Here is a 143,658-nt window from a genome sequence, read left to right on the forward strand (position 1 = left end):
TCCCATGGAAAACCATAATAGTATTGTGCCATAGTGAGGGCCTGCTGAAAAAGGCCAGGAGGGGATGGGGACCTCACACCCAGGCACACCTGAATGGAGGAGTGCTTTGAGAGACTTGCCCCCTTACACCCTTTCTAGCCAGAGTGGACAAAGAATGGAGGAGTTACTGAACCTGGACATGGTCTCCGGCCTCCCCTCCCAGTCAATGAGCTCCATCACACCAGCGATTTATCGCACTCTCGCCATGCCTGGTATGTGTTTTTCCAACGTGGTACTCACATGACGTCGTTCCTGTCCTGCACTCACCTCGCGTCTTCCCCTCCCTTTTCAGTCTTATTTTGGAGCGGGTAAAGTCCGGTTGTTTTCCCTCTATGTGTAATAAAGCCATTCCTCCATCCTGTGTATTGCTGACCTTGTACTGTCAGACGCCTCCACGGGCCACATCCTGGGCAAACGTCATGCCACCACAGAGAAGGGGAAGGAAGCAGATTCTCTTATATGGAACTATCAGAGAAGGTTCCAGTTTCTCAAATGGAAGTTCCTTCCTCCTAATCTGACCCAGGTTGATGATTAGTCTCTGACACATGCTGAAACCTCAATGGCCTGGTGATGAGAATTCCCCTCTTTCCAGGTTAGCTTTATAAAAAGAGAGTGAGAGGCACAGCTCAACACAACAGCAAGGACAAAGCACAACAATACCATTCTCTATTCTTATGGAGCCGCTATTTTTGCAAGAGGTTTTCAATGCTTCTCTCCTCCAGGTACAGTAGGTGACATCAGTGGGGTTGTGGGAAAAGATGTGCTCATTTGTGTATGCTGGGGGAATGAGGGCAATTGATTTTTATGTCTGCATTTTATTTTATTTTTGGCACACAATGGCATTGGGAAGGGGAAAGGCTATATAAAGAAAGAGCAGATAGAAGGGACGGGCTATTCTTGAGAAATAGATTTCACTCTGCCAACATGATTTGATAAAGGACCACAGCACATCATGTGTAGTAACCTATTTTCTTGGTATAGCAAAGAACATAAGAGTCTGGCTGAATCAGACCAGAGGGCCACCTAGTCCAGCATCTTCCCCCCACCCCCTGTGGCTGACAAGATGCCCCAATGGGACACTCACAAGCAGGTCATGAGCACACTGCTCATGGTCCTCTCCCAGTTCTTCAATGTGGTATTCAAAGGCATGTTGACTCATTCGCCATTCTGGACCAGGTTCTAGTATGAGAAAGGAAGGAAAAACGTCCCTCTATCCACTTTCTCCCTACCATGCATAATTGTATAAGGCCCTAACATTTCTCCTCACACACACACCTTTTTTTTTTCTAAACTAAGAAGCCCCAAACATAGTAATCTTTCCTCATCATTAAGTTCCTCCAACCTCATGAGCTTTTTTGGTTTCCTTTTTCTGCACCTTTTACAACTACATTTTTAAAAAAAGAAGATGGTGAAGATGAGTAGATTTGAATAAAATTCTACACTGCGTAAGGGGGAGATAATAAAGGGAGAATATAAGGTTAAAGTACAAAGTCTGTGTGTCCTCACAGAGAGAAGACTGAGTAAGGGTTGGGCCTGAGCCTTAAAGGTCCTGGTGGCAGCGAAACCAAGTGTGTGGGGGAGAAGGTGGTTCCTGCTGGGGGCAAAAAAGGGCCTTATAGGAGGGGAATTCTCACTAAGATGAGGGCAGGAATGCCACAGTATCCAGATGTGTTGGGACTGCAACTGCTGTTGTCCCCAAGGAACATGGCCATGCTAGCTGGGAATGCTGGGAGTTTGCAGTCCAACCAGCTGAGAGGCCACCGTGATGGGGAAGACTGACATAGTGAACCTTGCCTCATAGCCAGGGTTGGACTAGAAGTGTTTTGATGTGTACAAAACTGGCCTGGTTCAGCCCAACATAGCATGGATCTAGGGCCAGTTTCATGCTGCGCTGTTTATTCTGCAACTGTCCGGTTCAGGGATGGCATATTGGCTGGGAGGAAGAGTGGATGACCATGGCAGAAACTGAGAATTAAAGCCTCATGAGTAACTGAGACCAGCTTCATTGACTAACAGTGTGGGCTCATCTACACCCACAGCCCTTTGGGGAGTGGGGAGGGACGATCAGAGTTTTCCACTTCCGGGATCGTCCCTCAGGGCCACACACCAGCAAGTTGTCCTGGAAGTAAAGAGGAATGTTCCAGGGCACCATATAGATAGATAGATAGATAGATAGATAGATAGATAGATAGATAGATGGAGAAATTTGCGCACTTGCACGGGTGCGATCCTGTGCAAAGGTAATTTTTTCTAAAAACACAACAAACTCTGCGCTGGAAAATTCTCTCCCCCTCACTCATGGATGCCCCCTGCACAGCTCCGTTCCCATACTCGTGGGGAAGAGGGATGACGCTGGGAGGGAGAGCCACAACACCCGAGGAGCTCAGGATGGTACCAAGATGGCAGAAAAAACTGAGGAAAAAGCAGTCCCAGCTATCCTGGGAGAACTGAGTGCTCATCCCCAGTTTGGACAAGCAGGGACGACCTCATGACCACCCTGGGATGAATGGCAGGTGTAGATTAGGCCTGTGGGGGTGTTAGTGTTGGTGTGTGTGTTGACTCCATGCAGTGATTGAGGTGCTGTAAAAATTGAATTGCGGTGCTTCGATGGGTGATTCACACATGCATATCAGCATTAGTTGCTGCATATGTCAACTGCTGAAAACATGTGTGACCCAGATCCTAGACAAAGTAAATATTGACCTCAGAGGAAACTGGATGTCTGTCAGTATGCTGCTTCAGAATGACAACCCCAAAAGGAATAGGTCATGGACAAATGCCCGTGGTTAAAAATCTTGACCATGTGCTACAACCCCACTACATAAAGCAACTCCTCTTAACCTTTTCATGGCCACTCCAATGTGCAGAGATTGTAAAGGATCCCTCTCAAATCATTCTACATTCTACAAATCATGTACATTGATGGTGCTATATAAATAAATAATAATAAATAATAATTCTAATGACTTTAAACTGCTTGCATTTTTTGCAGGGTTATACACTAGTTCCACGTTTCTACAGAATGTGCCTTTTTGTGGAATCCAGAGGTGGAGTCTCTTACCCATGTAAGTGTGTCTGCATTTTTGTGCTATGCAAGTCCTATGCAGTAACTACTGATGAGGTGCCAACAAAGATACATTTTTTCTGATATAATTTCTTATTCTACATGTATGAGATGGAACAGCAATGAAAAGTGTACATACCTGCTTTCACATAGTTTTATTGAAAATATATCACATATTTTAAACATTATCAATGATGAAGGGCTCAGACATTTCTCCCACATTTTGGATCAGCAAAGGCAGGGCTCTTGCTCACTCCAGGTGGCTGAGATGTGATCAGGATCTACCTCATTCACAGCCAGGTCTGTTATGAACTCACACAGGCAGCAGGGATTCGCACTGCTGTGCCTCACGTATGCAGCAAGCAATGTGTGCAAAGAAAGATCCATCTCCTGCCATATCTTTGTCCTGCAATATTATGTAGGAAATAATATTGCCTCTGCTTCCTTCTAATTGCTTGGGAACCCTTCTAGTCATGTTCCACACCTGACCACCAACAAGCCATGTTAAGCATGAGCATCAATGTGGCCTGTTGGCTGCAACTTACCACTGAAGAGCATCAGATACTCATCTAATAATTTATATACCTTCCAACTCTATAATTTTGTTATTTTACAGCAGGAAATGAGGTTAGTGTATATCTCCCTACACAGATGCAGTCTAATCATACTAACATGACCTCCTACTGTAAGAGATTATGACAACAACAGTAAAACCAGACAGAACAACAAGAATCCTAGCATCTTTTTGACTGATATCCTGTTACCCAATGTGCTGTATGGGCATTTTGAAGCAGGGCCAGTTGGCAGAGTATATTTTCATGAACACTGAATATGAGCTAGCTTAATGTAAGCTCACACTTGTTTTCATAAGTGGGTAGGGGAACGGGAGGTCTCTTGCAACCAAAGTGAAGGTAAGTGGCAGTTCTTCCGAGAGCATAACAGTGGTAACTAGCTTACTGTGAGAATTTCAGCAAACTCTAACATCACCACTTCTCCCATTCCTGCATTTATTTATGCTGGAGAAACAACATGAAGAAACAGATAGCAGCACCATCCTTTTGAGATCCAGTGGGGACCACTGGATTGATAGTAGAGAGTGGTAGGGCACTTCCTATGCTACAATTGCTACAATTATTATCAATAAGCTGAAGGCCCATCAATGAAACCCTTTCTTGGTCTAACGTATAATCTGTTTTCTTTCAGGTATGAAGCAAAACATTGGGACCTTATTTCAGATGTTCTGCTTCCATGGGTAGACACCACTCCCCAGCTGTAAGGCTAAGACTGATAACAAGAAAGGAACAGAAAATACATGTCCTGGCTCTCCTCGTTTTGCTGACCCTCCCTGGCTGTTTCTTAGAGAGATGGAAAGCATCTTCTTCCCCACTTCCTCCCAAGAGAAATCCAGTGAAAAAGAATGCACTGCCACAACACTTGGCCTATGACAAGGAGTCATAGCATATTTCTTCCCCAGAAGTACTAAGTACTGAGTGTGGTCTGCCTCAGGGTTTCATTCCACTAAATTTAGGAACAAATTTGCTTGAGGAAAAGGGATTCCACTGCACAAGTATCACTTCAGCTAATGAACATACATTTGTTGGAAATTCAGCTCTGTATTGCAATAACCAGAAACCATGCAATAGAATCAGAATAGTAGAGTTGAAAGGGGCCTAAAGGCCATCGAGTCCAACCCCCTGCTCAATGCAGGAATCCACCCTACAGCATCCCTGACAGATGGTTGTCCAAGCTGCCTCTTGAATGCCTCTAGTGTGGGAGAGCCCACAACCTCCCTAGGTAACTGGTTCCATTGTCGTACTGCTCTAACAGTCAGGAAGTTAATACAGAGTGCAAGATGCTTTAGAAAGAATAGTGAAAGCGCAGTGATCTGTGCAACTCCAGTCATGGTAGTAAGCCAGGCAGTAAAAGAAAACATTCAGGGCAGGTCACAAATAGCAACAGGACGAATAGCAAAAGTCTAAAAAAAAATAAAAATAATCAATTCAGCTGGTGTGGGGCACTGCAGCCGCAGAAGAGATATTTTGCACATCAAGCAGTGTGTCATGGTTGGGAGGTGCTGTAAAACCTCCCGTAAAAACCACCATCCTTTGTACTCCTGATAGGATTGGAAGTTTGGCATTTCTATGGTGTTTGTAACTTTCAATTCAGAAATAAAGACTTGAGAAATCTAGTGTGTGAGAAGGTTCAGTCTTGTGGCTTGAATGTACCAACATGAACTGGGAACAGAAACTGCCTCGTCAGTAGCAGGGAGTTGGTTCCTATATATGACTATTTGTGAAAATGATGAAAGAGCTCAGTTCCTCAGTCCTTTTCTAATGTCCTTCCTCCTCCTGGTCCAGATCTTTATTTCATGGCAAAGTGGCACTGAATACATTCATGCCTCTGGAGCGACAGAACTTCGTTCTCCCCTTCCCATTTCATAACATTATTGTCTTGTGTGATAAATCCATCGGCCACGTTAGGCATACCATCCACACCTGTGTTGAGCCCACAATTTTCCCATGTCAAACTACCTATCTGAAGGTAGTATCCAGTTTTAGTGCTATGTAGAGTCGACCCATTAAATGAAGTTAGTCATGACTTACTTGTCCCATTTCTTTCAATGGGTCTACACTACATAGGACTGATACTCTCCTAAAGCTGCTATTTGCTCTTTGAGGGAAAACATGCAAGTACCATACTGCTGGAAGGGCAATTTAAATCAGGAAAACAGCACAGGGAGATACAGTTAACCTCTCCTTGTCCAGCACCATGGTCCCAATCAGAATCATAACCCCCACAACTCATCAGCTGCTCCTAAATTAAAAACAAATGTGGAAGAGGCTGATCATGGAACTTACGTGTCATGTCTAGTTTCATTCTGAGTATCCACTGAAATAACCAGAGGTAAGATTCTATGGGCCAAATGTTCTGTTTGAGTTACTTAGAGGTAAGCAAATGATAAAACAAAGTAACACCAGCCCCATTGCCACATGGGCTTTCTAACACACTCTTGAAAAATGCTCCAAGGATTTTTACTATGGGCATGATCCTCCTGACTAATAAAAAAATTAAAGATTTTATTATTGCAGGCTATTAACGTCCCCACACAAAAGTGGGAAAAACAGAAGGCAGCACTTAGCAACAGTGCACCACAAAGGAAAATAATACAAGGGTGCTGAAAACACATTTATTCCTGGTTTTAAAAACTACATGCTTCAAGCTCTTCTTATCATAAATAGCTGTTCCAACAGCTAAAAATATACATTTGTCTTTATCTTTATTTGGCTAGTAGTTTACGACACAGCTTAAAATGTGTACGCATAAGATTTTAGGAATATTCTGGTTAGTTTTTGGCACCCTTGCATTATATATATTTTTGGTACCTATCCCTTTTTACGCATCACTAGTGGTCCCAAACTGTAACACCTAATAAAATAACTTCCCAGAATGCAAAGTGATAGGCAGGATTCTAACCCCTGCTCGATTTACTGCAATGTCATCAGGAGCAATGAAAATGTTCTTATGGTCATCTTTACTGGATGGAGGAGATCATGATTCTGGATACTATTCTCAGAGACAGATACCCCATTTGATTTAATAACAAAATGTGTCCTAGCATGTTTGCCATGGATTTCTTTACGCAAGACACAATATCTAATAAAGAAACAGGGTTGTTTTTCATTATTATTATTTTTTAAAAAAGGCGTGGAAGGAGCATTATTTTAAGCAGACTGGACTTGGCTACAAGCAGCCTGGTGCATCTTAAGACAGGCTGGGGACAGCAAGCTCCCTAACTGCTAAGAGCTGAATTACGAAGAAGGCACGTTCACGTTGGTTCTCTTGGGTTACCCCACCCTGTTCAGAGCTGAAGATGCATCTCCATCCGCTCCTTCAGTTTATATTTCTGGATCTAAATTTGGAATATGAAGGGGAGAAGAAGAAAGAGATTACTTTTGTGTTTATATACAGGTATATAATTAAGGATTGAACTTCAAAGACCAAACTTCTCATCTTTCCTTCCAATCCCACCTCTCCTCGTATGCTCTCCTTATCAACTAACAATATACAGCCTAAGCCAAGATACCGCCTGAGGCAGGCAAGCAAAAGACACACAGACACCAATTGGGCTGCCGCCACCGCCATAACACCAACCAGTTCCCAACCCTCTCCTCTCCTCCCAACACAGCTTCCTTAGGCTGCCCCAGTCATTTAAAATCCCCCATAATGCAAGCCCTGAGATCATGTTGGGCATTGCATTCGTGGGTGGGTGTAAAATGGTGGCTGCCTGCTGTTTTGTCTAGTATTCTAGAACCTGCTTTGAGACGCTGCTAGCCTCTTGTACTCTCAAAAGCAGGGATGGGCAACTCCGGAGGGTTAGGGCAGTGGAGGCTGGTGGTTTTGACGTCAGTGGGGCAGTGAATCCACTCTGGGTTTCAGTCAGAGCCAGTCAGGACTCTAAAAGAGCTATTCATCTTGGATAGCTCCTTTAGCATTTTGACTGAAACTTGGGAGCAGATACATCGCCTCCACTGGTCAGAGGGGCTGCATCAACCACCTGGGAACCCTGCAGGGGCTACTGCCACCACTGCAAGGGGTCATGTCAATTCCAGCAATTTTGGTGGGAAACACGGTGTGTGCACACCTTGTTTTCCAGCAGAATTGGGCTCCTCAAAGCCCACTAAACAACTGTTTAGCAGGCAGGCAGGAGCCTGATTCTGCTATGAAATAAGGCATACCCAAAGTTGTTCGATATGCTGTCAGGAGCCCTTTTCCTCTGGGGAACAAGGTGCATGTCTGTTTCCTGGCAAAATCATTAAGATCTCAGGAGCAGCAGTGACAAAGATCAGGTAGGAGGTGCACAAATGGCTGTAGTGGGCTGCATGGGGCTTATAGGTCGTGCCGTGCCCACCCCGGCTGCAAAGTGCCACACACAGCGATGATGCTAAACAAAGAAAGAAATGGGAGTCTTTGCACTGTCACTCACCTTGCCTGAGACAGTGAGTGGAAAATCCTTCACAAACACTATGTATCGAGGGATCTTGAAGTGAGCAATCTGCAAGAGAAACGTAATAGAATCACAGAGCTGGAAAAGGCCATTTAAATCATTAAGTCCAAAACCCTGCTCTGTGCAGGAATTTGGTTTAAAGCATCCCTAACAGCTGGCTGTCCAGTCTTTCTTTGAATACCTCCAGTGAGGGAGTGCCCACCACCTCCCTAGGTAGTTGGTTCCATTGTCTGACTGCTCTGACCTAGGATGTTTTTCCTTATGTTCAACTGACTTCTGTCTTCTTGTAACAAGCCTATTATTTCATATCCAATAGTCTTGGATGATAGAGAACGGGTTGCGTCCCTCTTCTGTGTGCCAACCCATTAATTACTTGAAAAAGGCTCTCATATCCCCAGTTAGTCTGCTCTTCCCAAGGCTAAACATACCTAGTTCCTTCAATCTTTCCTTGTAGGACTTAGTTTTTAGTTCCCTGGTCATCTTCGTTGCCCTCCTCTGAACTTCATCCAATTTATCTGAATCCTTCTTAAAGTGTGGTGTCCAGAACTGGGCACAGTATTCAAAGTGAGGTCTGACCAGCACAGAGTAGAACTATTATTTCCCATAATTTAGAAACTATATTATTGATGCAATCTAAAAATGAATTTGGTTTTTTTACAGCCATATCATACTGCTGACTCATATTCAGCTTGTGATCAACTACAACTCCAAGATCCTTTTCCCACATACTATTGCCTAGCCAGGTATCTCCCATCGTATACCGGTGCATTTGATTTCTTTTTCCTAAATGAGGAATTTGCACTTGTCTCTGTTAAATTTTATTCTGTTATTTTCTGCCCTGTTTTCTAACCTATCATGATCATTTTCAATTTTTGCTTCAGTCTTCTAAGGTATTAGGTATCCCACCAACTTTTGTCATCTGCAAGTTTGATAAGCATTCCTTGTACCTCTTCCTCCAAGTTATTAATACAAAGGTTGAAGAGTGCAGGTCCCAGAACCAACCCCTGCAGCATCCGCTTGATACCTCCCTTCAGTTTGATGAGGAACCACCAACGAGCACTCTTTTTGTACAATTCTCAGCCAGTTGTGGATCCACCTACTAGTAGTGCCATTCAGCCAACACATAACTAGCTTGTTAATCAGAATATTATAAGACACTTTATCAAATGCCTTGCTGAATGATATATTATGTCCACAGCATTTCCATAATCTACTAAGGAAGGTACCCAATTGGAAAATGGAAAATGAATTGAGTTCAGAATAGTCTGGTAGGACTTGTTCTTGACAAATCCACACTGGCTTCCAGTTATCACTGCATTACTATCAAGGTGCCTACAGGTCAATAGCTAGGATTGGTAAAGTCTCCTATATGACATGCTAGTTGTAGTTCTAGTGTTATTAAGAGCAAGGCCCAAAGCAAGCACCTCTCACACCCAGAGTACAAAACAAAATCTGATAAAAAGCCAGAAACTCAAGTAATGCCATAGTGAGCTCCATCACACTAGCGTTTTAACACACTTTTGTCCTGCCTTGTTTACCATTTTGCTCTGTGACCCTCACATGACGTTGACCCTGTCAGAGAGAAGGGGACGAGGTGGGGTGGGCACAATAGCAGAAGAACGAACAAGTGAAAAAGATTTTTCCGATACAATGGTTATACCATGAAGGCATGTGAAAGGGACCAGCACTTGATGCACTAATGAAAGGAAGGTGGAAACCATAGATCGTACCTGGAAAAAAAAGTAGGTGTGATGGATTCCAGTGTTGATACCCTGACCTCTATAGAACCACAGCTACTGAAACCATTTGGAAAAGGCAGGACACATCCATCCACCCATCTGTCCATCCATCTATCTGAAGACTCTTACCTTTCCTTTGCAAAATGCCTTGAGTTCCTCTGCTGTGCACTCCTCTCCAGCTTTCACTCTGATGGAGGCACAGATCTCCTCTCCCAATCGCTCATCTTTCACACCAACTACCTAAGCAGGAGAGAAGGAACAAATGGATTTTTATTTTTTTGGCATTCATCAGGCACCCATGTCTCCCTGAAGGGCACAGGAGCCAAAGGATGGCTACCACGGGCCGAGACACCTTAAATCTTATCGGCATAAGAATTTACTCAAGCTGCAGAATATGATGGCTCCCCAAACTCCATTTCACCATTTTCCTCACCTGCACTTCATGAATCTTAGGGTGGGTGTGCAGAAATTGTTCAAGCTCCGCTGGGTATATGTTTTCCCCGCCTCGGATGATCATGTCCTTGCAGCGACCAACAATCTTGCAGTAGCCATGCTCGTCAAGAACAGCAATGTCCCTGGAACGACATCACACAGTCATCCCTTCCTGATCCTGCCAGGCCACCAGGTGTTTCCAAGCCAAAGGCTCCTAGCACTAGCACTCAAAAGGCTTTGCACAGCTATGTTGCCTTCTTGTCCTTAACAATTTTTCTCTGTTAAGACAAAGGACAGAAGAAATGGTGGAGAAACCTCAAAGTCCAACCTCAAAGTCCTGGATGTCACTCCCAGAAGCTTCATGATATTAAAGAGCATAGGAGATAAAATAGAGCCCTGATGCACTCCATAAGAGAAAGGACAAGGGGACAATAACCCTCCACCAACATCTGCTGAGACCATTTAGCTAGAACAGACTGGAACTACATGAAAGGTCTTGTGCCAGTTAAACATCCAGTAAGGTACCTTGGTTGATGGTACTGAATGCCATTGAGAGGTCCAGAAAAGCCAACAGGGGCACAGTCCCCACATCTAGTTCCTGGCATACATTGTCTACTAAGGCAATCAAAGCTGTTTCTGTCCCAAAATTAGGCTGAACCCACATTGTAAAGGTAGCTCCATCTCCTTATTCCATGTGGCAGCAACACATGAGTGGATAATTCAACCACATGGACAAGGACTATAATATAGGCCTTTTCCAATGGATTCCCATCCCACCAAGAGGGATGTTGGTGGGAAAGACCTATATGACTGCCCTTGCCCACAAGCTTCAACTCTGTCACTGAGTGAGAGTAACATAAGGTTTCAGCCAAGGGTGGACATGCCACTGTCCTGCCATTTCTCATCTGGTGACATGACGACTCAACCCTATTCATCTCTCTACACATTATATGTGATAGGTAATCTTTGTCCTCTTTTTTCCAAACAGGGGCTGAAGTGAAGAGACACTGACTTGCTCAGTGACACCTACTGAACATATGGCTTTGATGGAATTCCAGCCCAGTTCTCCGTTCAACATGCTACCCACTCAAATCTAGTTACTACATTTTTTCCTCAAAACGAGCCCAACGAGCCCCGGCAGGCCTATCCAGTGGAATTTTAGGATGCTTTTAGTATGCTTTTAGGTTTTTTTAGGATGTTTTAACAATGTATACTACGTTTTTAATCAGTATTTTATGTATTTTATACTTACTGTTGTTCCCCGCCTCGATCAAAATGGAGAGGTGAGTAAGAATTATTATTATTATTATTATTATTATTATTATTATTATTATTATTGCTTCTCCCACTACTTACCCAGTCTTGTACCATTTCTCATCATTCAGCACTTCATTGGTTTTGTTGGGATCTCCCCAGTATCCCAGCATGACACAGTAGCCTCGAACCTGAAGTTCTCCTGGGTTGTTGATTGGGAGGACTTCCCCTGTGTTGGGATCCTCAATTTTTGCCTAACAGAGAAGGAAGAGACACTTTAAGTATGGGGCTGAGCCAGTGATTATGATGTGTTGGGGGTGGGTGGGATGAAAGAGATCAGTGGCAAGGAAGTGTGTAGTGGTGGGGAGGCAACTGAAGACCGTGAAGGTGTGACAACAGGAAATGTGGCAATGGAGTCAGTCACCTCTGTGTGAGGGAAGATACATCCAACAGTCTCTGTTTTCTGAGTAATGTTGTCTTGAGGGAACCCCATGAAAGTGACAGGACTGTTCTCTGTAGTGCCGTAAGCCACCTGAAAAACACAAAGGAAGGAGAAGAGCTATGAGAAAAATGGAGCCAATGCAGAGGAAGTGCCAACATGTCTGTGGGTAAAGCTCCCATTTGCAGACGGAACTACAACGGATTTATATTCCAGAGTTGGGTGTTTCATTTTCCTCTAACACATTCCTCCTTATTCAAGCCAAATAAATCATTTATGTAAACTCACATACTTTAATTTAAGTTGCACATTTAATCCTGCTTTCGGTATTTGGATGGCTGCAGAATGTGTTTCCCTGCAAGGACCTGGAAAGGAGGCAGAGTGTGACAGGGGTTGAAGAGCTCAAGAAACAGGGAGACGGCTATTGTCTTCATGTGCGGCTTTTGGGCTTCTCATCGGGGCATCTGGTTGGCCATTGTGGGAAGTAGGATGCTGGACAAGGTAGGCCTTTGATCTGGTCCGGTAGAGCTCTTGTTTATGTTTGTATGGGAGGTGTAGGACACAGAAAAGGGGGGGTGTTCTTAAGATTTGCAAGGCCTGATGCAGACAGAAATGGATCTGGGAGTGCCTAGAGACCCGTATCCTCTCTCTGTGGTCTAGTAGAGAATGCAGGAGACAGTCTGTTTGGGATGGTTAGGCAGGGTTGGTGCAGTATAGTGATAGAAGGCAGTGGGAGGCAGAGGACCACAAGTACAGTCTTTTTACAAAAAAAATATTTTTTTCAATCACAAACATGGCATGCAGAAATCATAGGAATGCCTATCTTTCCTGTAGAACTTACACTGCATTTGTCCTGAGAGCCATGGCTCATTGGTTTTGGCCCTGGTATTTCCATTATGCCCAGAAAGCATAGGTGACACATTTTGGTTCAAGTTTTTCTATTTTCATTTCACCTTTTCTGAAAACCTACAGACACTAAACCTCAGAAAGCTGTACCTATCTAGTGTACTCTTAGTCCTTTTGGCATGTGCCCATTGGGTTGTGGACTCAAACAAGTTGGGACACCAGTGTTATATAAAATCAAGAATAGAGCAGAGTGTATTTCTCATTTTTAACACAATTGGCCCCGTTTCAGGTTACTCAGAAATGGAGATATTAGATTAGAAGCCTATATGTGGAGATTCTGCATTTTGCAGAAGCTCACAGAAAAACACTACTTTCAATTACATATAGTCTTAGTTGAAATTTTGAATTTTAACTCAGCTTGTAACCACTGTAGGAACATTTTTACTAGGACTGAACCTACAAAGGCTCCCCTTGACCAGTTTCAGATTCTCTTGACAACATGAAATAAAAATTTCACAGTCCAGACCTACAGGTACATGTATTCCTCTGATGGCTAAAATTATAATTGTGTATCATTTCTTTGCTGGTGTAAAATTCAAAGAAATTTATGGGTCCCCTTTAGCGTGAACGAGGCCACAGAGGAGATAATCACATAGTTGGTTGAAAATAATTTAAAACCGCAACTATTTAGTAAATAGATCCCCTCATTCGGTGGATTTACCAAGAATCGTTTTAAGTATTGCAGCCTTGCAGTTTATTTTTGGTGACAAGTGCTCCTTTCTTGGGGAATTTTGAGCCCTTGGCTAAACTGGGAATAAGAAACATCTGAGCAGAACCACTTGGTTCTAAAATACTGCACAAACTTCTCTTGCTAATATCGTTTAAACACCGGCCAATGTCAGCTTACAGTACAGTATGTCTCCGAAATAGAATGAAATAAACAAGTCTGGAGCCTCAGAAACTGGCAATTTTGAGGCACCTTGATTTAGTGGGCAGAGCTGGTCATCAGGGTGCCTGGATTCTATTCCTGGCTCTGTAGCTGTGTGTTTGTGATGATAGAAAATTCCTCCAGAGGTATCTAGGGACAATTTGCTCCTGATGATGCTCGAGTTGCGACACATACTTCTATTTCTCCCCATGAAGGGATACTCCGCCTGTGGCATAGGCCCGTCACAAAAATGTAAAGGCACATCAAAGCTCCTCCTTGGTACAGTTAGGTAGCACGTTGCTAGGGATAATTGGGTCACAACCAGATGACTGTAGTGTTGCTAAGATGTCACATGAGATAGTAAATGGCCATTCTCTAAAACCTAAGAACATAAGAAGAGCCCTGATGCTGGATCAGACCCAGGGTCCATCTAGTCCAGCACTCTGTTCACACAGTGGCCGACCAGCCATCCGCCAGGGATGAACAAGCAGGACATGGTGCAACAACACCCTCCCGCCCATGTTCCCCAGCAACTGGTGCACACAGGCTTATTGCCTCGAATACTGGAGGTAGCACACAACCATCAGGGCTAGTAGCCATTGATAGCCTTCACCTCCAGGAATTTATCCAACCCCCTTTTAAAGCCATCCAAATTGGTGGCCCTCACTACTTCTTCCTTTTATTTGTCCTGGATCTCCCACCAATCAGCTTCATGGGATGTCCCCTTGTTCTAGTACTTTGCAAGAGAGAGAGAAATGTCTCCCTATCCACATTCTCCACACCATGCATAATTTTGTACACCTCTATCATGTCTCCCCTCAGTCTCCTTTTTTCCAAGCTAAACGATCCCAGTTGTTGTAACCTTCCCTCATAGGGGAGGTGCTCCAGCCCCTTAATCATTTTAGTTGCCCTTTTCTGCACTTTTTCCAGCTCTATAATATCCTTTTTTAGGTGTGGTGACCAGAACTGTACACAGTATTCTAAGTGTGCTCACACCATACATTTGTATAAGGGCAGTATGATAACTGGCCGTTTTATTCTCAATTCCTTTTCTTATAATGCCTAACATGGAGTTTGCCTTCTTTACAGCAGCCGCACACTGGGTGGACATTGTCATCAAGCTGTCCACCACCATCCCAAGAACTCTTTCTTGTTTGGTCACAGCCAGCTCAGATCCCATTAGGTTATACTTGAAGTTGGGTTTTTTTGCCCCAACGTGCATCACCTTACACTTGTTTACATTGAACCACATCTGCCATTTGGAGGCCCACTCTCCCAGCGTGGAGAGATCCCTTTGGAGCTCTTCACAATCCCTTTGTGTTTTAATAACCTTAAATAATTTGGTGTCGTCGGCAAACATGGCCACTTCACTGCTCTCTCTTAATTCTAGATCATTTATGAATAAGTTGAAAAGAAAGAATTGGCCCCAATACCTGCTTCCAAAATTCTAGTTTGCCTCTCAATTCCCCTACCATGACAACTCATATTATTATTATTATTTATTTATATAGCGCCATCCATGTACATGGTGCTGTACAGAGTAAAACAATAAAATAGCAAGACCCTGCCGCATAGGCTTACATTCTAATAAAATCATAATAAAACAATAAGGAGGGGAAGAGAATGCACCAAACAGGCACAGGGTAGAGTATAAAAGTCAGAACAAAACATCCAAGAGCAGATATGATGCAACGTATGGGTGGGTGAGGGGTGAGCAGTTGCAAGCTATACAGAAATGCACACTGCATTATTAAGCCACCACTACCTTTGGGGTTTGATCAAGGAAAGTGGGTGGTGCAATCAGCGAGACTTCAGGTGCTTTGAAATGGAGGGCTCCTAGCTCTAGCACCCAGACAGTTTTTCTGCCTTCCTTAATCCTCTGCATTTTAGGAAAACACAGAAAAAGGAGTGGGGAAATATGGGAGGGTTACTTGGGGGAAACGGCATCAGCCCCTCCACCTGTACAATTCCAGGCAGGGCGACAGCATCGTAAAACCCTCACTTGGAAGCACCCTGATTGCCTCTTGGCTCACGGTCCAGCAGTGGCAAGAGATGCCCCCCTTCGGGTGCCAGCCACTGTTCACAGTGAATCCCCCTACACAGGCCATGTCTGTTTGTAAATCAAAGCTGGAAAAGAGGCACCAAGAATCATTGGGGGAAGAGGTAATTGTGTGTTGCAGATAAAAGGTTCTGTTAAGCTTGAAAGTTTTGGAAACAGTAGAAAAACCTGTTTGACAGGAGACTCTAATGGGAGAGAAATAAATGAATGTGTGGACCTGCAATAGCTCCGTGATACTGACGTGCTTTGTCCATTATTTAGTCAACTATTATCTGCAGTACACACATAGAAGTGTGGTACAATTTCCCAAAGTTTGTACTATAAAGTGTTGTGCTCCCTCTGCTGGCTATGAAGTAGAAGTCAATCTTTATTACTAGGCCTGTTATGCCAGCCTGACACAAATAACATTTATATTAAGAGCCACGTTTAAATTCCACTCAAAATACCAGGAAGAAAATAGAGCAATATTGGCTTAAGAGAAAAGGGTAAGACTGGCCAGAAAGCAAGAGTAGTAGTTGAACTTCAAAGACAATGTAACAAACAGTGTGGGGAATAAAATAATAAACTAAAGGAAGCACTTCAGAGTGAAGGAGCCATTTATCAATCCCTGTCCCTTTTTGCCCTACGGGATGGATTTAATTATCCCTCTAATAACATTGGGTATTTTGTCTAGACTTGAAATCAACACCGATGTTCTTTCCAGACCCTCCCTTGGCCATTTGCTCTCAATTTCCCCAAAACTTTCATCCTCATTTGCTTGGAACAAACCAGCCTAATTCTCTATCCCTTTAGCGGGTTGGGTATGTGCAAATCCCCAATTTCTACAAGAGACCAGCAGAGCTCAAGACAGAATGGAAGCTAAGCTACCTTACCATGAAGCCCTTCCCCCTAATACCATAAAGAGGGGGCAGTCTGTGGTTACTCCACAGTGAGGGAGGGTCCACTGCACATGCTCAGAGGCACTTTTCATATTTATTACTGTCTCTTTCTCTATTCCAAAGCTGAACCCAAGCACAGAAAACTGGCTCTGGGGCTAAACCCTGATGGGTCCTGAATCCCATTAATAAATTATCATCACTGGTGCTTTCATCCCCATGGGGTAATCATATAATCAAAGTAGCAATACTGTTGTTTACGCATGACTTTGCATCCTGGCTTATGCTCCTGAGAGCACCCAAGGAATTTCACCCATGTGTCTTTTCTCTAGTTGTAATAACTGTAGCAGGAATCTCTGTTCAGGTAAGAACTTGACAGCTTTCCCCAACCTAGTTCTCAACAACTCTCAGCATCCCCCCAGTTCCTGACATGGGTTACACTCCCTCAAAAGAAGCAAAAATAGCTTGCCATATTTTTTTTGGTAGGGGAGGGGCAAATTCATCCTCCCATAATATTGGGCCCTGTTCAAACAACACGCTAAGCCATGGTTAGTCCGCTAACTCTTTTGCAGCAAATGGTTAGTGAGCGTGTTTAAACCATGATTATGTAGCCATCATGGTTAAGAATGGTTCACACGACACTCTAAGCCATAAAGTTTAGCTCAAAATATTTAACCATCATTGCTCAGTGTGTCATCTGAACAGGGTCGTTACCACTTTGGAGCAACATCTCCTCTGATGCCACTTTTAAAACGTTTGAAGCATTACAAGCTGAGTTTGATGTATCTCAGAGCGCCTGCTGGCACTTTATTCAATTTAAACATTTGTTATCTCCGCTTTTTAGTCTGATGCATGTGCGACTTCTGAAATTCCATCTTTGTTATTGGACTTGGATCTTTTAGTAGATGTACCTAAACCTGTAACTTAACTTTACTAGAACCTTAAAAGATTCAGAGGAAATTGACATCATCTCCAAGATCTTTGGAATAATGAACTTGAATGTTCTATTCTTTTAAACCAATGGCAGGTAGCTTCAAAAACAGTGAAAAAAGTCTTGCTTGTGCGGGGGCGGTGATAGAGGAGTAAAGCCACTAAGCTGCAGATCAGCCGCTCTCCTGCCCCCTCTCCCTTCTGAGGGGGTGAGGCCTCATGTGAGGCCCTGAAGGCCAGATGAGCTAGCCAAATTTGGTTCGCAGGCCGGAAGTTCCCCATCCCTGATTTAATATCTTAATAGGGAGAAGTAGGGCTTCTCCACACAAGGCTTTTATTGTGCATTCATGATTAGTCACTCAAGGTTTTTGGCAAGTCCTTTACATGAAGTCATTAATCCCCAGGGCTCCTCCCGTGCTTTCTGGTCATTATAGTGGCTTTATTCTCAGCAGGGAAAATCGTATAAAAGATTTTATCTCACTATCGTAGCTATACCACAGTGCCACCTAGTGGATGCATAATAAAACATAGAACTTGCCCAGAAAGAAACCCCCAGAAAAAAAACGTGTGTGAAGCGGCTGATCTTAAATCCCATGAGGAATCTGGAAGCAGAAGCCCCAATAAGGATGCAGGATTTTAGCCTTGTGTAGAGAAGCACGTAGTATACAGATTAGGGGTGTGCACGGACCCCCCGCTCCGCCCCGCGAGCTGATCTGAAAATTTCGGATCGGCCCGCTCTGCGCCGCTCCGCCCATACTCTGCTCCTCTTCGCCGTGGAGCTCCGGCTCCGAATCGGAGCTCCGCAGTGGAAGGGAGTGGCGCCAGGTAAGGCCGGGAGAGGAGGGCGGGGGGGTTACCGGGCCCTGCCGCTGTCGCCGCCCGTGCGGCGACGGCGGCAGAGCCCAGTAAGGGACCAAGGGGGAGGGGGGCCTTACCTGCCTCTGTCCGCGGTCCGTCGGCTTCTTCAATTGAGCCCGCGGTTCAACCAGGAAGTCTGGGCCGCAAGTGCGGCCTAGACTTCCTGGTTGAACCGCGGGCTCAATTGAAGAAGCCGACGGACCGCGGACGGAAGCAGGTAAGGGAGAGGAGGGGGGTTTACCGGGCCCTGCTGCTGTCGACGCATGGGTGACAGTGACAGCGGCAGGGCCCGGTAAACCCCACTTACCTTTCCGGCGGAGCTCCGGATCGAGGCGAAGGATCCGCCTTCACCTTGATCCTCTTCACCACGCTCCGCCGGCCCCCCAATCCTCTTCGCCTCCGCCTTAAGGGGAGGCGAAGCACCCGCTCCACTTCTAATTCGCCAGTCCGATTAGAAGCGGAGCACATCCCTAATACAGATGTTTGTAGAGACATGTGTCCTGAGCAAGATTGGTAACAATGACATTTTGCTGACACAAGTGTGCATCATCTAAAAAGAAAGAAAATACGCTTCTAGCTTCAGACGTCTTATTTTTGTAAATTTAATTGATTGACTAAAACTCATATGACTAATTGATGAAGATCTCTCTAACTGGATCACATAGCCCTATAAAGTATGCATGCAATGTTTCGGCTGAACAGGACCTGCATTGTCAGAATGTTAGCAGACTGTTTCAGGAGAAGCATATTTAAAGGAACTTTTCTTTAGCAGAGGCCAATGGCCCTGTCTTCACGCACACCATGTGAAAAATGGCAACCCATTCAACCTGGCCAGACCACTGAAGATCCAGGGCTGTTTTTCTGCAGTGCTGAAAACCAGCAGGCTGTTATTTTTCTGCCTTGGTGGCTTGGAGCTAAATCTTGTTTCCAGAATGATTAGCATTCTTGTGGTCCATAAGTATTTCTCCAGCTCTGCTTGCATTTCAGAAGTGCCGTTTGGCAATCATCACAGAGAGGCATGTGGCATTAACTTGCTATTTTATCAATGCCTTCAAAAATGCCCTCATTTGTCTGGAACTGGGAGGAAGAAAGGTAATTCCAGGAGGGTAGAGAGGGAAGAGTTAGTTCTCTACCCTCCAGATAATGGGCAATAAGACTCAGAAGGACAGAAAAATCTACTGAGGGAAAGAAGCTCTGGGACTGTGGTGTGACTTATCAGAGCTGTTTGTGTCCAGCAAGAAAGAAAGCTAGCAAAAGAAATGCCATGAAGCTCAAGTAGACCAGTTCCATCTCTCCTCCTTTCAACAGGGCCCTCATTTTTCCTGATATAGCCATTGCTCTTAAGGCCATTTTTGCTGGCAACTCCCTTAGCAATTCCAGGGGAAGCAGAATTGTACAATTCAATAGAGCTATTAAAAATCCATAGGAGTGTTCCCTCCTCCTCCTCCTCCTCCTCTTCCTCCTTCTTCTGGAGTTTCTGTGTCTATAACAGCAGTCTGCCAGGCAGAAATTTAATTCACTTCATCTCCTTGCCAACAGAAGCATCATCTAGTACAATTCTCCTTGTCAGATAGCAGTTAAAGACACAGGAGCCCCAATGAAAGAAAAAGTTGGCAACTCTGTTCCTTGATTCTTCTGAAGAGTATGCAGTGAACTCCTTGTTTCATGTCCACCCAGCAATACTAGACTGTAGAGGAGGTATGTGATTTCATATTCTGGCACCCTTCAATTGTCAAGTAGAGTTGGGTATAGTACTGAATTAGGCCTATTCTCCTTTAGACCAGGCCCTTTACAGGATAAGTCCCATGATCTCGTCTTGTGCTCCGAAAGTGGGGATCGGGGCAAATATGTCATCTAATGGCTTCAGTTAAGAATTCCAATTTATACCAGATGCTAAGATCCAGACTTTCTCTTTACAGACACTGCTCCGTTATATCACTTCAAGTAGGGCTGCACAGATAGTGCACAAATTCACATTAATATATATATATTTAAACAAATAAAACTAGGGGAGTGGTAATAAGAGTTGTCAACATCCAAAACTAGTAGGACCAAAACAGCCCTGAGCTATGCCACCACTGAAAACACTCTAAATCTATATTTATGCTGTTTTCAAAATGGTGCATTTATTTGCTTACCTCACAAGGGCCTCTGTGGAGAGGCAGAGGGCAGACTGACCTTTGTAAATTATTAGCCACTTGATTCACACGCTTTGCACAGTAGCAAATGTTTGCGGAACTGTTAATCAATTAAGAAAGAGAGGATTGCATGATAATCCTGCCTCTTCTGCGATGTCCTACTGGCCCCTGCCCCAAGGGGCCTCTAAGCTGAATAGAGGCCCAGTAAACTGTGGTATTTGTTGCCCTGCAGCAGAAGACGCATGGACACTGGAGTCATTGTCACCTACTGACCACATGCCACCCAGGAGACACTGGCATGAACTAGGTAAACTGTGGACTGGCTGATCTTTGCCCAGGTCTTGTGCGCCCCCAGCAAGGAACTGTGAAATGTTGTGTGCAAATACCAGATCCTGTCGGAGTACCTCTGGGACACAAACAACATAGAGCCCTCCTTCAAGGTCAAGCCATTGTGGAGAACTGCAGGGCCCCAGCTTCCTGCAGAAGACTTCCCTGAGGCAACAGAAGACCTCAAAGTGTCCAGAAGAAAGAAATTCCCTTTTGCTACATTTAAAGACACGTACACAAAAAGGAGATTGAAACTGCCTAGTTGGGTTCTCAAGGTAGCATTGCCTTCAGCCCATGAGCCTTAGCATAGATAGGTTCTGGATGGAAGACATGCAGATATCGATTAACCTTTGGAGTGCCACAGGGTGAAGCATGCATAGTAGGGATGTGCTCCGCTCCGATTAGGAGCGTAGAAGCAGTAGCGGATTGGCCTGCTCCGCCTTACCCAGAGGCGGAGTAGGAGCGGACCGCGGACCCCCTAGAAGCAAGGCGAAGAGAAGCGCCCATTTTTCGGAGCTCCGAGTTCAGGCGGAGCGCTCCGGTCGCCATCTTGAAAACATTTCGCCATAGGATTGCATTGCGGCAAATAATCGCGCATAACTACGTTGTTTTTGAAGCTATCATTCTGGAAATTCTTGTGCACAGAGTCGTGGATGGGGGTCATTTTGAGACCACTCTCAACTTTCTGCGTTGTCTGGGTCGCGGGCTATATTTTTGTGAAAATCGGGTCAACCGCGCGGCTCAAACTGCGTTTTCGGCTTTTCGCCCATAGGATTGCATTGAGGGAAAGAATCGGGGATAACTGGGGGGGGGGGTTTAAGCTATCGTTCTGGAAATTCTTGTGCACAGAGAGTCGTGGATGGGGGTCATTTTGAGACCACTCTCAACTTTCTGCATCGTACGGGTCGCGGGCTATATTTTTGTGAAAATCGGGTCAACCGCGCGGCTCAAACTGCGTTTTCGGCTTTTCGCCCATAGGATTGCATTGAGGGAAAGAATCGGGGATAACTGGGGGGGGGGTTAAGCTATCGTTCTGGAAATTCTTGTGCACAGAGAGTCGTGGATGGGGGTCATTTTGAGACCACTCTCAACTTTCTGCATCGTACGGGTCGCGGGCTAGACGTTTTTAAAAAATCGGCGGGAAAAATACCTTTTTCAAAGGGCTGAGGGGCAGAGTCAGCTCCCGGTCATGATGATCCCAAAGTTGGAGGAGGGCATAGGCAAAACAGGTAACTTGGGATTCTGGGAAACTTCTCTTTCTTCATCTGAACGGGCTTTTCCCCGTGTTTTTTAACACAGTAGCCCCACCAAATGCACAAACACAACCTGAAATCATATACTAAGCCAAGAATAAGAGATAGAAACACAGCACTGCTCCCCACCCTAACCTTGGTGAACAACTGAATCGATGTGGTGCAAGGGGATGAGCTCCCCTAGGGCATCTCATCGTGGACGTGCCCCCACTCTCTCCTGCACTGGAAGGCCATTAGAGCCTTCCAAAGAGAGTAAAACGGTGGAGCAATGCCTATCATGAGTTGAAGTGAATGGTCACTTTTCAGTGGTGGAGCAATGCCTGTTATGAGTCGAAGTGAGCGTTTTACTTCTTCTCAGAGCTGTGGCTGTCAGTGTCTTGAACTGGCAGCTACTTCCCCCTCCCCCGGGCACGTCCCCCTATTGCTGGTAAAAGACAGATATAGCCTTTTAAAAAAAGTTCTTCTTGTTGTTTATTGAGCAACACTGCTGCTTTTAATTCCACCCCTCCTTTGTTTATTTGTTTATTTATTCCATTTTATATGCATTACTGGCTTATCCTTGGCTCACTTCCTTATGCCCCCAGAAATGCCAGCTGCATGCCTGCCTGCCTTCCCTCCCTCCTCCCCTGCCCACCTCGCAGGGATGTTGTGTGTGGGGTGCCCGATTTTCAAAAATTCGCCAAAAATCAGGGGATGATGGGATTGCTTTGAAACTTGGCATGCGTGTGTATATCCCCATGAGGTGTCATGGTGCCAAACATGAGGTTTCTAACTTGAACAGAAAAAAAGTTGTATAATTTTTTAGCTTTCAATGCAAGCCTATGGGGGGGGGGGAAACGGAGCTCCGGATCCGGATCCGGAGCTCCGGGCGGAGCGGAGCGGAAGTGGGCGGAGCGGGGGCGGGGCGGAGCGGCCCGATCCGGAAAATGGCGGATCTGCAAGTGAAGCGGAGCGGGGGGTCTGTGCACACCCCTAATGCATAGTACAATCTGTATGTCCATGCCTATTTTTAATATCATGGTTAAAATGCTTTTAAAGAATTTTAAATCGTACCTGTGAAGTTAAAAAAAAAAACCCATGAAAAATGCCCTTTGTGAGTCCCCCATTTTGTCCTTTGAATGCTGTGTGCTGCCACTTTGTGGTGCTGGAGTAATATCTACCCTGATTTATTTCATGGGCGAACAGCTTCCTAGCAAAAATACCACCCTTCTATAACTGGAAAAGGCACTGTTGTCTTTGAATTGGGCTTCTGCCAAGACTAAAATTCATTTAAGCAACATGTAGTTTGACCATTAAATTAGTATTTATTTAGGAAAACATCACAAAATGAAATATTAAAACATATTCACCAAAAAATATCATTCTAACAAGTACATTGACCTGCTTTGCAAATTATTTTAACCCATGGTTTATTTAACCTTGGTTTGTGGTCTTCCCTAGAGTTCAGAGGAGGGCAACCAGGATGATCAGGGGTCTGGAAACAAAGCCCTATGAAGAGAGACTGAAACAACTGGGCATGTTTAGCCTGGAGAAGAGAAGATTGAAGGGAGACATGATAGCACTCTTCAAATACTTGAAAGATTGTCACACAGAGGAGGGCCAGGATCTCATCTCGATCCTCCCAGAGTGCAGGACACGGAATAACGGGCTCAAGTTAAAGGAAACCAAATTCCAGCTGGACATCAGGAAAAACTTCCTGACTGTTAGAGCAGTACAACAATGGAACCAGTTACCTAGGGAGGTTGTGGGCTCTCCCACACTAGAGGCCTTCAAGAGGCAGCTGGACAGCCATCTGTCAGGTATACTTTAGGGTGGATTCCTGCATTGAGCAGGGGTTGGACTCGATGGCCTTATTGGCCCCTTCCAACTCTACTATTCTATGATTTCTGCATGAGACCTAATTGTCAAGGCCTGGGACCATGGTGCAACTTGATCTTTGCAACCCTGAGCTGGAAAGGTAAGTCTTCACCAGTTCAATTTTACAAGAGAGATGGCATGTTGATGGCAAAAATAGGGTATAACGAAATGGCTTATTATTTGTATACCTGCAAATATTGCAAGAAGTTATTGCGTAGGCCTCTTTCCAGTAGCTGCTAGCAAGACATTGATCATAGGTGTAAATTAGGGTAATGACAAATCTACAGACTCACCACTTTTCAAACCACAGTTTTTGGGACCTGATTTGGAAGAGTTGGTAGCTATCTAAATCTCTGAGGGGGAAAAACAAGGAAGATATGAGTGCAGTTTATCAATCTACTGAAAAAAGGTCTCCAGACTTCCTGCTGCTACACTCTCCAGTGGTACAAAACAGAACAGGAGAGGAGGGGGTAGCCCCTGGCCTTGGTCATGCTGAAGCTATGGCAAATTTCCTGACAAAGGTAAAGGGCCAATACTTCCTCCTTGCTAGTCTGAGCTTTGCATAAGTTTACTTGGCATTCTGTGGCTTGTGCATGAGCACTCCCACGTGTGGAACTGTACAGAAGGCCACCAAAAAGAACTGGTACACCAAAGCCAAATGAGATAGCTGGTAGAATAGGAATCTAGATGACAGTCATGAGGACTGTAATTTGTTTGGAGAACGTGCAAAAGTAGAGCCTGGGAAAACTGATATCAGACAGCAGGAACCCAGTGTAGCATGGAAGAATAAGAAGCACACACGAGGGAGCGTAGGAGGCCAGAAGCTCAATGCTGGGCATGCACCAGAGAGGGAGGGAGGGAGAGAGAGAGCTGAAGTACACAACATGGTGTTCACTGGGCGGAGAGCAGGAACACAGGGCACACTAAGAAGCCAAGGTTCAGAATAAGTAGCAAAGGTAGGGCTAGGCTACATAGGGCCACCACAGGGACGCAGGCACCTCAGTGGTAAGGTCTCCACCTCACCAGTTCTTCCATTCTGCGAGAATTACATGGGAAGATTTAAAAATATTACACTGCTCCTTTGCCAGTATTAGTTGTCCAGAATTATGATCCAAAATTAACACACACTCCCCAAATGCAACCCTCCCACACACAAAAAAACACCCCCCCTCCAACTCCAATGAAAAGTCCCTTTGAAATGTACCTCTGCAAAACAGAGGTTTGGACACCATCAGCCAGTTTGCATAACACCACAGGGCGCATGCTCAGCAACACCTCCTCTCAACAATGGAAAAAGCCAGACATCCCTGTGAATAATCCCTCCTCTGTGTCCTAAGTCAGCTCTTGGATTTCCTCCCTTTCTTGAGACTGTCTCGCCTCCGCAAACACCCCAGCCAACCGGGCTTTTGTAGCCAGCTTCAGCGGTGGAAGCCTCAACAAGCTCACAGTTATATGTCCACAGCTCCCAGCTGTTTTCTACAGCCAGGACCTGGCTAAAGACCAGCTCAAAATGTTCCATTTCCAACCTCCACCCTGAGCTCCTCCCTAGTCTCCCCCTCACCCACACCTCCCTCCCAAACTGGGGTTCTTGATTTCTTCATATTCTCTTATCTCTTATCTTGCTGATCTCTACTTCAGGTGGAGCTGGGCACTCCTCTGTACTCTTTTCAGGAGAGGTCAACGGTATAGCTCTTCTTTAGGGTGCTGCATCCCAACTGAACTCAGCTTTGCTGCTCCTGCTGCTGCGGTTCTTTTTGAATTCTAGCTCTACTGTATTTTTTATGGTTCTATTTTAATTATTAGCCATCAACTTTGTTTTTATATAGAAAATGGCTTAGAACTACAGCAAATAAATATCCTCCAATAACCCAGGACTCTTGTGAATTAGTCTTTGTGATCAATGTAACAAGTTCCTGTTATATTAATCACCATTAGAGTTCACTAAAAAAGCACTCATATTTTTTAATGTCACTAAGCTATGTTTGGCTGTGTATCTGGGCCTGAATTCTCTCCCAGACACCACATCTATCATCCATGCAATACACCATCAAGGACACCAGAAATGATCACATCTAAACATTTAGCCACAGCTCCATGTGTTATGCAACATGACTACTAATAAAAGGGTTTTAAAATATTCCACCCCATCATCCTCTTGGAACTTTATTATTTATTATTTTATTTATTAATTACATTTCTATACCGCCCAAAAGCCGGAGCTCTCTGGGCGGTTCACAAAAATTAAAAACATTCAAAGTATAAAACAACAGTATAAAACCATAATATAAAATACAATTTAAAAGCTCAACCAGATAAAAACAGCAACAATGCAAAATTACAAATTTAAAACACCAAATTAAAATTTATTTATAGACTGTTAAAATGCTGGGATTTTACCAGGATTTCACTAGCATTCTATTACCAAACAGAATGTTGCATGGCCACAACTTCAGATACTAAAGTTAGAGTGACCAGACCAAGGCACTTGATGAGGGAAGTATGCTGAGATCTGAACACAGTTCTTTGAGATCAAAGTGAAAGCTTGCTCCAGTGAAATAGCCTAAACAGCAAGGTTCAACTGTCTAGGGTAAAAAGATAGTCCAAAAGAAGGACTTTTACAAGAACTAACAAGCTAGGAGGGACAGGCCAATGTAAGATCATAAATCCAGGAGCCAACCTACGGGGGTGATTTAGTGTGGAGCAAGAACACATCACGGTTGTACATGACACACAACATTTTCACCACTCCACAGCAACCGCACAGCTTTCCTCTCAAAAAAGCACATTTGTGCGAAGTCATTTTACTGTGTCTTTTCCCCTTAAACGTGGGTCCGGAATGGTTCCACTGCAGCATGCCCACTCTCCCCGAATTAAATCCTGTGTACTAGGGATGCTTAGGGTTGTTTCTGTGACCTGGTCACAGGGTGTTTTTCTGTTGCGTCATCATTGTGTGTGGGCTGTCTCTTCCTCTCCCATTCCATTTTCCCCACATTTGCGGTAGCGTGCTTTGGACACAGGCTTCCTTTCCTGCTTCACTGTTTTAATCCTTCTAGCTCCAGCCATGAGCTTTCAGGTTCTTTCAGGGTCGCCAAGGAGACAAAAATAGTCAGACTCACAGGTTTGCTTACAAGGAGACTAATTTATTGGCATAATTTTCAGCACATTTAGGCATATCCCAATAAAAGTGGACCACACTGCAAAAGCTCCCTGCACAGAAAACCCCTCGAGCAGTCTGGACCCCCACCCCTGGGCACAAGAACAATTATAGCATAACTAAACTTGGCATTGCTGCAAAGCAGTTCTTCTCATCATAAGAATCCATAGCATAAGTCTACATTGTTGTTGATAAGCAAGGCATTACTTGGCATTTCTTTGGCACACATAAGCACATCTCCTTCACCCAGGTGCACTTACTAATTGGATGGATGGGCTATTACGACATGGCCCCTCGATAGGGCAACACTGGAATGTCAGCTCGTTAGAGCCTCCAGATACAGTACCAGGCTACATAGATAAGACACCTGATGTTCTCATGAGATCACTGTGATTGTGCTTTTGACCCATCATTCCCATAACACAAAGGAATGTTGCTGACTGGTACAGAAGGAAATAACAGTTTGCTAGCTTAGAAGCAGAAGTAGCTATTCACCCAGAATCCTTTGCGGGCAGCCATGGTTTGCAAGCCTCCAAGCCATACATTCACCTAGCACTATTTCATAGTAGCTCTTTTGCAATTGTGCACTTTAGATGTAGGGCGCTTCATGCTTTCCTAGTCCAGTTTTTGTTTTGTTTTTACTTTGCCTATCCATTTTATATAAAACTTGAATAAAGTTTTTTTTAATATATATATATATATATATATATAATTCTTTTGAAGTGGAAAGGGAGGAAGGGAGGGTTATCTATATTGCACATTTCTCTAACAATGGCAGGCCAAACATGGATTCATATTTTTGTTAAAAAAAAACTTAGTGGTTATTGTCATCTCATTCTAACAACATCTGTGATACAACTGGCACTTTCTGCACACATCATCTGAGACCACCAAGATACACTTCATGGTGGCAGCCCTCTGATTTCCCCTAGGGCTCCCAGCAGTCCAGCACTGTGAGGATCAGGTTATTAAGGGCTTATGGATGATGTCTGCACAAGATGGCTCACGCTGTAACTCAAATCACTCTAAAAACATCTCAAGGTTCAGGCCACATATGATCAAACAGTAAAAAGTCCTGAGAATATTCTGGATCCAAGTTAAAACAGTGCTAATCCATCCACACAAGTAATAGTGCGTCGTGGGTGAGATCCAACGTTGTGAGAGCTGACTTCTGTTTGCACAATGGGACTTTCCCCTCTGCAGCCCTCTGCTCCATACCTTTTGTAGCAGATTTTGAGGGCCCTTAGAAGGCTGCAGGGGGAATGGGAAATCTCCCCATCTCTGTTCTGCTGATGGAAGTTGTCCCATCTATGGGAGGGGTTAACTGAATACACCCCCCCCCCCAACACAATTTATTTAATAGTCAAGTGTATTTGACAGTTAGTCTAAAACTCTAGTGTTTTTATTACTAGCATTATTATTAGAAAAAGCGGGAAGTAATATGTAAATGTACACTACTGAACTCCATATAAGCTACTATGATTTGACCCGGGGCGCAGTGGGGAGAAAGGAGGTTTGCGTCCACAAAAGCCAATCAATGTGCTCAGTGAAACAGACTACAAAGATGCCCTGTGCTCTGGATGGTGAAGGAATTCAGATTATTTGTTATGTTAGTCACACTGTTTAGACCTCATCAAGGAGAAAGTCTCTCTCACAACAGATTAAAAAAAGCAGAAGGGAACCAGGGACAGGTTTTATTTTCCCGGGACACATGGTTTAGGGCAAATTGAGAATTTCCCCAACAGTCAACATGCAAACACTGATCTCCCTGATGAGGACGAACACAGTCCCAGCATCAAAGCAATGAGGAGAGGGAAGGAAGATGTGCCTGGTGCCAAGGGGTTAAAGTCACACCAAGTTCCTGAAGCCAGTTACTTCCAAGTTAGAGTCTGGCTGCTGCCTGCGGTTAGTGGGAAGGGATTTTGTTTTTTAATAACATTATAAATAGTGCTGTGTTCAGCTTGCTGCAGACTCATTCTCTCTTCCACTCCACCTTCTCTCTCCTCCTCCTCTTGCTGCTGCTCCTCCCTGCACATCCATCGCAGCTCTATGGACATGGACCGGCCAAGCTTCTTACTCAAGCTCTTCTGTTTGCTGGTATGCCTTCTGCCTATTCTCCAGGCATGTCCTCAGAACTGTCACTGCCACGGAGGAGACCTCCATCATGTCATCTGTGACAATGTTGGACTGAGAAGGATTCCCAAGGTAGCCGAGCAAACCCGGCTTCTTAATCTGCAGAGGAACAACTTCCCTGTCCTGCCAACCAATGGCTTCCGAGACATGAGGAACCTTGTGTCTCTCCACCTCCAGCATTCCCACATCAAAGAGATCTCCAGTGGAGCCTTCCGGGGCCTGAAGCAGTTGGTCTACCTTTATTTGTCTAACAATGACATCAGTGTCATAAAGATGGGAGCCTTTGATGACCTGACACAACTCACCTACCTCTACATAGACCATAACAAGATCCCTGACCTGCCCAAGGGGCTCCTCTCCCCACTGATTAACCTCTTCATCCTTCAGCTAGGTAGCAACAAGCTCAGAGAGTTGAGAGCAGGAGCCTTCCATGGTGCAAAGGACCTTCGCTGGCTCTATCTCTCCAATAACTCCATCTCTTCCATCCAGCCGGGAACCCTGGATGATGTGGAAAACCTAGCTATATTCCACTTGGATAAGAACCAGCTGACCAGCTACCCACTGGCTGCCATGAGCAAACTGAGGGTCGTGGAGGACCTGAAGCTCTCACACAACCTAATGAAAGTCATTCCAGACTTAGCCTTCCAGTCTTTTGGGCGCTACATGGAGACCCTCAGCCTGGAAAACATGGGCCTAGAAAAGGTAAGCACTCCTCAGCACTCTTGCTCACTTTCCTAGAACAACATTATCTATCTATCTATCTACTTATCTGTCTGTCTATCTATTCTCAATATTCTGTCTCACTCTTCCAGAATTCCTTCACACTCTGGAATGACCGAGAAAGAGAGACCAAAGCAGTGCTATCAAGATAGGAGCTGTTTTGATTCTCAGTCACTGAGTTCACTGGGGACAGGGAGCAGATTTAAACACTACCCAAATGGTGTTCTCAAGTGCACACTTTTACTTTCTCCCATATGTATGAACAGTTGACATTCACTCCCACAATGTCACCGCAGTGTGCCTTTACTATATAATCCATCCTACATGGGAAAGAATAGTGCTGCATTTCGGAACAAGATTGCAGGGGAAGTAAAATCTGAGAACCTGAAAATGAACCCATGAGGAGATGCAATATCCTCCTCCCTCTTCCGACGGCAGCACCAGATTAATTAGAAGGGGAGGCGATATGTTTCAAAACAAAAGTAAGGTTCAGGAGGGGGAAATCACTTGTTTCCCTCCCCAACAACAGCTTCAAGGCTGGAGGATTGAAAACATTCCTTACCTTCTCCTCAGGACCTGGAGGCTTGGTTCAGTTGTGGGAACAGGGGGCAGGTTTGGAGAAGCATGTCTGCACACAGCCCTTGCTGTGCTTGAGGTAATGACCTCCATGATGGTTGAGGAGAAACAGGAAGGTGGGGATGGGGAAGAGATAGATCTGTGCTTGAAGTAATGACCTCCATGATGGTTGAGGAGAAATAGGAAGGTGGGGATGGGGAAGAGATAGATCTGTGCTTGAGGTAATGACCTCCATGATGGTTGAGGAGAAATAGGAAGGTGGGGATGGGGAAGAGATAGATCTGTGCTTGAGGTAATGACCTCCATGATGGTTGAGGAGAAATAGGAAGGTAGGGATGGGGAAGAGATAGATCTGTGCTTGAGGTAATGACCTCCATGGTGGTTGAGGAGAAATAGGAAGGTAGGGATGGGGAAGAGATAGATCTGTGCTTGAGGTAATGACCTCCATGGTGGTTGAGGAGAAATAGGAAGGTGGGGATGGGGAAGAGATAGATCTGTGCTTGAGGTAATGACCTCCATGATGGTTGAGGAGAAATAGGAAGGTAGGGATGGGGAAGAGATAGATCTGTGCTTGAGGTAATGACCTCCATGATGGTTGAGGAGAAATAGGAAGGTAGGGATGGGAAAAGGATAGATCTATCTGCTCGATCCATTTCCCTGCCCTGCCTGACAGCTTTGGCTCTTTAGTTTATATCTTAGCTAAGAAAACATAAAGACCATTATTCTCTTCTTCTTGATAACAGACACCCTGCTGATTTTAAGAAGAGGGAAGAGCACCATCTGCAGAATGGTTGAGACCTTAGATAAATACTGGGACAGTATTCTTTGGGAGCTGGTCAGATGGGTTACAAATGCAATGAAAACGGTGGTGGCCCTGTTCTGGCAGCAACATCACACAAAAGAAAAAGGGCAGAGTTACAAAGGTGCCTGTTTATTCTCCAATTTAATTCGTTTTATTATTGCTGGAAAATAAATACCTTTGAAATTAAAACCTGGTGGTAGAGCACCAGCTTTGCAGGCAGAAGGCCCCAGGCTCAATCCCCAGCATCTCCAGGTAGGGCAGGAAAAACCCCTACCTGAAACCCTGGAGAACCATTGCTGCCAGTCAGCGCCAACAATTCTGGGCTAGGTGGACCAAGGGTCTGACTCAGTCTAAGGAAGCTTCCTGTGTTCTTCCAAGTCACTATGGGGCACAAGGCTTTCAGTCTGAGCAGAACAAAAACTCCGAATCATGAGTGAAATTACAACATGAAGCTGCATTTCAGAGCTGCTGAAATGTTGAAAAAGTAACTTGATAAAAAGTGGAGGAATCTGATTCTTTGCATTTTAAGCTCCTGGATTTGAAATACATTGTTCTGAAACAGTTTCCCTACAGCAATCTCTCTGTGTTCATCAAACAAACCCTGGTGCGCTTTTCTCCTTTAGGTTTCACTTCAAGAGAAGCTAAACGTTTTCTGCATCAGCCTAGCATTTCCACAGCTACCTTCCTCTCCCCACTTGGGTTACTCAGTAGAAATCTCCCCTTCCCTTACTGTCTTCATGTTGTCTATCAAAAGTGGTTTGCAAGCCCTCTGCCCACATACTTTCTTATTCTGTATACAGTACTGAGCACACTGTTGAACTGAATAAATGTTGAATAGTAAATAACCATGGTCAAGGGGTCTGATCTCCAAAATAAACAATGCAAAGAAAGTATGTGCATAGTGTGTCTGAGTGACAGGCAGGCACAGACCAACACATAGACTTAGGGTGCAGTCCTTTGATTTACGCCCTCAATACTCGTCAGCCTCTGAACTCGGAGGTTTACAAGCATCCAGTGCAGAACAAGAGGAGCAGTGGAGGCAATTGCCCCCTCCGTTGTCCTTCCCACTCTGCATTTTCACTAGATGGGCTTTTTTTGCCCATCTAGCTGGGGTGTTCTGGAGGGGAAGGGAAGAAGGCTGAAGAGACCTTGGGATAGTTTCTCGCCTCTCCAGTCTCCTTCCCTCCCCGCCCCACCAGAATGCCCCTTTTACCCCCTCTCTGAGGTTGAGTCCCTTCCTCAGAGAGGCAGCCAGCACAGTTCTTTCCCTGGTGGCTGTGAGGGTGGGGAGGGGATTCCTGGGTCTGAAATCAGAGTATCTTATGCCCCCAGCCCCAGATGCTGTCTAGGGGCATAGGATTGCTCTTCCCAGGACTGGGACTGGTGTGTGTCCATGCCCAAACCTAGCAAAAGAAGGGAAAGTGAAGCACTGTTCCGAGACACTACACTGATTACCTGATGTTGCTGTGCGTGGTTGCAGGGATCTCCACACCAGAGATGATTAGTAGCAGTGGTGGTTAACACACTGCAGACAGGTAGACTGAACAGAAGTAAGGACGTTTACCTCTTTTCTCCCCCTTCCCCAGCCTTACACTTTATAAAGAAGGAATTGTTTATTGATTATCTCTCAAGAGAAACTCTCACAGCACTTCACAAAGAAGCTCTGTTCCCTTCCAGAGAGCTAGAGGGGCATTCAGGTAATGAAGCAAAATGCTCCTCTTCTTCTCAGCGTATGAGTCATGACCCAGAGGCAGAAGCATCATGCATGAGGTGCTATTTGTAAACAGGCGGCAGCAGTGACATCAACTGGATGAGGCCACATCAAAGAGACGCAGCAGGATGGACGACTTCCAGGTGAACAAGGAGTGCAGCTTCCAGCAAGCTGTAGTACCCTTCTGAGGTTACGCAGATGAATCAGCACAACGCCTAGCAAAACAGTAACCCTCCAAGAGATACAAAGGGGTGGAGAATGACAGCATGAAGGCAAAGAGTACATCACAGCAATATGAACTACTACAAAGCTCTGGGAGGTAGAGTGTTGGCAAGCAACACATTTTTCGCTGGAAAAAAATACCAAGAGTACAGAGCTAAAATAGACTTTAGGTTATGCAGTAGGTGGTTGAAGCAGAGGAGGGAAGTTTGGGAAGAAAGGTAATTTATTCACAACTGACGCCCTCTTGATGAGACTGCAGCTCTTTTCTATCATTACATTACTTCATTTTGAAAGCTCGCTCATAATTTTATGCATTTTTGGCGGGCCCTAATAAAGATATTACCTGATGTTGGATTTTGGAATAGTATTCACCAGCTCATTATTTTCCAGCTATGATCACAAAGAAGTAAAAGACATATGGAAAAGTATTAAAGTGCAATTACAGCTAGCTTCACCTGAATAGGATATTATATGGGAGGCGTGGGGGCAGAATGCAGGCATTGTGTGATTCTAAATTGAAAGATACTCAAGAGCCAAGACCAAAGAAATGCTGAAGGAAGGATTAACAGACTTAAATGCAATGGATGGTGATTTCCTCTAGTCCAGAATCCTGGGTCACAGTTTGAATTTCAGTTATACCAGCAACTGGATTACTAATTGACACCTGTATGCATTTCCTATCAGAAATTACTACTCTACAACACAGAAAGAGAAGTCCATAAGGGAGCTGACCATGGTACTACAACTACACAGTGGACCTGTTCAGACAACACACTAAGCCATGGTTAGGCCGCTAACCCTTTTGCAGCAAATGGTTAGTGTTTAAACCGTGGCTATGTAGCCACCATGGCTAGGAATGGTTCACATGACTTGCTAAGCTGTAATGTTTGTTTATTTATTTATTTATTTAAAACATTTATATCCTGCCCTATATCATTAAGATCTCAGAGCGGTGTACAGATAAAAACATACAGTATAAAACAATAAATATACACAGTTAAAAACAAAATGCTTAACTACTGTGGCTTAGTGTGTCATCTGAACAGGGTCTATAGCTTTCACCATCTGGTTCATGATTGGATGAGACTTCCTGTTCCTTTTCGAAGACCAGAACTACAAAAAGACTGCACAGAAAATAAGAAATGTATCAGCAATATCATTGGCACCCAGTTCATGGCCCACTATGAATTCATACTTAACTCCATACCCTTCATTCCACAACAGCATAGAAAAGTGCATGCATTGAATGGATCCAAGTTACCATTTCACCTGCATTTGGGGGTTGTTTTTGCTCTCAGCAAGCAGTGAGATACTATGGAAACAGATTTCTTAAGTTATCCAGTGCACAATGGGCACCGCAGACCCCATATCCTAAATAAACATTCACAGGACATGGGTTGTGTTTACATGTCACTTTAAACTATGGTCTCAAGTTGGCTTATTTGAAACAAACCTAGTTTGTTCATTTGAACTAAATGACAAACTGTGGTTAAGAAAAAGTGGAAACAAAAGTTTCCAAACTCCTCCTGCCAGCTCTGTGAAACATCTTTATGCTAGACAACTCTAGGAATTCAACCCCAGGAAGAACAATACCCAAGAATAACTACATAACAGAAGTATAGAAAGGAGCAAGTATTACAGTATCTGCCAGTGCAATGCAAAGCAAGGGCCTCCAGGATGAAGCCTCTCAAGATATCAAAGGCTGTTTGGTTGTCTCAAGGAGCCAGATGCTTGCCTTCACATCTCTTAGGAAAATGAACAACTCTAGTTGCTCTCTTCAATAATTAGATTATTCTTTAGTTGTCACTCATTCAAATATGAGTCCAAGCCAACATTGCTTAACAGTCAGATACTGATAATGTCATCAAATTAAAAGAGTTGAATATTTCACTGGAGATACCTAGGAGTTGACATCCAGATGGAGGAATGAAGTATGATGCATTGGGAAAACATTGCGATAGGGAGTGGGCTTGGGGTATTTTCTGATGGGCTTGCGGAATAATCTCCTTGTTTCTCTGAAATAAAGCAATGGCAGTGGTGACGTCTGGTAGAGAAAAGGACATTGTTGTAACCATAGTAAACCATTTTGAATCTAAATTAATGGCTTCCAAGGAAGTTTGTGTTGATGGGAATTATTGAAACCAAGTAAACACTGATAATGAGAACTAGCAGAGAAAGAGTGCAGGCTGCAAGAGCTGTTTTAACTCTTTAGCTTTACTGTCTCCCAATTCTGCAGAAGAGCCATGCTTTCTAAACAAACCCTTAGGGTATAAATGTTTAGATCTGGACAAGTAAAGCACCAGTAAGGGAAGAGGGAAAGAAGAGCGAAATCTCCTCTTGCCGGAATGAGTAGCTGGAAATCTGCCTTGCTATTTCTTCTGTGTTTAAATGCCAAGTGTAACTTTCCATTTAGAGTCCACTGGGTTCTGCCAAAGTCTACAGGCCCTTGAGTCTCCACAAATACTCCTCTCTATGAATGTGGCAACTGGATGCCAGAAAGGATTTCAACTCTGAAAAGCCAAACAATCTCTTTGCTGGCTTAGAGATGAAGTGATGTCTAGAAAGACATGGAAGGAGTCAAAGCATACCACTCTTTTAAATTCTAGAGGGCATGCAGCAAAAAAAAAGACAGTGATCAATATTTTTGTATTTGGCAAATAGCCTTTCATTCTCCACATGTCTAGGTATAGACGTAGTTCCATGAAGTGGAAGCAGGGCTTTTTCACATAACTGAAATAAGGCATGCTCATGACTCACAACTCACAGAAGTTTGTGGGTCCTTTTGTTGACATCAGCAATCTCCTGCCCGTCTCCCGTGCCTTCACCTGGTAATTCAGTTTTTAAGAAATCTCTGTAATATCCCAATTCTGCTGAAATATCTTGGGATTTCCTACCATGTACATGGGAAATTGCGCTACAAAGTACCCAATAGAGGGCGCTGTCGCATTCAAGGCTATGAGAATGGAGATGAGGGGAAGTTTTCAGTTACAGACCATCTGGTCACCCCTCTCTCTGCCCATGTAATGCAGCCCCATTTTGATTGTGCAAGAGAAGCAGGAAGCAAAGCCCTGCTAAGGAAACACTATTTCCCCTTAATCTAAAGAAGCCCATCAAAACATGAAAACAAATCCTGAGATGGCTCTTGCAAGAGGAAAGAACAGTGGCAGAATTCTCCTTTTGCCCTTCACACTTCTTCAGGGTTCAGAAAGATTCACACAAGGCCAAGCTAAATATGATGTACCTGGGCTTAACCTAGCGGTTTCGTAATGACTACTGTCTGCTCTTGTGCTTCAGATTTCAGATAGAGCATTTGCTGGTGTAACCACACTGAAGACCGTTCACATTGAGAACAACAAACTTTCCAGTCTTCCTGGGAGCTTCCCATTCAACCGTCTGGAGACGCTCACCCTGTCTAACAACCCTTGGCATTGCTCCTGTCAACTAGCACCTCTGCGCAGGTAAAAGAGCACTTACTCCCTTATCTCTCTGGCACACTGACTAGAAGTGTGGGTGGTTTGGGGTGGGTGGGAAGGGGGAAAGTATGGATCAGTGCCAGTACAAGGCACAAGGGTTGGTAAGTCTCACTCAGAAGACCTTCCCTGACAAGCACACTCCTGGGGACTCTAAGGATTTGTGTCTTCTTCTGTAGGTGGCTGGAATCTACTCGCTCACGCCCGGATGCAACCTGTGCATCACCCTCTCAGGCTCGAGGACAGCAGATTCGAGACACTGCTACACTCCGCAGCTGCAAGCTCCCCACTAAGAGGTCCAAGAAAGGAAGTCGCCATTAAGCAGGCAGTTGAGGTTTTTTCCTTTTCTATTAACAGCTACACCCTATTTGAAATGCCCTTCAAAGATACTTTATCATGCAGTCATCACTTAATCATACGCAAGCCAATGTAAGCTCTTCTATTGGCATGAGTTCACCTGATATTAGGCTACAAAACACCTCCTCTGTCCATTCATCGGACAGTGCCCTACATTTATGGACCTCAAAGATCTAGAATTCTAACGTAACCTGTCTCATCCCTCTTGCAACTATTTGAGAATTGTCATGTTATGGGATAATTACAAACATTCCCAATATTCATGGCAAAAGTTTCAGCAATAGAGTATTGGCAAACAGTGCAGCTTATCTGAGAGAAGTTAAAGGTCAGCATGACTTGAGGGTGGGGGGAAGTACCACGCAAGACAGCATAGGCTGTGTTCATAAGCAGATAGAGTAAATGTTGATACTGAAGCTAGGCTATATTGTGCAAAACACTGAAATAATTCCTTTTGAAATGTGTTCATAGTCTAGCATTTTATTAATTTCAGGATCATTCTGTCTTGGGCTGCTGAAAATATTTGTAACACATCTGGAGATAGATAGCTGATAATTGTATAGCCTTCTCATTTCAACACTGAGTGGAGCCTTGTTATTTTTCAGGAATGGGAAACATAGGCAAAGCTGTTAGGTAGACAGGCAGGAGGAGGGCTGGGTCACTTAATGGGAAGAAGACCCAAGAGCTAAGAGACAGGGAACCACAAAACAGGAATAGGATGTGGGGCCAAGAGACAGGGACCTGAAAGAAGGAGAGATAAAGAGGCTGAGTGTTAAGAAAAAAAATAGGGGCCAAGGAGAAATTGAGGCTGGAAAAACACTGCACAGAGCCAAAGGCCTTTCTAGATCAGCTTAGAGAATAAACGCACAGTTACTTACCATATTTTTGTTGCTTGGGATCTAAACTGTATCCCTTTTTAGCTACTATGCAATGGTGGCTTTGAGAATATCAGACTCCAGAAACACATATATTCTAGTGTGTTTAAACAGTACCCACTGTTTTCACGCCAAAATACTTTTAAAAAACAACAACCTCAGAGCAATTTCATGTGAACAGCCACAAGAGAAGGTCATCAAATACTTAATAGGACAGCAATCTTAAGCAGGCATAGCAGGGAGCAAGCCAAATTAAGTATAGTGGGCTTTACTTCTGAGTAAACATGAAAAGGACTGCACAAGTCGAATGCGACGATTAGGCTTACACACCTCCTGGGGACTCTGAGAATTTGTTTCTTCTTCTATAGGTGGCTGGAATCTGATGCAGCTGGTATAGCATAGTAATTAAGAGACTGAACTAGGAAACAAGAAGTTCCAAGTCTGAATCTTGCCTCTGCCATGAATTCACTCTGTGGCTTAGACTTTCTCTCTCAGCCTCAGGACCCACCCCCTCAATCTGCAATATGGGGATAATGACTTATTTTACACGTTCATTGTGCGGATTAAAACTATATAATGCGTACAGATGATGATAATGAATCTGCTCAGAAGAGTTTTCAATCTTAAGGTTTTCCCCTTGTTTTTGGCTTGCACAGGACACAGGAAAGCTAGTCCAGGTGACTGGCCACTTCAATCAATCAGAAAACTACTGACTCCTTCCAAGCCCTTCATCCCCAAGCATCTCCTTTCCATTAAGAATCTTCTAATATATCCAATCAAATCCATTTCCTGCTAAAAGCAGGTTGCAGGGTGGTCTATCCACCATTCAACTTTTTTCCTGATATTATATGTATTATTTTAAAAGATATGTTTTTAAAAAACTAAACTTATGCATGACAGTGCTAAGACAAGCTAAACTAGATCCTGCTGGTAAAATACAGTCATCTCTCTTAATGTCATTCAGCTACTCAGTTTGTCCCTAGGAGCCTTTCTACATGAGCCATTTATTGTGGGCTCATGATTCCTCACTCATGGTAGTTCAGGAGTGCTTTACATGACATCCACCTCCTCCAGGGCCTCTCCCATGCTTTGCAACCATTTTAGAGGTGTGTTTTTTTCTAATGAGGAAAGTCTGGTATATCATGAATGGCGGCATGAAATCCTAGCATATTTCTGCAATCCCAGTACACCACAGTGCCACCTAGTGGTTATGTAATGAAACATATAGAAAGACAGAGAAAAAAACTGTGTGAAGAAGCCGATCTTAATCCCATAAAGGAAGCTTCACTAAAGTGATAGTTTAAAAGCTTCATACAGAAACACCATCTGATTTGCCTCCCAACATTATGGAAACTAAGAGAGAACATAAGAAGTTACCCTGCATCACCAGCCATGATTATGATCCATGATTTTGCATGAGAAAATTTACATCTGCGCTGAACCTCAGAGTCTTCAAACACAAACGTTTGAATTCTATCCACAGCCTATACTGTCATTATTCTGATTGCAAAGACTGCATTACTTTATTTTAAGATTTCATATTCTCAGGCACAGATTGGAGTGGTTGTCAGTCAACATGGGAGAAACAGTGCTGGTAGACTGCTGGAAACAAAGCATGGGGGTAGAGAAGGTACAAAGCACCAGTGAAATAGGAATTAAGCCATTCATAGGTGTATCTACACTACAAACATAAATTGGTTTAAAATTGGTTTAAAAGAAGCCAGGAAAGCTTCTCTAGCAGAGAATTCTGAGCATGCTCACCAGGCTATATGTCCTGGTATTCTTTAGGGCAATGGTCTTCAGCTGGTGGGTTGTGACCCAAAAGTTGGTCGTGAGATCAATACAGATGGTTCACGGCAAAGCTGTTGCCACCATGTTGGGCAACAGTGAAATTGTCAAAGTGTGTCCAATGTTGTAGGTTGGGAGTCCGAGGTGAGTCTGGCATCTGGACCAGTTGAAGTCCACTGCGTTAGGGGGAGGAGCATTCAGAACATTAAACTATTGATTTTATAAGTATAGATATGTCAACAGAGTGCTGTTTTCTCGGAGTTCATTCTCAGAGTCCCTAAATCACCATTGGCCTGGTATTGAGATGGTGATCCTACTCTTTGCAGTGCACACCACTCCAAAAACTCAACCGCTGCTGTTGAATTCTAGTAGCTGAAGCTGATATTATATATCCAAAGGCAGTTCAGTGGCCAAATACTGAATCAATGGAGCCCTTACTATATGCCAACCTTCCCCAACACGATGCTTCCCAGTTGTGTTGAACTACAACTCCCATCACCCACAGTCAGCAGTCATGCTGTCTGATGGGAATTATAGCCCAACACATCTAGGGGCACTAAATTGAGGAAGGCTGCTATATGCTTTCAAAGATATGGATGGGCAAGCTATGGCCCCTCCAGATGCTTTGGCCATACCACACCTATCATCCCCAGCCAGTATCACCAATGGTGAGGGATGTTGGTAGTTGTAGCCAAAACATATGGAGGGTCACAAGTTGCCTACCCCTGATCTAGCAGGTTCAGTGATATGGGACTTTATTCATATTCTGAAGATTTCGTGTGTATTTATGCCAAAAATGGCCATTAAACTGCAGGGCAGTTAATGAAGTTATCTTTGGATTTTGGTGCCAAGGATTTCCCAATCTGTCCTACACCCAGACATTAGGAATAACCTAAATAGACATAGCAGAAGCATTTGAGTTGGGAGCATCAGGGTTGACTTATACAACAAATGTAATATTACTCTCAAGGTCAGCTCATGGGAGCAGAATGCCTCTATGCTTGAGGCTGCCTGGGAATGCTGGAAGTTATAGGACTTTTTTCTGTCTAAACATGCATAAGATTGCACCCGAATTCTTTTTTTTTTAGGTTCCTGTTTCCTGTGTCCCATGCTTACCTATGAGAAAGGCCTATTGATCAAAGCAGGACACGGACACACACTCAGTAGACGCATAAAAGGTTCCTTGGGAGATACACTGATGCAGAAGAGGTTCCCTCAAGGCAGGAAACTTAAACCTACAGCCCTAGAAGAATATGGGATCACAAAGGGTCCCTTTATAAAAGAAAGGGGTGGGAGGGGAAGAGGGCAGAGAGGGATTGTCACCTACTACCCTTGAGAATGCCACCTATGCCACCTCTGTACCATAAAATACATAGCTGTAGGCCACAAGATGACTGTGGTTTATCATCATGGATTTTACAGTACCACGATTTCAATTTAACTGCATTTTTTTAATCCTAAAGATTTATATAAATATATAATATTTATTCCTCTGTTACTGAGTGTAAATGACTCCTAGGAGGATTTTTTTAAATAAAAAAACCTGAAAATTTCCTCCTACTCCTATGTAGAAAAACAAATTGTATATTTTCTTATGTACAACTTCTGTATAAAGCTCTTGCTGCAAAAAGGAAGTGGCCGTGTTTTCATGCTTTTCTCTATCTCTCCTAAGAGTCAGAAATTAAGTTCTGAGTGTCTATCAACAATGGCTCAATGCATACTGTCAAATAATTGGTGTTGTAGCCCTGTTATTGCTACAAGAGTAATTGAAAATGTTTTTTAAAAATCTGACGTGGGGGGGGGCGCTCAATATATGGTTTCTGGTACAAATATGCTCTGCGCCACTTTCTTGTGGGTTCTCTCTCTTCTCATCACCCAGGGTTATAAATGGAGCCACCTGACCATTAACTAAAACCTTGTAATTACAGAAAATATGAGCAGGCCACAACCATAGCTACTGTAGTCTTCAGCTTCATTATTCTCAAATATAAAGCTGTCTCTTTCCAAGACTGAAAATAGGCATATTGGAGACAATGCAGTCATGTAACATGTTAGCATCAACAAATAACATGGAAGCACAGACCTACCTGCTCAGCCTTGTGGTAAACAATCACCTCAGGGTTGCAACCTGGGATATGTATGAATATCACAAATCTGTCCCAAAGGGCCCAAACAAGATAACAGCACAGTCTCGTATGTAATCTAAATGGCAGCATTGCTCAGGGTTATATGTGATATCTGTGCAACTCCTGTGTGGGATCCCAGTGCATTGGACTTTGTGCAGCATATGAGGAAGGGTATGTGCCTGCAATCATTTTCTGCAAGCTGGACTGAATTCTGCTTTCACCAGCAACAAAAGCTGGAATACGACTGCTACATCTCTAATATTTCTCTCACATCAGTGTTTTGGCACAGAAATATAAATGTTATCAGGCAAAGCCAAAATTTGTTTCTCTCTAATCTTTAAATTAGAGAGTGAAACATCATTTTTCCCCAGACACGTGAAATTCAGAGCATTTAGCAGTTCACAGTGCCTCACTGTGATATGCTACCAAATCACCACCAGAAGTTACTAAAGGGTAACCCTAGTTTGAACATTGGGAGCTCTCCATAGTATCATAGAACAGTAGAGTTGGAAGGGGCCTCTAAGGCCATCGAGTCCAACCCCCTGCTCAATGCCGGAATCCACCTTAAAGCATACCTGACAGATGGCTGTCCAGCTGCCTCTTGAACGCCTCTGGAGTGGGAGAGCCCACAACCTCCCTAGGTAACTGGTTCCGTTATCAGACCACTCTAACAGTCAGTTACTGATTGTACAGGAGGAGTATCAGGCAACATGCAACCTTGTATAGAAGCCTGCTTAGCTAGCTAGCTATGCGAAAGTATATATTGCATTGGAACTCACAATTCACGTACTTAGAGGAAAGGTGAATATATGTGTGTGCAAAAATGCAAGTATGAATGCCAACAAATTGGCTGGATATGCATCAGAACACCCAGTAACTATCCCACTTCCTAGCAAGGCTCCTTTTCCCCCAAATAATATCCCTGGGAGAGACAATGTGTTGCTCCCCCAGGGCATTTGTAGCCACACTGAAGTTACCATTACTTGCACACAGACTCACACATACAGAAAGGTAACGTTTTTAAAAGGCAGCCATCAGACCACTTCATAACACTACATTTTCAAAGAATCTCTGCCATGATGCAAGTAAGTGTGAAATCGAAAAGTCAATTCATATCAGAATACGAACTGATTAAATTCCTTGTGCATCCTTAGCAACACAAAATGGTAACACAAACAATGCTCAATTTGGGCTTCAGATCAATCTAATACCAGGGTGTGTCATTACAAATCATTCCCTTCTCACAGTGCTTGTCCCGTATATCCCTTCCAGTGATCGTCCTGTTCCTACAGTTTCTGCATTTCTTTAAAGTTCAGCTATTCCTTCAGTTCCCAGCTGAGTCATGTGAACTGCCGTATTTAATGGAAATTTTAAAAGCAAGGAATACCTACAGGACATCATGCTATAGTATATATGTATACACACACATATGTATACATAGAGAGGGAGAAACCATAATTCTCTATTCACTAGGCTCTAGCGATTAGAGGAAGACAAAAAGTGACTCACCACAATCTCCCGCATATTCATGTTCTTGATGATCTTTTTCATGACTTCAGGAGGCACTGGCGAGCCTGCAATGACTCCTGAAAGACAATAAATAGGACGCCTTCCTTGAAAAGTCTTCTAAAGGAACAAGTGTACGTTTTAAATGCATCTTTTGCCTTTACGGTTTCTACTACTAGCCCTGACATTTCTGAGCCTTGAAACTTTCCAAATGAGTTGAGAATTTTGAAAAGCCAAATTATGACAGGGTGCATAATTTGTGAGTAGTTTGTTAGAATCTGAAGGTGATGATGGAACAAGAGGAGGAGAAAAATTTGAAACATAATGTTTATATTTGCATAGGCTTGCTTGGGACGACTTGAATGCATTGGATACCCAGTGGATACCCATTGGATACCCAGGCAACGTGCCTCTGCAGTATGCCTAGCATCTGCTGCCACACTTTGGTAGATTTCGGAATCAAAGCAAGAGAAACACAGTCCTAATCTGATGCTGAACACATAAGGCGGATCATACAACAGAAATCGCAAAAAGCCAAGACAAACCTTCCAATGATTAAGCAATACAAGAGAAAATGCACTTCGTGAGGAGTACTAGTCTTCCAGCCTACTTATTTGGGAAGCCAATTTCACAGACACCCTGCATCCTGTGACTGCATTGTTCTATTAGATGTATGTGAATATGGGAAGAAACGTAACATGAGGTTTGAGGTAGGCTTTTAAGAAGGCTGAGAGTTCATTTCTGAGCCAGGCTCAAATTCTCCCAAAACCCTTATTTAGGAACAACTACGTGGAGAAATGCAGGCGGCACTATGGAGAGAATATAATACAAATTTGCATCTTTCAACAACAGTAAAGGCTAACAAGCAAGGGTTTAGCTATCGAGCTACCTTCATATGTTGGGAATAAGCGACATCCGGTTCTGAGGCAGCAAGAGCTGCGGGGCTTGATTATTTTAATCGTTAAGACCTTTAAGGTGCAATCCCAGGCATGTTTAGACAGGAAAAGGGCCTACAACTCCCAGCATGCCCCAGTCAGACATGCTGGCAGTTGTAGACCTTTTTTTCTGTCTAGACATGCATAGGATTGCACCTTTAGTTGTTTAAATAGTTGGGGGTCAATTGTAAATGACCAGGACAAATCTGAATTGATGAGACTGAAAATTAAGGGCACATTTGTTTATTTGGGCGGCTACTTTGGTTCTGATAAGCATTAGACAACTTTTCCATCTAACCATATATAGTAGCTTTTTTATTAGATTGTAAGCTGTCTCTAACTTCATTTAGTAGCGCAAAAATATTGAGGTTTTCATAACATGCAAATGGATGCAATATTTATTTGTTTAAATTAAGTTGTTAAAAGAAATTGGTTAGAAACCAACTTCTCATCAATCAGGCAACAACTCTAGTTTAAATACGTATTTTTACATTTGGATTTTTATACTTACCTCCCCGAAGATTTGAGAGATTGTAGTTGGCAAAATCAGGCTGGCCTAGCATATCTATGAACATGGTTGGAGTGCCGTGGAGATGGGTGCATCTTCAAAGAAAGACAACAATTTACAGGTTGCTAAAATAAGTGCATGAGCATGGCAAGCCTCCATTCAATTTGGACTGTGGATATATATAATCTCCAGTTCAATTTTACCACCAAGCTTAAGCATCCTTTCCTTGTAACCATGGGAAATTGTTTTCCAGGTGTAAAGGAAAAGGAGTGCTCAAATGCTGCATGCATATCGCATGTTGACCCAGCCCACCTGAAAGAATCCCCCCAGCTCCATGGGCTACCAGAAGTTACAGTATCACCTGATACTGTATTTTTATACATTATGAAACCAGCTGCAAGCTGTGACGTGTTTGGCTAGAGGACAGCTTAGATACGACAGGACAGCTTAGATACGACAGTAAAAATGGGAGTGGGGGGTTACAGATTTTTTTTAACACACCTGTTTTCCCCAGGATATTTGGCTAAGTGAGGTCAAACCCTACTCGTTAATAATAAGCTTTTCACATTATATGACAGGCATAAATTTCTGACTGATTACTCAATTCTTAGGGGAAGAAGGGAAGAAAAAGATGCTGAGTAGACATCTCAGGATGACATCGGCTTGATCCACACAATCAAGAAACTATAGGTCTGTCTCAAAAGAGATGGGAATAGGTCCAGCCGCTAGGGCCACATGTCAGTAGACACACAAAGTATTAGCACACAGTAAAATCTTTCTGGAACTTAGCTTGAGCCTTAGCTTACTTTTCATGGTCCAGTGCCTTCAGCGTGGCTTTTGCATCAAAACTTAGACATGGGAAGACAAGAGAGACGCCGTGAATAGCCATCACCACGCAGCCTGCCACAGACCCCAGGCAGTGGTAGAGAGGAACAGGAAGACAACAGCGGGCATCCTAGGGCCAAGGCAAACGAAGACAGGAGTAGACTCTCCGTAACCATTTCCAGAGCTCATTGTCACACAGACCAGATTAATGCCCGCAGGAGATTTGGGCGTGAGAGAGTTTGAGCTTCTCTAAACTTAAAACAACAACAACGCTGCCTTACTAGGGTTTTCTGCTTCAATTTTTGTTCTGGGATTGCAATTCAATTAGCCACGTAGTTTGAACTGAATCCTTCCTAGCTCTGGGTGTTCCATTCAACTCAATAAAACAGCACCATCTAGTGGCAGAATTATAGCACAACACCAACTTTACACTGGGCCGATTTTGCAGGAGACATCCTGGACATTGACAACATCATGTAATAGACCGCAAACCTCCGTGACTAGCCAATCATGAGCATGCAATAAACTGCTTGTTTAAAGAAGCTCTTTAAGCTGTATGGGTGGGACAGTGGGTGGTTGTGAGGAAACCGCATGCTGAAAGGCTGTATTTCTTCAATTCCTAACCTTCCAGGTAATATTAAACCTGCACCATCAGACAAGAACTTCCAAGTGGAAAACATTCCAGAATTAGGAAATCTGTAACTTCTAGATAATTTCTATAGGATATGAATGAGCATCACTCATCCTAGATATATAAGCAGAAGGCCTAGAAATCTAGAATGTAGCGGCACATTTCCTTGTTCCTTCCTGTATTTATTTTTAAAATCCAAGTTACTAATCATCAAATTTGTAGCAAAGGGCTTGAAAAAGTTCAGTCAGTGCCTCTTTAAAAAAGTTGAAAAACTAGATGAGGGTAGTGTTGAATAATTCATATTACAACATTCTTTGCCGGAAATAATTTTGCTAATTATAGCTAGTGCTTCCACCCTCAATATCAACCAATGGATTGAGAAGAAGACTTACCCCATCATTGACTCGCATTCTTATACCAATCAGGTTTGCATTATTCACAATGTTATAGTGAGAAAGTGTAGCCCCTTTGGGACTTCCTGTTGTTCCCTGCAGAAAAGAAAGAATATATTTATTTACTCATTCAGATCTCACCCTATCAAAGGTCATTGTGTCATTCCATCTTTTCCTCCTTGTCAGATATTCTGCAGTAAGGAAAAAAGGTGGAAGAAGTGGTGGGAAAACACAGGAGGGCTACAAGTTGAAGATGTTGTCATCTGGACCCCACTAAAATTCTGTGAATGAGGCAAGGTGATTGCAAAATAAAAGCCTAATAAATACATACATTGCTTTAAAATGAGGTACTGTAATAAGAGCCCAACTAGGAACAACCCTAATAATCAGAACATACTTGGGTTTTAGAAAGGCAGGAGACCTATCCTGAAAAAACCATGTAGTTGTTGTTGTAGTAGTTGTTTAAACAGCTGATGGAAAGGGAATGGGAAGCACTATAGTTCTCAGAGAGGAATGGGAAGGGTAGAATTGTAGGAGAAATGAGGGGAAGGGGACGAGTGATACAAATTCCAGAAAGGTGAGGAAACAAAGGAAACCTTGATCCTGAAACAGGCAGGAAAGGGGTACAGAGCAGTGAAACTGGTCCAAATATAAAGTCAATCAAGAATATTTTTTGAAGCTTCCAGATGTTAATCAGGATTTAAGTCTGATGGTTCTCCAGCCTTGATGCCCAGAGCAGAAGGCTCTGTTATAGTTCTTTAGAGATACAGAAAACCCAGTGCAGCAGGGATTCATTGGCGGCCAAGTGGTAAGCCGCCTGCATTGTCTTCTTACTCTAGGGCAGTCTACTAAATTCATATCACATTGGGATGGTCTCCTGTCTGCATTTTACTTGTGGACTCTAGAATCAGATGCTGCTTTAGAAGTTTCTACTAATTAGCAACTTCAAGGGTGTGAAGATGTAAGTAAAAAATAAATCATGAAAATGTAGAAAGCAAAAAGGAAATTTGGGGAGGCATTGAAGTAATCAGGATGCTAGAACTTCCATGCCTTGTGTAGCTACCTTTTCCTTCCCATAGCTAATAATCCTTTTGATCTTAATACAGTCACATACCCTATTTCATCATTTCAGGGACTGCCAAAATATTCCAGATTCTGCAACAAAACAAGCAACTATTCTTTTTTTTAAAAAAATCCACAGAAAAATGAATCCATGCAAATGTAGGCAAACATTTATATGCAAGTGATTTGAAGCATTAGCCTTAGCTTTCTTTGTCAAAGCCTATGCCTAGCTCTGACCATTATGTCCTGCATTCTCTGAACACTAGAAAAAGGATATTTGGTACCCACTGAGGTGAACTGGATGTTGATGGGTTCCTTGTAATCCAGTGTCCTCTGTATGTCCTGTAGCTGCTTTTTATGCCTGCTGTCTCCAGCCTGCATCACATCGTCCATTGAGAATGTCCCAGGCAGTTTGGAGTCCACACTGATTACCACAGAAAGATCTGGGAGCCTGATATAAGAGAAGTTATTTTCATTAACAAGAGAAAATGGAATAAATCCCTGGAGTACAGGCCAAAACAGCATTTGAACCTCCATGACATATGAAACTTGGCCTGATTAAGAAGGCACACAAGTCCTCAATTCCATCATGGATTCTACGTTGACAAAAACGGGTTAGTAACTGCATAACATTCTAACAAGATTCAATTATTCATTGAAGTTGTTCCAACATTTTTTTGATATGGTATCAACACAGTATTGTAATGGTTTGCCATCGCAGATATCTAATTTTAGACAAGCCTAAAAATGGAGCTGGCAGCAATTTGGAGAAGAGCCTTGAATAGAATACACGGTTTTGGCAGGTCTCTTATCTCTGTTTGGAAACTGAGAAATAGTTTTTGTTTTTTAAAAAACTGGTTGTGATTCCAAAGTTCATGCATGCCAGGTGTTTATACAGTATGCACACAGACTGTCCTCTCAGTTTTCCTTGGCAGTAGTTGTTCATGCCACCAAGGGAGGGGAATCCTACCTCCTATTGCAGATACCTCTGACATCAGAGTTTCCAACAAATCCAAAGCCCTGCTGGCTTGAGTCCAGCAGGGTGGAAGAGCGTTTCTGCTTTTTCCTTCCTCTCTGGGGCCATTTCCCCCCCACAAATTCCTTCCCAATGATCTATGCCAACTCTAATAATCAGTAGATCATCAGCTGGAACATGGGCCAGGATTGCCGTGGATCGGCAGAACTTTGGAACGCCTACTTTTGCCCCTTCCTGAAGTCAGACTTCCAACATCAAAAAGGAACCACCACAGAAGTGTCTGTGGCAGCTGAAGGAGAATCGGAGGCCAGGTCTCCTCCTCCAAAGGGGAGATCTGGCAAATCCTATGTCCCCTGATATACCCTCCCAGGGATGATACTATTGCAGCCTAATTCTCCTTTTTTACGTTGGGGTTGTAAAATGGTGGTGGTGGTGGGGGACACAAACAAAAAGCAGTCTGGCTTGGACATTCCGACAATCAAAGAAATAATTGGCTACAAAATTCCATTACATCTGTCAGTAATTCTGTTTGGCTACATCAAACCATACATTTAAAAAATCCTATAGGGTGCTGGCAGCACACTACCATGATCAGAGTGGCCTTGACAGACCTTGTTAATTAATACATTTACATGTTATAAATGTGTATAGGATGAGACCAATTGAGCTGGAACTACACTGCTTGGCCAAAGGCAATCTTTTATTATACAAAATGTTCAACAAGAAATATTGTAGCAGAAGATGAACTTATGTTTGCACATTGTCTGTTACGTTTTGTCAAAACTTGTTTGTTAATTAGGTATACATGTGAAGGGTAACATTTAAAATCCCTTAAATAAAAACGTTAAGAAACCACAGCGTGTGCGTGCACATCGCTTGTGAGCATTCGTCCTGCTTTGAGGGAAGGCCAAAGTTCAGTATCAGAGCACATCTTTTAATATTTCCAGTTAAAAAATCACATGTAGCAGGACTGGGAAAGGCTTTTGCCTAACACCTTGGAGAGCCACTGTCAATCATAATATACTGGCCTGGTCACTGCATCTAAGAAAAGCTATTGTAGAGTTGGGAAAAGTGCCGAAAAGGGCAACTAAGGCCATGGCTAGACCAGGCCTATATCCTGGGATCGTCCCGGGGTCATCCCTGGCTGATCCCTGGATCCCTTGTGTGTCATTTACATGAACAGGGATGACCCCAGGACAATCCTAGGATATAGGCCTGGTCTAGCCATGGCCTGTATTGATCAAAGGGATGGAGCAACTCCCCTATGAGAGAAGGTTACAACAGCTGTGATGGTTTAGCTTGGAGAAAAGGTGAGTAAGGTGAGATATGATAGATGTGAGACATGATAGAGATAGATTACTTATGGTGTGGAGAAAGTTAATAGGAAGACATTTTTCTCCCTCTTTCATAATACTAGACCCCAATGGGGTCATCCCATGGAGCTAATTGATGGAAGATTCAGGACAAACAAAAGGAAATACTGCTTGACACCACACATAGGGCCTGTTCAGATGACACATCAAGCTCTGTGGTTAGCAAAACTGGGGTTCTCTGAGGTTAGCACTAACCACAAGCCGTACTGTTGCACACAACACTTTAAGCCACGGTTAGAGCTGCTAACCCTGAGCAGGGTTTAGACAAACGCATCGCACAAGACACCTTAAAGCCTGCTGCTTAACCGAAAGCCTTAACCAGCAAGGTTTAAGGTGTCTTCTGAACAGGTCAATAGTTAAACTACGGAATTTCCTACCACAAGATGTACTGATAGCTACCATTTTGGATGGCTTTAAAAGGAGACGGGATAAATTCATGGAGGACAGCAGGCCTCTTCTTATGTTCCAGAGTGGGCTAAATGGGCCAAAACCTTTCCTCAAGGTATTCTTATGGACTTTGCATCACTGCCACTGGCAACTACAATCAGTTAGAAGAAATGTGAGAAGGAAGGAAAGGGACAGAACTGAGACAATCTTTAAAGCCATCCGGTTTCCCTTGTGGCATACTCCATCGTGTCAGGAAATCTGAAAACTCCCCGTTCCGGTTGTTCCTTTGCGTGATTGTGCGTGGGCTCTTATTCTGGCAGTTTGTCAAGATAAAAACCAATGTGTAAGACTTGGCCTTGGAAGAGCCCAATGAGCAAAGGCACAGTTGAAGCACTTACTTCTTGCTCTTTAATGCTCCTGGACTAGATTGTTCCAACTCAGGGCAAACATGCTTCAAGATCTCATAGTATTTCTGTGTTTTAAACTGCGTAGGGAATACCAATGCTTTGCAGCCAACCTAGAGAGAGAGAGAGAGAGAGGCCAAAAAAAAGGGTTACAAGTCAGTCTATGCAATAGTATCACATTAGCAAGGAAAGAGCAAGGAGAATTCCTTGTTGTGACTCACTTAGGACATGTCTACACCATATGGTGTAGAGGGAGGGAGGTGGGATGATCCCGGACTTACCTGCTTCCAGAATCATTGCAGGATGTCTAGAAGTGGCGTGCAACATCCCGGGAGGAAGAGGACGTGGCACCCGCCATTTTGTTTTTTGTTTATTGGAAAAGAGCGTAGGAGCGCTCCACCAAAAAAGTAAATGTTTATTGGAAAAGAGCACAGTGCATGCACCTCCCAATCTTAAATTTGTCATTAGGCATCCTACTTCAAGTGTATGGACAGAGAAAACTGCTTTGAGAAAGCAACAGCAAGCTCTTTGCTGTAAAACCCAGCAGCACAATAAAACACACCTATCTATTCTATTGCTTTTCCAGAGCACTAGAAGTTTTGCTGGACTACAGGACATGGAAGAGGCCACTGATGAATCTGACCCAATCTAAATTACAGATCTTGTGCCACTTTGGCTTCCTGCAGTTCAGCACTGTAACACTTTAGGAAAGCAGAGTTGGCAGTTAAGCATTAAATGCACACTCTACAGTTAGCAAAGATACCAGTAGGGCAAATACAGAGGGTGGGGAGCTGTAAATGAACAAACAAAAGGCATTCTGAAGCTGAAATTACAACGTTGCAAAGCCATAAGGAAAAGGCTGTCCTTGTGGCTTCTAAAACCTCACCCACAGCAAAGGAAAGCAGGAGGGTGGGTCTGGAACATGGGAACATGTACTGCAGTATTTGTATTTCACCTCTTATTGTATTAGAGTTTTAGTCATTTTGCTCCACAGCTAAACAAGAAAGGCAATGAAAGAGGCTTTTTAATCCTGGCAGGATTAATTTTATTCACAAAACACTTCGTAGTTTTAATCTCTCATTATTAGGGATAAGGAACTGGAATGGCCTAATCAGAGAAAGTCTCCCTGCACGGTAATTATCTACGTTGTTCAGGAAATTTTGAGATAAGCAAGTGACTCCCACATTAAACACAGAGTTTATTTTGAAAGTGTATGTCCCTTATATTACAACTCTAGCAACTCATTACTATACGCTACTTGCTTGCAACTCCAGTGATAAACTTTGGAATTTGCTACAGCACAGACCTTTGCTTGTGTTAGCCTCTAAGCAGCTGCTTCTCATTTTCCTACATCAAACAGTAATGTTAACCTTCCATGGAGAACCCCTTCTTGAGATGATACATGCAAGCCATTGTCCTTTGATGCTCACAAAGTGAGAAGATGTATGAATTATTCTGAGTTTTTTCTTTAAATTTTTTTGTCTACTTCTAGTTGTACAGATGCGTTCTGCAAAGTACTTAAATTTTATAAACATGAGAATTGCCTTGTTGGATATGGCCAAAGACCCTTCTAGTCTGGCATTCTGTCTCCAGCGTCTGCCAACCAGAAGTTTGTAAGCAAGGTGTGGTGAGTGCCTTCCTCTGTTGCTTGATACATGGCATTCATAGGTATACTGCTTTAAACGTAGATGTTCCACTTGCGTATCATGGATAATTGCTGTCAACAGCCTAATCCTCCATAAATCTGTCTTATCACTCTTTAAAACCATCTCAGCTGGTATCATCACACGTTAGTTAATTCTGCTGTGTGTGAAGAAATGCATCATTTTGTTTGTCCTCAATCCACTACCAATTAACTTAATTTGACTGCTTGTATTATAAGATTACAAGAGGAGGAGGGACAGAGGGCATGAGAACAAGAACTAAATGTATTTCCCATTCCCTTTGGTTATATATTTTTTTCTAAACTAAAACTATTTTTTTCTAAACTAAACTCCGAGCACTTCAGTCTTTCCAAAGTTATTATTTCATTTGCCTGGTTCTATGCTTTCCTCCAAACCAAGCTGTTATCCCAAGCACTGTATTTTTAGAAGTTCAAGCATTTTCAGAAATGCTGTGGGTGGAATCAGATAGTTCTGACTGCAGCAGGTCTGCCATACCTTCTTCGTCACAAACTCCAGCTCATGGGATTGATAGGCTGGGTTCACAGAAACCTGAAAATGCAAAGAGATGATAAGACAATCAGCCGTCTTAACTCCTAATCACCTGTTACGAGACATTGGGTTGAGTGACTAGTCCAAGAATGGAAGGGCTCCTTCTGATCGCAGAATACAGTGAGTCCCCACTGGAGGGAGAGAGTAAGGAAGTGAGCTTTCTCAATTCCTCCTTACCCCTGCAGCCCCCACCCCCTGCCCCCAATACCATCTATCATGCTGTTTTTCAGAAGGGCTCAGAGGGCTGCACAGGGAAAGAAGAAATGCCAAAGATCAGTTCCCTGTATCCAGTACAAATGGAACTCCACTGAGCACAACTTCTTATCTAACCCAATGATAGCTTGGTTTGAGAGATCATACAACTTGTAGTATTGGCTCCAAACAATACAGCAATAGTAGGTTAAAACCACATGAATTTTAAAGCGCATTAATCCTCTCTTGGGAATCTTCTCCTGTGTCCAGTGATATGCATTATCACTGATCAAGTTATGCTTTTTCCAGTGTAAGTATCCGTCAAATCCCTCCATCTAGTGCAGGAGAAGGAAGGATCTCCCCCACCTGCCTGTGCTGTATTGTTTACCCTGACCTAAATGCGCATATTCACATTTTAGGTTACATGACGCAGCCATCCATTCGCGGCGCTGGGTTTTTAACCCGATAATGAGCATCTTCGCATTCGCAATTTACTGCGACTTTTAGATCACGTCGGAGTTTGCACCGCGTTATGGCTATGTGTCTTTGGGGGAGTTAAATCGGATTTTGACATGTGGGTGGAGCTTTGAGGGTAGGACAACGCGATTGGCTGATTTCCCGATTTTGCATCAATCGGCTGCCTCGTTCGTTCGCGCCGATTTTAGTTTGAAGTCTCTCTGCAGAGCTCTGCAGAGAAAGCTTCTTAAAACAAATTTATTTATGTATTTATATATTTATTGCATTTCTATACCGCCCAATATGTGAAGCTCTCTGGGCGTTTCACAAAAACAAAGAGGGGGAAACAGGCAGCCAGACGAAGGAGATGTGTTCTGCTGTCTCGTTCCTTTCCCTCTGCTGTCTCGTTCCTTCCCCCCCACACACACACTCCCAGTTTGTATGTTATATGAATCTGTGAAGCTCCACATATAAGATTTATAGCTTCACACCTCTCTCCTCCGTAGCTTCGTATATATGATAATGCAATAATGAGCATCTCCGCATTTATAACTCACTATAAAAATAAATAAATTCAGGAAATAAATCGGTGTTGCTGCGGCAGTGTGATGCTCTTTACCTACATTTGAATCAACAAAAAATTGGGTTTATATTTAATGAGGAACAATCCCGTTGTCGTATAGACAGGGGCTAGTTCTCCTCATTGAAGAAACCATATCAGTGAACAGCTTCGCTCAGCAACAAAGCTAGGCCCAAATAACCAAGATCAGAGGGCAGGGCAGAGGAACCTGTGGTCATCCAGACGTTGACAGACTCCAATTCCCATTAGCCCCAGCCAGGTTGGCCAATGCCCAAGGATTATGGGAATTGTAGTCTGGCATCTGGAGGGCTACAGGTTCCCCACTCTCTGACCTAGGGAGTTTGATATATAAAAGTGTTTGGTGAGTAGTTTAAAAACATGGATAATCAAACAACACATGTTTAACAAATGAGGAGAACACTGCAAGACCTGGGGTAGCCTCCTCCTTTAGCAGTACTAGAGTTCATGATCCTCATATCCAATTCTTCACTGAGCAGCAAAATCCTCATTCCTGTGGTTCCTAAGGGATGCATTTGACAATAAATGAAGTATTGTTTTGAGCTTAAAGAGTTTGTTTTCCTGGAATGTGCCCACAGCTCTTATCATTATATCTTCACAGTTCAGATTTGATTGAATATAGGACTAAAATGAGGTGGAAGAGAGAAGTGAAATAGTCAGGCAATTAAGCACTCAGATTTCCAGTAACATGATCATCATGGGCATTTATGAAAAGGAGGCATTTTTAAGGCATTTATGAAATTAGAGAGAAAGAGAGAGAGAGAGAGGGAGGGAGGGAGGGAAGACAGTGTGTGTTGCAGTGGAATCCATTGTTATGGGGGCAAAAGCATTGTGGCACAATTTTCCAACTGTTAAAATGATGCCTGTTAATAGTGACTAAACAATATTTCCATATGGGGAAGAGAGGTTAAAATGTAAAATGAGCCATTGCCACTCATATAACTCTATGGAAAATAATAGTGAGTGGAGCACCAAGGTGTTCTATCTGTTCTCTTCAGACAGAACAACTTGTGTCCACAAGTGGCACAAAAACTGAAGAATCATTGAAATGCAATTGGACACCCACCTTCCTGAATGGGCACCTATCGAGTCTGATATAAGCACATTTAAAATTGCATTTCTGTCTTGCACACACAGACACCAACAGTAGGACAGAGGCTCAAAAGCAATATTAGAGGCATTTATGAAATTTGTCTTAGATAAATTACACCTTTTTACTGGAGCAATATATATTTGAGTTTTACAGAATTCTTCATCAGGCAAAGCAGGAAAGTAGATCATCATTCCTAACTATACAAAGAGCTGTTTTCAACCCAAATGCAAACACGTTTATAACTAATCCTATAAGCATGTGTAGTTGGGATGGTACAAAGTGCATTATAAACATTCTCTAAATATTCAGGTTCCTTTCCACATCATTACATCTCCATAGGAAACTTTTGGACTTGCCTCCCAACAAACCACCCAGCTGTTTATATATAAAAAAAGATGAACTTACCAGGATGACTCCTGCCTGGGCGGTGGCAAATTGCATTAGGACCCACTCATATTTGTTAGGACCCCACATTCCTAATCGGTCACCTTTTTTCAAGCCAAGGGCCAGAAGCCCCGCTGCTGCCAACTCCACCTAGAGTTTGCAAGAGAAAGATAGTCTCAGCAAATTGAACTAGACAGGTAGGAAATGATGGAGGAGGTGAAATTAATGTTCTGCCCAGTGGCTTGACCACACTGCAGTATATAAAAGGTTTAAAGCAGGGGTAGGCAATGTGGTGCCACAGGCATCAGCGTTCCCCCCCCCAAAAAAAACTCACCACCACCTTTCCTGGTGCCCACTGAGGTGCCCAACTCCTCCCACATTTTTTAAGATTTCTTACTGTCAGCTGAGATCACTTTCTGGCAAAGTGAGAGCCTCTAGCTGCTGCCACCTTCTTTTCTAATGAATGTCCTTGGGCCAAATTAGGACTCAAAGCTCCATCACACCAGGGGTTAACACGCTCCCTACCTTGGCTTTTCCACCCGTGTTTTTGTTCCTCAGTTACTTCCTCTTTTCAAAAGAGGAAGTACACAACAAGCCTGAGGCCCATTGAGTCTGCTGCTCTAATGGCGCTGCTTCTCCTGCACACAGCAGGAGAGAGCAGCAATTCCATGTTTAAAAATACATCGGAGTTAATTAGGGTTTTTTTTGTCACACAAGGAAGGCCAGAAGGGGCGGAAGGCGCGTGGGAGGCAGATGACGTCATGTGAGGGACCCGAGCAAACGCCGTGAGTGCCCAGTAACAAGCGTGCAATAAAACGCTTGTCGGCTGGAGCTTTTATTCTGGCTTCTCATTGTCTTTGCAACTGCCTGAACACATTTCCAGAAGGACATTGACAGGTTACAACGGGTTCAGAGAAGGGCAAAAAGATCATACAGGAACTTGAGGACATGCCCTATGAGGACAGGCTTAAGGAACTTGAGATGTTCAGTCTGGAGAAAAGAAGACTGAGGGAAGACATTTTAGCAGTGTTCAGGTACGGAAAAGGGTGCCATAGGGAAGATGGTCAAGAACTATTTTCCATTGCCACAGAAATTAGGACCTGAAACAATGGGTATAAGTTACGGTTACCTAAATTTCAATTAAATATAAGGAAAAACTTCCCAACGGTAAGATCTGTACAACACAGTCTACCTATGGAGCTCGTGGGTTCTCCATCTCTGAAAGTTTCTAAGAAGAGTCTGGACAGCCAACTCTCATGGATGGTTTAATTGGTTTTCCTGCACATTGTCAAGGGTTGGACTAGATGATCCTTGTGGTCCCTTCCAACTCCACAATTCTGTGATTCTACTCCGCGTAGCTAATACTAGGTAATCTGGCATTCTAAACCAACTGAGGTTTCCAAACCATCCTCAAGGGCAGGCTCATGCAGCATGCATTGCTGCTGTCAAGAGGTTACCAGGATATGTACCACAGAGTTGTATCCTATGTTAGTCCTACTTAAACAAGACCCCTTAAAATGAACGGGGATTTAAGATATTAGTGTTTAGATCCCTGCTTGGGAGTTTAATGTGTAGTATCAGAGCTTTGTTTGAACCAAGGCCTTGCTAGAACTTAGTTCCAAAGTCTGAGTTCTAAGATACTGGGAAAAATCTTTGATCATGTGCAGAATGTCTTCTCAGTACAGGCAACCAGACCTCAAGCATCAGGAATTATGGAAAGTCTTTTACCACGGGGGTTGCCGTTGCCAAACAAGCAAGAGCCACTGCACCTTTCATTTCACAAAAATAGCTGTTTGGTACTATGGACAGTTTTCCCAATATGTTTTTTAAACTATTTTTCCTTTCAACTTGAATATATCATATGTTAAAACCATTTCCTACTCTTAATTATCCCGCTAATTCTCTAAACTCAGTTTCAACATTCTGTTGATATACTATGATTATGGGATGACAAATTGTCGGCGATGGCAATCTAGATTTAGTAACAAATGGGTCAGTCACCTACATCTTGTTTAAACTGGGCAAAAGTCTTTCGAATCCCTTCTGTAGAGAATACCAAGGCTTCTCGCTCAGGATATCGGTGGGTTGTCTCCTCCAGGCATTGATCCAGAGTTTTGGAGAGAAGTGGGATGTCCGACACCCCATTGAGATAGCTTTTGTTTGCTAAAGGTGTGGCACCAGTTCGTAGAGCACTGTAAAGAGAACAGGTGAAAATCAGACATTTTAAGAGACAACGTCATTCATAAATGGAGAAGATGGAGAATTAGTGTGTGTGCGTTTTCTCTGCTATAATCAAATGTTAACAGCACCAGCACACACAATGACCCCCTATACATAGTGGCTGCAAAATATATAGTACCTTCAACAGTGCACTGTAGCATTTGCTGTTGCAAACAGAAAATGGAATATGGAATGTACAGTGCAATCCTATATGTGTCTACTCAGAAGCAATCCTTACGGAGTTCAATAGGACTTAGGTCTTCTCCACATCAGTTTTCTTTTATCCCACAACTTTCCTGGGGCTTCTGCTTCCAGATTCTTTGTGGGATTAAGATTGACTCTCCCTCCCTCTCTCTCTCTCTCTCTCTCTCTCTCTCTCTCTCTCTCTCTGGAGGATTATTTTGGGGTGGGTGGTTGCCTTTATCTACAAATTCTATATATTTCATTATATAGCCAATAGATAGCACTGCTGTTATAGCGCCACTTCCTTCAAGATCCTTGATCTTGATTATAATCAATAAAGCGCTTTGGACCCTCTGTCGCAGTAAGTGTGGTGTCGTTCTTGGGGGCTGAATTGGATCTCGTCCTCGAGGGCTAAGAACTTGTCTAACATTTACACGCACAAACTGAAACCAGATCTTTTTGTTACCTCACTATCTGTTTCAAATAAAGCCCCAGAAATGGTCAGAAAGCACACGAGAGCCATTTGACATTCACAATGACATGTAAAGGACCCACAAACTTCCATGAGCAAACAATCTCAGTTGCAGGAGGATGTTTGCTCATGTGGAGAAGCCCTTATTCTCAGGTAAGAGAATATAGGACTGAAACCTTATTTATAGCTATCACTTGAAACAAAGAGATGAGAGAATCTTCTCCATAATTTGGCTGCATTTCATTATATTCGGTCGCAATTAAGAAGTAATTAACAAACCCCCTCAATAACAAAATATACTTAATTCTTCTTTACAATGCCAATAAATATTAAGGTTTGGCTTCCAGGCAGTAATGGGAGACCTGTCAGTATGAGGGACAAAGATAATGGCAACCCACAGCAGTAGCTATAGAATTCACTACCACAATACGTAGTGATGGCCACCAACGTTGATGGCTTTAAAAGGAGGTTAGACAAATTCCTGAAGGAGAAGGCTATCTACGGCTACTAGTCCTGATGGTTATATGTCACCTCCAGTGTCAGAAGTAGTTTGCCTATATACTCCAGTTGCTGGGGAAAATGGGTGAGAGGTTGCTGTTGCACTCACGTCCTGCTTGTGGGTTTCTCATGGGCAGCTAGTCGGTCACAGTGTGAACAGAATGCTCGACTAGATGAGCCTTTGGTCTGATCCAGCACAACTCTTATGTTCTATTGGGGTATCTGTCATGGCAGCATCATATCTTGCATTCACCTAGCATATTAGGACTTCCACTAAACCCTCTGCCCCCTAAGTAGGAGTAGATTACTATCATCTACTTTCATCACAGTACCGCTCACTACAATCCTACATGCATCCTTTTGAACATTTAACCCATGCATCCAAACTATCTCTGCATTCTCAGCCTTGGTCTAAAATGAAATTTCCACACTGTGTTTAAAATATCTGCATGAAAAATAAGATGTCTGCAAGAAACCAGGCTGGATGTTTTTTTAGTAGGTTGAAACTGAAAGAGGTATTGGTTTGTTTAGTCAGTAGAGCTGCACCTGTGATTCCCTACAGGCTAAATTACTCACAATAGGTTTTTGATTGCATAAGGTTTTGCTGCTAAGGTATTATCTACTTGAAAGAATTTCTTTATTTGCACAGTTAATGATCTCTGATTGTGGATTATGTCAGTTTTCTGCCTGAATAGATAATTTAGGGTGAAAACTAGGAGGCAAAATATTAGCAACATGCTGTAAGAATTTTCCCTATGGCAGAAGCCAGAACATGTGTTTCTATCCCATTTTAGTCATAAAGTAAACCCGTTGAAATAAATGGGACTTGTTAGTCGTGGCTAACATAGTTCCATTCATTTCAGTGTGTCTACTACTCTAAATAGGACTAACTTTGTATATAACCCTTGGTGTTTGGTCTCAGCATTAGAGAATTTATACATTGGAACAAATTAGTATGGTTGCCTGACCCCCTCTTCAGGCAAGTTGGCAATCCTAATGAACTTGAAGGAGAAATAAATGATCATGCTGGTAACTAAATAGCACTGGTCTACTACCTTTCACTCTGGTTTTGACCTGCTATTTTATTTGTTATTGCACGACTGACAACTCCAGACTCTGACTCTAAGTTCTGCACCAGGGGTGCTTCTAGAGACAAAGTTCCTCTACATTAAAAAAGAAAAGAAAAAAGGTGCTACCTCACTGTGTCTTTCCACATCCACTTTCTTTCTGGGATTATGATCAGCGCCATAACATGGGTGGCCATGTGGTTTGAAATACTTCCTCTCTCTGCATGCTCCCAGTGCTTCCTTCACTTTAATGAGACAGTGCCATCTAGTGGCGTAATTATAGCACAGTGCCTCGTTTACACACTAGGAGATCGCATGATTTCTCAGATATTCCCACATATTCCCACATCTCTGGTTTTTAAAACCCATGATTTCCGGGGGATAGTGCAGGAGGGGTCCTGGATGCTGATGGCACCATGGAATGGACCCGCAAACTTCCGTGAGTGGCCAATCAGGAGCATACTATAAATCGCTTGTTTAGAGAAGTTCACACCTCCTAGCACTACCAATCAAAAGGCATTGTGCTGCTATTCCATTTCCCCCTCCCTAATGGATTTTTTGTGTGGCAAGAAATAAATATAAGCAGTCAGAAAACACAGGAGGGTTGGAAGAAGGAAAATGCCATAAACAAGGCAGAGTGATTGCACAAGAAAACCCTTCTCCGAAGAAAATGTGAAGTTGGGGAAGGCAAAGGATTTATGAGTTATTAAGATTTAAGCTTTTAATTGTGGCATGCCAGCATGGACCAAGGTAAGTGATGTAATCAAAGCATTACAAAATGGTATTGTAACACAGCAGGTGTGCTAGGGGACCCAAATCCCCCAAACAAGCTTGGCATTTTCTCTCTACCTCTTCCTTTCATTTTTTTTTTCACATGAGACATTACATTTACCTAGGCGAGGCGCCTCTCCCTTCCTATTTGTGAGTTAGCATGAAGGTTGCTAATACACAAAAGAAGAGCAATGCTAAAACTAAGTGCATATTTTACATCTGTATTATAAACCTTGAAACAGGGAATCATTTTAGTATGATGTGGCAAAGTACCCCCAAAGCCTGGTATACACTACAAAAATATTCAGTGATATGGACAGTTTCACAGACAGGCAATTTTCTCCAAACTTGATCAATTTAATCTCTTTCCTTTCCTCATTTGTTTCTTCTGCTAAAAAACTTCCTAATGTTCCTTTTCAATGTTTCTGTCCTAGTCTAATGTTCAAAACTTGAGAAAAAGATCAATTATTTGGTTAGTGGGACTCAGTGTATTAGATCCCAAGCTCAAGCTTTTGATGCAACCACTTCTTTACATTCACACTTATTATTATTAATAATAAATTATATTATATTTCTATCCCGGCTGTTTCCCTTTTGCAAAGAGGCTTACATGGTCCTCCTCTTCTCAATTTTATCCTCACAACAACTCTGTGAGGTAGGTTCGGCTGAGAGTTAGTGACTGGACCAAAGTCACCCAGAGAGCTTCATGGTCAAGTGGGGACGAGAACCCAGATCTCCCGAGTCTCAGTTCAACACTCTAACCACTACACCACATTGGCTCTCTTTATAATACACACCTTTATCATTGGCTTTTGGTAGCAAATATATATTCTGCAGATAGTGATGAGGGGGGTGACATCATGGACCATCTACAATATTGCTTTTACACCTGCAGCATGCAGCTCTAATGTAGCCATGCTGATCTGTGGAGTAACTTCTGAGGTGACGATAGGTGTAATATAAAGAGAAGCCATGGCAGGGTCTTCACCTCCAGTGTGAGCTAAGCTTCCTTCCAGTATTGTAATTCATATGACAGACTACATTCTATTGCATCAAATGCTGGTCAAGCAATCAACCATGCCCCTCCCTGCATGCTTCACACAGGTGAGTTGCCTGCCTTGAAAAAAATAAAAGTACCACATGTGCATTCATTTGTTAATTTTATATGTTCATCCTTCTCATTAAACCCAAATATAAACAAAAGTAAAACAAGTACATTTCACCAATATGTTAAAACCATTAGAAAAAGGCTCTGGGGGATGTGTCTTAGTTCCCTCATGGGCATTCACTGATCAGCACCATCCTCAGACGGCTCTTCCTAAAAACATGCAAAATGGTATTTCAGAACTTGACCCTGAACAGGAAAGGGTGTGTTTGTTTTTAAAGGGGAGACTGCACTCCCAAATCAGCCCCACCATTCTAATTTTTTTTTTTTACATGTGTGCATTAAATATAGAACTGAGAAGAATGTCCCTCCTCCCACACCGCAGGAAACGTTTGGCAGGAAAGAAGGGCAAAATCTCATACCCCATTGATCCTCCCATTTGTGCAATTGCCCAGATTATCCATTTTTATTACATTTCAAACCAAGGCCATGATAACAGTGCTATGACAGAAGGTGGTCAGGAGAGCAGAAAGCAAACAGAGAAAAGTCTAAACGAGCAGGCAAATGTTCAACAGGAATAACTTTTATTATCGGGAAACTGTTGAACAGGTTAGATAAATAAACCACTGGAAGATTTTTTAAAAAAAGAAAATTGCAACCGAGATACCTCAGCATTGGGAATGCTATAATTCCAGGAGATGTATTTCCTAAGCTGAGAGCGAGGAAGAAATTGTGGTATGTTCACACTGCTAGGACACTAACTCAACTAACTACAAAGTTTTAGAAGCTACAAACTTGGCATCTCCCAACCACTACATACCCTAGATAATATATGCTAAAATTAGGGATCCAACTCCTAAAAATTGAAAGGTCCTTTTGTATCTCACCACCCCACCCCCAATTGTTGCTTTTAACCTTAAGGACTATGCAATCTGCTCTTTCTTCAGGTGAGGGTTGCTTCCTGTATTATTTTTTCCAGTTCATGATCTTAACTTAAATGTACAGAATTAGCTAACAAAATATCAAATGCTCATCTTTGTATGCATAGTTAGGCATTAGCAAGTGTCTCGTAAACCTCTGTATGTTTAACCAGTGTTCATCTCAGATTTGGGTATAACTATTCATATGTTACAAAAGATGCATGGCTTTACCTTTAATTACAAAACCATTACAATAGTAGAAATAAGAACAAGTGACAGCAGCAGCCAGACCTTCAACAATGCCTCTAAGCAACTAGCCAAAAGCCTTCAGAAACAACTAGGCCGTACATATGCATATACACACTTCCTAAAGAAGGCTGCTTGATAGTATAGAGAAGGTCCAACTCCTCCTTACTGCAAATGTTCTAACATCCCAAACTGACCCAATCTGGAGAAGAATTTCCCTTAGCAGGCAAACGGGTTTATAACGGAGAGAAGCAATCTGAGATATACTGTTCCTACGCTATGGGGCATTATGAAATTCAGCATCTTGAAATAAGACTGAAAGTACTCAGGTACCCAGTACAGTTGGCACAATAATGTATTGTCACCGACCTATACTTCTCAATAGAGGTGAACTCTTTTCAGAATCTATTTAGGTGTGGAGTAGTATATAAATATTTAAATAAACATTCCCAAGCTACACATATTCTCCAGTAATGCAACATACACACCATCAATATTTCTGCAGATGAATCTCTGCATGTGTGTCATGGAACAATGAACTGTTGCTGAGAATTATGGGCTATGCAGGGCATTAGCCAGATCTATTGGGCAATTGCTCCAAATCAGCCTTCTCCAATCTGGTACCCTCCAGATGCTGGATGTGCTTGCTGGGGATTATGGGAGTTCTAGTCTAGCACATCTGTAGGGCACCAGATTGAGAATAGCAGTTACAAGGAATCTGAGACTGAAACCTAGAATATACCTGAAACTCTCCTATAGCTCTCATTTTCTGTTATTACTTCTCCTGACGCAGCTCTTCCCAGTACTTTTGAACACTATGAGAAATCCCTCCACTTCCACAATCACACTAGACTGTCAGAAGTAGATAGCTACAATTCTTTGGACTGAAGGGAAGTGCTACACTTTTATTGCTAAGCCACACATTCCTTGGCCTGTATTATATAAACTTATATAACCGTTGTTCCTTGGTTGTATGCTGCTATGGTCTAAGGACTAATGCAATAAATGTTATTCATTCATATGCTTTTACAGTATTCACACTGTTACTTTTTCCTGAATCACTGAAGGAAGAAGAGGGGGTGAGAAAAGCAGTTCATACCTGCTTGCACTCACTAATGGGATTGCAATAGGGTTCAACTGGGCACCTTTTATTTGATTGAAGTCAAGAAAGCTCACAACTAAATAGCAACCTACTTTTTTAATTGCTTCATGGGCTCATCTGATAGCAGTGACAGAAGTGAGGTCTTTGCCTTCCAGTACAGCAAGAGTCTGGTTACCTTTCCCCTACCAATGAAGAATGTGGCCTAGCTTTTTCTATTGGCCACATTATTTAAGATACTTCTCTAAGATATATCTTTAAGATATTTGCTGCAGAAATAAGTGTCCTCCTTGATTTGTTGAGGCACTGTGGTAAAGTTCCATGAGGCCAGGAACTGTACTCTGATAGTAGTTCTTGTAATAAGCATGGGTGTTGTTGTTTTTACTTGTGTTTGTTTGTTCCAATAGATTGCTTTGAATGTTGACTATTATTTCACAATATTTGATCATTCAATTGACATATTCTCAGTGCTTCTATAAGTATTATGAATCCCATCATGTTCTTCCATGAAATAAAACTTTCAGAATCATCTTCCATTTAAAACCTTTACATTTCTGTTAGAGATTCATGGGTGTTTGATGCTACTGCCTTTGTAACTTCTATCCTTCTGTGTCTAACAGTGTGATCTTAGCAACAGTAAGATTAGCAACAACCAGGAGTCCCCGATTCTTTTGTTAGCATGAAATTAGCTTGCAGAGATGCAGAAGAAAAGGGGAGGCTGCGTAAATATTGTAGCTATTACTTATAATTATCAAAATAATAATTGCCCTGCCTTTTCATTCCGATAGGGAGCATTCAAGGCGAATAATTAGTGCTATCAAAAAGTTATGGAGACAGGCTGACATGAGCGCCTCCCAGGCGCTCATGTCAGCAATTACAAATTTTTAATCAGCATCTCCTAAAAAGCTAAGCAAATATGAGAACACTGGTATCCCACTTCTTTGGAAGTTTCCATGGAGACCTAGACCTGAGGAACAACTAGTAACTGGCAATACTTAGACTTGGCACGGTGACCAAACTTTTGTAGTTGCAATGAAGCAAGGGAAGCCGGATTTAGGAGGAGATGATGAAAACACAGAAGAAAAAACTGTTCTTTCTGACAAAATGTGAAATGTCACAATGTTTTCCTTTGGTATTCTGGAATTCTCCCATAGGATAGTTTGTGAAAGAGGGGATTTTAATAGATAAGAAAAGCTGCACTTGCTGAATTTTCCTTTGCTGCATGACTATTAAAGGTACAGATGGACATTATTTCTTCCATCAGGGCTGCTTTCAGATTAATTCACATCTTCGGGAGATCTACAAGACATTGTCGTTCATTTGTTTTTCTCAGTGTTGCAAACATCTTTCTTCTTACTAAAGAAAATCTTGATTTTTTTCCCATTTTTTTTTTTTAGAAAGACTGAAGACTAACACAATCCCACAGGTGTAGATGCTCTTAGCACTATTCTTCCTTCTTTTTAAAGAGCTGTGGTTTTTTACATGGGCAGTAACCTATCAAGCAGTTGAACCTATCACAGCTCAGCACAAATTCACTATGTATGCTGAACTGTGATAGGTTCAACTGCCTTATAAGTCACTACCCACATCAAAACCACATCCTCTACAAAAGAGTAGCCTAAAGGCACTGGAGTGGATGGAACGTGGTGGGATGTACACACAGAAAATGCACTCTATCCCCCAATAAAAAGTCAATTGCAATTCCATTTGTAGTGGAAGAACAATGATGTGTTAACACGCAGAGTCATCTGTCTGGTGCTACAAGACTGCATATTCATCTCCTTGTCAAGAACCATATGTTTGGGTGGGCTGCTCCTGCTATCACTACTGCAGTGACCTATTTCTATGAATCAGAATTCGCAATATTTTAGATCTGAGAAATGTAAGCTTTAACATTTTGTCCTCGGCACTTTTCCCCCCTCCAAACTTGAAAGTCCCCTTAGAACCCCTGCGGTCATTCATACCTGACCATTAATTTCCACTTGATATGGTGAAACTAAGCCTAAGCTACACCTGCCATTTATCCCAGGGTGGTCACGACGTTGTCCCTGTGTGTTCAGATGATGCACAGCTGATCCTGGGGTGAACCAGGGATGAGCACTCAGTTCTCCCAGGAAAGGTAGGACTGCTTTTTTCCCATTTTTCTCACCATCTTAGGACCATCCCGAGCTCCGCCAGGGGTGTGGCTCTCCCTCCCAGGGTCCTCCCTCTTCCCCACAAGTAGCAGGGCTCAGGATACGGGAAGGAGCTATGCAGGGGGAGTCCGTGGGCATCGGGGAGAGCATTTTCGCAATCTTTGGGATGGTGCTCAGTGTCTTCCAGTGCCAAGTATTTTGCTTTTTTAAAACAATCATTCCTTCATACAGGATCATGCCCGTGCAATTGCTCAAATGTCTCCTCTCTTTTTAAAAAAGTGGCACCCCAGAACATCCCTCTTTACTTCCAGGGCTACTTGCTGGCGCGTGGCCCCTGAGGGATGATCCCAGAAGTGGAAAACTCTGTGATCGTCCCTCCCCACTCCCCAAAGGGCTGCAGGTGTAGATGAGTCCTAAGTTACTGCTGCTGAGAGTGGACAACTCATCCAAACATCCTTTGATTTGTAACTAGCCAAGGCCACTTACAAGTCTCCAGGTTTTCCTCCATTTCCACAATCTTAGCAAATTTTCTAAAATGAAAGCTAAGATGATCAGGATTCTGAAAAGTCACCAGCAAACTTAATAAATGTTTAAGAAGTAATTTGTTGAGCCATGGTAAGTGCAGTTGTATCCACTGATGCCACATTAAAACTACCATACACTTAATCTGTTCAGTGCAGTAAAGCTTATCCCAAGATTGCTAAAGAAGTGAAGCAGTCCACTGTTTTATGCCTGGCACTTCATTGGACAAATTAGCACCACCCGTTTTCTGCAGTTCATGGTAGCTGAATGAGCTCAAATTGTATGTGTGGCTCAGGACAGTATCCACATAGTTCCCTGGACAATGCCCAATGCAATCCAGAAGCCCTCCACCAGGCAAGCCAATTAACATATGTAGTGAAATCAAAACCCTTTATCCCAATTCAAGTCAAACCTGACATCAGAAATGCAATATTCAAACCCAGCTGGGAAACATAGGCATGAGCATGGGGTGTGCCCAGGCACACCCTAACCCTAATGTCTCAAACAATAAGCACTGAATTGATAGGGGCATTGCGTAGGGATCCAGATGCAGTGCGAATGGTCCTCCAGCTGCTCCACTGCCAGCACAACCCCAACAGCATGCTGTTGTTCCGGGCAGCAGGAGCGAAAACGAATCACTCTGCTGGGAGCCTCTTTCCTGGGAGCCATGCTTCAAAGAGGCCCAGCAAGAAGGGCCTCGAAAGTAATATCGCCTGGTAAGCCCCTCCACTGGCCAGTGTCACCACAAAGCCCCACCAATGCTGGGGCTTGAGGAGTGTCTCCTCATCCTCCCCACCCCCTGCAACACCTCCCCCATGGTCAGGCAAGCTGAGCGTGGAGCAGGGCATCAGTGTCTACAGTGTTTACTAAATACATGAATTTGTTCTGACTTTATACTGTTAGTTTTACCCTACCCTGTGCCTGTTTACCCTACCCAGTGCCTGTTTACCCTACCCTGTGCCTGTTTACCCTACCCAGTGCATGTTTACCCTACCCAGTGCCTGTTTACCCTACCCAGTGCCTGTTTACCCTACCCTGTGCCTGTTTACCCTGCCCTGTGCCTGTTTACCCTACCCAGTGCCTGTTTACCCTACCCAGTGCCTGTTTACCCTACCCTGTGCCTGTTTGCATTCTCTTCCCCTCCTTATTGTTTTATTATGATTTTATTAGAATGTAAGCCTATGCGGCAGGGTCTTGCTATTTACTGTTTTACTGTGTACAGCACCATGTACATTCATGGTGCTATATAAATAAAATAATAATAATAATAATAATAATAATAATAATAATAAATAAATGTCCTTTATGATTGAGTAAATGATTGCCTTTAAAAAAAATCCCTGGTTGCACACCCTTATAAAATGTGCTGCACATGCCTATGCTGGGGAAATATTTCAGCCTCCCAGGACACTTTGTCACTGACCTTAAAGTGGCCATTGTGGAACAAAGAAAGATTAAAACGAGAGACTTCCCAGTTAGAATTCATTAACAGGTTTAATTCTGTCATCCGAAGCTTTAATCAGGATAAAGCATTTTTATCACGCTACATGTATTAACTGGCCTTACCTAGTCCCCATATCTTGCTTATGATTTGTGCATCTTTCATTCCATCAGAGCAATAGTATTCACTCAAGTGGTAGCAGAAAAAAAATGTTTGCTATTCAAAAGGCATTCCTGCTGTGTAATAATATTATACATTACAGCAGCTTTCCCCAACCTGGTGCTTTCTAGATGTTTTGGATTAGAACCTCTATAATCTCAGACCATTGGCCAAGCTAGGTCTTACTGATGGGAGTTGTAGCCCAAAACATCTAGTGGGTGCCAAGTTGGGAAGTTTGCATTACAGGCATTAAAAAAGAGTGCCAGCAAAGGTCTTCCTTGGTTAACAAGAATACTGGCCTGAAAGAAATGAAGGCATTGCTCCTATAAACCTATATGAAATACTATGCTTATGCTTGTAGTAACTGTTAAAAGGTTTGGGTGATGTACTGTGAGCCAGGGACTTGTAAGTAAGAAGAGATGCTTCCCTAATCATATACTGACAGCCTGAAATAGTTTGAACTTAAAAAGTGTTGTGCGTAGTAAAAAACAAACCAAAAAAAACCTTAGAGGGAACCATAAGAAAAGAGGATGTGTGAGTGATGCATGTGGGAGGGAGAGACATGGGGGGGATTAGTCCGAGTTGATTTGGAGCCTCCAGTAAACCAGTGATTTACCATTGAATACTAACTGAAGTTAATGAAGGAACATTTGTCCAATGCTATAGGGAGGCTTCCACTTTTTACACAGGTGGGGGTTCCAGATGAGGGATTGGATCCAACTTCATTATTCCACCAGGAGAACAGATACCTCTGCTGGAACAGGACTTCCCTGGCCCCTTCCTCCCCTGCAGCTCCCTGTGCACCTTTCAAATATGCTCTCTGGGATTCGGGGACTTTTATGGGGGTCTAGACAACAACATCTTCCACCTGTAACCTTCCTGAGTTTTATCACCCCTTCGTCCATCTTTTTTCTTACTGCAGAAAATCCATTAAGGAGAAAAAGATTCAATAGCTGCACAATGCCTTCTAATTCGTAATGCCAGGAGCCCTCCATCTGGAAACATCCAGAGACTGAGAAAAACATTTGTACATGTATCTTATGTATAATGTGACTGATATAGGAATTGCCCAACAAGAAGCACAAAGTTAGAATAAGAACGTTGCTAGTCATTTTTGGTTTTAGAAGCCGGGGGAAACAAGGGAAGGAGTATACAAAAGATGAGAAACAAGGGGGAAAGTAAGTAAAAAGAATCAACATATATAGTCAGCTCCAGTCTTGTTGATTTAAGACAAGGTGACACTCAAGCTTCAAAAAGGACTTCCTTGATAATAGTTTCCAGGATCAGTCTACCTATTCCATACCTGACCCACAGGAGAACAGAAAGCAGAGAGTAGGAATAAATGGTAAATTCTCCGAATAGAGGGAAGTAAATAATGGGGTCCCACAGGGATCTGTATTGGGACCAATTCTTTTGAACTTGTTCATAGGTGATCTGGTATTAGAAGTGAGCAGTGAAGTGGCCAAGTTGGCTGATGACATCAAACTCCAAAAGAAATTCTCCAAACTGGGAGAATGGGTATCTAAATGGCAAATGCTGTTAAATATAAATGCAATGCAGTGCATAGTTAAATTGTGGAATTCACTATCACAAAATGTGGTTATGGCCACCAATGTGGATGGCTTTAGAAAGGGGTTGGATAAATTCCTGGAGGAGAAGGCTATCAGTGGCTACTAGTCCTGATGTCTATGTACTACCTCCAGTATCTGAGGCAGGAAACCTATATACACCAGCTGTCAGGGAACAGGTTTACTGTTTTTAACTTTTGCAAACCGCCCAGAGAGCTTCGGCTATGGGGCGGTATATAAATGTAATAAATAAATAAATAAACAAACAAACATGGGTAGTAGGGCGCTCTTGCAACCATGTCCTGTTTGTGGGTCCCTGGTTGACAGCTGGTTGTCCACTGTGTGAACAGAGTGCTGGACTAGATGGACACTTGGCTTGATCCAGCATGACTCTTCTTACATTCTTATGAGAAGACCTGGTTCTTGCTTCTGTGAAGATCTGAGAACCAGCCATCCCCTTTGCTGAAGGCTGCCATTGAGCCCTTATTGTTGGGTCATAATTGTTGTGGTTAGTAGCTTTGTGGGCAAAAGATGTACTTGTAGCGGCTGTATTGCAGAATCAAACTGAGTTGTATCTGTTCTCCCCCCACTTTTTTTGTGTGGCCTGGATTTCTATTCCTGAGTTTATGGTTTTGTTAACCCTTACACTGACTTGGGTCAGTGTTTACATTAGGAGTTCCCATGACATATGTGGCATACTTTGGGGGCAGTGGAATCAACAGTAGAACGACAAATTGTGATAAGGGAGGAAAGGGATTAAAAAGTGTTATTGGTAATTATGGCATTTTTTTATGAGTAGTCCTGTTTATTCTGTGCCTATGTGGGTATGGGAGTGGAATAGCTTAGGAAAACTTTTAGAAGCACAATGTTAGGGTATTGAGCTTGTTAACTCTGGTCCTATACACCAGATTTGCATTATCATTTAATCACAAAGACTTAGAGGGAGTAACAACAATATAAAGGCCTTAAAAGGGGGGAAATTAACCACATTGCAGATTTCCTGTTGACTTTCACTGAGCAGCTCAACTTAATAAAAAAAAACAATAGAATTCATTTTCTAATGAAATTCCTCAACCCAAACCACATACATTCCCTTAACAAAATTTTGCCAAAAACATCTCTGATGTCAGCAAATGAGCCAGGAGGAGCACAGGACCTTGCAAGGGGAGGGCCATTGCTGTAAATGCAAGACACAATAGGAACAAATACAACTTGTAACAGTATCTGAAAATGGCAACTGAGCCTGTAAATACAGGAGCCTCCCTGGAGAATTTGGTCTAGGGCTTGCAAGAAAAGTAGTTCAGGTGTCATAATTAACTTTTGTAAGGTTTTTTTTTTTAAAGAAGTAATTAAATTCAGAGGAAATATGGCATTACATTTTAACATTTTAACTCTCTCCCCAGAGAGGTCCGCCTGGCACCTACACTGTACTCCTTTCGTCGCCAGCTGAAGACCTTTTTATTCACTCAGTATTTTAACATTTAATTTTAACTTAAATTTAAATTATACTGTTTTAACTCTGTATTTTAACCTTATATCAATTTTGCTGCGTAGTTTTATCCTGGTTGTGCTTTTTATATTGTATTTTGTATTTGTGTTTTTAACTTGTTGGTTGTTTTATGATGGTTTTAATTTTTGTGAACCGCCCAGAGAGCTTCGGCTATTGGGCGGTATAAAAATGTAATAAATAAATAAATAATTAAATAACATTCAAAACACAACCATTTACTTAGCTTAGTTGATCTTAAACACCCCTTTACATCTGTTGATTCAATGTAAGATGTTTTACCTCTATACTCCAATACTGTCCCTATAGGAATTAGAGAGGAGGAAAGCCAGAGTTGTGCAGATAGCTTTCTGGGAAGAGAGAAATATTATGCCCTGAAATCATAAAAGGACTCATATTACCCAGATTCACCTAACTTGTACTCTTCTTTGTGGATGAACTCTAACGGTACTACTACTGCCCTTTTGTGCATTGGGCCTGTAATGACTTCTCCACCAATACCATGCTAGCTTGAATCATCAAGCTAAATAAAGAAAGCTAGCTGACATTCCACACCATCAAGGTTTCACCGGTCCATAATACTGAGATTATAAACAGCATAAAAGAGACAACAGGTTACAACTGCTTCCTGCTCCCCAAATACTTGTACAAGTTCTGTGAAGAAAGATCTTTACATGTCTCTGTATTTCAGATGGTGATGGTGGATGCTTTATATTCACTCACATTCAAGCTGCCTGACTTATATCCACAGAAACTTGTCTGGTTGATAATGAACATGGGAACTTTGAAGCAACATCCATTGCTGGAATCAGAGATGAAGCAACAGTGAGATAATGTTTTATATTGCCACAGCCAGGATATATGAAGGAGCAGGAAAGCAGTCATGAGAACATTACTGAGAAGTTAATTAGGGCACAATCCCATGGATGTTTATTTTGTAAACCACCCAGAAAGCTTCGGGTATTGGGCGGTATAGAAATGCAATAATAAATAAATAAATAAATACATGTTTAGACAGAAAAAAAGTCCTACAACTCCCAGCATTCCTCAGCCAGCCATGACGTCTAAACATGCATAGCATTGTGCCCTTAGAGGCTTTTGTTTCTATTCCTCAACGCCGTAAGTGTATATGAAAGAATTCTTATATTCTGTTCACTATCCCAAAGTCAGGACCTCCAGCCTTTTAGTAATCAGATGCATATTTTATGGGGGAATCCAGTTTTAGACACTCCATGTTGTCACTGGCTATGGAATAGGAACAAAATAAAGAAAAAAATTCAGATAGTTTATTATCTGGAGGAATGAACTAGAGGTTAATATCCTAAACTCTCAGATATATTTGGCCATTTTGACAAATGTGAGGGTGTTCTCATATGATTAGATAGACGATGGCAGCAAACATCAGGAAATGTTAGTTACTTTGAGATAATGGATTATCTGCTAAGCTCAGAGTCAGGACTAGTTTGGACTTTATTTGCTCAGCAGTGCCCCCCACTCCCTCCATGCCTCATGCAGCACTAACCTACTCCTGAATTAATGGCCTCTTGACAACTGCTGTACATCCCCAAATCGATGTCCAAATATACATCATCATTTGATATATCCTTCCCGAATGCAACATGCCCCTTGACCTTCCTTTCTTTTCATTCCCCAAATACGGCAGAGTTCCCCAAATACGACTCTGCCCCAAATGCGGCAGAGTCTTGCTATTTACTGTTTTACTCTGTACAGCACCATGTACATTGATGGTGCTATATAAATAAATAAATAATAATAATAATAATAATAATAATAATAATAATAATAAATACCTTCAACCCAACTTCCTCTCTGACAAATCTGCCCTGACACACCTGCCTTCCTGCCTGAGGGCCCATAGCCCTACACTCCAAATATAGGAGCCCAAGTCACCTGTTGCTCCGTCCCAAAATACTCTCTTGCCCCCTTCCTTGAACTTCACTTACCCCCCCCCCCCTCCCTTCGCTGGCTGTCTCCAAAGGCTTCCTTGTCCTGCACTGTATCTGCCACATTCACCATCCGCTCTTCCCCAAAGGGCCCTTCGCCGCCGGGCATCTGCTCCCTTGCCCCTGTACCTGACCCGATGGATTCCTCGGAGGCCCGTTCGAGGGACCAGCAGCGCAGCCAGAGCCTCCCGAACTCGGACTCTCTTCAGCGGAGCAGTGGCAGAAGAAGCCATGCGTCTTTCCCAGCGCTGCAACCGGCAGCTCCAACACGCCCTCAGGCAGCCCGGGTGCTTGCAACTTTCGCTCGCTCCAGCAGGGCAAAAGAGCGAGCCAGGACACAGGAGCAGCAACAGGCAACTCGCGGAGGAGGAGGCTGGAAAGGGGCGGCGCTGCTGCCAACGCTCAGCCCCGCTTAACCGCAGCGCCTTCTCGGTCGGACTGCGGGTGCCTGCTCCGCCGAGTCAGCGGGAAGGAAGTGGAGGTGGGCGGGAAAGGAGGTTGCCTGCCAGCGTGCCTGCGGTGGCCACTTCTCACTTCGCTTAGCTCGGAGCGAGCAACTCCATCAGGGTTGGAGTTCAGGGTACCAGCCAGCCATGCCCTCTACCAGAGTACTCCATTACACCCCCCTCACCACACAAATATTCTGCTTTCTCTGGCCACTGAGCATGCTCAGTTCTCATTGAGCTGTTTTTGCACAGAGGGAAACCTTGTGTTTCTGTAAATCTGAACATACAGCTTCCCCCTTCTTGTTACTTAGTGGCCCCATTTTGGCTGCATTTCTGTCAGTACTCACCAGCTGAGTTCATTGTTAGAAAGAGTGATTGTGTCATGTAATTAAACAACAAGCTCATACTTGTGCACATTAAGAAATAGCAACTTTCCTTCTAAAGATATTCCCAAGCTTCGATTAATAATAGAGTATTTGAATATTGTGCCCACTTTATCTTTCCTGGGCAAGGTGCTTGAGCGGGTGGTTGCAGGACAACTCCAGGCACTCTTGAATGAAATGGATTATCTAGATCCATTTCAATCAGGTTTCAGGCCTGGTTTTGGAACAGAAACTGCCTTGGTCGCCCTGTGGGATGACCTCTGTCAGGAGAGAGACAGGGGGAGTGCGACCCTGTTGGTTCTCCTGGACCTCTCAGCGGCCTTCGATACCATCGACCATGGTATCCTTCTGGATAGGTTGTCTGAGCTGGGAGTTGGAGGTACTGTGTTGCAGTGGTTCCGCTCCTACTTGGATGGCCGATTCCAGAAGGTGGTGCTGGGGGATTATTGCTCTGTGCCGTGGCTCCTAAGCCATGGGGTTCCGCAGGGCTCTATCTTATCCCCTATGCTGTTTAACATATACATGAAGCCGCTGGGGGAGGTTATCCGGAGATGTGGACTGAGGTGTCATCAATATGCAGATGATACCCAGCTCTACCTTTCCTTTTCATCAAACCCAGGTGAGGCAGTGATTGTTCTGAACCAGTGCCTGGGCACGGTAATGGACTGGATGAGGGCCAACAAACTGAGACTCAATCCAGACAAGACGGAGGTACTGTTAGCAGGTGGTTCATCTGTCCGGCGAGGTGATGTTTGCCCTGTCCTGGACGGGGTTGCACTCTCCCTAAAGGATCGGGTCCGTAGTTTGGGGGTGCTCTTGGATCCAGAACTGTCACTTGAGGCACAGGTGAACTCAGTGGCAAAGAGCACCTTTTATCAGCTTAGGCTGATATACTAACTGCGCCCTTATCTGGACAGAGATAGCCTAGCTACAGTTATCCATGCTCTGATAACCTCTCGCTTGGATTACTGCAATGCGTTATACATGGGGCTCTGTATTTTAATCTTATATCAATTTTGCTGTGTGGTTTTATCCTGGTTGTGCTTTTTATACTGCATTTTGTAATTGTGCTTTTAACCTGTTGGTTGTTTTATTGTGGTTTTAATTTTTGTGAACTGCCCAGAGAGCTTCGGCTATTGGGCGGTATAAAAATGTAATAAATAAATAAATAAATAAATAATATGATGTGATGTCTATGTCCTGCTTTACTGACTAACAGCTCCTTAGTTTTTAATAATGATGCATAGTTACTTGTCACATCTTGCCTTGTAGTCTTCAGACCATTGTGGCCCTCTACCAGACATTTTGTTCTTAATTGTTTCATTGGCAGGACATTGTCACCTATAATTGATCCTTCATATTTATACATCATAGCTTTACTGTAGCTACAGGTTTCTTCTTGACATTTTAGAATTTCTCCCTACCACACATTACTATTTATAATAGGAAAGTGAAGTGGCTTCCTGTTCGTTAGAAGGGGCATACTCCCTTCTACCTGCACCCAGGCACTGTCTCTAGAGATTATTTTTCTTTCCAGGGGCTAAAAGCAAGGGAATGTGATGGTTTGCCACTTTCAGTTATGTTTAAATGGCAGTGCTCTTTCTAATATTACAGGAGAAGTATCCCGTGACTTGGAACATAGGATTTTGCCTTATACAGAGTGAGACCATTGCTCCATCTAGCCTGGTATTGTTGACACTGACTGGCAGCAGTTCTCCAGGGTTTCAGGCAGGAATTTTTCCAGCTCTACTTGGAGATGATGGGGATCAAACCTGGGACCTTCTGTATGCAAAGCATGTGCTCTACCACTGGCCTGTGGCCCCTCCTATCTCTCCATTAACTATGGCCTTAGCTAGACCTAAGGTTTATCCTGGGATCATCCCAGGGTCGTCCCTGCCTGTTCCAGGGATATCCTGTGTGTCATTTACGTGAACAGGGATGACCCCAGGACGATCCCGGGATAAACTTTAGGGCTAGCTAAGGCCTATGTCTAGGTCATATCTCTTAATGTGCTCCTGAGAGTACCATATGTAACTCAACCTTGTTGCGCATGGTCTGTATGAACCAGGACAAAAATAAACATTTTGAATGTGGCTTTAAATTTTTTGAAATAGTTTCAAAATTAGATTGTGTGGGATACATTTTAATTTATGTTAAATATCAGCTTGTCACATATATTTCATTTATACCTTATCCCCCCAACCCTAAATTTGTTAGCATCTGTAATTTGACTTCCTGAAATGAAATGATATAAATTTGAATTGTTGACAGCAAATACATAAGAATTAGATAGACCAGAGGCCTATCTAATCCAGTTTCCTGCATTCCACACTGACGCAATGGGAAGTCCACAAGCAGGACATGAGTGCAATAGCTCTCCCTTTCCTTCAGCAGCTGCAGTTATGTGGCTACTATCTCTGAACCTGTAGGTTCTATATAGGAGGGGTGGGCAGAAGGTAGAGATCCAGATGCTTTGGACTTCAATTCCCAGAAGCCCCTGTCAGCATGAGTAATGGTCACCAATTCTGGGGGCTGAAGTCCAAATATAAAGGAGATATACTTTCTGCCCACCCTGATATATAGCCATTTTCATTACTAGTAGTCATAGATAGACTGAACTCTCATGAACTTGTCTGATCCTTTTTTAACCATCTAATCTAGTGGCCATCCTAACTGAATCCCTATTTCAGCTCTGCTCTAAACTATTTAACCCACACTCAAATCCACAAACAATAGTGTCGTTTCATGGAATAGAGTCAGCAGACTGATTCAACAACTCCAAAATAACCCCCCATGTTTGTTTAGTTTTTGTTTTTAATTTGGATTGTCAATTTCAGTATTTACAGTCATAGATATAAAGGAGAGTAGCATTATATGGTTATTGGGGCATTGCACCCATGGAACACAGGAATACATCTGAAGTGTCCCCTCCTTTTGACAATTTAGAAGCTCCTAGTAGTGTGTTTTGTATATTCCACATTCAGCAAAAGTACCCAGCACTCACTGCAGCTAAGTGATAAGTAGTACTGGGTTTCTCAGTTTAGGCCTGCACAAAAGCCATTTTTTTTAAAGCAGATTTTTATATCCCTTGTCTCCAAAGTGCATCTCCTACAATATGGAAAGCCCATGAAAGCTCATTACAGGCTGAAGCATGCATGCAAAATGGGAATTCAAAATAACCAAGGAGGAGACAGTACTTTGAAACTCTTCTACCTTATCGTTAAAATATCCCACATCCTTACACACTAATACAAGATTAAGGCAGAAGTGACAGTCATTGCATGTGTCTCTAACCTAAGGATACAAGTTTGGCACTCAGCCATGGAAAGCATCACACCTTATGGGACAAAGGGTGGATACATAAATGTTCTAGTTATAGAAGTGTTAATTGCCTCAACGTAATCTCATAACAATATAGGCCAAAGTACAGAAGTCATTAATCTGGGGATAGAAAGTGAACTTCAGAAATATGGGATTTGGAGTGTGATTAGCACATGCAACTCACCAGATGGTGTTGATGAACGTTGTATTTGATCACTTATTGATTGGTTACCTCCACAGGTTTCCAGTTAACATAAACTGGAATAAAATCTACATGTGTGACATAGGTATCAGCCTAAAGTTCCCAAATGCATGATTTGAACTTCTTTACATATCAATATAGTTAGCACATGAGCCAGCTGACCTTACAAGACATTACATTTTTAGGGAACAAAAATTATTCTCCAATGTTGGGAAGTATGTCATTCACTCTCACCAGCTGAATCTTTCAGTCCCAGGTCATTTGGGGCACTTCTTAGAAAGAAGCATCTCTATGCTTAGTGATGCAATAGTGAACTTTATCTGAACTTTGATATCTGAAATTGGCCTTAGAATATAGGACTTCAACCTACCAGGTAAACATGCTTATATTGCAAACCAATATATGTCTTCTCAGAGGTAAGCAAGATTGAATTCACTGGGGTTTACTCACAGGTAAGTGTGTATAAGCTTGGAATTTTAATGCTCATCAAGCAGATCTGTACCATGTTTAATGGCTTTATTCCAAGGCCCAAGTTTATTGGTGTCATGATAAATACTATCCAGCAGATATCTGGGATAAGGTTACATTGTAATGCTTTAAACAGTCTTAATTATTATACGAGGATGATACACATAATACAATCCAAATTTTGCTTATGGATCTTTTGGTTTCTGTTAAGATCATTTTTTGTTGTAACTAGGATCCCCAGCTATTCCAAACATGATTCAATGGCTGCTGTAAAAGTTCTCAGTATTGTATACAATCAGGGAAAGATGGACATATATGATTAAAAGAAAACGCAGCCTCAGAAAGCAGTCTTCATTTGTACAGAAATGGCAATCCATAATATTGGTCTGGGATGGTTGTTCTTTTCAGTGCAAATGTGCTCCTCTGATTAATGTGATTCTCTAATTAAGTATTGTTATTGTTCTTTTCCCTTCTTTCCTACCTGCTTGTAAATTCCTTTTAAAAAATGGAAAGAGGGAGATATTGGTCTTTGATTTAAAACTGGGGTGTGCTGATAAAGCATAATTTGCTTTGCATAATTTATTATGTATATTTTAGAAATAGAACATATGTTTAGAACTGTTGTTGCTCCAGAGATAATCACATTCCTTGTCTCAAACTGTTAAAGGCTGCAATACTAAACACACTTGCAGGGAACACAGTGGGATTTATTTTGCATAAACATGCATAAGGTTGTGCTGCAGGATACACATATTTGTAAATACAAATGAATAATTGGTAATAATGATAACACAGAGCAAGGGTCAAATCACCCATTCACATAGAAACCTTTTGTGGGTTACACATTAACAGCCTTACTGTTTAGTGAAAATTGAGGAATCCCTCAAACATTGAAGAACATGCAGCCAAGTATGTCAAAGGCATGCCAGTACAAATGGTGGAGTAAGATTTTGAATGTTCTCAGACATTTGAAATCCATTGAAAATAATCTTACTTTTACTTCCCAAGAGGTGAGAAGCACTTTGGTATTTGTCATCAATCTGCCAGGAGTGACTCTTTCAGACAGCATTTTTGTTCCTCACCTCCCACCCACCTGACCTAGGTCCCCCCTCTGATCAAAGTCTAGATACACATCTATTGTATATCTGTGCAGCTCTGTCTTTTTGACATCAAGGAATCTGGCCATTTGTGAGAGCCCCAAATTGTTCTGACCATCGGACTAGTGTTTGGAGAATGCAGCAGCCCCCAGGAATTATCATTGATCTAGAAAATCTGGTTGAAATATGGAATGTGCTGAAGTGCTAGGATGGACTTTGCCATCATGCTCAGGGTCTGCCAAATAACCACTCTATGTGAATGTATTTGGTCACCAAACTGATTGATACGGCAGTCATGGATTGTCTCTGTATCTGTCTTATTATTCCTTGCCCTATTACTGCCCTCCGTATATGTTGCTTGCTACTGTTTTTTTCTGATCTATACACTACAATAATTTGAAGGCTCTCTACAATTTTTGAATACAAAAAGTCCTGATTCAATGAAGGAGGATGAATTTGTTGACCTCTAGCCTTACAGACCCCTTATTATTTCCTAAGTTTTCACAGCAGTGTCATAATGGTTGCTTTCTACAGGGCAACGAACTCAGTAGTTTAGTGGTAAATTTTGAAATGCAGGCATTTATCATTTATTTATTTATTTATATTTATTACATTTGTATGCCGCCCCATAGCCGAAGCTCTCTGGGCGGTTTACAAAAGTTAAAAACAATGAGCATTAAAAAGTATAAAAAGTTTAAAACCATAAAAAACATAAAGACAACAGTATAAAAACAACGGTATCCATTTCAAAACGACAGTTCTGGGGGCTGTTACAAACAAACTTAACGTTGTTAAATGCCTGGGAGAAGAGAAAAGTCTTGACCTGGTGGCGAAAAGATAACAGTGTTCGTGGCAGGCAAGCCTCATCAGGGAGACCATTCCACAATTGGGGGGCCACCACTGAAAAGGCCCTCTCCCTTGTTGCCATCCTCCAAGCTTCCCTCAGAGGAGGACCTTAGATGTTGAGCGCAGTGTACGGGTAGGTTCTTGTCATGTCAGTTCCCCATAGCCGCACTGGCAAGGAGAATCAAAACATTCAGGCAGCTGTGAAGATCCATATCCACAAATCAGTTCTGTCAGTTTTATCTCCAATAGGAAACGGTATTCTGCGTTCACTTATCCCTACCAAGCCGACCTCGCACGCCGTTGCTATACCACCGCTCCGCCTTCAGAGGGCGCTCCCGGGTCCCTTCCTGGACTTCCGCGAGGCGCTCTGGCCGGTGCGTGGCTTTCTCTCCGTTGTTCCTCTCTGTCCAGGCCCGGGCGGGGGCTCCGCCAAGAGGCTGGTGCGGAAGTGGCTGGCACTGGCAGGCGAGGCAGCGTCAGCGGTAGCGCTGCTCCAGAGGCGGGGGCGAGGTGAGTGGGGCGAAGGAGGGCTTCGGACGCAGCTCCCCCTCCTGTCTTTAACGAGGGCGCCCTTTGCTCTTTTAGCGTACCAGGGGTGGCGGTGGCAAGCAGCAGCAGCAGCAGCAGCAGAAGAAGAAGAAGAGCGTGGTGTCTGTCAGTCTGGGTCTCACGCCCACTAGCTTTGATTGCTGCTGCCGCCGCCCAGAACGGCATAGAGCCGTCTCCTTCTGCCATAGGAGGCAAGGCGGGTGGCGGACCGTGCCGGGCTGCTGCTGCTCCTTTTAGGGCCTGGCTCGGTGTGGGGGAAACGTGGCTGCCTCGTGTGCAGCGCAAGCTTGACGTCCGAAAGGCACAAGTGTAAGGACGGGCGTCGGGGCTCCCCTGCTCCTATTTCGCCCCAGTCACGCTGGGCGGCACGTTCCTACCGTGAGAATTGACCTGCCTCGGCGGAGAGTTGTTGGGATATGTGTGGGAGGAGGATTCTGAAGTATTCGCCGGGTTGGCATTTCTCCCCCCCCCCTCCTCGCTGATACTGACTCTTCACACAGCGCATAGTTCAGTTGTGGAACTCACTACCACAAGATGTTGTGAGGGCCACCAATTTGGATGGCTTTAAAAGGGGGTTGGGTAAATTCCTGGAGGCGAAGGCTGTCAATGGCTACTAGCCCTGATGGTTGTGTGCTATCTCCAATATTCAAGGCAGTAAGCATGTGTGCGCCAGTTGCTGGGGAACATGGGTGGGAGGGTGCTGTTGCACCAGGTCCTGCTTGTTGGTCCCTGGCCGATGGCTGGCTGGCCACTGTGTGAACAGAGTGCTGGACTAGATGGACCCTTGGTCTGATCCAGCATGACACTTCTTATGTGCCTAACATCTCCTTGACAGGCAGAGTTCAGCAGGAGCAGATTTCTCCACTGTGGCGGTACAGTGACAGGGGATGTCACCTGTCTCCATTTCTATATGTCACACCATGTGAAAGGCACAGAGCCTCCATAGGGTAGAAGAGATGCTGATACTGCTACTCTATATAACAGCCTCCTCCAACGTTGTGCCCTTTAGATGTTTTGAACTTTGACTCCCATCAGCCCCAGCCAGCAGAGCCCACAATGAGAAATGCTGGGAATCGTAAACCAAAACATCTAGAGGGCGTTAGAAGTAGATTTGTCTATATGCACTACACACTCCAGTATCCCATGTCATCCTTCCCATTATTGCTGTATGCTTAAATGACCAAGAAAATAAAATTCAGGGCAGGGATATTAAACAGGACTTGCTTGACTTGATTACCTAAGGAGGTCATGGGCTCTCCCACACTAGAGACATTCAAGAGGCAGCTAGACAGCCATCTGTCAGGGATGCTTTAGGGTGGATTCCTGCATTGAGCAGGGGGTTGGACTCGATGGCCTTATAGGCATCTTCCAACTCTACTGTTCTATGATTCTACATGGCTGGGGTCAGTGGACGGGGAGCAGATTTAGTCTCCATCCCAATGGTTCCTAAGTTCATCCTCTTTATTCCCCCTGCCCCTTGTGGCCATTCATTCCTATAAGAAAAGGAAAGCCCTGTACTTGGGATGTATGAGAGAGCTTCGGCTATTGGGCGGTATAGAAATGTAATAAATAAATAACTAAATAAACCTCCCACCAGTCTGACATTGGGTGGCCTAGCTCTCACTGAGAGGATTCCTGAAGTGGAGTACAATGACACAAAGGACCCCCACCTGGGGGATTTTGCAATATGCAAGTTTTATTTATACATTGTGTTTTAACTCCATGTCAGGATTCATGTTACATGATCTTGTGTGTGTTACAAGCATGCAAATTATGTTAATAATGCTATACCATGTGAATTGGTTCCTGTCCTCTGGCTCATGATGGGTTGATAAGGAGGCCTCTGACGTTGCTTAAGTCTTCCTCTACTACTGAAGTGGATTTCTTTGTAGCCTCACAAAAATAGTGCAGGGCTTTTTTTATCAGTGGTTAGCTGGTGGACTATTGCAAACACCTCCCCTATTCCTGGTGTAAACTTCAACAATCTTCGCAATGGTTCAAGGGCTTTTAAGGCCATGGTGACCAAATATTTCTTCCTGTATCAATCCTTCCAGCATACAGCTGAATTGGAATAGATAGTCTAGGCAGACTCATAGCTTAAACATTAACTGGAAATTATGACTATTAAAATAAAATAATTTTGTCCAGTTTGTTTATTGAGAGCATTGTTTTAGGATACCCTGATCTTTGCACAGTGTGAGCCTAACCATCTTTACTTAGAAGTAAATCCTACTGGTTTTAATGGGACTTGCTTACAAGTAAGTGTGCAGCCTTAAACTTTCTCTCTCCCCAGGAACACAAGAATATTTGCCAGGCTGCTTTGGAGATTGTTTTATTGAAGATTATGGCAAAATCTGGAGGAAAAGGAGTAAATCTAAAGGACAAACTGGAGGGCAATGAGTTGGACTTGAGCTTGTGTGACCTGAATGAGGTGCCAGTTAAAGAGCTGGTTGGTGTCTTTTTTTCTTATTAGTTGTAGAATATCGTAAAAAAAAATCTGTAAGGATATGTAGTCTGTATGAATATACTGGTTCTTTAAAGATTTCTGAAATTCATTGGGAAATTTAGTAGGATCTCTATGTTTGAAGAAATGCACAATTTTGAAGTATATTATCTAGATTTCAGGGAATTGAACTGACAAGAAGAGGAGCTGGCTTTCTACCTTGTTCCTGAGACATGTGCAGATAACTTCAACTATGTGACAAGGAAGCCCAACCTAAATCTCCATGAGTCCTGCTACTGTTGCAATTTTACTCCCTGCTTTTATCTACTGTGTGAATATGTATGTCCATATGTGCAAATGTACACTCTGTTCCAACAGCCAACAAGCTGTGATACTGCACTACACCATGCTGCAGTGTGCACCATAGCTGATAGGAGAGAGCAAGAGTAATATAGCAGCAGTTCTGTGGGGCTTTGGGGGAAAGTCATGTGGCTGGTGTGGAAACTTCTTGCCAATTTATTGCATTTTAATTTTTTTTCTAGAATGCAATGATTTCAAACTCTAAAAGGTTCAGTTTCTTGAAGTGGGTTTCACGCCTCTCATCTAGGGCCTAATCGACACCAAGCAGGATATTGCACTATGAAAGCAGTATATAAAAGGCAGGAGCCACACCAAGCAGGATTTAGCACTACGGAAGCAGTATGTGGTATATGTCAATGGGCCCTAGCAGTTGTCAGTGCACTTCAGTACTGCTATAAAGCAGTAGTGTGGCTCCTGCCTTTTATATACCACTTTCATAGTGCAATAGCCTGCTTGGTGTAGATTAGGCCAAAGTCTAGAACTCACTAACCTGCATAATGATGCTTCACTCTGCACATCATTACAAGTAGGGGTCCACAAACTTTGGCTGGTCTTGGTGACCAGTTAAAATCTTGTGATCACCGTGACTCTGCTCCAAAAAGGCAGGTTCTTGTCTCTGACATCATGCTGATTCTCTGAAATGCAATACAGAGTCATTGCTCATCAGAAAGGAAGAGATCCTTTCCATGGTGGGACACCAATTAACAATCTACCTGTAATCAAATAACAATTAGGGAATTTCTCCTTGGAAAATAGGGAACAAATTTTTCATGACAAAGGGGGGAGCATTGCACAGTGGTGGGGAACATGTAGCCTTCCAGATATTGACCCTGTTCAGATGACATGCTAAGCAATGGCCGTTAAGCTTTTTGAGGTAAACGTAATGGCTTAGCGTGTCAACCATGACTTAGTGTGTCATGTGAACAATTCCTAACCATGGTGGCTACATAACCACTAACCATTTGCTGTAGGAGGGTTAGTGTTCTAACCATGTTGTCAGTACAGGCTCGATGTTGGACCAGAACAGCCAGTTGATTATGGGAGTTGCAGTCCAACACCTGGAGGGACACACAGTCCCCATCCCTTGCCTAGCAAGATAGCCATTTAAAAACAAACAAAAACCCACCCAACATCTTCCTAATTCATTTGACACATCTTGCGGCTAAATTATAGAATTAGAATAAAACCTGTCTGTGTAATAAAAGCAACATCTGTGAAATACCATTTGTTAGCAAATTTTAAAATGTAGTTGTCTCTGGAAAGGTTGAACTGCATTGTGGCAAGTGTAGTATTCTGAATGTTCCATATATCGGATAAAGGTCAAAGATTTGCTACTAAAGTTTCATTTGCCAATTGTCACTGTCAGAATACAAACTGGATCTAACTTAAATACACTTACTAGGGAGTGAGCTACATAGGATTGCACTGTTAATTTTGTTTTTTGGTTATTTTTCAGGCAGGACTTTCAAAGGCAACTGTTTTGGATTTGTCCTGTAACAATCTTACTACTTTATCAGTAAGTTGCAACCTAATCCCTCCTAGAAACAGCCTAAAGCCCTGCCTTCTCTATTAAAGCATAGGGTAGGATTGTGATTATAGTTGCATTGCTCATTCCACTGGGTAAGTGAATGATGATGCCACAGTCACTAAAAGAACAATGTTGATCAGTGAAATATACTGAGAACAAGCACAGCTGTCTTTTTTCAGAGAGCAAAGATTTTGTTCTTGATGGCATATTCTTTCATCTCCAAGTGGATGAATAGCTGCATCAGTGATGTGCAGCTTTGGGTTACAAGTTTATTAGTAGTGCTTGTTGGGGAAAGGGTGCTATTAAGGGGCTAAGATGGGAAGAAACTTTGTGGGCAAAGGGTTGAACGGAACTACAGGACTAATGGATTATTCGGGGATATTTGGTGTGGATCTGTTTCTTCATTTTCAGGATAAGAGAGGCCAGATTTCCATCTCACAAATAGCTTGGGAAAACAGAGTAGGCTGTGCAGGTCTTTGAAAACCATGTCCTATTGATCACTGCTCAGCTTTCTAACAGTGCAGTCTTAGTCATGTTTACTCAGAAGTAAGCCTCATTAAGTTATATGGGGCTTACTCCTAGATAAACATACACAGGACTGCAGCCAAAATGTCTCAACGCTTAGTTAACTTGCTGGTTGGATTATTTTCATTTGTTTGTCTTCTAGTCAGACTTCTGCAGTTTGACTCATCTAGTGAAATTAGACCTAAGTAAAAATCAGCTTCAGCAATTACCTTCGGACTTTGGTCGCTTGATCAACTTGCAACATCTGGACCTGCTGAACAATCGATTGGTTAGCTTACCAGTCAGTTTTGCACAACTCAAGGTAATTTCCTCCAATTCTTGCATTTGGGGTTTCTACCCAGAATATACTTGAGATTTTTCTGAACTTTGTTTCTCTTAAGAGAGATCACGATTTCTAGTAATAGGTGAAGGTTCAAATCTGTGTTGACATCGATGCAACTGCTGGCTCTGGAGATACCTTAGTAGTTCTACTAAACACTTCTCAAAATTTTGGCCAAATCTCCATGTGCGGCAATATTAAATTGTTGTCTCTTCCTGGTTTGATTCTTTAGGACAAATAACTTAATTGTGAGCTTCATTTTGATTTCTGTAGCTTTATCATTAGAAGATATAGCTAGACAAAGATGTATGTCATCTTGAGCAAGTGAGGAACCTCCTAAGATTAGAGAGCCCCCGTTCAGAAGATACCTTAAACCACGGCTTTAACTATGGTGGTTAAGCCAGAAAGCTGGGCTGTGTTCAGAAGACACCTTAAACCACGGCTTTAACTATGGTGGTTAAGCCAGAAAGCTGGGCCGTGTTCAGAAGACACCTTAAACCACAGCTTTAACTATGGTGGTTAAGCCAGAAAGCTGGGCCGTGTTCAGAAGACGCCTTAAACCACGACTTTAACTATGGTGGTTAAGCCAGAAAGCTGGGCCCTGTTCAGAAGACACCTTAAACCACGGCTTGAACTATGGTGGTTAAGCCAGAAAGCTGGGCCTTGTTCAGAAGACACCTTAAACCACGGCTTGAACTATGGTGGTTAAGCCAGAAAGCTGGGCCTTGTTCAGAAGACACCTTAAACCACGGCTTGAACTATGGTGGTTAAGCCAGAAAGCTGGGCCTTGTTCAGAAGACACCTTAAACCACGGCTTGAACTATGGTGGTTAAGCCAGAAAGCTGGGCCTTGTTCAGAAGACACCTTAAACCACGACTTTAGCCATGGTGGTTAAGCCAGAAAGCTGGGCCTTGTTCAGAAGACACCTTAAACCACGACTTTAACCACGGTGACTAAGGCAAAATGCCTTATTCATCATGGTTAAAGCCATGGTTTAAGGTGTCTTCTGAAGACGGCCCAGCTTTCTGGCTTAACCACCATGGCTAAAGTTGTGGTTTAAACTGGACTGGTTCAGACAACACGCTAAACCATGCTGCTTAATCACAAAATGGTTAAGGGATTCCCTTAACCATTTTGTGGTTAAGCAGCATGGCTTAGCGTGTTGTCTGAACCAGGCCACTGTATTTTGAATGGGGCCAGAGAGGGCTTGGATTCCAACTACCCACGACCAGAACTCCGCTTACAGGATGCTTTCACCAGTGAAAGGGAGGAAGATAATTTTCAGCAATTCCCCTTTCCGCCCTCTGAAAATCTGCCACCTTGTGAGGATTTTGCCCTGAAAGATGGCCAAGAAATGTTTTAAATAAATTAAATAAATAAATTTCAACTATCAAGTAGATTGGTTTTGAAGTCACTACTTACATTTTTTCCTTTTCAGCCGTAATTGGCTCCCAAAGGAACTATGTTGTTGCTTTTGCTATTTGCACTTAGTTGCTTCCACAATATGTTTTGCATGCCAGTTTGTTCCATTGCCTTTTGTTCTTTTAAGTGCTAGTTCCTTGAAGGAATTACAAAATTCTACTACCTGTAGCTCTCACTTTCTACACCCAAAGCTTACGTAAATTACCATCTTGTTAATGAGTTGACACCTCCTTAACAAGTATATGCATTTCAGTCTGTTGTCTGCAAGAAAAAAAGCCTCAAAACAGTTTTTTTTAATGCAGCATGAGCATTATCTATGAAACTCCAGAAGTAATGTGCATCTCCAGAGTACTTATGTTTACTGTTCCCATGTTCTTTGACCAAGATCTAGGACCTTCTAGGCAATGGCAAATGAAATGCTTCCAAGGAGTAGACCTTTGAACATCCTGGCAACTGACTTCGTCTCATTTTGTCCGCATTTCCCTTCTTCAGAACCTGAAGTGGCTGGATCTGAAGGACAACCCCCTCGACCCTACACTGGCTAAAGTAGCTGGAGATTGCTTGGACGAAAAGCAGTGTAAACAGGCTGCCACTAGGGTAAGGGACTTATTTCAGTTTATTCTCACTTGGTCTCCTGCTGTGCTGTTTTGTTCACTGTCCAGAGACTGAGATTTTATCTTCTCTTGGATTTTTATCAATCCTTCCCCAAAGCTCTGTATCTGTTGCAATCCAAAGATAAGAATAGACTCTAAACACAAAATGAAGCTATACATGTGCAGTCCCGTTTTGTTATAAATCTTTTTATATTTTTTACAGGCAGCATTAGAGTGATCATAGTGGTATACTGTGGCATTGATCCGTGTGCTCAGGAGGTGCTTTGCATGTGGACAGATATATGAGCATTGGCAATAAACCCCTAATTCTTATTACTGCCTCCTCTTCTTTTTTTTTTTACTCTCTCTGTATATCTGTTAGGCCTTTTTGAAAGACTATGTGTAGGAGACAATAACTTGTTCTCAGCATCCTCACCCAGTAACATGTGACATTGCATACTTGCTTCATTCATCCGGAGTTATTTACTATGCAGGCACCATTCCATGTTTTTGTTCTTTGCTTGTGGTACATTATGGCCTGTGGGGAAAGGACATGGACTAGATGGCATTTGGAACTTCCAACTCTAAGACTTGGTTCAGACAACTCGTTAGTCAGTGGTGGACTATTTAAGCAACAATTGCACCTCCTCCTCCTTGCTCCGGTGACGGCATTTGTTTTATTTATTTATTTATTTATTTATTACATTTTTATACCGCCCAATAGCCGAAGCTCTCTGGGCGGTTCACAAAAATTAAAACCACAGTAAAACACCCAACAGGTTAAAACACAATTACGAAATACAATATAAAAAGCGCAACCAGGATAAAACCACACAGCAAAGTTGATATAAGATTAAAATACAGAGTTAAAACAGTAAAATTTAAATTTAAGTTAAAATTAAGTGTTAAAATACTGAGTGAATAAAAAGGTCTTCAGCTGGCGACGAAAGGAGTACAGTGTAGGCGCCAGGCGGACCTCTCTGGGGAGCTCGTTCCACAACCGGGGTGCCACAGCGGAGAAAGCCCTCCTCCTAGTAGCCACCTGCCTCACTTCCTTTGGCAGGGGCTCACGGAGAAGGGCCCCTGTAGATGATCTTAAGGTCTGGGTAGGTACATATGGGAGGAGGCGTTCCTTCAGATAACCTGGCCCCAAACCGTTTAGGGCTTTAAATGTCAATACCAGCACTTTGAATTGGGCCTGGACCTGGACTGGCAGCCAATGAAGTTGTAAAAGGACTGGCGTAATGTGATCTCGCCGGTCAGTCCCTGTTAATAACCTTGCTGCCCTGTTTTGCACCAGTTGAAGTTTCCGGACCGTTTTCAAAGGCAGCCCCACGTATAACGCATTGCAGTAATCCAAACGAGAGGTTATCAGAGCATGGATAACTGTAGCTAAGCTATCTCTGTCCAGATAAGGGTGCAGCTGGTATATCAGCCTGAGCTGATAAAAGGTGCTCTTTGCCACTGAGTTCACCTGTGCCTCAAGTGACAGTTCTGGATCCAAGAGCACCCCCAAACAAACTTGGTTTGTTTTGACACCAAGATTGAGGATAGAGCTGTTAGCGGCAGCTCTCCCCTAGATCTTGGTCTCAAAACAAATGGGGGATGCACGGGCCATGGAAGGTTACAAGCTTTGCAGCCCGTGCATCCCCGGTGGGGGCTCCCCCTTCCTCCTTCTGGCTGCTGCAGGTGCCTGCTGCAGCCAGAAGGGGGGAACCCAAGGATACTGTGTGATCTGATTGAGCAGTGTCCTTTCCTGGTGGGGACTGCTCCGCCTCTTTCTGGCTGCAGCAAGAAGGCATGGAGCTTCCTCCTTAGGAGATATGCCTGCCCATCCTTGTGGCGGCCGCAGAGGGACACATGCTGTGGGCACCATGGGTGCCCCTGCAGTAAGAGGTGGGGGTCTTCTCTCCACCCCTCCCCACAAAATGGCAGCACCCTAATCAGATAAGGGGGAACCAGCGCCACCATTCGGTGTGGAGGGCGGAGAGGTGGGTGAAAGGGAGCAATAGCCAACCCTGCCCTTATGGCCCTACTTGACGGAGGCTTTATTTGCATGTTGCCCCATTGCACTATGCAAATAGTCATCCGCAGAGTGGCCTCTGAGGGCAGGATTGGCTAATGTGTTGGCCAAATGCACCCTAATTCTTTGGAAATGGCGGGGGGATTGCTCTCTTTCAACACGGTCCAAATTAACTATGTTTTAATAAATGCCTTTCTTTAGCTTGGCTGGGTTGCCTATTATAGAGATATTATATCCCTTCTTCCTGTTAGTCTGAAATCCAGTTTCATGCAGTTGTCTTGAATCTTAAAGGTACTTCAATATATGAGGGCCCTCCAGTCTGAGTTGGATCGTGAGAAGCAACGAAAGCTACAGGCAGAGCGAGGTAGGCCTGTTTATTTATATCAGGGGTGGTCATAGTGCCCCCACCCCTGCCGCTGTGGGTCCTTCACTCATTTTTTTTTTATTTTTATGAGCTTTGCACCCTGTAGTGCTACCGACAGCATTTTAAATTTTGTTACCATTATTTTTTGGGTGGCCCGCAGACTGTTTCATCCAGCGCTCCTGCAGTTGCCCATCCCTGATTTATTTGTAAAATGACCTGCTGTCCATTATAAAATAATCCCAGAGTGAGATACAAAACCAATAAATTACAGTAAAATCATAAAAAAAAAAACAACGGGGGGAAACAGTAAAACCAATAAATGACAATTTACAAGACGCAGCAACACAATTCCAGTCAAAAGCCTGGGTGACCAATTAAGTCTTTAGCTGGTGCTGAAAACTTGTAAGATTTGGCACCAGCCATATGTGAGCATGGAGAGAATTATACAATCAGGGTGCCTGTATTGAGAACATCCTCTCTTGGTTTGCTGCATTTCGAACCTCAGCAACAGCACTGTAAAAAGGGCTCCCCCCACCCCAAATCTTAATATCCAGGGAAGCACATAAGGGAGACTTTTAAACACATTTAAACAACTCACAGTGCATTTTGTCATATTATCTAAAAAATGTTTCAACAACTTATGATACCATACTGAGAGATGCAATCACTTGGAATGATTTATTAACCACAGAGCATATGTAAATATTTGTTGAACACTGGCCTCTTGTGAAAGAAGTGGTTAATACCCATGGCATTGTCTTGCTCTTTCGCAAGGCAATGGATTTAAAATTTTATTTGTCTGCGACGGTCGCTGAATGTACAGGGAACAGTTAATTTGATATCTTCAAGATATGACTGGTACTACAGTACGTAATACCCATTTCACCTGCTCTGCAGGCATCCATTGCCAGGCTGTATGCAAAACACTAGAGATTCTAACTACTTTGCAAATGCAACTTCCATTTTGGGGGATCAACACAGCAACCACTGGAGTCTCTTAATCTGGTACAACTTGAGGGATGGGAGTGCTTTCTAAAGTGAATGAACATTTTCTGTTTGTGCTGACACTCAGAGCTGGAGAAGAAGCGTGAAGCAGAGCGTCAAGCAAGAGAAGCCCAAGAGAGGGAACTGCGGAAGCGGGAGAAGGCTGAAGAGAAAGAACGCCGGAGACGGGAGTATGATGCCCTGAGAGTTGCAAAGCAGGGAATGACAGCGCAGTCGAGGAAAGAAACGGGCGAGAATCCGAGTAAGTTAAAAAAAAAAAAGTAGTGTGTTGGGGGTTGGGAAAAAGACCCCATTATTATATTTATTTATTTATTTATTTATTTATTTATTTATATAGCACCATCAATGTACATGGTGCTGTACAGAGTAAAACAGTAAATAGCAAGACCCTGCCGCATAGGTTTACAATCTAATAAAATCATAGTAGAACAATAAGGAGGGGAAGAGAATGCAAACAGGCACAGGGTAGGGTAAAACTAACAGTATAAAGTCCGAACAACATCAAGTTTTAAAAGCTTTAGGAAAAAGAAAAGTTTTTAGCTGAGCTTCCCGTATCCTCTGCCAGTTTCTTTTCCCTGTAATAGGGGTAAGAACTTATCACTGCTAGGCTTGGTAAATACGTAATTGTTGAAAGAATGTAATAAAAACTGTATACATCCTTGTTCAATACCTTAGAATTTGCTAGCTGTCCAGAAAGGTCCAGCCTTTGATGCCCCTTCCTCACCCCTCTAGAAACCACTATGGGGGCCCAGGGACATGGCCCGGGAATTGGGAGCAATGTATGCCAGCCCCAAAGCGGCTGTTTGAACTGATCCCATTTGGCCTTGCAATCTAACCATAGTCACTAAGTTGGTATTTAGATGGACAAAACCCAGTTCTGAGACCGAGGCTTTGTACATCAGTTAAATAACTGTAAAATTGTCTCTGCTGATATTGAGGACTGCAGGAGATGCTTCGAATTTACAGAGCTACTTGAGTAGGGGTTGGCCAAGGCTGCTCAGGATGGAATTTTGTGCCGAAAAGAACTTGACATTTGGTTTGCCATCTCATTTTTGTTTGCTTTTAATTTTGACAGAGCTCTCCGCTTCCCGTCCATCCCAACACAAGCGCTCCTGGTCTAGAGTCCTATTGAAGATGCTGCTGCTCCTTCTGCTAGGTGCCCTGAGTACTTTAGCTGTTTGCAAGGTTACAGAGCTGCAGCACCAGCCCGTGTGCACCAGTGTGAACATGCTCTATGAAGATGCATTAACCCTTTTGCAAAGCCGTGAAATCCTTCAGAATATACTGCAGCCAAACTCTCAGCAGTAACAACGTCTCAGCCCTCAAGGACTCTTCCTTGTATCTCCTGCTGTTTTTGCGTCAGCGCAGCCAGAATTCCTATGGAATTGAGCTCTGGAGAAAATTGCTTTCAGTCATTCAGCACTGGGGTTTGGTGGCTTACTTCAAACAGAGCAAAATTACTGCCCAAATCACATTTGCCTCCCTCATCTGCAGTTCCTGTGCCAGTCAGGAACTTGTTGCCATTTCTTTCTTCCATAGTGAAACCTTTTCCAGGCTGCAAAATGCAGGCTAGTGGTCTGTAAAGGATTAAGGATAGCTCATACCCTTAACAGCAGCCTTGCCATGAAAGGTGAAGTTTTTGTGTATGTAGTCTTTGCATGATACTGCTATAGCAACTACATGCTTATTCTGGGAGCAAGCGCTATAGTAAGACAGCTAAATTATCCATACAACGGAGAGTGAAGTTGATTATGTAGTGGCTAACGTTACATATATGTATTTTCTCAGCAGCTGGATGTTTGATTTGTAGGTGAAAATGTGTTTTAGATACTTATACCTACTAATCTAAACCACATTTGGGAAAATGCATATAAATATATACATGCACATCTGCTAAAAACTGATCCTTTGCAATACTTGCTTTCTTGGATGTTTGTTGTATAACAACCAAGGGATGTATTGGCAATATCTTGTGAGTTCTGCATCCAAACACAATTGATTAACTATGTAATTTTTAAAACAACAATGAACTTTTTGAATTGCTTAAAAACAAACTGGATGCAGTTACGTCCTTCTGCCCAAGTGGTCTTTCTAGATGTATTGCAACTTGACCTTGCAAATTCCTGAATGTGACATTATTCCTCAGTGTTCGCTATTTGAGAAAGTTATCTACTCAACTTTGCTTTTCTGTGTTTGCTTATTTCACCAATTTGAGACTTAAGTAACAAGTTTGCCTTTTATTCTGCCCTTGTGCAAAGACTCTGTCATGACACACAACTTTTACCTACTACTTTTATCCTGAGACGGCCCTTTGGCCGCTAAGCAGGCTTGCTAGGGTGAAATACCATTAAATATATGAATTTGTGTAGAGACTCTAGAAAGTACCTAAGCCCACCTTTCCTAACCTGCTGCTATCCAACTGTGTTGGACTGCACTTCCCATAACTCTCAGTCAGTAGAGCCAAGGAATTGACCTAGGAGGATGAGAAGTGTACACCTGAAATTGAAATAAGTGATACTTGTATCACTGAGTGATGAATACCTATCTCTACTGAACTTAAATTCTTCAGAAAAAGCCCCCAAATGTATCTGTAGCACCATCAAGGTGCATGCTGCTTTACAGAGTACAAAACCCTGCCTTGAGGAGCTTACAATCTAAACTACAACCCAGGCACAACAATGGGGGAAGGTGGAGGCAGAGATAAATGGGGTTAATGTGTGATTCTTTCATTTACGTGTATTTGGGCTTAGTTATGGTAGGAGATGGGAAGTAGGGAATTGTGCCAAATGCATCATGGAAAAGGTGGTCTTGAGTAGGAGAAATGGCATTTTGCAGGTGTTCTTTGAGGCAGTTCTAAGCATACCTGGCAGCATCTCAAGGGAGGAGGAGACCTTTAGATAGCTGGAGGTAGTGGAATTATAACTCAAAATTTCTTTCCTGTAGTAAATGCTGTTTATTAAATGCTCCAAGTGTATAACCAATTGTGGTTTGAAGTATGTACAAATGTGTCAAATTCTTGAAAAGAAGAGTACACAATGATTAAGGATTTTGAGCTGTGGGGTAACATAATCTGCTTCCATGTTGGCACATGGCCAGCTCCTGTATTCAAGTCAAAGTGGTTAAAATCAATTTGATAAAATTAATTTTTAATCATTAATAGCATTGAGATTAACATTGGTATAGAACAGCACTATTCAGACCGTTTTCTTACTGTATATGAACAGTGGCAAGATGTAAAGGAATATTGCGATTTGTGCTAATAAGATTGGGGTAATTTCTGCTTTTTAAAGAGCTTTTCAGAATTACACTGCAAGAAGGAAACTACAGTTCTTAATAGTTTCTAATTAATCAAGAAATGCTTGAGGTTACTGTACAAGGTTTCTGTAGGAAAGAAGTACTTCTTCTGCTTCAAGTAGTTATATGTTTTTAAAAACATTTAGTTTAACGTACCTCTTCCCCAAAAAGTAGCTTGAAGAGAATTTCTACTTAAATCCATATTTTAGGGTCATCCTGTAACGTCCAGAGAAAGGTCAGGATTGTAGGAAGTCATTTGCAGATAAATACGTTTAGAGAGGTCTGGACCCACCCGCCTTGTAGTGGCCGTTACACCATCACCTCGGCGGACAGGTATTTCTGCCAGAAGGTTGTGTCGCTCCTGTTCAGAAGAGTGGGTATCATAAGCCTAAATATAACATAGAACAACGTTACTCAGTCCCGGATTATTTCACCAAAGAAATAGATGTGTGTCATGTAGCAACTGTCTTATATAGTCAAACTAAAGTTAAATTTACTAATTTTTTGGAAACTGATTTATTCACTGCCTTCAATATACAAAAAATAGCACCACCTCTATCAGCGGTGGCAATTTTATGTTGCTGGAGAACAACACTTCCTAAAATACATTTGTAGACTTTCCTCTACAGTGTGTCTGTTTTTATATTATATACACATGGATATATGTACAAATACACCTATATAATATATAATACACTATTTTCCCTATATAGTGTATTTTTATATGTGTGGTGTGCGCACGCTTATGAATGAAATGTCCCCTTGAGTACTTAGCTAGCTACACATAGCCAAGGACTCAGTTCTCCACTCTCCATCTATTGAGGGAGTGATTACAGATCACATGTAAATAAGACTATGCATAGCAATGTTAATCATTCAGGAGGTAACTGGTCACCACATCTTCATTGAACATAAGGAGTGAGTAGGTCCATTATTAAAGCATAAAACCTGGGAGGACTGCAAATGTTTAAGACAAACTGGAAGAGCTAGGCACATAAATGAAACTCGAGAGAATAATACTTCTGGAAATTATTTTGGGGTTCACCCTCATCCACAGAACAGGATAAGTGGTAGAAGAAGGCAATATTTTGTCAAATTAGGAACAGCTAACAATAACAGCAATTCAGTGGTAGAATAAACTGCCCAGGAATATTGTGGGATCTCCTTTTTTGCAGCTTAAAAAAAGTTGAGTGGATCGCAATAGGGGAGTTATCCTGTTACAATACAGAAGGGGAGATTAGATGAAGTAGTGGGGTAGCAAACCTATACACAGAAGGGAGTAAGCCTCCATAAAGAGTTAGATACCTGGATGGACATTATGAGATATCGGAACACAAAACAGATTTTTTAACCACACACACAAATGTACCAATGTGATTTTTGCAAACTAGAACACACATCAGAGATTGGGCTCTCACTGGCAGATTAGAGACAGAAGTCAGAAGAGAGCTAGCTTTTACCTCTAGCTCAGAAACAGCTGCCTTTTCCAGCTTCATTGCACTTTCATGGGAAGCTGCCAAAACCACGTGTGAATTATTGAGAAATTACATGGGACCAACAGATCAGGACATGTTTCTGGTAAGGGATTGAGGTCACAATCCTGTGCACACTTACCTGGGAGTAAACCCTATTAAACACAGTGGGACTTCTGACTAAACATACATAGGGTTAAGAGGCATTATATGCGATCCCCTTCCAACACCACATTTTATTTGACATCCGTACTTGAGAACTACAGGTAATCTGGATACAGGATAAATTATTTATAGTAAGCAAATCTGCTTTAGTAAACTTTGTTTCCAAGATTCAAGTTCCTTTTATAGAATAGGAGCTTTGAGGAGCAGCACAGGTTTTCACACAAAATCTTGAGAATTTCAGCATCAAATGTCAGATTCTGTGTCTAATTCTGCATATAATTTAAAGTTTATATATATATAGTTTTAAATTTTACTCACGCACATACACGGACATGTATATGTGCACAGAATACTCATAAGCCTAGTATACAGAACTACTGTGGCGGTAGAATAGCTTACCTGCATCAGAAGCAGGGGAGAAGGGTATCTGGCTACAACGGCATTGGCCATCTCTAGACTGACCCGGTTGAACTGCTGAATCTGCCTCTTCCAAACTTGCAGCAGCCCCTTTCCAGAGCGGTCCACCTTTGCACCCCCACTCCAGTCCCCCTCTAGGCAGAAGGAGAAGCTGGTTTTATCTCGTTCCCTTCTGTAAATGATGCAGAGGAGAAACACAACAGAATGAGGGAAGAGACTCATTGCAACCAACACATGTGCTTCTCCTAGCAAAATTATCTGCTAAAAAAGCGAGGAAAGGAAATCCTTACAGATCTAGTATCTGAAAAAGTTAACAGACTGAATGTCTGACCTGATTCAAGAAACCTGGCTGCTCCACACGTTTCACAGCGTTACGACCATAGGCTGACCCGTGTCTTAAAAAAATTGAAGAGGATGTGTGTGTCTTAAACATGCACTAAATGCACATAGGTGCCTTAGCCAATCGCAGCTCCTACGCATGCTCACCACCTATTTTCAAACACGCAAGTGCAGTACAAATATTATAGCAAAGATACTGTCCATCTGCAGGGGAAATGCCAGGATCTCCCTTTCATGGAAAAAGTGAAGCAGTTCAAAGATGGTGATGGCTTAGGAAGAAACCTGGAAGTGGAGTGAAATGGGAGCAAATTGCAGATGGCAACAAAAGCAGAGCTACTGCTGGCTGGAGGAGGGACAGGGGAGCATAACAAGTGCTTGCAAGAGAAGTTCAGTCCTGGCAGGAATCCACACAGGCTTCCTGATCCTAAGTAGTATCTGAAATTAAGGCAGCAGCAAATCAAAGAACGAGCCGACTGTTACTTCCTACATACTATACCTTGCCTTAGGGTGCCACTCAGACCCACACTGGGAATGCTCACTGGGCCCCACTCCAAGAATCAATATTTTAGCTTCCACTGGACAGCAAGGCACTGGACTGGGAAGCTTGATGGACTGCGCATCAACAACGTTTCTCGAAGAGAAGCTGCTGAGATGTGCCCAGGAAGTCCTAGAGACAGTCCCACCCTATTTGCTCACTTACTTGAATGGTGCTTCAGCCACAGCCTTGGTGAACATGCTGGCGAAGTCACCAAGCTCTTTCCAGCTGTCAAGAACTCGAACCTGGACCCCTGTGTGAAGCTGCAGGCTGACCAAGGCCTGTAAAGGCAAGGACGAAGGGTGAGTGAGGCAGCCACCTTTGGAATATGAGGCACTGCTGCTACCCAAAGCACTGTGGACCACTTCAGTACGGGTGGGCTGCATCAGCCATTCCCCTCCCCTTAGATGCAGCCTCTCAAAAGCACAAAGGTGGGCAACAAATTCCTAGCCACGAATTTGTGTGGCCCTTACCCTTTTGAGAGGCTCCTGTATACAAGGCCTTCATTGATCCTAGCAGGAAGTAATTGTCCAACCTCTGGAGACATCCAGGTTGGATTACTGCAATGTAATGTACATGGGGCTATTTTTGAAGACTGTTCAGAAACTTTAGCAAGTTCAAACTACAACCACAAAGCCTCTGACAGGGACCAGAAGGCAGGAACCTCTCTCACCAGCTCATAAACTCTTTATCTTCAATCTTTTCAACAAGTAATACTATTAACTAGGTTTGTTTGTTTTTAAGAAAAGTAAATCAGAACCACGTGCACATATAACTCAAACCCTAAACCACAGTGAATTATGATGCACACTTAGTACTATTAGACCAGTATCAGTTGCTTTCAGATTTGACAGTCTGTTGTTGAGTTTCACTATTCTTTACTGGCTGAAAGCTGGTCGTCTTCTTCCCACTTGACTTTCCCTTCGCTTTCTCCTTAGCCGCTCCTTCTTCGCTCCTCTCTCCCTTCCCCTTCTGTCTCCAATCAATTTTTCTCTCCTTCTCACATTCCACATGCTCTTCCCTTCACCAGCCAATGGTTTCTATGCCTTTGCAGGAACAGCCGTTACAGTGGTCCCCATCAGCCCGCTTTGACGGGTATGACTTCTTGAAGACGTTCTTCTGAGAATTATGGCTGCGACAGCCAGCAGAACAACAACACTCAGCAGACTGCTCCAAGCTCACTCACTTCTTCCACATCCACTCTGGATAGCTCCGGGCCTGAATCTGCTTTTCCTCTCCGGTGCCTTGGTTTGCCTTGCTCCTGTACCTCACAGCCACTCTGCACTGCTTGCTGCAGTTTCTTCTGCGACTTCTGCTTGTGAGAACTGAGGAGACAAAGAAGGAATGAATAGCCTGTGTCTTGAGTCCACTTCCAGGAGAAGAGGTTGGCAGCAGAGGCTGGGTGGCTGTGCAGCCAAAGCAAGGAGGGACAGGGAGGGCGCCTTCGGTGGCATGGAGGGACAGGGAGGGGGCCTTCGGTGGCATGGCACACAGAGGTATCCTGAAGTGTGGCACCAGCCCTGGCTGTGCAGCCCACCCTGCCCGCCTTAAGCTAGAATGCTGCCCTCAGCTGTGGTGGAGGATGTTGCTCCATTGCCAGCATTGAAGTAAAACTCTGTACATGGAATTGGGGTGGGGTGACGTCACGTCCTTTAACACAGGCAGTGAAATGTTTTGGGCCAGCCTTCCGGGAGCAGGAACTGTTTAAAGACGTTAATCTATTTTCAAAAAAACTCAGCAATGAAAAGTAAATTCTAACCTGAAATATTTTTCCAGTTGTACTACAGCCAGTGCCGGAGTTTTTCCAGGGTTTTTCTCCATGATATTAGCCACAACGCTCTGCAGAGTCTCAGTGGGTCCTTCCATGCTAATCTGGAAAAAAGCCAAACACCGGGGGACAGGGAGAGAGAGAGAGAGAGAGAGAGAGAGAGAGACAGTGACCCTGTTCAGATGACACGCTAAGCACAGTGGTTAAGCATTTTGAGTTAAACACTGTGGCTTGGTGTGTAGTGTGAACCATGACTTAGTATGTCCTGTGAACCATTCGTAACCATGATAGCTACATAACCACGGTTTAAACATGCTCACTAACCATTTGTTGCAAAAAGGTTAGCATTCTAACCATGGCTTAGCATGTCGACTGAACAGGCCCAGGGAGAGAGAGAGAGAGAGAGAGACTATATCTTCCTGGGCCAAAACAAAAATCCATGGCCTCCAACCAGTTCCATAGAGCTCGAATTATTTCTCAAACAAAACCAAATCTAAGGCTGAAATTTTAGGTTCATGTACTTTACACCTTTTCAAAATTAAACAAAGCATTCACAATTGGCTTTTTAAAACAACAACCACCTGACTATTGCTAGCGTTTTAAAATATGTGGCCTCGTTTGCCACAAGTGCTTAATCAGGCGGTGGCTAGACTCCATAGTGTACGTGACCTCACCTGCTTATAGTTATGAACCATGGGCACAAACTCTTCTGGGAGCATTAGAACGAGAATGTGAGGTTCTTCTGTGAAGTTGTCTTCTTCAACCTTAAGGCACAAACATAAATTGAAGACAGGAGGGAGTAGAATACAAAGATGATTATAGTTAATAAAAAGAAGTGACGTGTGTGCTGCTATGAATTCTCCATAATCAGAGGCGAACAAGAGAAGCTAAAAGTTCCAAGTAGGATATATGACCAACAAACTCAGTGAACTACTTGTTGAACTGACTTACTGTTGGCTACAAAGTTTGGCTGTTTCTCTAATTGGATGAAGCAGAGCCGGATTTCAAACAATACCCAACTGGTAACTGCAGAAGATGCATCCCTTTGGCATGACATTTGTCATGGTTTGAACATAAGAAGAGCTGTGCTTGATCAGACCAAAGGCCAACCAGATGCTTATGGGAAGCCCTCAAGCAGGACAATAATACAATAGCACCCTCCCACTCGTATACCCCAGTAATTAGGACTGAGAGGCGTATTGCCTCTAATACTGAAGGTACTAGATACCTATTATGACTAGTAGCCACTGACAGCCTTCTCCTCCATGAATTTGTCTAATCCCTTTTTAATGCTGTCCAAATTGGTGGCCATGACTACATTGTGCAGTAGAGAATTGCATGACTTAAGGATGTACTGTGTGTGTGTGTGTGTGTGTGTGTGTGTGTGTGTGTGTGTGTGTGTGAGAGAGAGAGAGAGAGAGAGAGAGAGAGAGAGAGAGAGAGAGAGAGAGAGAGAGAGAGAGTGGGATACTTCCTTTGGTCTATCCCAAATTTCCCACCATTCAGCTTCACTGGATTCTAGTATTAAGAAAAGGAGAAAAACCTTCTCCCTGTATACTTTCTCCACACCATGAATAAAGCGTGTTAAGCTAAGGGGGGTTTAGTTTCCCAGATCGAGCTTGGATCCGTTTTTAGAAACTGGTTACACTGGCCACTTTCCAGTCATCTGGCACAGAGGCCAATCTTAGGGACATGTATTTTGTTAGACCAGCATTTTCACATTTGAGTTACCAACTCTCTAACAGGTACCAGTGAGCTGTTTGTTTTCAGCTTGTTAATAAGTTGTCTAGAACTTCATCTCTTGTCACCCCTATTTGCTTCAGCTCCTGATACTCCCTGCAAACGTCAGTTCAGGCACAAATCTCTGTTCTTACATCTTCTGCAATGAATACATGCAGAAAGAAGTCATTCAGCTTCTCTGCAATCTCCTTATCTTTCTCTGGTCCTGGAAAGTTGGTGGCAACAATATGGGAGCATTGGGGTTAAGAACTGGTGAGGTTCTGAGGATCTGTTGGTAGCTACTAAAAGCCAAAGTCAGAAAACCTGATGTTCAGTGGCCACAGAAAGATTCTAAATGGAATCCTCTAGCATATTTACCAAACACTACAATGGATCTCAAGATATGTTCTTCTTTGATTGCAAAATTGAACATTGCATGAGGTTCTAACAGTGGCAAGGGTGGGTAAACTCTTGTTATAGAATAGGGAGTATGTTTCAGGATGGATCATTTTATGTATGTGACATATTTTTTTTTAAAAAAGATGTGCTATAGGTTATTTAGAACAACAATTTCACCACATGGACACTTCATCATCAGCCTGCCACTGTAACCTCAGTGCTAGCAACAGAAGTAAGTGGGGACGCCTTTCAGGAAATGTGCTCCCATACCTGAGCTAGCCCAGATTTCCTTCTCCAGGTGATACTGCGGGGAACCGCTTGGCTCTCAATCACACAGCTACACTCCATGGACTGCAGAGTGGTAAGCACCTGCCCCCCACCTTCGACCTGTAAAAGACCTAAGGGGCGAACAGAGGTCAGGGGTCTATCGGGAAGGGGAGGCGGTTAACCCTGAAGAGTGAAGGGACACTACCTGGATCAAGCACTACTTGAATGTGCTTCAGACACTGTTCTGGTCTCTGGGCCTTCCGAAGGCCAGCCAAGGCCTTCTTCTTCTCCCTTTCCTGCTCCAGCAGCACCTGCCGAGCTCTTCGTGCTTCCTTCCGCTGTAAGGCAGCCTGGCGGGCGTGGGCAATTTCCTCCTGGCTACGTTTTGAACTTGTCTGAAGAGGGAAGGGTTTCAGGCTTATCTCTGTGCCCCGATGGCTGCTATTTTGTACTGGGCAGTCAGAGACACACTCTGGAGGCTGAAGCAAAAGTTGCTTCTTGAGATCAAATGGAGGCAGTTCTGGGTCGCTATCTGACAGTTCCCAAGTCTTGGGAACAGCTCTCCTCTCGGTGTCTGGGTCTCTGGCTAGTGGCTGCTGCCAGCAAACAGCGGCCACTTTCTCGTCACTGGAAGAGACCGAGTCTTGGTTGCTTCGTTCTTGGATCCTGGTAAAGGAAGTACCTACTGCGGAAGGTTTGGCAGCCAAAAACCTCCTCTTGAGCCTTTCAGCTAAGGGGACAATATCCTCCTCCTCCTCGCTCTCGCTGCTGGGCTGTGCCACGTCATCACTACGAGTGGCAGCCCTGGCCGAAACTTGTGCAGGGCGGGACTTTTTCCATGCGGGAGAGGGAACAGATGAATCCTCAGAGTCTGAGCTGCAAAGCACCACCACGTCATCTGCTAGAGGAGGCTGCGGGGTGGTTTTTAGCTCCGGAAGCTGCTGGCTTAGGAATTGAAAGGTTGGCAGCTCTTCACCATCACTCTCCCCCAACTCTGGGAACATGGTGCCGCTTAGCCTCATGCAATGAGCAGGGTCCAGTGGAACAGGATCACATCTAAGGAAAGGAAGCATAGCAGTTTAGTTCAAAGGGGGAATCGTTTTTCTCTTGATGGCCACATCTTCTCAGGGGTAATCTATCAGAGACCGGATGCTGATGGTCGGCGGGACTGAAGTCAGCTCTGGGTGGGGCCAGTATTTTTTCTTTCTCTTTCTGCCACCCCCTTCACTCTCATCCCACTCTTTCTTTCTCCCACCCAGTCGTTTCCACAACTTCACTCTTTGTGTGGGACAGAGGGAAATCTGCCCACCTATAAAACCTATTTTCTAGAACACTTGTGACTCTTCAGATGTTTTGGCCTACAATTCCCATCAGCCCTAGCCAACAAATCCAATAGTAAGGGGTGATGAGACTTGTAGGCCAAAACAACTGGGGGTCCACAAGATGCCTACTCCTGATCTGGAATGATGTTGTCCTGAAATAAAGAAAATGAAATACATTATATACCATGCATCTGTCATGTATCAAGGTTTCAAAGTCCTTGAATTGGCATTATTAAGAAACTTGAACTTGTGGGGTTGTAAAAGGTTGTAGTTCAGTGTTAGAGAATATGATTTGTGTGTAAAAGGCTCTGGGTTCAATCCTTGATACCTCCAGGTAGAAGTGAAGGCAAGGGGTGGAGAGATAAGGAAAAAGTATCCCCCCACGTTTTTCAATGGAAAAATGGGGAATATGGGGGGAAATTGGAAAAAACATTCCTATACATTTTTTGTTTTGGAATGAAATAAATAAATTTTGACAAGGTTTTACTCACTCAAAATGTATAACATAGATTGTCTTACATAAAGATCTTCACATTAGAGAATGCTAATTTCTGTGTATACTGTTGACATACACAATATGCAAATCCAAGATGAATTTCTGCACCTAAACATTGCAGCCATCTTCATGAAAAGAGCATACAGGATCTTCATTTTATTTTGAATGTTTGAGGCTTCCTTGTAACCCTTGATCTAAGGTGCTTCCAGAGGAGGCTCTTATTCTGCCCTGTCTCAAATGTGGAATTTTAAGGGGGTCCAGACGTCATCTTCCATTTGTAACGCTCTCCTTCTTCCATCTTTTTCTCACACCAGAAAAATATTGGTTAAGATGGAATAGCAGGATGACAGTATCCTGAGCCCTCTCCAGCCTCTTTCCCACCCCTCCAAAACACCCCAGCTAGATGGGCAAAAAAAGCCTGTCCAGTGCAAATGCCTCCTATTCTATTGGACAGGTGGAAACGATAGGATTGCATCCTAAGGCATTCATAGTTTTAAGGCTACAATCCTATGCAGGCTTACCTGGGAATAAGCACCGCGAAACTTCTGGATTTACTTCTGGATAAAGATGCACAATATTGCTCTTTAAAGTTCATAAAATTGCCAGACAATACCATTATATATACGAAGATATACATGATTCAGTAAAATGAGATTAGTTTTTATAAGAAAGAAAGTACTGCATTTATTTCAATTTCTCAAAAACATCTGTCTGAAACTCAGAGAGATCCACCTATGGGCTGTCTTGTATAAGGCAACTGCCTGTGAAAACAAGCCCTGTTCATGTGTTGTTCATCTTTTTTTTTTATTCTGGGATGCTCTTTTATTTTGGAAAGATTTAACTGGAATCCCAAGTGACCTCAGATGACATATACAGCAAATTCTAGGTTTCATTTTCATTACTCCCAGGAAAAAAAGATCTAGGACTGCAATCCTATGCATGTTTAAGACAGGAAAAAAAATCCTACAACAACCAGCATGGCTGGGGAATGCTGGGAATTGTAGCTGACTTGGGAATGCTGGGAGTTGCAGGGCTTTTTTCATGTGCAAACATGCAAAGGATTGGCCCTTAATGACTTAAATTTAAGGCTTAAGAAACTTACACTATGCCCGTGCTCATAAGGTCTCATCCCCAGAACCCCGTTTTCAATGAATGCACGGAATCTAGGAATATGAGAAATACGAAAGGAAACAGCCTTTGAGCACGTACAGAGTGCCTTTCCCCCTCCTCATCACCAGTACAGTCACAACCTGCTCCCAGCTAGCTGCTTGATTATATGGAAGATGGTTGCCTTTGGCAGTTAGCATGGCAGGCAGACCCGGAACGTCTCCGCTTAGAAATAATCTAGCATAGGCGTAAACTGCACAGCTCTCTCTGTCTCTCCCCCAGTCACTTTCGTAGACTATAGACTGACCCGTCGTCCTCTTCCTCGGCTGGGAATGAACTCCGCCGCAGCCTTAGAATCGGAGGCTCGTTCAAATCCACCGCTTCGGCGCGGCTCCCGGATCCGGAAGCTTGGCGGATGCGGAACGGGCTGGCTTGCAGAGGCGGCGGCGAGGAGGGAAGGTCAAATGGCGGCGCTGCTGGGCAGGCTTTTTTCTTTGGCCCCGGCGGCCAGCAGGCAGCGTGAGTCGGAGTGGCCGGGAGGGGCGATCAGCCCTGGGGAAGTGGGGTGCAAAGGCGACGGAAATCTCCGAAGGAGTGGTGGTGGTGGGGGAACAATGAGGCGGGAATGATTTGTAACGGCGAATACGCCGCTTTCACGAATCCTGATCAACTGCATCCCCATAAGGCCAAAAAAGACATTGCTTTAAATATGTGTCTAGCAACTCTACGTCTTTCCCCCCTGTTCATTTTTACTCTAGAGTAGGCACAGGACCCCTGGTCTGGATTGGGACCGAGTAGGGGGCTTCTGAGATCCGGATCAGGGCCCCTGCGCCTACTCTAGTAAAAATAAAAATATAGCTAGACGTGCATTTAGAGTAATGTCTGTTTTAGCTCTAAAGTGGGTGCTGGCCTGATCCGATACATGTTTTTCATTCGATAGTAAGTTCAATTGAATTAAATGGGTCTTATTCCTAGGTAAGCGTGCGATGCAAAAGTCAGCACGGCTCTTTTCCGCCCTCTTCCCCTTTGCCTAATATTCAGCCTGATGAAGAGAGCTGGCGCATTTGAAAGCTTGCTGTTTTGTGACATTTTGGTTTGCCCAAATAAAAGTATTTCCTGATAGTGGATTTCTCACATTTGGCAGATGTGGTTCAATGTAAGCAAGTGTAAGGTGATGCACTTTGGGGCAGAAAACTCCAGCTTCAAGTACAACCTGATGGGATCATAGCTGGCAGTGACTGAACAAGAAAGAGATCGTGGGGTTGTGGTGGACACCTTGATGAAAAGTGTGCGGCTGCTGGGAAGGACAACTAAAATAATTAAGGGGCTGGAGCCTTCCCTATGAGGGAAGGTTACAGCAGCTGGGATTGTTTAGCTTGGAAGAAAGGAGGCTAACAGGAGACTTTGGCCACAGCTAGACCTAAGGTTTATCCTGGGATCATCCAGGATTCGCCCCTGCCTGAGCACTGGATCCCCTGTGTGTCACCTAGATGAACAGGTTTGACCCCTGGACGATCCAGGGATAAACCTTAGGTCTAGCTATGGCCATGGTGTACAAAACTGTGCATAGTGTAGAGAATGTGGATAGTGAGACATTTTTCTCCCTCTCTCAAAATACTAGAACCCTGTGTCATCCCAGGAAACTGGTTGGTGGGAGATTCAAGGACAAATAAAAGGAAGGACTTTACACAGCACATAGTTAAATTATGGAACTCACTACCACAAGATGTAGTGATGGCCACCAATTTGGATGGCTTTAAAAGGAGGTTCGACAAATTCCTGGAGGAGAAGGCTATCAATGGCTACTAGCCCAGATGGTTATGTGCTACCTCCAGTATGTGAGGCAGTAAGCCTGTATGCACCAGTTGCTGGGGAACATGGGTGGGAGGGTGCTATTACACTGTGTCCTGCTTTGTTGGTCCCTGGCCGACAGCTGGTTGTCCACTGTGTGAACAGAGTGCTGGGCTAGATGGACCCTCGGTCTGATCCAGCATGGCTGCTCTTATGTTCATAAGTTCTTATGGCTTTTTCAAAGCATCCTCCTTTGCTTTTTATGGTATTCTCTAGATCAGGGGTCATTAATAGATTATTTTCATGTTTACACACTATTAACAACCATTCCCACAAATGTGGTGCTACTTGCAGTCAGAGTGGCTAAAGTTGCCAAAGGATGAATTTGTGTCCTTTCGGTGGTCATTTGTGGCGCATCCTGCAGCAATTCCAATTTCTGGCAGTGATTATGAGCATGGAAATATACAGTGGGAAATATACTCAGGATTAGTAAATGTGGGGTGCTGTGGTGTTGCCATTTGTAAGCACTATTTATTTATTTATTTAAAACATTTCGATCTCCCTCAGTGAAAAGGCTGATGTAGAGGCCTACAAAAATCAGTTAAGAAAGTCTCTGTCTTCAGGCTTACAATCTAAAAAGCCACAAGACTCAAAGGGATTGGGAGAGAAGAGGGGATAAAGCGCGATGATGATGCTTGATTCAGTTCTCCAGATGACTGGGGATATAGGTAAATCGCCCAAAGAGCTTCAGCTATGGGGCGATATATAAATGTAATATAAATAAATAAATAGGTATACTGGAGCCAATTGTGCTCAGTTTGCTCTACATGTATATAGCTCTTCGGAGCTGGCCTGTTCTTTTCTTCTTTTTCTGCAGTTTCTCTTGAGTTCAAGCTTAATCTGTCACTTCTCCAACCCCTCAGGGCAGGACGTTTCCTCAAATGCCATTATTCCTCCACAGTGTGGAAATGCAGCAGGCCGGTAGAGTGGGGACAGAATAATCTTTCCTTTCTCCACCCCCTTGATAGAAGTCTTTCCTCTTTTTTTATTAGCCTAAAAGACTAGTGTCCTTTCTTTTACTAGCCTATGAGGCTGTTTAAGCTAACCTAGAAACACAGCCTAGCAGGCTAGCATTTTGGTGCTAGGGGTGGGAGGCTAGTTAGTTTTGTGGGCTGATCTACAAGACTGACCATTTGTAGTCTCGGTGTTGGTTAACCTTACATATTGGTGTGCAAAAATGTAGGCATCTATCTATCTATCTATACACACACACACACACACCATCCTGCAAAACAAAAGTATCATATTACCTTTATTGAAACCAACTCAGGCTATAATCCTGTACCTAGTTCCCTAAGAGTAAGTCCATTGAACGGGACTGATTTCAGGTTGGATTGCTGTGTAAATCTCACAAAGTGGTGAGCTGGTTTGTAAGTGTCACAGAACTGTTGCCTATTCAGGGGCACAATCTGAGGACAGACCTCTTTGTAGGCTAACAAAGTAAATTTGGGCTCAGTGCAAAAGCGCTCGCCTTGCACCAAAGAATCCCGGGATGAAGAAGCCATGGCCACTGCCCCTTTTGAAAGTATAAACACCAGCCATTGTTTTGGCCTGTCTCTAAAAAGTCTCCCAGAGAGGTCCCTGCTGAATGGAAATTCAAGCTGGGAAGTGCAGGCTCACAACTCGTGCTTTTCACCAACACACTGTCTTTATGAACTATGAAAACAATATCATCTTGAGTGTTAATTAGCGTGAGTGGGATTTCTTTCCCTGTTTAAACCTTTGCCAGTTTTGAACGGGTTTTCCTTTTTCCCCCCTTCTCTCGAACACAGTTCCTCCGCTGAGTATGGTTGCAGTGAGGTTTGCATCAAAGAAATCTGGAGGCAGCTCCAAAAATCTTGGAGGGAAAAGTCCTGGGAAACGCTATGGGCCCAAAAAACTGGAGGGTACGTACGTCACTTTTCACTTTGCAACTGTTTCCCAGCTTAGTTTTTAAGAAAATTATTATATTTATATCCTGTCTTTTTTCCTCTTGGCAAGGAACCCAAGGCAGCTTATGTGGTCCTCCTCCTCCTCTCCATCTTATCATTACAATAATCCTTTGAGGTAGGTTAGTCTGAGAATCTGTGACTGGCCCAAAGGTACCAAGTGAGCTTCATGAACGAGTGGGGACTAGAACCTGGATCTCCTGAGTCACAGTCCAACACTCTAACTACTACACTACACTGGCACTCTTGTTGTTTGCTAGCCCAGGGATGAGCAGAAGGTAGACCTCTGGCAGTTTTGGACTTCAACTCCCAGAAGGCCCCTGCCAGAATGGCCAGTGTTCAGGAATGCTTAAATTCAGAACACTTAGGAGATGTATTTTATGCCCACCTCTGAGCTAGCCGGTGGCTTGGCTGTACAGGCATACCTGTACAGGGATGAGTATCTGTTCTGAAACTGACCAACAGGTGGCAGGATCAAGCTAGCCAAGCACAGGATTCTGCCTGCGTTACAGAGCAGAGAGTACTGCTAATTAAAACTTGTATTGTGCTTGTATTAATCTCATTGCTCCTTGGGGTGTAATTCAGGAGTTTTGCAACAGGAAGAGCCTTGATAAACTAAGTGAAATGTAAGCTTGGTAAATAGCTTAGCATGTAACTCTCTAAAGCTTCATGTGCACTGATGGCTTTATATCTGCAATGCCCCCTCTAATAGAGGGAGGGCTACTGAGAAACAGGTGGGAAGTACCGGCATGCTCAGGTTTGCAGAAATAAACAAAATCATGAAAAATGTACTTGAACAACCCGCCCCCCCCCTCAAAAAAAACCACACCACAAAAAACAACAGCCCAATGAAGCCTGAGCATGCTCGGTGGCCCCAGAATGCTGAATGTCCAGGTTGGTGGTGAAGGAATGGAAAACTGGGGATGGAGGGAGAATGGAACAGAGGGCAGGGCTGGCTGAAACCCTGAACAGGAGCAATGTACGGCAGTAATCTGCTGCAGGTCCCACTTGTTTCCTCTAATAGCAGACTTGATGGCAATGAAAGGAGGTCACCCATAGGCATTTCTGCATCCTCGAAAATAGTTTGTTTAAAGAGAGAGCATCCCAAAACTCTCCTGCCAAGGGTTATACAGGCAGGGCTGTGCATATAGCAAATCCCCCTGTTAGAATAGATGTTAGAAATTGTAAAAACCTCCCCCTGACAGTAGTGAAAATGTTGGGTGTGTGTGTGAATAGCCCCATAGGTCCACTATGCTTTCCCCATTTTAGCCACACACACACACACACCGCTATGCTGCTCACATTAGGAGTCCCGAAACCTTCCCTCAGCAATCTACACCACAAACCTCCAGTTTGTAACTGAAATAATAGTATGTCTGATTACTCTGATCTGGATTCTGGGTAATTAAAAGTGGGCATTTTCCTCTTTTCCTTTTGAAATCTTGGGAAGCCAGTCCTGCACCAAATTCTTTGTTGTGCAATAGCTGAGTGTAGAGAACGTCAAATAAGGCTGCAAGTTGAGAACACCAGAATTTGTGCCAGGGCTCAGTCTTAGAATCTGTGAAGAAAAGAATACCTTTGGATATGTGCAGAGTGCACCGCTGGGTAGTCACATCCATCCAGGCTAACATATCTGAGTTCACGGGGAATGACTTCCAAAGCTTGAGTCTCAGGGCTTCCACTTTAGAAATTCATTATCTGTTTTCTCATTTGCGTGATCTTAAGTCATCTGTAATCGCTGGCGCTTCATAAGGAGGAATGCTATAGGAGGCTAGGCTTTGCCCTATGGAGTATTTCCTAGTCAGCTTGTTTGTATGCGCAAGGGAAGGTTGACTTGTTTTTCATGTATGTTATTTTGCCCCACACATTTGCAGGAGCATTTGTCCATGCAGGCAACATATTGGCAACGCAGCGACTGATTCGCTGGCACCCAGGGGCTCATGTAAGTTTTCCTCTGATATTTCCAACACTGCTTAAATGAGACTTTCCTTGCTGCATCTTAAATTTGTTTTGCATTATCCTGAAATTACTGTTTCATTACTGAGCTTTTCTTCTGTCACAGAGTTCATATAAAACCCTTATTGTATTTTATTGACTTATCTTCCAAGATCCTCTCTCTCACCCCAGCATAGGGGTGATTTCGTGTGTCTTTATTTGCCTTGTCTTAAAGCATATAGGGTATCGGTGATATTAACAACAGGTATTTGGAAAAAAACTCACCCCCTTTATAGTTTCATGGTCTTTCAATAGCCCTTGCACAAGAAAGAAAAGATTTGCAGCCAGGTATGAAATGAAAATTGGATTCAAGCACTATGTAGTTCACCTTCATATTATCTGAATGATGTGGGATATATTGGAAATATTGCGCAAGCTCCAACCCCCCAAAAAACCCTGGGTAATAGTTATATTGAAGTGAAGCAACAAGAGTGTGGTGAGAGCGTGCTCCATCGTACACTGGTTGAATTCTGGGCACTGGGAGATTCAGAGAACCAACAGGTGCAGAAAGGTGTGTTCGGCCTTATGGTGATCCATAGCATAATTTGTAGTGCATTTAAATTATTGTATTTCTGGAACGGAGGAATGCGTGTCTGTTTACACAAAGTATATTCCCACGCCAGGAAATACCTTGGCAGAATGGTGAAATGAATATGGTTCTAAATCAGGCCTGAAGATGCCAAACCGTCTTCAAGGCAGACAAGACTCAAATGATCTTGACTCACCCTAGGTACGATGAAAGATGAAGTGATGAGTAGACATTTGGACGAGATTTGGCCAACCGCATATTAGTGAGTGCAGCAGGTGTGGGGGCCTATTGCTGTTTTTTTTATTAGGACTCTGAAATCTATGAATCAGAACCAAGCGCATGGTGGCTTGGGGCAGAGACAGATACAAAAAGGCAGCATGGGGGAGGAGTTAATTGCCTATTGCACCTCATGAGACACAGACTCTGAAATGACTTACATCAGTCATCGCCAACTTGGTGCCCTCCAATGTTTTGGTTTTCAACTCACATCAGCTCCATCCACCGTGGGAGTTGTTGTCCAAAACATCTGGAGGGTGCCAGGTTGAGGAAGGCTGACCTGCGTATACAAGTACAAATCTACATCTGAGATACTACAGACCAGAAATTCTAACAGCCTAATTGATGAGGGAGCTGGGAGAAGACTTTGGCTTTTGCTGCTGTTAATCATTCGGCAGCCAGAAACCATTGCTGCTAACCACCTGGCGATCTACCTTCTGCCCTGCATTGCATTGCAATATATAATTCAGTGGATTTATCCTAATATTACACATGTGCAGACAAAGTGGAGAGACAATCTTGCAGGCAACATGAATGGGAAAGGGCAGACGACGTGAGTTCCAGGAGTCTTCTGTGGTGGTGAGGGATTGGGATTGTATGGCCATCGCTTCCAACCGTCATGACAGGGATGTGACCCAACATCCTGTGGCTGCGGAAACAGCCTTCCTCGCAGGAGGGCAGCCTTGGGTTTAGTTATCGGTTACCGAAGGCCTGACCTGCGCTGTTGGGCCTTGTGTGCCCTCTGATCTAGGTGCCGCCTTTCCCCTTTCTAATTATGTCCCTGTTTGCCCCGTGCCAGGTAGGGATTGGCCGCAACAAGTGGCTGTATGCGATTGAAGATGGGATTGTACGATACACCAAGGAAGTCTACATACCGCCTCCCCGAGGCACGGAGAGCAGAGAGGTGATTTGCCAATTACCCAAAGGAGCTGTGCTGTATAAGACATTCATCAACGTCGTCCCCACGGCAGAGGTGGGGAGTTTCAAGTTGGTCAACATGCTCTGAGACTTTTCATGCCTCGCAGCAGGGTGGCGAGAAAATGCGGACATGGATTTGAGCCCCGGCACAAACAACGCTGGGAAGGCTGCTGTCGTTCTGAGTGACTTTCGTTCAGTCGCCTGCTGTTGGGGGACGTTTGGAAGGGTAGTAACGCTTGGGACACCCATGGTATTATATGGATATGCTTTTGGGGGCTCCTCTGATGCACGGCCAGTGAAATAAATATTGTCAAAGGTGGTTTTCCAAAATGCAAAGGCTACCGTCTCTCACTTCCAGGGAGCCACATCAGGCAAATATCCCCAGCCATGTGTTGTTGCTGCGGGGGTGATGATTTACAACCAGCATGGGAGGCGTGGGATTAGGATTGCAACTTCAGAGTGTCTTTGGACATTGCGCTACTCAAGCCTTCTCAGAGGATTTCACACAGCAGCCTGCACATCTACATGCCTGCACAATTATTCCTCCTTATCTTCCATGTATACAGATGAGTACAGAACACACATGGTCATAACTGCATTCCTTGCGCAGTCAATGTGCTGCACCCCCCCCAAAAGCGGGGGAGACCTTGCAGCACTGGCACCGGATATGGATTAAAACAGCAAGTGCAGCTGCCAGAGTGTCCGTCTAGCAGAAGGTGCCCAGACAGTTTATTCTGTCTTGCTGACATCCACAGTGTTGAGGCATTGTGGGATATAGAGCAAGCGACTACAGACTCAGGATACAGGAGACCTTTTTTTATCTAGGTTGCATGCACTCAAACATCACCGCTGCCACTTTCAGATAAACCTCTGTGAAATAAAACAAATAAATCCCCACTTTAATGAACAAAGCAAAACAACACCAACACCAAGCTCCATACTGGAGCATGCCTGGATTCCTCACTTCGCCCTGGAAACTCCAATTCTGCAAATATTTGACTTAAATCGTTTATTCTGGTTGCAAATCTGATGGGTTGGGTCCAGATCTGGTTGCATGTAACTGGGCTGGCAGAAAAGGGCTTTCCTGTCCCACTCCCTCCATGGCAGTCCCTCCAGCCCCCTGAAAATGCTACACAGAAGGTCAGGGACTCCTGCTAAAGGGGGTGAGCTCTGGTGTGGGGGTGGGGGATTCCTGGAAATCCAGCACAGACACCGTCCATGAGTGGAGTCCTTCCACCAATTGAAAGTAGTTCCTGGATGAAATCTGATATGTTTGCAGGTGATGTAGAGGCTGGTGTCAGTCTCTGGGCCATTTTCTAGCTCTTAAATTCTGCAGGGGTGGCCAGTCTGGTAAGTGTTCCACAAACGAAATCCTACATAAAGTGACCTCTAGGGCTGCCTACAGCATGTATGCAGCTCCAGTCCCTTTAGCATGGTCCTTTTGACTCAATGCTCTACTGATCTGGGGGCCAGGTGGCAGCACAGCACGGGAGTGCAGCCCTGATGCAATTCCACAGGTAGGCTTGTACTTTATCCTGCTCCCATGAGTACTACACACCCCTCCTGCCTATGCCACAGCTTTGCCATTCTTGCTTATTGTATCCCTGTGTTCAGCCATGTCCACCAGATGATTTTTATCTCCTGCTCGCTTATTTCATTTTCATTTAGTTTGAGTTAGTTCTGTCTTTTAGAACTGGGTTATCAGCTCGTTGCATCTTGATTTTTAGGTGCAAGGCAGCCTTACCCAGCCTGCTGCCCTCCAAATGTTTTCAACTTCAAGCAGCCCCAGGGCTCAGGAATGGTGGGAGTTGTCATCCAAAACAACTAAAGAGCACCAGGCTGGGAAATACGGATGTAAGGGAAATGCTGCTGGCTGTAACTACTTTCAACTGATAAGCAAAAGGAAATAGGGTGAGCAATGGGGTGTGCACATGTGTAAATGCATAAGCAGTGCAGTAGATTTTCATGGGCAATAGATGGGAGTGCAGTGTTTTCTATGCGTGGATGGATGCTGTGGCTGGTTCCAGGCACTGCATCTATGGCACAAAGTTGTCCCAGCAGAGGGATGCTCGTTTCTCTAAGGCAGGGGTGAGGAACCATATTTGGTCCAGGGGCTGAATTACTCCAACCTGCCCCTCAAAGGCAGGATGATGTCAAGAGTATTAAAGGGCCAGTGCCGATACAATACTGGTTCCCTGTTTAAAAACTGGAGGCCAACCGTGGGAACGTGCACTCCTTGGCCGGAGCTATTCTCTCTGCCTTTTAACCACAGTTAAGCAGTTGGTTGGAACTGCTGAGACTTTTTTTTAAAAAAAAATGTCAAGGAGTTTATAAATCTATTAAATAAACTTTGTTTAAAGCTAATTCCTCAAAGCAGGATCTAAAACTGCAGTCAGATGCTGGGTTAAAGTAAACCCTGCTAAGAACCAAACCATGGTTAATAACAGTGCCAACAACGGGCTTGTTCAGATGACATGCTAAGCCACGGTTTGGCCGCTAACCCTTTTGCAGCAAATGGTTATGTAGCAACCATGGTTAGGAATGGTTCATATGACACACTAAACCATAATGGCCCCATTCAGAAGACATCTTAACCATGGCTTTAACCACATGGTTAAAGTCGTGGTTTAAGGTATCTTCTGAACATAGCCTAGTTTTCTGGCTTAACCACCATGGTTAAGCCATGGTTTAAGGTGTCTTCTGAATAGGGCCAATGTTTAGCTCAAAAGGCTTAAACACTGTGGATTAGCAAGTCGTTTGAACAGGGTCAACCTGGATGAAGGGAGAAGGCATTCCCATGGCTGCTTTCCCATGTTGTTAATCTTCTCTAGTGTTATGTCTACATTGGCCTTAACCGTACAAAGCCTGGACTTAATTATAGGGAGTCATTTCTGACCTCGCCAATTTCACAGAAAGGAATCTGGGAAGTAAACAAAGAGGTGTTTGGGTGACTTAAAACACTGGACTGGAGAAGGAGGCTCACACATTTCCTAACCAGATTGCTTTAGTTTTAAACCACGGCATGAGGAACAACATTTGAAAACCTTATTTGTCAAATAAAAACACACACACAAACCCCCCACCCAAATAACAAAAATCAGGTTTAAGCATAAGATTGTCTGAGCTCCCACAGACAAACAATGAAGCCGAGTCAACAACTTGGGAGTGAGTAAAGATAGCGATCGCCACCTTCCTCCCCTCCTGGGGGAGACTCCTAGTCTCTGCACGTAACCCTTTCTTGGTTTTATGGCTTGGCCCTGAACCTCAGGCTATTTGGACTCGAAGAGTTTGTTGCAGAAGCTCCAGACCCTGCCCTCCGCTGAACCTTTTATCTTTTGTTTGGACTTGCAAAACGGCCCTGCAGCATTTGAAAGAAGAAGAAGAAGAATCCCACCAGAATTTGTCCAAGGAGCACGTCAGGGTGTGCTGATCCAAACAGCTGGAGGGCAAAATACATTCATTCTGTCACTTGAGGCCCCAATCCCTGCACTGTGAAGGTAGCTCCAAGAAGACCAAAAAAAGCCAACAGATATGTTCTCCCTTTGAGGCTTAATACTTTGAAGGTTTGGCAGTTCTCACAGAGGTATTTTTTAAATGGAACAGTTTCCTTGGCTTGCTCTTCGGGTAAGACGTCTTGCTCTGTCTATTGAATGGGGTCTGATCACTGGCTTTGTTCAGTGTTTGACTCCCAGAGGAGCTAATGGAAACATGTAGTGTTTCTACATGGTTTGGCTTATTGATTCCTAGGGCAATGAGGGACACCCCACTCCTGAGGTAACTGACTCCAGCCCTCCGCACTGTGTGACAGGATTCCCTACATGCCCACTGTGCTTGAAAGAAAGAAAAGGAGGAAGAGAGAGCATAATGTCCCCAGGTAATTTGTTCCATTGCCCGGCTGTCTGCAGGCTTAGTTCCAGATGGAGTTGGAGATTGTTTGTCCAATGTTTGCTGCTGTAGTATTCTTGGAGAAACATGGCTGGTTTTGTGGAGGCACCGGAGAGTTTCAAGCAACTACCATTGCATGAGGGAGGGGGGAGGTTTGGCAGACTGTGCTGTAGGAAATGAAACCCTCGTCCCAAACACTGTCACACCGCCACAGTCAGAGAGACAGATTGAGGAGCCAACATCTGGCCTACACCGATGTGTTCCTTTGAGCTTGGTAAATGGGCGAAGCTTGGAGCATGTCCGGCAAGCTCTGTCCAGCTGACAACTCTGAACCCGCTCCAGTTCCTATGGGATACCTCAGGGCCTGCTCGTAGGGTGGCGGTAACTGTAAAAAGAAGAAGGAGCTTGTGATACTCCCAAAAGAATCACACATGATCCCCCCCTGCCTTGCCCTATCCCAAGGCGGAGTGCAGAACTTTATGGCCCCTGTTCACATGCCGTTAGGCTGCGCTTAAGACTGTTAAATGTGCATAGAGAAGTGTAAAATGAATGTGACAAACATACGAATCAAGCCAGGCATAGCTGTGGTGCCCTGTTGTGGGAGTTCCCTCGGTAGCAAACCATTACAAACCTTTGGCCATTTTTCTTGGTGTTATCTGAATAGAGAATTATTGGGCAGCAAGGCACTTCAAAGGTCATAGAACAGGATAAGAGGTAGAAAACAACAGTGGTGGTTAAACCAACCACTTTTCCTGGATAAGATGGCTCAATGGTGAGAAGGATAGGACTGCTATATTATTTTTTTCAGGGTTGTGCAGGGGAGGGAATTGTTGGTAGCTTGTCATGCAGGATATAAAAAGCTGCACATGCCAGAAATCCATCTCCTGCAGAACTATTAAAAAGCAGAAGATCTTCTGTTCTCTTTTCCTAGCACTGGAATCGGACATGCCACGGGCAATTCCCAACAAGTTAAGCCTCGTAAATGGGAGCCCACCATCAAATGGAGAGAATGTGTACTAAGGCTAGAGAGACCTGTAAGTTAAAAGTTATGTTTAGTAAGAAATAGCAGAGAAAGGACACACAGACACAGACACACACAAGTGGTCAAAATTGGCCTTGAGCTGGACTTCGTCTTATTTATTTTTTCTTCAATAGGAATGTGACAAGTTGGGGACTGGACAATAAGCAGATGTAGGTTATCTGTTGATCGATCTACCTGCAAACCGCACGCAACACAAAATAGGATGCCATTTTTTGGCTATGTAACAATGTCCAGTCTACCCTGACCTGAGGGGAAATTCCTTTCTGAGCCATTAACAAAGGAGCCCATTTTCCTGTAGGAGCCTGTCCTAGGAGCTTGTCTTCCTTGGCAAACTATTAGATCCTGAGCATTCCAGTGAAACTCAGTAGTCAACCCCTCCCTCCCCACAGTCATCTGTGAGGGTTCAGAGTGCATGGAAAATAAATCCCAGGGAAGAAATTGGGTGGGGTCCAAAGACCAGAAGTTAGACATTCTCAAGTGATAACATTAATTCCAATGCGCACTGCTTCTTATCCACTCCAGGCCTCACCTTGTCTAGGCCATGGGTTGTTATGAGGGCTCACCTATATTCAGAAAGCACTTTAAGTGTGCAATATAAATTGTAAGTGGCACTAAAGATGCTGACTACCATTATTACTCCTTCATATACAAGCTGGAAGGCTCAAGGCCCTTAGAGGAACCAGTAGCAGGATTTGAATACTTGGAGGTTTTCTCAGATGGTGGTCGGAAACTGACTCCCAGTGTCATCTTATACATACTTACTCAAGAGTGCCAGGCTGGAAAAATAAAATTAAAGGCAATTCCAGGGTCCCCACTGGAAATCCTGGAGTGCTGACAGTTGACCAAGGACGCAAGGTACTGACTCCAGAATTGTCTGCCTGTCTCTAGCTTCTCATAGCTTCCCTCAAAGAACAGTTGAAGAGGCAGATTGGTGCTGCTGCTGAATATTCTCTGTTATAGATTCCTACTCTCTTCACAGGACAATTCCTGGGATTGGGAAGTATGACATCACAACAGGCTCAACATTCAGGCCCGGCCCTGTTATTAGGCAGAGTGAGGTGGCTGCCTCAGGAGGCAGATGCTGGGTCATTGGGGCTAGGGTGGGCAGCAGTGAGGTGTTAAGAAGATAGAACTGAAGGGTTTTTGCAGCCCCTGTCCTGCACCCCATAGCCTAGCTTGCTGCCTTCAGATGTAGGGGAAGACACTGTTCTATCAACAGTGTTGATGCAGGATTCAACTATCACTCTAGCTGGCTTCTGTAGGTGGAATGGGGGGAGACATCATTTTGTCCTGTGCCTCGGGCAGTGAAATGTCTTAGGTCAGCCCTTTCGAGATTGGTTTCAGGACGCAGTGCAGACAGGCCTGTTGTGTTCCAACCCTAAACCCATTATTTAACCCTGAGTTCAACTGACATCAGCGAGGCTTCCAAAACTGTGTTTAGAATGGGGACTTCAGAGTGTTTCATGTTTCTAGCTAGGATAGAAATCAAATTGAGCCCAGTCCCAGCAAGGCACCAAAGCAAAGAAGCACATGAGGATCTTGTTGCATTCATTTCAATCAGCACTGGTGACCCTGAATGCAAAATAACTATTAGTTGTGCTGTACATCCTCCCAGTTTGGGGTCTGTTGGGGTAGAAGTATTCAAAGACTGAGCAGAGTAATGGATTTAGGAGATGGTATATGAACAGTGTGGAACCTGTGGCACTCCAGATGTCATTAGAGTCCAACTACTGTCAGCTCTAACTACTGACCATGGGTGTTGTGGTCCAACATCCGGAGAACCACGCATTCCCCCTTTACTGTATGCTTGCAATTTGGGAGAGGCCATACACTCAATGTCTGAGCCCATTGCATCCAGAAAGTCCCAGGTTCCACTTCTGGCCTCTCCAGTTCAAAGGATCTCAGGGTCTCAGGCCTCTGCTTGACACTTCTGCTGCCAGGCAGAGTAGACAATTAGAATGTAAGCCTATGTGGCAGGGTCTTGCTATTTACTGTTTTACTCTGTACAGCACCATGTACATTGATGGGGCTATATAAATAAATAAATAATAATAATAATAATAATAATAATAATAATAATAATAATAATAATAATAACAACAGTGCAGGACTAGCTGGATAAATGGTTTGACTCAACATAAGGCAGCTTTCTACATTCAGTGTGGGTCTATGTGGCTTATACCATCATCTATTGTTGATAATAATAATAATAATAATAATAATAATAATAATAATCTTTCTTAGATGCCTTTGTCAAAAAAAGACTCAAAGCAACCTACAACAAAATTAAAACATACAAACCAGCGCACTTTTAACTAAGCCAACTTTCACTTGCAATCTTAACATACCTACTTAACAGGCCTACCCAGTCGAATTTTAAGATGTCTGGCTGTTATTTTAATAACGTATTAGTTTTATATGTTTTAATCAGCCTTACATATTTTATAATATTTTTGTATTCTATGTTGTTCCCCGCCTCAATCCAGAGGGAGAGGCGGGTAAGAAATGAATATATTATTATTATTATTATTATTATTATTAATAATAATAATAATAATAATAATAATAATAATGCAAGAGGACTGGTGACAGGCAAGAGTAAAAGCTGATTGATGCAAGAATTAAGGATAGAGAAAAGGAAGTGCTTCTTCACACAGTGCATAGTCAAGCTATGGAATATGCTACCAAAAGACATAGTGATGGCCACCAATTTGGATGGCTTTAAAAGGAGGGTGGACAAATTCATGGAGGAGAAGGTTATCCATGGCTACTAGTCCTAATGGTTGTATGCTACCTTCAATATCAGAGGAAGTATGCTTATGGACACCAGTTGCTGGGGAACATGGGTGAGGGGGTGCTGTTGCAGAATGTCCTGCTTTGTTGGTCCCTGGTCGACAGCTGGTTGGCTGGACTAGATGGACCCTTGGTCTGATCCAGCAGGGCTCTTCTTATGTTCTTACATCTTCACCTCATGAAAGGAGTGTTTTACAATAGGCCCTCTCTAACGTAGCAGCTTAAGCTTGGGGAATGATGGACTCTTCCTTCCATGGCTACTAGTCCTAAAGGCTGTATGCTACCTCCAGTATCAAGGGAGTATGCTTATGGACGCCAGTTGCTGGGGTAGGGAGGTGCTGTTGCACTCATGTCTTACTTGTGAGCCTCCCTTGGGCAGCTGGTTGGCAGCTATGTGAACAGAATACTGGACCTTTGGTCTGACAGCTCTTATGTTCTTACGACTAAAAAGTAAAAGAAAGAAGAGCTGAAATCCTTTCAGATATCCAAATTAATTATGGCTCCCAGAGATGCCAGGTTCTACATGTCCTGATGTCACTCCTGTGGCTATAACAGACATGAGAACAGCCACAGACCAATCACATACCCGTGTACGCAATCCACCCACATATGAACATCCTTGTGGCACTGTGTACTATGTGAGTCAGACCATTTGCATGTGGAGTTTGCATGCCAGGGGCATAGGAAAGCCTCCATGGAAGGTTTACATGGGCAAGCACATACTCCATGGCTGCCCTCCCATCTGCTTTGGCTCCTTGAGGAAGACAGAAATGCTACCTTCCCCTCCCCAAAAGATACAGGATGAATCATTAACCAGAAGGAATGTAAACAAGTGGTTTGGCACTAGAGTTCCCTAGAACACTGTGTTCCTTCCTCCAAGAGGGGGGAAAAAGCCATTCAGAAGACAGAGCAGAATCCCAAGATATCACAATAAGGAGTAATAGATCACTCTTTAGAAATTAAGACCCACAAACAGGACAATTCAATAGTGATTAGGTGAGGTATTTCCTCATTCAAAGAGCCTCACTGCAGGTGACTCACCTCTGGGGAGACCTCCGCCCACAAGCCAAACCTTTCGGCTATCATCTGGTGGATCTCCCGTTGCCGATCCTTCTTCCGCACACTCTCGTAGCTTGGCAGGCGCGGCTGCTCCCATGGAGGGAGCTGATAGCTACTGGGGGGTCCAACACAGAAGAGTTCATCTGCCTAGATATACAAAGTCACAAAGGTCCCTTTACTAACAGGTTGTGAACTTCCAAGAACTTTTGCTCACAGTTTAAGAGCGCAGCCTCTGTAGGCACGTACCCACACTGGGCAGATGTATTCATAGCACTTACATCAGAATATAGAGTTGGTGCAAGGTCAGAACCACGTTAAGGTTACTCTACTCCCCTCTCTCTTTCAGATCCTGAGCTGATAGGCCCAGCCCAGCCCACAAAGGGCCTGTTCAGACGATACACTAAGCCATGGTTAGGCTGCTCAGCTTTTTGCAGCAAATGGTTAGTAAGCGTGTTTAAACCATGGTTATGTAGCCACCATGGTTAGGATACACTAAGTCATGGTTCACACGACACGCTAAACCATAATATTTAGCTCAAAATGCTGATCCACTGTGGCTTAGCTGTTGTCTGAACAGGGTCACAATTAGTCTAAATCAAGGGTGCAAGACCTCTTCCAGCCTGAGATCCAAATTCCATTTCAGAGAAGCTCTCTGGGGTGACATTCCACTCACAGGCGGAGTCAAAGGCAAAAGGGGAGGGCCCAAAAATTCAAAAGATACCAGCATGTTGTAGTTTAAAGCTCTTACTGCCAGTCATGAAAGCATTTCAACTTTTTAGAATGGGGGAAAAACAGCGCAAAAGCCAGGAAGCCACTAAATGATTGGTGGTTGGGGAAAAGGCAGTGTGGCCATCTGGGGAACCCTGGACTGCTGGACTGAGATCCCAGGAGGGCTGGAGGGTCCCGACCCTGGATTTAGTCCCACAGTTCCCAGCAAGAAAGGTAGCTATTGTCTGCAAGAGGCAGAGAAAGCCTTGCCTTCCCAAGCGTCTCCTTGGTTTGTGCAAGGGATGCTGGGATTTACTCTGAGCAACTGGGTGCATCAAAGCCTTGTCACAATTTACACAGAGCGAACCCAGATGTGCCAATGAATGTACATTCAATCAGTAAGGAGCTGCTGTGGGCTCCTTAACAAGTGTACCAGAAAGATGCACCTGCTTGCAAACTATACATTTGTTGCATTCATACTTGATATTTTAGGGAAACACTTTAAGATGTCTTTAAGTTGATGTGCAAAGATGAATTGCTGCTTGGTTTTATTCTGGTTGTACTTTTATATTGCATTTTTATATTGTGGTTGAAGTTTGATACTTTAAATGGTACTTTATGGTTTTAATTTTTGTGCACCGCCCAGACAGCTTCTGCCATTGGGTAGTATAGAAATGTATAATAATAATAATAATAATAATAATAATAATAATAATAATAATAATAATAGGTACTCTCCAGCTGTTTTGGTGCGTCATCACACTGGGAAAAATCATGTTTCCTTACAGTCGCTTCTCTGCCCCTACGGTTGTCCCTCATTACTTCCTCTTCTGCGTGGAGGGGAAAGAGGAAGTAAAGAAAGACCACATGGCCCGCTTTTCCTGCACACAGCAGGAGATCACAGCACATTCCGTTTTAAAATGCTCATCTAATGAATCTCTTGGACTCCCAGCCAGCATGGCCAATGGGCAGGGATTATGATAGTTGCAATCCAAAACATCTGGAGGGTACCTGGTTGCCTACTCGGAAGAATGTCAAAATACATTATTTGCATATGTATGCAGCTGAGGAAGCCACCTTCTCTCCCCATGATATTGAGTATACCAGAGGCACTTTGTTCAGTAGACAGGTGGAGGGCTGGTACCAAAGGCCGGCATGGTTGGACACCTGCCGAGGCCCATGCTCTCCTCCTTGCTGCTGCCACCTGTTTGTTTAACCACCCTCTGATCCAGAGGAGCAACGGCAGCAAGGCTGAGGAGAAGCAGCTAATGCCCACTGATGTCTCACCAGCTCTCTTCCTGGTAAGTGATCAGATCGCAGCAATAGTGGTGGTGACCCATTGAAGGAACAGACTTTCAATTTTGAAGCCATTATTGGCAGGCACAAGGCAGGGGGCAAGCTAAACAGGTTCTTTGTTAAGCTCTGCTTAAGATAAATGATATTGAAATTCAACACCCTGTGGCTGTGGGAGAGCTCGCTATTTATGGTTGTGCACACACACTGCCCTCCCTCCCAATCCCAATTGGAAACAAACTTGAGCTCCAGCTCCATTATGACCTCTGTGCCTCTCTGCACCAAGAGCAGTTATAGGGTTTTTTTGTGTGAGTGCTGCCTTAAGTAATTTTCTTTACACATGCTAGCCACTTGCTATCACATTCGAATAAGGAATTTTTCATCAAACAAATTCAAACAAAAATACATTTTTTGTTTGAAAATACATAACGTATCAGCTTTTGGAAAAAGCCAAGGAAAGAAGGCATACTTTGAGCTGATCTACATGTGCAGCAGAATCATATGGTAAAATAACAACAACAACAACAACAACAACAACAACATATTTATTTATTTACCTGCCTCTCCCTCTGGATCGAGGCGGGGAACAACACCAAACAAAATATAATACATAAAATTAGTTAAAAGAGCATATAAAACCAATACAATATTAAAATAACAATCACAGCATCTTAAAATTCTTAGGTTTAAAATTCATCTGAGTAGGACTGCCGGAAGAGACTAGTCTTTACGGCTGTCTTAAACTCAGAGAGAGCATTAAGCTGACGAGTCTCCTCCGGCAGGCCATTCCACAGTCTTGGGGTGGTCCTCTGGGTAACATTTGCCTATTCCTGGACTGAACCACTTTCAGACTGCAGGTAGAGAATCACATGTTTGAATGCTTCCTTACAACATAAAAGGGCTCTAGGCTAGCCCTCTCCATGACCCGGCTAGATTTCTATGTGCAGGGAAGTTTTTATGAGGGAGGGCATTCAAAGATATGATCCCCTACTGGTAAGGCTAGAGTGGTACATTCTAGGAAGAACTGCAACCAGCCTTCAGTGGAGGTTGGTTGGCAAGTGACCTTATGGTTCGGGTGAATGTGTAGATCGTTTGTCAAGTTAAACCACCAGTAATTTGCAGCAATAAAACAAATCCACAAACCTACACACACAGTAAAATAAAAGATAATTACAAGTAATTGTTCAAGGGCCATTAACAAATCCCACCCTAGCATTAGGAGCAGTGCTGGACAAATAAGCTACGTAAGCATTCTGTGGCTTTTCTGAGCCTAATAATTCCGGGTTTTGCACCTGGGCATTTCGAATGAAAAAGGGAACAAACCAGCGACTTATTACCTTATTCTAGTCTCCACTGGCCAGAGAGAAGAGAGTAAATCTATTCCTATGCTAGTAGAACCACCATAATTATTCCCAACAACGAAACAAGCACTCGTTCTATTAGACCATGACTTGTAGGCATCCTATATTGTGAAAGGCAGTGCCTGCTGCACCCCATTTTTTTGGGGGGGGACTTGATCTGATAGCTTTAACTGCACTGAAGGTACCAGCCATGTTAAGCCAGTGGGTCATGTAGTGGACCTGGGGCCAAATCCCTGTTCAGCCCTGGAGTTTATTGGGTGAACTTGGGTCAGTCACTGGCTCAGTTCAGACAACACGTTTCTCAATGGTGGTTTTAGAACTCCACGGTGGAGTTTTTTTGGAAAACCATCCACGCAGAACATCCACGCTGTGCAGAGGAGAGTTCCTGCACAACCGCTGTGTTGCATGGAGTTTTCTGTTGCGTTGTGTTGAATTTTCCCACTGGCTACAGAGTTCCCTGGCAAGAGCGGCGAAAGGCGCAAATGCCCCTATAGGAGAGCTGCTGGTTTTGCAGTAATGGCTGATGGGAAACCATCAGGAGGACTGGGGAAGGAGGAACTGTCAATCAAACTGTCACAATGGATTTTCCTCAACTCCATGATAGCCCACAGTCACAAAATGGTGGAGTTAGAACATGTTGTGTGGGGAGTACCCCTAAAAACTCAACTGTTGAGTGGAGTTTTCACAATGCGTTGACCAACATGTTGTCTGAACAGAGCTAGTCTATCTCCGCTTTACCTACCTCACACGATTGTTGTGAGGATAAAGTGCGGTAACTGCCTGCCCTGATCTCCTTAGAGGAAGGGTGAGATAAATCAAGTCCGTTTCACTGGCTTCCTTATCAAGCTTTCTTCAGGAAGAAAGCTTGATAAGGGAGCCGTGGCTCAGTGGTAGAGCATTTGCTTGGCATGCAGAAGGTCACAAGTTCGATCCCCTGCCTGAATCCCTGGAGTGCCGCTGCCAGTCAGTGTTGACAATACTGAGCTAGATGGACCAAGAGTCTGAATCGGTATAAGGCAGCTTCTCATGTTCCTAAACCGCCCAGAGAGCTTCGGCTATGGGGCGGTATATAAATTTAATAAATAAATAAATAAAATAAATGAATATGGCTTGCCCCATTGCCCCCAGGTGCCAAGTGACTTTTGCAGGTGATTCCCACCCAGGCCTCCTCTTACCTGTATGCCTGGATTTTCAGCTGTGCTCGTCTCCAGACGTTGTGTTCCGGATGGAGGCCCCACCAAGCGCTGGTTGCTGCTGAAGTAAGCAGGAGGGCAGTCCTACAGGTGTTGGAGGGAATTGTTTTTAAAAATTACAAACGGAGCTTTCCTTTTGGGATTTCCAGTTTATCTGGAGCAAGTTGGCGAAGTGGCATATTGCACAGAACAAAAGTATCTATGAGAAACATTGATTCTACTGCACCCTTTCCACAGAGGTAGTTCTAAATATTGCACATGTATGTTGATGGGATAGGGAACCTGTCCCGAGTATTTCACTAAAATGCCCAGGGGTTATGAAAAGCACTGCACGAATGACATGCACAGGAGGCACCTGGATGTTAGGGGAAACATAAGAATTCTCCCCTCCCCACCCCACTACCCACCATGGGGGCAGCTGCATGCTCCAAAACCCAACACAATACAGGGCTACTGCCAAAAAAGGTCACCCTATAGCAGAGTGTGCCCCCCCCCCCATAACCTCTAGTTCAGGGCAATCAACTGTTTTTCTGTTGATGGCTGTAATCCTTCATGGACAATTTGTTAGGGATCTCATAGCCATGGGTGGGACCAGAGCCAATGGTGGGTAGCATTGGAGCCAAAAGTTAGTGGACCACCCACTTTTCTCTTTCTGCGAACCCCTTCTCTCTCTCTCTCTCTCTCTCTCTCTCTTCCTACCCACCCACCAGTCTGCCAGGGAATTAATGGGTCGCTCTTGAAAGAGATTGGAACAGATTGCTTGCTGAGGGCTTTTGAAATTCAGAGGAGAGCCACATGATATTAGGTTGAGGGCCACAGGCTGCCCAACCCTTCTCTAGTTCAATTAGCCTCCTGTTCTGATGTCATTGTGCTGAGTGTTTCCCTAACCCACCCCACCCCACCACCAGCCAACCCTGACGCAAGGGAGTGAGGAAATGCTCACTATAATGACATCTGGTTGAACTACACAGTAATGTTAAAGGCCTGGCATTCAAAGCACGCATATCTCTCATCTGGATGGTACTGGAGGTATGTTTTTACAGTTTGTGGGGGGAGTGCTTCCTAACACTCCCCTCTTTCTTTCCATGCTGCTGCTGTTTGAATTGTAGACTGTACAGAGGTAGCAGCTCCCAACCCAAGCCTTTTTGGCCATAGCAAATAAACAGAAACGCACAGAGAGACAATGATCTTGCAAGCACAAAGCCATGTTCTATTGGGATCAGGATTTTTATAGACTTGTAGCCTTGCCTAGAGTGTCAGAATAGGGTTGAGACCCGGGTTCAAATTTGCACTCAGCTATGAAGCTCACTGGGTGACCATGGGCCAGTCACTATCTCTTAGGCTTACATGGTTATTAGAATAGAATGGGCTGGGAGAGGGAGCAGAGATCCATGCACAGTGCCTTGAGTTGCTTGGAGGAAAGTTGGAACATAAGCAACCATTTTACACCTTGACAGAGAGCCACTGGGCAGCCAGTGTCTGTCCAAGCTTGTCTCTCTCAAGCTACTGACTCAGGGCCTGCCTTTGCTGCATAAACAATATAACTGTGCCTTGTCCTAGGCATAGGGTGCATGTACACAAGGAAACACCCTCTCCAGAAGCCAATGTTTCTTACAACTGGGTGTGTAAACCATGATTAACTGAAGCCTGTGTGTGTTCATGTGATGCAGCATCAACTGAAAAGCTTTCTCTCTGAAAACAAACAAACAGAGCTATTTCTTTTCCCTCTGACAGCTGCTTTTATCATTCAGTGGGACGTCATTTTCTGTAGCCATCCGTTTTCAGTCAGTCCAGCCTTCCCCAATTTGGTGCCCTCCAGATGTTTTGGTCTTCAACTCCTGTCAGCCACCCAGCCAGCATGGCCAATGGTTACGGATGCTGGGAGTTGTAGTCCAAAACATCTGGAGGGCTCCAGGTTGGGGGAGGCTATTCTTATATTATTATTATTATTATTGTTGTTGTTGTTGTTGTTGTTGTTGTTGTTGTTGTTGTTGTTATTGTTGTATTTATATTCCACCTTTTTTTTTCCTCTTAAGGGACCCAAGGCAGGGTACATAATCCTCCTCCTCCATTTTATCCTCACAACAACAACCCTGTGAGGTAGGTTGGGCTGAGAGTCTGTGACTGGCCCAAAGTCACCCAGTGGGTTTCCATGGCCAAGTGGGGACTAGAACCTGGATCTCCCAACTCCCAGTCCAACACTTTAGCCACTACACCATACTTTCTGTTTATGAACACCTTGGTAAATTATTAGAATAGGGATGTCGGAGAAATCCACAAGGGATTCAAATCTGACTTGCAGACTCTGCAGTGGATCACCTTTTTTCTGAGTTGCATGGATTCAATGGGCTTGCAAACTGGTGTTGTTGTTTTTACTTTTGAGGGCAATTTTCACAAATTTGCACTTGCATAAATGTGCATTAGCATTAGTGCACATTGTGAAAGTAGAACAGAATTCTCATACATGTCTAAAAAAATGTCTGATTCTATTAATGAGTGGACAATGGAACAAAAGTCACCTGACAATCCACAAAACACAGATGGAATGGATTTAACAAAATCTGCACATTCCTAAATTAGCATGGCAAAACAATATTAATCTTAGTCATCAGAAGAGACCTTGAATAAACAAAGTGCTTCTGTGCAACCAGCCAAAGGGCATCGCCTTCCTCATGGGCTGCTGACACCTGAGCACTGCCAAAGACCATTTTGTGATTCCCTTCCCACTATCGTTTGGGTTCTAGGAGAATGTCCCCGCCCCACCCTTATGCTAGAGATGGTTTCCAGTCCTTCAAGCAGGAGTGGGAAGACTTGAGGCTAGTGGGATCTACTTTGTTCTTTACTAGAATCCCAAGAACCAGATTTATTGGGTACTTCCAGATGGAGGGCTCCTAGTGTTACCACTCAGAAGGGACTGGACAGTAATTTCATCCACTTTTTCCATAATGGATTTTCTGTGATTGCGGGGGGGGGGAAGGTAGAAGTAGCAGTGGGAAAACACAAGGGGGTTACGAGTGGAAGATAACCTCAACTGGACCCCCTGCACAGTTCCATGAGTGAGGCAGGGCAATAGCAGGATAAAAAAAAAACTAATCTGGAAGCACCCTTTCTTTCATCAGTTTAATTTAGAATGGGGAGGGCAGCTTTGGCTGTTGCTCTTGTGAACTAATTGGGAGTTAGAAACCCTTGCTGGTCAACTGCAATTCTCCCAGATATCTTCCAGCAGATTCCAAAGAGCAGAAAAGGACAATCAACATTATCAAGGGGCTGGAGCATTTCCCATATGAGGAAAGGTTATGGTGCTTAAGGCATTTTAGCCTAGAAAACAAGTGAGTAAAGGGAGACATAAAGATGTACAAAATTATGCATGATGTGGGGAAAGCAAATCTCTCATAATACTAGAACCCAGGGTCATCCAATGAAGCTGAATAGTGGGAGATCCAGGATAGACAAAAGGAAGTACTTCTTCATACAGCACATAAATTATGGAATTCACTACCTGAAGACGTAGTGATGACTTTAAAAGGGGAGGATAACGCTGTCAACGCCTACCAGTCATGATGGCTATTTGCTACCTCCAGAATCAGAGGCAGTATGCCTATGTACACCAGTTGCTGGGGAACATAGGCATTTGAGTGGGAGGGTGCTGTAGTATTCATGTTCTGGTTGACATTCTGTGGGAACAGAATGCTGGTCTAGATAGGCCTTTGGTCTCATCCAGCATGGTTCCTATATTCGGTCCAACTTCTGCTCTAAGGTATGTAATCCCACACCCCGTATCTTTGAATAATCATCAAGCCATCTTGGTTATTTGTATATTTGAACTAATTCTGAGAGTGCCTTGGACTGCAAGAAGATCAAACCAGTCCATACTCCAGGAAATAAAGCCAGACTGCTCACTTGAGGGAATGGTATTAAAGGCAAAACTGAAGTACTTTGGCCACATAATGAGAAGACAGGACACCCTGGAGAAGAGGCTGATGCTAGGGAAAGTGGAAGGCAAAAGGAAGAGGGGCCGACCAAGGGCAAGATGGATGGATGGTGACAGACTTCTGGAGGTGACAGACTTGACCTTGGGGGAGCTGGGGGTGGCGACAGCCGACAGAACGCTCTGGCGTGGGCTGGTCCATGAAGTCACAAGAGTCGGAAACGACTGAACGAATAAACAACAAAATATCTGTAGGCTGGATTAGTAAAATTCTCTGACAACCATGTTATTTCTTATATGTAATTACTCCTGTAGGTGGCAGTAGTAAAATGATTGTCATCACATTCCACGCTGAGGTGGGTTTCTATCCTAGGAATTATGATAGCACCAGGAGCAGTAATATAAAAGCAGCTTAATTATAGGCAATAGTAAATCTCCTCCAGAAATTCATAGCTTTGGTCCTTCTATCCATGATCTCTTCAGGCTGTGTGCTCTGGTGAGAAGTGTTTTGACGAATACAGCAGGAAATCCTCAGCAGTGACAGCCTATACTAAAAGATGTACCCATTCCCTTTGAACTTAGGGAGTCACTACTATGTAAGCACCCTATAATAGGGCACATATGCACAAAGGGATCAGTAACGAGTAACCACCAGAATAGAGGAGACAAGCTCAATGGCAGAGAGAGCAAGCAGAATGGATTCATGGCACAACAACTGATGTCACAACATTGGCTATAAATCACAGAAATATTGGCCTTGTAAGCCTAAAGAAAAAAATTAAATGATTTCTAAAATGTGAGAAGAATTTAAATGGGCCCAGATCTGCCTTCAGGTCAGATCCTTTTCCTCTTGTGAAAATTAACCTCCCTGGGTGAGCTACGGGAGAGAGAGGAAAGTGTAATTATCCATGTCTGCCAGAGTGATCCACCATATTCTTGGGAAAGTGGAATGTGAGCTTGAGTGACTACCAGAGGCTAAAGCCTTGGTTTGGCATTTCACCCTCCTTTCCCCTCTTTTCCTGCAACAATCTGCACATACTTGTCCATTGCCTTGAGATAAGCCTCCCCAGGTGGAGCTACCTGAACAAGAGGCACCAGTCCTTTGCAATCTTCCAATTAATCCCCGCAGGAGCAAAAATATCAAGATCGGCTTCCCTTAGCTCTGAAATCTAAATCTGGGATTTAAAAGGTGAACCACAAGAAAAGCTTTGCCTCTTTATGGCTGCAAACCTACCTGACACATGGGTATCGATCCACATGGCCCTGAGCTTGGCAAGGTTGATCCATGCCAAGCACATGTGTGCTGCTAAGCAGTGATGCAATTGCTTCATTGCCAGCCATAGGCCAATGTTTTCAAGGCAGGCCCACTTTTTACCACCACTCAAACTGCTTTCAGAAGCTGTTGTAGCAGTGTGGCGAATGTGAAAAACAACAACTGGGCTCTGTGGGTTGTTATCCATTGCTAGTCTAAGGTAAGTCCCATTCATTTCAATTTAAGTAGGACTAACCTTGGATACAGCTCACTGTACCAGAGTAGTAATCACATGGCCATGTCTGCATGCAGACACCATGTGTCAGATGGCTGGGAACCACACAGGAGCTTAAAGGAGGGGTGTCAAACCTCTTTTAACATGAAGGCCAAATTCAATTTTGGAGAAGCTCTTGGAGGCCACATGCCGGGGGGGGGGGGGGTGGTGGTGGCAAAAGGGAGGGGCCATGGCTCAAGGGTAGAGCACCTACTTTGTATGCAGAACATCCCCGGTTCAATCCCCAGCCAATCCAGATAGGCCTGAAAAAGTTCCTGCCTGAAACTCTGGAGAGCCGCTGCTAGTCAGTATTGCCAATACCTGGCTAGAACTGAAAAATAGCTTTCTATGTTCCTAAAAGGGACAGAGCCAAGAATACCAGCATATTTTAGCGTAAAGCTCTTACTGCCGGTAGCTATGACTTAGGAGAGGCAGTTCAACTTTTTAGAAAAAGGGTGGGGGAAACTATGCAGAAGCCAGGAAACCAACAAACTATCAGTAGTTACGGAGAAAGGTGGGGGCATGGATGTCTGGGAAGCTATGGGAGGCCAAACTGGCACCCCAGGCAGGATCTGACCCACAAGCCTGAGGTTCAACAACCCTGGCGTACAGGCTTGCCAAGAGGTTCCTTTGCCTGGATGTGGCAATGGTTAACAATAGGTTGCAACCGTATGATTACCCACATGCATGTCCCCCCTGCAGTCATTGGCCTGGTTTGGACGACATATTAGACAACGGACGGAGGAAGAGGCAACGGACCGTTTGTTATTTTTCCTGTACTCTCCACACAACATGTTGCCCCTCCTCCATCATGTGGCTAAAAGTCCCGGTGTCCTTCTGGGCGGCTGGTGCTCCTCCCTGCCCTATCCCATCATGCATTGAAAGTTCTGCCGGCTGTAAAGGAGTGACCGGGGTGCTTTTGGCTGCTCCTGCCGGAGAACTCTATGACCTGCTGGAATAGTACACTCGACATTTTAATCAACGGGTCTCCGGATAAGCAATGGAGCTTAGTGTTTTTCCCCGTTGTTTTAATCAACAAAATAATGTACTGTGCATTGTGCATCCGTTGTGTGTCCCCCGCCCACACAACACAATCAACACAAGGGACAGTTGCCTCTTCCACTCCCCACGATTATCTATCGTGTCATCCAAACCAAGCCACTCAGTCCTTTGGCTTAGTGCAGGTTTCACCATGTGGCTGGAGGCTCGAGACCATCACTTCCTAGGCAGGCATAATGCCGTAAGTGTTTAAGAGGCCATCGCTCTAGAGTCCACTGGGGCATCCATCTCCTCAAATGACCTGCCGCTGCCACAAGCTCAGGGTCGAATGACTTGGCTCAGGTTCTCAGGAGCTGAAAATAATCCACTTTGGAAGCTCTCAACATGGGGTGCTCTTGTGCCTTCAGTTACTGAATGAAGATTTCCCTGTCACTTCATCTCCAAACCTGATATATTTTAAATATTTCTGCATGTCTGTAGCTGTGAAGAGCACAGGAGCTCTACTAGAAAGAAAGGAACCAAATGGAAAAGGGGTGCTTGGAGGGCATTTTTGTGCCCCATGTTGTGGAAGGATTCTTTTCAAGCTCAGCCTTATTGTTGAGCAGTGGGCAACTTTGGCTTTGCATAGGTTTAAGTACAGATGTATATTAGCAATGGGAACTATATGGAAACCTGAAAAAAGTGTATGCAGGCTTCAGACCAGGGCTGGCTCTACCATTAGGCAAAGTGAGGCAGCTGCCATAGGTGGAAGATGCTGAGGGTGGGGCTTGGTGGGCTGGCAGCAGTGTGTTAGAGGACGAAGCTATGGGAGCTTCAGAGCCTCTGTCCTGCACCCCGTAATTTAGCTTGCAGTCCTCAGGTGCGGCAGGAGATACTACTGTGTGGACAGTGCTTCAGCTATGAGTCTAGTTGGCTTCTCTCTGTGGAATGGGAAGGCAGTGCCACTTTTTCCTTTGCCTCTGGTAGCAAAATGCCTTGGGCAAGCTCTGCTTCAGACTTCTGTCCAAGCCTGGACCTTCTGAGGCCTGGTTCAGAGGACACTCTGGGCTTTGTGGTTAGCTTAACCATGTTCAGCTGTGGTTAACGCTAACCACATGTGGAATGCTTGCAGGCAACCCTTTTAACCCTTTTGTGGTTACGTTTTCTTAGTGAGCCTAACCACAATGTGGTTAACGGGGCAGATGGTTAGAGAAAACCTGCGTCAGACAACACCGTAAACCATGGTTAAGCATTCCGTTAACCATTTTGTGGTTAAGCAGCATGGTTTAGCATGTTGTCGGAATGGGGTCACTATGTCTAACGTGGCCAGGGCTGAAGGGGGGAACGCCATGAAGTTGCCCACCTTTTTTCTAGCTGCTCTCCTTCTCCTGTTGCTTGTAGGCACACATCACTCATGAAAAAGGGCTTGTGTGTGTATGAGAGAGAGAGGGAAGGAGGGATGGGAGGGGGAGAATGTTCTCTCTCCGGCTGTCCCCAATCGTGAGCTGTGGAAAGTATAATGCCGGGTTGCTGGGAGACCGGCAACCGAGAGTGGCATTGTCTGAATTTGCCAGGGCCTTACAGTAGCATTCCCCACTGTGTTCCATCCCTGCAAAAAAAGAAAGAAAAGAGGGAGGCCTGGTCCTGAAAGAGAGCGCCAGGGAGTTAGGGAGGGGCGTCGTTCTCTTTGGCACAGAGGGAGCCCGTCATTGCCCTGGCGATGTGAGTCACTCCAAGTGTTCCCTTATCACGCTCTCACCCTTCAATAATGCGCCCCCTGATAGTACAATCCTTGCTCAAAAGCTGCCAATTGGGGACAGGCTCAGGTGAAAGGGCTTTGTTTGTAGACAGAGTGGGAAGTAGGCAGGGAGCTTAGAAGTCCCTCGGTGCCCAACACTAGAACCCAGCAGGGGAGAACTGCAAATAGACCCTGAGCTGCTTTCCAGGCAGGGGGGAGCAGAACCAGGCTATTTGGGGCCGTGCATCGGTAGCCTGCAAAAGACTGAGCAGGGTGCGCTGTGCTTCCTTCAGTCCAAGTTGAGCACAAAGAAATAGGCGCTTCATCCAGGATCAGGGGCGGGCAGGTGGGTGGGTGGATAATTAGCCCGGTGGGCCAGATCGCTGGATAAAACAGCTGGAAAAGGCAGAGGAGATACTCACATATTGACTGGGGCTCTGGAAGAAACGGCAAGAGCACAGAAATTGGCAGCACAGAGGGTCCCGGTGGTACAAAAGCAGCAGCAGCACCAAAATGGCCACGATGAACACAGAGGAAGAAACTGCTGGCAAAGAAGGGAACAGGGAGATACAGTTGAGGGTGTTGCCTCGGCGACAAAGTGCGACTTTCAGCACCCACTCCCAGCCTGGCGCCCTTCATAGGTTTTGGACTACCACTCCCATCATCCCCAACCAGCCTGCTGCATGGGTTGGGATGATGGGAGTGGTAGTCCAACACATCTGGAGGGCATCAGGTTGGGGGAAGGCTGTCTCACAGGGCAATTAAAGGGAGCAGGAGAGAGTGACAAGGCCAGTGTTGTTGTTATGTGACCGTGTTCTTCCCAAGCTTCGAGCAGCGCAGCAGCGGAGTTGCCAAGCCCTTAAAAAGTGGGGTTGGGCAGGCCCATAGGACACAAATCTGCATACGCTAATATAAATCTCTATATAAGAAAATTTAGAAATAATTACTAGTGTTTCTTTAAATTGAACAGGAGGCAGAGCCAATTAATTTCGCAACTGAATCATCTCAAATAAAAAAATATATACAATGATTTTGCACCTTGACTCAATCCATCCCATTGCTTTGGGATGGTTTCCCCCCTAAGCTTAATTGCCATGCAGGGGGAGATTTGTGGGGAGTGTTGCGGCATGTGGGGAGGGGAGAGATAACCTTTCCCTCCCCAGCTGCAATCCCCCTTAGAAATTGCCCCCCTGCAAAGCAAGTAAGCTGGGGGGGGGGGGAACACACTTCCATTGGCACCAATGGATACCCAGGGCTCTGTGGAATGTATCTAGGTTGTTTGGGAAATAGATTTGGGGCTCGGGCCCCATGGGCCCAAGCCTAACAGTGCTCTTGATAGTCATAATTGAATTGTGAATCATGGTCATTATTGTTCCAACCTTTCTTCCTTAATCAATATTCCAGCCCCTGACAGAAAAACAACATAAAAACATAAATTGGGATTTATGTAAAATCCCAATTTAGAAAAAGAAATGCATCTATAATCAAAACGCCCCATGATGCTGACATAGCAAATTTATTTTAGTTGCAATGTTTATCCCAATGGCAAAACCTGACGTTTTTCGTCTGACCTTTGGGAGCTTTACATTGTAGAATTCCAGCATCATTGGATATGGGAGAAATTCAAAGAAGGTCAATTAATTATTTTATTGGCCCAACCTTCTAAACAGACCTTTGCATGGCTACATACCTATGGCAATGAAAAAATGTCCTCAGTTGATTAAATGGAGAAGCTGTATAGTGGGAAAATTGTGTGCGGTGGTTTTTTTTTAAAAAAATACATTTTTAAAAAAAATAGGCCATCAATATGCCATAAATGATTAACACAGGTACATGTGAACAGGTGGGCTATTCAATAAGCTTGTAACTTGTGACCCTGTTTGAAAAGCTGTGTTGGACCATGCTCCCTGTCCTGGACGGGGTTGCACTCTCCCTAAAGGATCGGGTCCGTAGTTTGGGGGCACTCTTGGATCCAGAACTGTCACTTGAGGCACAGGTGAACTCAGTGGCAAAGAGCACCTTTTATCAGCTTAGGTTGATATACCAACTACGCCCTTATCTGGACAGAGATAGCCTAGCTACAGTTATCCATGCTCTGATAACCTCTCGCTTGGATTACTGCAATGCGTTATACGTGGGGCTGCCTTTGAAAACGGTCCGGAAGCTTCAGCTGGTACAAAATAGGGCAGCAAGGTCACAACAGGGACTGGCCGGCGAGATCACATTATGCCAGTCCTTTTCCAGCTTCATTGGCTGCCAGTCCAGGTCCGGGCCCAATTCAAAGTGCTGGTATTGACATTTAAAGCCCTAAACGGTTTGGGGCCAGGTTATCTGAAGGAATGCCTCCTCCTATATGTACCTGCCCGGACCTTAAGATCATCTACAGGGGCCCTTCTCTGTGAGCCCGTGCCAAAGGAAGTGAGGCAGGTGGCTACTAGGAGGAGGGCTTTCTCCGCCGTGGCACCCCGGTTGTGGAACGAGCTCCCCAGAGAGGTCCGCCTGGCGCCTACACTGTACTGCTTTCATCGCCAGCTGAAGACCTTTTTATTCACTCAGTATTTTAACACTTAATTTTAATTTTAATTTAAATTTTACTGTTTTAACTCTGTATTTTAATCAACTTTGCTGTGTGGTTTTATCCTGGTTGCGCTTTTTATACTGTATTTCGTAATTGTGTTTTAACCTGTTGGGTGTTTTATTGTGGTTTTAATTTTTGTGAACCGCCCAGAGAGCTTCGGCTATTGGGCGGTATAAAAATGTAATAAATAAATAAATAAATAAATATATTGCTGAATTATTATTTTTTTAAAAATGAGCTTTACAGAGCTTAAACAGAGATTTTTATTTAACACACACACACAGAGCAGGAAACACTGATATCCTTGAATGGCCAAACTGCTGCATTTAGGAATATGCAAACTTCTGCATTACATAAAACTTTTCATCAGGCAGAGTGAAAAGGTAGTTAATTTTCTGGGGCCCTGACTGACTATATAGTTCTGTCTTAAGCAGGGCATCACACTAGATGCAGCCAAGGTTTTTCTTCTCATCATTGTAAACTCTTGGGCGGGGGGGGGAATGGATCTGTCAACCCGCTTCTTTGTGTATGGATCTATTATATAAACAAACAAATAAACTTCTTCCACATCCAAAGGAAACGCTTTCCCTAGATTTCTCAGGAGGCAGAAGTAGCATCTGAAAAACAGGATAAGAACAGACTTCCAATCTGGTCTCCTGTACTTGAATTGTTGTAACAGCTTCAGACTACTGTGTGATGAGTTACTATCCAGTTACTTGGTAGCAAGCTGTTAAGTACAAGGAGGATCCCCCTCCCCCCAGGCCCACTATGACACTATATAAATACAAGTGGGCACCACAGGCCTGCATCTCTCAGGTAATCTGTAGCTGAACAAAGGATGTTGTGATGCCAACATGTTAGCGTTTCTCAACCTTCTGCGCCCCTTCATTGGCTGCTCCTTTTTAAAAGGGAGCGGAAACATCACATTAAAAAAATGCTGGGATGTGTATGCATATTGCTTTGATGTAATACATGGAGCAGGTTGGAGAGGTTGAGTTAGCAATGCCCATGTGCCTCCTCAGAATGTGTAGCTTGGGAAGTGACATTTTGTTATCTACCTCAGAGACATTAAGAGGTGGCCCAACTACTTAAATATAGAATATTGTACTGAATACACAGCTCATAAAAGAATAAATAAATAAAAATATTTCCACTTGGGGCTATTGAGTGTTATATTAAAAAAATTAAAAGAGAAATTGCCCTGTCAGATTACCAGGCCCCCAGTGGGGACAGGGCTGAGCATATGGCTTATATCTCATAAGTAGAGCCATGTTGGATCAGACCAAAGGTTTATGTAATCCAGCATCCTGTTCTCACAGCAGCCAACCAGCTGCCTGTGAGAAGCCCATAAGTAGGACTTGAGTGCAACAGAACGCTCTAGCTTGTGTTCCCCAGCAACTGGTATTCAAAGGCAGACTGCCTCGGATGCTGGAGGTAATAATTTTCATGACTAAAAACCATTGATAGCCTTATCCTCCATTTGCTTTAGCCTTCTAGGCACCTCTGTCTTATGATATTGTTCCTCTGCCCAATTGGACCTTGGTCTCTGTTTATAGTACAACCTGATCTGAGTGACCTGAGATAACCTATTAGCTGCTTTGTTTCTCCTGTGGCTACGTTGCAGCCATTGCTGGTTTCTCACTTTTTTACCCAGTAGATACCACAAGTCCTTCACCTGCCTTCACTGCATCACTTTGAATGCCCACCATTAAACAAACAAAACACACCGTTTCCCCAATTATTATTTTGAAAGCTGTGTGCGCACCATGAATACAACAGTCCTTAGCAGCAAGGGGTTATGTGTGGACAGGAAACTCACTACAGATAGAGGGTAGTAGTAGGTTCCTTTCTATACAGCAGCCTTCCCCAAGCTGGTACCCTCCAGATTTTTGGGACTGCAACTCCAATAATTCCCCAGCCAGGTACTGCCCCAGGCAAAAGAGCTTTGAAGGGCCATTTGAGGTGCAGGGTATAGATAAGCATGGTTCATTGCAATCAGGTTGGAATGATTGATTCTGAGGTACCACCTAAGCTGCTGTGAATTTTGTACCGAAAGCATCAGATTCTGCAAATTTTGTAAGCTGAAAATTGATAAAACAATGCAAAGGTACTTTTGCCAACACCATGGCCCTGATCCAAACAGGGCATTTCACCCCTCCCCAGCTTATTTTAAGCAAAGGAAAAGACATTGAGAGATCCAGTCACATCGTATCTAGTTTGACCCTCACTGAGATAGTGAGCATATGCCTGTGTTCCACCACTTCAGACTGTGGTGGGGGCTCACATGACTGGATCTTTCTTCAAAAAAATAATTTTAAAAATCCTTCCCCATAAAAAACTAGATGATATGAAAAAGCGTAGCCCTCTCCCTTACACATTCATTTTCTTTGTGCCAATAATGTTTTTGGATGTTGATTGTGCTAGTCCCCATTAGTAGCCTAAAACAGTACAATGCAGTCCAAGGCCAGCCCTACCATGAAGCAAAGTGAAGCAGCCACCTCAGGCAGCTGATTTTGTATACCATGAAAGGGCAGCAAATTGTTATTTACTTTATTGTGATTGTATTTTTCCTGTCAGAAATGGGGAGAGGTGCTTGTGAGGTTTCCTGCCCCTGGTGCCAAAATAACCTGGTTTGCCTTGGGTACAATGCACCTTGATTTGAGGGGAGCCATAAGTCCCCCACATTAGTAAGAGCGAGGTATTTGCTAGTTCAGGGGTGAGCAACCTGTAGGCCATCCAGATGTTTAGGCCTTCAATTCCTAACCAGCACAGGCAATGGTGAAGGATCATGGAAATTGTAAGGCAAAAATCTGGAGGGGTGCAAGTTGCCCATCCTTAATTTAGAGAGTTAAGTTAACTGCATAATTCCTGTCTACTGGCAGGGATTATGCAGGAGTTCAGTAAAAATGGTTAAATTTGCAGACAAAATCCCTCTTTTTAAACCTAGAAGTACTATTGCTATTTTCCCAGTTATGTCCTTTCTTCCAAGTCACATCATAATTCTGAAATTTCTTACCATCTAATATATCTGGGTCACCATTTTGCTTACTTCTTTAAAAAACTAAACAGTTAAAATCTGTCTTCCCCCAGGTTTTCCCTTTCCTTTGTATCCCATATTCTTAGAACATAAGCCTGTAGGCTGGGGCTCTCTGCTTTGTACAGTGTTTGGCAAGAGGAAAAGCATTCAACAAATAATTGAATGACGCTGATGAAATTCTGTAACTAGCAAAATTAAGTGAAAATGTCAGCAACTAAACCACTGTAGAACAAATAGGACTCTACTTCTGGCCTTATGAGTCTTTAATTCTGCCAGGTGCTAACTTCAATAGCTAACTATTGGCTTTAATAGAATTTGAACAAACAGGTTTGGGATTGTGATCTTAATCTCTTTATTTTGAAATGCCTCAAGTTTCTGCCATCTGTGAAAGTCAGATGGTAATATTTCCTTACCTCACAAGAAATTAAGGCAGTAATTGTAATCCAGGATGGAGAAAGCTTGGCCACAGATACTGGTAACTTCTTGCTTGGAATAATGCAATGCATTGTACATAGGGCTGTTTTTAAAAATTTGGGGAAACGGCCGTTGGTCCAAAATAAGGTTGCTAGCTTACCAACTGGAACTGGGAAGTTTGACCATGTTACTCCTGTCATATGAACCTACCTGAACCTTAATATCTTCCTGAGAAGGCCTACTCCAAGTGCCCCCTCTGAATGAAATAAGGTAGATCTTTCCCCGACAAAAAGGCCAGGGAGAGGGCCTTTTCAGTAGTGGCACCCTAATTATGGATCAGTCTTCCATAATTCCAAGGCCAGGGAGAAGGCCTTTTCTGTAGTAGCACCCAGTCATGGAACAGCCTTCCCAGAAAGATTTACCTGGAACCATCTCTATGGTCTTTTCAGTCTAGGTGAAGACTCTTCTGCTCAGCTAGGCTTTTAAGTAATTTATGGTGTCGGGGCCTCTCAGTTTTAAAATCTTTGAGTTTAATTTTGGGATGTTGTGAGCCTTCATTTGTTGTCATATTTTATATTCCTCTTCATTTTATAGTTTGTTTTATTTTGTATTTAAATTGATTTTTGTGTTTGTTTTTGTAACCTGCCCAGAGAACATTGTTACATAACAATATAAATAACTCTTACTCCTGGGAAAATATTGTAAATATTAGTCTGCTGTGGCCTGGTTCTTATATAATGCTAAGTCAGCCTTACTAACCTAGTGCCTTCCAGAGGTGCTGGACTACAACTCCCAGGGCTCCAGAACCCATCCCCACAATCAGACAATGGTTTGTTAATCTGCTACAAACATCAAATAGATGCCATGGTTTGTTGTTGGCTTACAAAGACCCTGTTCAGATGACACACTAAGCCACGGTGATTAAGCATTTTGAGCTAATGTTATGGCTTAGCACGTCGTGTGAACCATTCCTAACCATGGTTTAAACACACTCATCAAGCATTTGCTGCAAAAGGGTTAGTGGCCAAACCATAGTTTAGTGTGTCGTCTGAAAAGGCCCATTGTTTGACTTGTTTAAATCATGTCTTGTTATAATGTCTGAAACCAGAATTGTGGTTTTTCAGGGCACCCAGCAAGAGCAGCCTGAAACCACTTTGAAGGCTGGCAAAATGTGTGAAAGAGAAGCAAGCCAGAAATAGGGAATACAGACTATGGTTTGTTTGCTCATCTGCAAGACAGTTCATGGCTAAAGCAACAAACCTTAGTTAATATAAACTATGGCTTAGCATTATGTACAAACACAGCCAACAGTGTTAGGCTTTTGTCTGCATTATCATAAGAAATGAGTTCAGAAGCTAAATGCTAAAGAATTTGATCTGTAATTTTGAAGCTTGTGTCCAAAGAGCCCACAACATCTTCAAAATGAATTCATTTTGTTAAGTTAGGACAGGACAGATAAGTAAGGAAAGATAAAAGGAAGCATTTCTTCAGACAGGGGAGGGCAACAAAGACGGTGAGGGCTTGAAGACCAATTCCTAAGAGGAAATGCTGAAGGAGTCAGGCATGTTTAACTTGGAGAAGAAGCTATTAAGAAATGGTATGATAGCCATCTTAAAATATTTTAATGGCTGTTGCATAGAGATGATGGTGCAAATCCCCCCCCCAGTAGTAGATTTCCTGCATCAGCAGGGCATTCAACAATACCTTTGAGGTCCCTTCCAACTCTATGATTCTAGTGATATACAGAGAAGGCCAATTTCTTTTATCACCCTGAGATGCCATTTCCTTCAGATGAGAAATGCTTTTAGTTCAAATTCTACACTCCCTTATTCTCTGCATCCCACCATCATCTAAAACACATTTGGTGGGAATGTGGGAGAGAGTTTTCTTTTTAGCTGAGCCCACTTTGTGGAACTCTCTGCCCTAGGAAATCTGTCTGGCACTGTCGTTCATTATCTTTTGATACCTTTGGAAAATACTTCTGTTCCAGCAGGCACTTTACTTGGTGGGTTAATTTTATCTGATTTTTAAAAATTTCATAGGATCATAGAATAGCAGAGTAGGAAGGGGCCCGATAAGGCCATTGAATCCAACCCCCTGTTCAATACATGAATCTACCTTAAAGCATACCCGACAGATGTATTTTTATTTATTTATTACATTTTAATACCGCCCAATAGCCAAAGCTGGATTGCTATCCAGCTGCCTCTTGAATGCCTCTAGTGTGGGAGAGCTCACAACCTCCCTAGCTAATAGGTTCCATTGTCATACTGCTCTAACAGTCAGGAAGTTTTTCCTGATGTCCAGCCGGAATTTGGCTTCCTGTAACTTGTACCCATTATTCTGTGTTCTGCACTTTGGGATGATCAAGAAGAGATAAACTTTTTCCCATTTTTTAAAAATTGATGCTATGTTTTTTAACCCTGTTCTTGATTGATATTGATACTGGGTGGGTTTTTTGTTGTATGTTAGCCACCTTGCGCATCTTTGGATGGAAAGGTGGAATAAAACTGGCTTAATTAAAAATAATCCTTCCAGATAAGGTGCTGTACTTTATAACTGAAGAATAAGTAGAATATCCTTCTCTGAAGGAATCTGAGAAAAGACTGGATAATCGTCTACAATAGATGGTGTACTACACCAATATCTGTGGTCAGATGTCACTAGCTTTCAGGCACCACACACCACTGTCACTGTTGCACTATGAAACTCAAAAGCTTGTTCAATAAAATAGGAACAAAATTATCTTTGTCACTCTAAGATTCTAGGGGGGGGGAATGGGTACAGCAATAATACAAATAGGAGTTAAGAGGCTGACAATAGCCAAACATCACTATAGAGTTAGTGAGCCCAGAAGTCTCTTCTAGTTCTATCCAGCATTTGGCTTATGAAGAAGCCTAGAGCCATTGCTATTTTAGGAAATCTCTTACCTTTTATTTCAGATAGAAAGACAGTATTTATTTTATAGGACCAAAAGCTCGGTACAGGAGTATGCAAGGTTTTTAGTTCCACAGAAATTTTCACAGGCAGAAATAGTTCTGTGGTTGTCAAAAGCTCACAAACTCCTTTGCCAACCTAAATTTAACATATACCATTCTGCTTATACCTGTCTCTGCTAAACTTTTATTCAAAAGAACTGCAGAAAGGGAGTCAGATAAAATTCAGTCCCTCTGAATTTCCTCTGACCCCAATTTGATTACTATTCCTACATGATCTCTACAGTTTTAAAAGAACGTCAAAGGGGCTTTGGATGCACCAATCCAGCACATCGAGTCCATGCAGCCCATATGGCAACAATCAAGACACAGTCCGTAATATTCCCCCCTTCCCATAACCCACACAAAAGACTGGCGGCGGCGGGGGGGGGGGGGATGAATCCACATGGGTGATGAATCCACACTGCAGAAGAAAGCCAAACTAGGAGCTTAGGTTGGAAGCCCCCATATGAACATACCCTTAACTAGCCTTCCCACCAGCAAAGCGCAAAGATCACCCCATTTACTTCGCATGGGCACAAAGGGGTGCGATGTGCAAAGGTACTAAAACTTGTGGTTCCCTCTGGAATCAATGCCAGATTAGGTGTTGCCCGGGGCCTATAAACAATTGGGTCCTGGGGAATTGAGCCAACCACTTGGAAACCACGAACAT

The 143,658-nt window shown here is 43.6% G+C and overlaps 5 protein-coding genes across 7 annotated transcripts; 3 read left to right on the top strand and 2 right to left on the bottom strand.

The window, feature by feature from the left end:
- Positions 1 to 6,553: 6,553 nt before the first annotated feature.
- ACSF2 (acyl-CoA synthetase family member 2) lies at positions 6,554 to 74,124 on the bottom strand. Its single transcript, XM_063120236.1, has 16 exons — positions 73,916 to 74,124; positions 57,915 to 58,101; positions 55,931 to 56,059; positions 53,133 to 53,186; positions 50,968 to 51,086; positions 48,122 to 48,284; positions 46,772 to 46,867; positions 45,730 to 45,878; positions 44,927 to 45,018; positions 43,484 to 43,560; positions 11,958 to 12,065; positions 11,636 to 11,787; positions 10,281 to 10,422; positions 9,977 to 10,087; positions 8,088 to 8,156; positions 6,554 to 7,013 (listed from the first exon to the last, which is right to left on the bottom strand). The coding sequence occupies exons 1-16, from the start codon at positions 74,017 to 74,019 to the stop codon at positions 6,963 to 6,965; spliced, it is 1,803 nt and encodes a 600-aa protein (XP_062976306.1). The 5' UTR covers positions 74,020 to 74,124; the 3' UTR covers positions 6,554 to 6,962.
- Positions 29,154 to 39,216, top strand: CHAD (chondroadherin). Of its 2 annotated transcripts, none has more exons than XM_063123217.1 (4): positions 29,154 to 30,032; positions 36,656 to 36,819; positions 37,011 to 37,165; positions 38,717 to 39,216. In XM_063123217.1, the coding sequence occupies exons 1-3, from the start codon at positions 29,247 to 29,249 to the stop codon at positions 37,150 to 37,152; spliced, it is 1,092 nt and encodes a 363-aa protein (XP_062979287.1). In that variant the 5' UTR covers positions 29,154 to 29,246; the 3' UTR covers positions 37,153 to 37,165; positions 38,717 to 39,216. The 2 variants fall into 2 exon arrangements, with proteins under 2 accessions (XP_062979287.1, XP_062979288.1); XM_063123218.1 differs by having other exon boundaries at positions 37,011 to 37,159.
- Positions 74,125 to 80,967: 6,843 nt separating the features above from the next.
- On the top strand, positions 80,968 to 94,657 carry LRRC59 (leucine rich repeat containing 59). 2 transcript variants are annotated; one of them, XM_063120238.1, is made up of 8 exons: positions 80,968 to 81,059; positions 83,392 to 83,547; positions 85,358 to 85,417; positions 86,097 to 86,255; positions 88,188 to 88,292; positions 90,603 to 90,675; positions 91,748 to 91,921; positions 92,756 to 94,657. In XM_063120238.1, the coding sequence occupies exons 2-8, from the start codon at positions 83,443 to 83,445 to the stop codon at positions 92,986 to 92,988; spliced, it is 909 nt and encodes a 302-aa protein (XP_062976308.1). In that variant the 5' UTR covers positions 80,968 to 81,059; positions 83,392 to 83,442; the 3' UTR covers positions 92,989 to 94,657. The 2 variants fall into 2 exon arrangements, with proteins under 2 accessions (XP_062976308.1, XP_062976309.1); XM_063120239.1 differs by lacking the exon at positions 80,968 to 81,059 and adding an exon at positions 81,361 to 81,407.
- A 77-nt stretch (positions 94,658 to 94,734) lies between these two features.
- On the bottom strand, positions 94,735 to 103,103 carry EME1 (essential meiotic structure-specific endonuclease 1). Its single transcript, XM_063120237.1, has 8 exons — positions 102,261 to 103,103; positions 102,059 to 102,186; positions 100,345 to 100,434; positions 99,662 to 99,774; positions 99,089 to 99,227; positions 98,068 to 98,183; positions 97,011 to 97,200; positions 94,735 to 95,362 (listed from the first exon to the last, which is right to left on the bottom strand). The coding sequence occupies exons 1-8, from the start codon at positions 103,075 to 103,077 to the stop codon at positions 95,186 to 95,188; spliced, it is 1,770 nt and encodes a 589-aa protein (XP_062976307.1). The 5' UTR covers positions 103,078 to 103,103; the 3' UTR covers positions 94,735 to 95,185.
- A 2,322-nt stretch (positions 103,104 to 105,425) lies between these two features.
- MRPL27 (mitochondrial ribosomal protein L27) lies at positions 105,426 to 112,807 on the top strand. The gene is made up of 4 exons (XM_063123219.1): positions 105,426 to 105,499; positions 108,604 to 108,717; positions 110,634 to 110,701; positions 112,359 to 112,807. The coding sequence occupies exons 1-4, from the start codon at positions 105,445 to 105,447 to the stop codon at positions 112,563 to 112,565; spliced, it is 444 nt and encodes a 147-aa protein (XP_062979289.1). The 5' UTR covers positions 105,426 to 105,444; the 3' UTR covers positions 112,566 to 112,807.
- Positions 112,808 to 143,658: the final 30,851 nt, after the last annotated feature.

Source organism: Elgaria multicarinata, chromosome 3 (assembly GCF_023053635.1).
Source record: "Elgaria multicarinata webbii isolate HBS135686 ecotype San Diego chromosome 3, rElgMul1.1.pri, whole genome shotgun sequence".
Classification (NCBI taxonomy): domain Eukaryota; kingdom Metazoa; phylum Chordata; class Lepidosauria; order Squamata; family Anguidae; genus Elgaria; species Elgaria multicarinata.

Excerpts from the sequence above, each read along its gene's own strand:
- MRPL27 (XM_063123219.1), top strand. The coding sequence starts at position 105,445 with ATGGCGGCGCTGCTGGGCAGGCTTTTTTCTTTGGCCCCGGCGGCCAGC. Across the intron at positions 105,500-108,603 it reads CCCGGCGGCCAGCAGGCAGC|TTCCTCCGCTGAGTATGGTT; the intron begins GTGAGTCGGAGT and ends TCTCGAACACAG. Across the intron at positions 110,702-112,358 it reads GCTGGCACCCAGGGGCTCAT|GTAGGGATTGGCCGCAACAA; the intron begins GTAAGTTTTCCT and ends GCCCCGTGCCAG.
- CHAD (XM_063123217.1), top strand. The coding sequence starts at position 29,247 with ATGGACATGGACCGGCCAAGCTTCTTACTCAAGCTCTTCTGTTTGCTG. Across the intron at positions 30,033-36,655 it reads AAAACATGGGCCTAGAAAAG|ATTTCAGATAGAGCATTTGC; the intron begins GTAAGCACTCCT and ends CTTGTGCTTCAG. Across the intron at positions 36,820-37,010 it reads CAACTAGCACCTCTGCGCAG|GTGGCTGGAATCTACTCGCT; the intron begins GTAAAAGAGCAC and ends CTTCTTCTGTAG.
- EME1 (XM_063120237.1), bottom strand. The coding sequence starts at position 103,077 with ATGAGGCTAAGCGGCACCATGTTCCCAGAGTTGGGGGAGAGTGATGGT. Across the intron at positions 99,228-99,661 it reads CAACTGGAAAAATATTTCAG|TTCTCACAAGCAGAAGTCGC; the intron begins GTTAGAATTTAC and ends TTGTCTCCTCAG. Across the intron at positions 95,363-97,010 it reads CTCCCCTGCTTCTGATGCAG|GCTTATGATACCCACTCTTC; the intron begins GTAAGCTATTCT and ends TGTTATATTTAG.
- ACSF2 (XM_063120236.1), bottom strand. The coding sequence starts at position 74,019 with ATGGCTTCTTCTGCCACTGCTCCGCTGAAGAGAGTCCGAGTTCGGGAG. Across the intron at positions 58,102-73,915 it reads CGAGGAATCCATCGGGTCAG|TGCTCTACGAACTGGTGCCA; the intron begins GTACAGGGGCAA and ends TTCTCTTTACAG. Across the intron at positions 56,060-57,914 it reads TTGCCCAGTTTAAACAAGAT|GTGGAGTTGGCAGCAGCGGG; the intron begins GTAGGTGACTGA and ends TGCAAACTCTAG.
- LRRC59 (XM_063120238.1), top strand. The coding sequence starts at position 83,443 with ATGGCAAAATCTGGAGGAAAAGGAGTAAATCTAAAGGACAAACTGGAG. Across the intron at positions 90,676-91,747 it reads AAAGCTACAGGCAGAGCGAG|AGCTGGAGAAGAAGCGTGAA; the intron begins GTAGGCCTGTTT and ends GCTGACACTCAG. Across the intron at positions 91,922-92,755 it reads AGAAACGGGCGAGAATCCGA|AGCTCTCCGCTTCCCGTCCA; the intron begins GTAAGTTAAAAA and ends TAATTTTGACAG.